Genomic DNA, 114,634 nt, shown 5'->3' with positions numbered 1-114,634 from the left:
AATATTTGCATTTTGCAATATATTCTCTTAGCATATTTGAAAAAAAAAAGAGTAAGAAAACAATGGAAGTGAAGTACGGAGCAGGATAAATGTTGAATGTTATAAGCAAAATCTTCTTTTAGAATAAGAAAATCCAATGAAAATTAACAGCTATAAAAAGCAACAAAAAGGCCCGGCTATCTCTTTTCTGGAATCTTGCACTCAATCAATGCTGTGTAAATGAAAGCTGCTTTTAAAGCCTTCTGGAATAGTTTAAAAACATCCAGACCGTAAAACAAGTGAAAAAGCATCTAAAGTTTTTTTATTTTTATTTTTATAATTGTCGTAAAAGAGCTCCTGTGAATTCGAGCTTCTCTTTATTTATGCGAACACCTTAAAAAGCGCACTCGGAGCAATCAGACGTGCGATGTTAATGGGTGTTCTTTGCAGGTTGTGACGTAATCCTCGCTCTTTCGACCCCTGTCAAATCCCCTTTAAGCCCCCGATGGCATTAAACGCTCCTCCAAGATAAAAGAGCCCTCTTATTTGCCCTCGCAGGGACATCGGGGACCGGAGCACCGAGACTCGGAGGATGCGGAGGGGACGAGCACAAGATGCTTCGTTCCATCTTGGTGGTAATCTTGAGGGAAATTATTTTTACTTTCTCGTATTCGAAGTATGCTTAAAGGAAAAAAACTGAAATTCTTCGGAAAAAAAAATGTGACCTTCGCATTAAAAAAAATTCCGGATTTTACAACTTTCTTGGAAGATTCAAGGAACCCATCTGCCCGTTGTGAATCTATGCCTGGTATCTAAAAAATACGACTAGCTATAAAACATTATGCATTTTATGGGAAATTTTTAAATTTGTATTATATTTTAAACGAAATTCATCAACAGCAAATATTCTGTCTGCCTATTTGTGTATGTATGTTAAATTTATCATCGATAGTCAAACATCCTCCCTCAAGGGTGTTGGGGAAAATTTGAAGAGAATGGTGCTCACTCTGGTCTCTTGTCTGTCTATAATTACTCATTTTTCGACTATAATGACTAGAATTACGAAATAGTTCCAAAATAGCTCTTTTATTACTTCAAATCTTGGCATTTGTAACTAGATATTATATTGTTTTTAAAGGAAAATTTTAAATTTGTATTATATTTTATACGAAATTCATTAAAAACAAATAATTTGTCTGTCTATTTGTGTATGTATGTTAAATTTAACATTGAAAGTCAAACATTGTCCCTACGAGATGTTGTGGAAGATTTGAAGAGAATAGTGCCAGCTCTGGTAGTATTTTCTTGTCTGTCTATAATTACTCATTGTCTGACTATAACGGCTAGAATTACGAGATGGTTCGAAAATGGCTCTTTTATTGCTTCATATCTCTCCATCTGTATATAATTAAACATTACTTTGGAAACGGTATCTCAAACTTATTATACATATATAAGTTTTTATCTTTATAATAATTCTAGCTAAGTTAAAAGTTTTGTGTAAGACTTAAGATCAAGGTAAAGTTTATCTCCAAGAACTTCAAAATCATGCCAAGCGAGAAAAAAATCGCCAAAAATTTCATCATATGTAACGAATCGAGATTGCCACATTTGTCGAGAACTCGCCAAAAGATATTCAACATCGGCGATCATACCTTATTTCAAGTCAATCCAAATCGTGCACCTAGGTATTTTCCAATGTTTGATTTTCATCATTATGGTATTCAGGTAAATAAATTATCACCATTATTGCAAATATGATTTTAATATACAAATTGCTATTCGCGTATAACGAAAATATTATACTCATCTCTAATTATTTCTTAGAATCATGATGCAACTCCTCTGTGTAAAAGTAATACATGCATTTTTTTGTGTATATGTTGATGTGGTAATAATTAAAAAATAAATATTTAAAATATGCACACATATGAAGCTTTTCATTGAAGAGCAAGGCAAACAACGGTTTTACTAACAGACCTGTCTACCTTTCATGTGGACTGAACATTGTTCAAGCATTTTTAATAGAAAAGTTATTTATCATAGAGTTTAGTCAAATCGTTTTTTTAAATATAATATGTATGCTTAATTACTATATTTTTATGTTCACTCATTTTTACACTGTTCGTTATAATTATTTTATTTATTCTGTGCAAGGTTTAGAGAAAAATGATATTATTTTTTTAAGAATAAAGATAAAACTATTTTGGAAATTAGCGAATAAATAAGACAATATTTTGCGCAGTGTATGGGTAGATGTTTTAAATTTTTGGATGACATAAAAATCAATTTCTTTGAATAATATTTTGTATTCTAAGGAGAATATGCACTATTATCCAATTAAACAGTTTTAGTTAACAATTTTAAGGGATGAAGATATTATTTCTTTGGATAATTGTTATAGCCGACAAGTATTAAAATAAAATATAACAGAGACGTGTTATTGAGGAAAAAACAATCTTGAAAATTTTATGTGGCAAGGATAGATTTGAAACTTATATAAGTAAACCCTGGATGAACTTGCATAATTTGGATTTTATAAATGTGACATGAGAAAGTCGAGGTTAGAGCATTTCTACTTCTTTCCCCTTCTAGCTTTGCAATCATACAAAACAAGATTTCTTACAATATGAAAATCGTCGTTGAGTGGAGTTAGAACATCTGTAAGGGAAAATTTCAATCAAATTCTTTAATATTGTCGAACAAAAATAATTTAGGTAGCCATTATGGTTTTAAAAATGTCATTGTAATGGTCCAAATGAATAAATTAAATTAAATTTATTTTTGTATAATAGTAATCAGTAGTTCATTACCCCATTTTACTTTTCTGTTTGTTACTGTTCTTAGGATCAACAGATAAATCTCATTCATAATTTAGCGTCAAGCCTAATTGAGTGAAATCTTATTCACGAAATTTTACCTGTCTGAGAATAGAGTGAATTTACATAATATCACTCCATGTGATAAACGTAATTACGTGTGGCAATTCCATTTCAGTTCAGGTTGTTTAAGCATTGTTCTGAGATATTTCTTACGGAATTGCAATCGACTTCAAAAATAATTAATACAGAACATTCTCAAATATTAGATGCCATTTCGTTTATCAATACTTAACGCAACATTTCTCTTTTGTCATAAAAATTATTCTTTTTATTGACATTAAATTTAATCGATAGAAACTAAGAAATAACTCTTATATGTGAAAGTGCGTAATAATATGGCTATTTGGAACATTAAAACAAAAATTTTGTAGTCACAAAATTTTCTTTGAATTGATAAGTAACAAGGGATTATGAAGTTATAAAAATACCTAACAATAAATAACATATTTCATACATTTCAACATAAAATTTCTTTATTGTTTGCTAGCTGCCTTTAGCGATCAAATGACTTGGCGGGATTAAAAATTGCGATAAATTTCAATAAATTGTTTTATGTAACTAACACTAGTTTAATGGCTTCAACAGAAAAAATGTTTTAAACTCAGAATTTTCGGCAGATGTACTGATTTAAAACTTTTACACAATTATTTTTATTGTATTATGCAGCTCCTGAATAGTCTATCTATATATTTATGCATTTTAGATATCTAATTTAAGAGCATGAGTATTTAAAAATAGGTTCATTTTTAAATACTCATCACCATTGCTTGATTCTGAAACAAAAACCTTAATTGTAAATATAGCAATATTTCAAAATTTTTATAAAAGCTTACCTTAAACTGAAACCTATATTATAGCAAAAAGTTGATCTCCTTATTATCATCAACAACAAAGGGAAAAAGGTCAGAATTAAATATTTGTAACATCAATGAAAATAGTTTGAGTTTCACTTTAAGAATGCAATACATTGTTACAAAATACGATTAAAATATATTTTAAACTGAATAAAAATAGCATTTTTTTTTAATTTAAGGATTATGTAAAATTTATTTTTGTGCTGTAACATATACCACAAAAACGCCAAATTCATTAAAATACTAATTATAATTTGAAAAAAAATAGTTTCCAGATGCACATTTTCACATTCATTGTATGTATTTGGTATTTCTAAGTCAAACACACGCACGCACGCACGCACACACACACACACACAAATCCATTCATCTTTATTTTTAACAAAGATCAAAGTTGAGATAAATAACCCACTTTTTCCCCTAGCTCATTGTACTCGAAAAGTTTTTCAAACAAAACACGGTTATCATAATGTAAAAATAATCACACGAATCCTTATGTTAAACAAATAAAAATTGACAAAAAATTCCCTTTCTTTAATAACTAACACACATAATACACAGCGGCGCATTCAACAACATAAATTAGCATTTCCTGTATTTCCTACACAAAGATTTTCTTCCCTTGTTGAATGGATGCGATAATTTCATCAAGACACATGATTGGAAATTATATCTTTTCTTTTTTTTTTCTTGTTCATGCCAAATGTAGGAAAGCAAAAATGAAATCAAATATTGTAAGAATATTAACAGTTTTTATCTTCTACTACCTTTGTTTACATCTTAGTATTACGGAATTTACCGGTTCATTTTAGGTTACTATGACTAGAAGAGAATAAAGTCTGATACGATGAGAATTAGACTAACCATGTTTGCTATTAAAAAGGCAGTGCAGTGGCGAGACAAAATGAGTTTTTCCTGAATGATAGACATATAGAACCCAGTAAAGCTAACAAAGTGAGCTAGTACTTAAAAAATAATAATTAAATATCTTGTGCCATTACGAATCAAATTAAGACAGATGCCTCTAAGATGGCATTGCTTTTTATGATTTGACATATATGCTCTGAATACTTAAAATAGATTTGTTGGAATAATATACTATCAATTTACTGTCTTTAACCTCAATTCTTATCTTCAACTTTAATCTTATCCTCTACATTAAGAATGCATCCTCTATATTATCCTCCATATTACATACATTTTTCCTGAAATATTGCTCTTAATTTATAGTTACATCATATATAGTCAGTCTTGAAGTGTTTTCGGTGAAAATTATCATCATATAATATAATGAAATTGCATATAAGTTACTTTTCAACAACTATTCTTGTTTTTTGATTAACACTATAGATAATACAGATATTACCATTTCACGATTCTTTATTGCAATAAGCTTTTTGCTTTTAATTGCAATAAGCGTTCTTGCAAAAATCTTGAAGGATTTTGGATTAAATTAAATTCAAAATTACATAATACCTGACATATATACCATTCTATTTTGATCACTTTGCGAAAGTCAAGTGAAAATAAGGATGCGAAATGGCAGCAGATTGTAATACATATTAGAGTTTAATGTTAGAGGCTGTCGTTTATCATGAGGTTGACATATCGTGATTCGACATCATTTTCATAAGCGACTAAAGCATTAATCTTACAACATTATATCGTGTAATTAGTTTTGTTATCAGTTCTACTTTATAGTGAATACATAAATACATCTGGTACAAGCATCAAACTCGAATAATCTAATGGTGATTTTGTTAAAATGATTACAAAGAATTTGTTGCTTCTCATAATCTCATAAATTTGAATCGAGAAAATTTGGTTAAATGTCATTAGGAATTGACCTTCTTGATTTTCTTAGAGTTTTTAAATTCTGAACTCGCAGAATCTGCACCGAACTTCGAAAAATTGAGACATCGTGTTCTATACACCATTCCTAAAATTATTTCTCAATTTCTTTTTTATAGATATTACTAAAATTCTTTGACGTGCATTAAATCAATTCGACTCTTGTATGTTTGCTGCATATATAAATTGATATATTACTTTTTAAATGTATATTTCAGAAATTTTATAAAATTCCTATTATTCATTTTATTAAAAGGAATAAAATTAAAAAGTATTAATTTTAATTAACTTTAAAGTTAATTAAAATCTATTGTAAATCCTATTCCATATAATATTCTTTAGATTAACAGATGGTACGCCATTAAATAGCAAAATAAAATAAAAAAAATTTCTTTTATTGTGTTACAGCATAAAACACAATTGTATCATGCAGTGTATTTAACAATAAACTACATGATTGAATTGCATTTAATATACAACTTAGAAGATGTTTTATTACCATTCAAAGGCACTTTAAAATCTTTGAAAAAGCATTGGTTATTAAAATGTCAGAAAAGTTTTAAAAATGTGTTTTATTTTTTTCAAAACCATATTTTAAATGATATTTGCAAGTTCCTTGGCCTATACATGTGTTTTTAACTGCATTAATAGATTCGAGTTCTCTTTAGGTGCCCAGAGTGGCTCTTTTATTTTAGCTTTGAAAAGGTGAGGATCTATATTACATGAAAAAAACTATTTATTTATTTTATTATTTAGAAATGGCTTACAAAAAAATAATTTTCGGTACATATTTCATAGAGTATATAAGTATTTTATGAAATATAGAATTTTTTCTTTAACGGTTGTAAGTACATGGAAAAATAAGAGAATTTACTAAAGCTACGAAACATATAAAAACGTACTTATCATCAGTTCTTTATAACGCTTTCTGTTAAATGAAACCATTATTAAAGGTGGCAAAGGAGCCTTTAAAGTTCCCCTCGGCACTTCGCCCTTGCTCCCTGCCATTGATCGTGAAGAGGGGCGCGATCGCTGCTTAAACCCGTTGATGCCGGACTAATGAGGGTGAATGTGATGAATGTCACTGGGTGAGTGCAAGGGCTTAAGCCGCCCTCTTATATTGATGGCAAGTCCTAAGGGCAATTACCTCAAAATTAAGGCAGCAGTGATTGAAAGGGGAGACACACTCGCTTAAAGCCTCTGCCTGATTTTGCATGGGAGAAAAGGTTGAAGAGGTTGCAGGCTGTCCTGATGTTTGCAGCTACTTGATGCTCTATTTGAAAACAAAATAAGTTCTTTTGCAAACTTTTCCTTTTATTTCTTCTTTATTTTCCTGTCTTAAGGAAAGAAAATGTATAATTAATGATATTGAACGACCATGAAAAGCTAAGAAAATGCTTTAAAGAATAATTTATAATGATAAAAATTAATTAAATAAATAATAGAAGTAGAGTGAAATGATTGTTAAAAAATAAATATTATTACTGATTTAAGTAGTTATTATAAAATTATGTACAAGTTTATTTTAATGAGAAATCAAATAATCTTAATTATAAAAGTAACTGATTGATTCTGGATATATTAAAAAAAACTCTAAAATGTATGAAACTTTTCTTCAATTATAATTATTTCAGAGTTAAGGATTTATAAATATAAGACATTTTGCAACGAACGTAAATTTCATATGCTTTAAATCTGCCTATTAATAGCGACTATCTACTGATGGTTTCTGGGTTGTAGGGGGTGGGGAATACATGTAGATGGATTGCGTGATGCTATTAGCCTAGATGCCAAATAAAGAAACTTCTAAAAACGGCAAATTCTATGAATTAAGAAATATTGGAATAAAATTGTTATTTTTTCAACTATAATTGCACGAATTCCGAAGTGTTTCATTTCGAATATTTTCTGCTTATAATATTTAAAAAGGCTCGAATAACCATTCGTAATAGCGTAAATAATATTGTGTAAAAAACTGTGGAAGCTGCGCAGTTGCGAATCATAAAATAAAAACAAAATATATATATATATTTATTTTCAGATAATAATTAAAATAAAAAATTAACATAAAATAAATCATTAACATGCATATAAAGTTATTGGCATCTCGAAATATAAAACTAAATTAACCAGTTTATAAAATGAGGAGTCTTCTAAATAAGCTTTTCTTGTCACCTCAAAATGCTCTAATCCACCTCTGCTTCTTAGAAATGCGTAGGTGACGATCTCATCATCTGACCACTGTTCGAAACTTTGAAAAACTTCCAGACATAGATCTTCTGTAAATTCTAAAACCTGGTTATCAATTCCTATATATATATATATATATATATATATATATATATATATATATATATATATATATATATATATATATATATATATATATATATATATATATATAAAAGACGTAACTATTTTGCATTTGCAGTATCCATCCTTAAAACAAAAAAATCCTTAATGCCTTATATTTTCGCCTAAGTTAATAAGCATTTTTGAATTTATAATACATAAAACATTTAAAAGATAATCTGGCAAACAAATCAACATTCACTCATATGCGGGATTCTCTGATTGGTTAAGAATACTGAATTTACCAAACAAAACAATTTATTAAAATTGTATATTTTCTTCGAGTTCAAGGAATCGTTTTGATTTCGGTAATGAAAGGAACGTTTAAAAGTTAATCTGAAAAAGAAATATCATTCATTAGAAGATGAGTCAATAAAGTAAGATTCTTTTTTTGTTGGGTGGCACCGAAAGTGAGTTCAGCGAAAGAGCTAGACAAATCTGGAAGAAATCATTGTGCCGAAGAGGATGTGAGAGAAATGGCATAACAGGCACAGCAAACATTAAGTGAATGGAAGTCGTAATCGGTAACCGCACGAAGGGATGCAACAGAAAGACAGACACTGCCTCACTCCTCCTCTTGCCACATCCCCAGCCCTGGCCCATCCGTCTAGTGCTGACCTACGAAGGTCATTAACTGTGCGCGGGGGTCATCAATTGCTGGTGTAGGGGGGATGGCAGAAAGAAAGGACGAGCAAGAATGATGCTCCACTACTAATGGCTCGTGGAACACCAAGAGCAATCCGAAGATTGGTCTGCGATTGCCAGAGAGAGAGAGAAAATGCTTACCACAATGAGATTACGAGTCGCACTTTCGCCCGACCCCTAGTGACCAGAAACGCTATGAATTAAACATGTGGGGCGCAAGGACATGGGAAGGAAAAAGACCAAATCACGATAAAAAGTACAGAAAATTCAACTCTCGCAGATGGCTTGGAGGCCTTTGTTCTCCATGGACCGACTTTGGTCGATTGGATTCAAGTTTTGGGACTCCAGGGTGAATGTCTGCGTGTCTTTGGAAAAGTTTCTTCTTTTTCCTATGTGATCGATGTTTAACAAGGGTTTCTGCAAGAAGTTGAAACTTTTTCCATTCGGTCTCTTTCTCTTTCTTTTGTTTTTACTTAGTTGATTTTTCTTTCTTTCTAATCGAAAATAAAATAAAAGCGAGAAAGGAAAAGGAATCACGTTTTTATTCTAAAGAAGAGCGCATCTGGAGAATTATATAGGACCTGCATTATTGTAGGATCACTTCATGAAATAAGTGGGCATCATCTGCCATTATCTTCAGTTATGAAAGTGATTTTTTTTTTCCAAAATGAAAAAAGATAAATTACTAAGAGAATATAAAAAGGTTATTCGTAAAGATAAACCTTCAACATCGTTTTTTTATCAAGCAATTATTTAATTTTAAAGCTTGCAAATTATTTAAAATATTTTTTTTACGAAGTGCATAGCTATTTGATGAAACTTAGTACTATAATAACACTTTATGATGTATGTAAATATACTGATACAATATTATATTCTTTAACGATATTGAAGAGCTGTAAATATTATTATTCATTTACATTCAAAATAACAAAGTCAATGAAATAGATGACATCTGAGATATAATTTTTTCGTTGATCAAGAGGGTTAAAATCCATTTATAACATGCAGGAACTTCTCTATTTTAAGATAAACTGATGTTCATATATATATATACATATTCATTCATATATATACACATCATTTTTATAGGATATAATATTTCACTATAATAATGAAACTTTTGCTATTGTTTTTCATAAAATATTAAACATAAACAAAAATGAGCACTTGTGGCATTTTCCTTTAAAATATTTGTTTCTATATGTACTTTTATCCATTTATATTTAAAAATACAAAAATGTTATAAGATAATTGTTACAGTTTTTGGTTCAAGTTATCAATTTTTTTTTATAAAAACATAAAATAATAATTTCTCTTGAAGCACAGAACTTTGCAAAGTATCCTGGACGATATTTTGTATCATATATCGTATTCTGCCTTTTCGCAGTATAATGTTTTCAAATGTTTTTATTTATTCCTATGCAGGAAATAGAATTCAATCCTAACTAGTGAAATTTTTATTTACATAATCATATTAATTTTTATTAACTTATTTTCAATAAAAAATAATCAATTTCAAGAAATTTCTGCATTTTAGTTAAATTGCAATGAGCCTATTTGTAGCTGCTGTCAAATTAATAATTTCAGAATTGTTTTTTCATGTTCTAATTACGTATTAAAAATTCCGCATTATTCCTTCTATTAAAAATAATTTGTAATACATTTTTCATGGATGGAAAAAATTATTTTTTTTAGATATTATTTATATCTAACTTCATTTAAAATATTATTTCAAAAACTAAATTGTAAATATGGAATGCTTTTCAGACAATTATAGATATAGTTGTATTTATATTATATGTATATTTATTTAATGTGATTTACAACTTTTAATGTGAACGCAACTTTCATGTAACTCAACGCAGCATTTTAGCTAATTTAAAAGTTTCTTTGTTTATTCCTACATTTAAATGTAATAAAATACTTTCAATGTAATGTTTTCAAATGTAAATAAATGTCGACATATCTAAATATCATGAATTAAATAAATTTATTTCATAATATAGAGATTTAATTATGAATTAAATTTCTACATTATGAAATAAATAATAGTTTTTGGTGAATGTGTGAATTATATATTGCACTTAGCATCATTGCCACAAATGTTTGTAATGAGCTATTCAATTTAAGAAGAAAATTTTATTTACGTTTAGAGAAATTTAGTTGATTATTATCCTTATAATCATATTTTCACAGAACAAAATATTAAAGAATACACGCAATAAATATTTATATACTTATTTTATTCTGATAATGCTGCTAATTACAATTTTTAATCGATTTATTGCTTAAAAAAACTAAATTACAGAAATTTTTAAATTTTTGTTATGTTTTGGAAGCCTTAAACTACCTCAGTTTATCTATATAAGAATCTGCCCTTGACTTTCCGCACCCAGAAGATGCCATTTGATAAGATACAAATTTAAAAAAAAAAAATGAAATGTCTTTTATAGTATCTTTAACCCGCGCACTTTGAAATTATCAAATACCTAATCATTTAGTCAATCAACATTTAAAAATAATTAAATTTAATGATTCCCATGTTTTGAATAAGCTTTAAAGAAATGTTATTAATTTATTTATTCATACAACTATTACTTGAAAATAGAATTAGTTCTTTTCAGAACTTAATAATAAAGAAGGTAAAGACGAAACATTTTTTATGTCAAATACACTCTAACAAGTGTTAATATCTTTCGTTGTATGCTATATTTCAAGATTTTTAAAAAAGGATTTGTATAACATACAAAATAATAATATAGACCTGGATTACTAAAAAAGTAAAATATCCACAAAATGAAAGTAAATGAAGTTTTTTATTTCTAAAGTCCACAACTTTGAACATAAAAAAAATAGATTTAAGAAAAGTTAATGGCAATAATTTGCTTTCCTGTTGATTGACATTTTCTAGGTGCTATTTTACGCCAAAAAAAAAAAAAAAATAGTTTGCATTTAAGATTTTTTTTTTTTTTTTTTTTGGATGAGTGTGAATTAAGGCTGTTTCAGTAATATTTATTCACAGGAGATATTTTAATACGTCACCGATCTTGCCTGAATGCTTCTCATGTTCATCCAGTGAAACTATTCTTTAACTCTGTGTTGCTGCTATAAAATAATGAAAGAAAAACGTAAATGAAGCTGTGACTAATCATAATACAAGAATATATTCAAAAAAATTAATGACAAATAAATTAATGCATTTTATTACCTCAAGAGTCTAAGTGTCTCAGAGTTTATAAGTCAACGCTAATCATATTTCCGTTTGTATTTGGGAACCTCTTATCTCGCTACTTAGCCCACAGGGAAACAAATAATATTTTCCTTCTCATATATGTAGTATAGAAGAAGTATAATAATCGTAAGAAAATTCGAGCTCGTCACTTTTATGAATCTCCACGTTTTAGACCTCCTTGAGTTCAAAAAACACATTTTGTGAAAATGTCAGTAGGTCTGTCTGTGACAAAGATGACTCAAAAACTGCTTAGTCTAGGAGGATGAATTTGGTATACAGACTTAAAATCAAATTTGTAGATTTCTATCAAATATTTGAGCAGAAGTCTGTTTGCCTCGTTGTTCAAATATATGTTAAGTAGTTATAGTTCAGCACGATAACTACAAAACGAAGAAAACTAGATAGATAATGTTCGATGCACAAAATTAACATCTTTAATATAATATAGAAACCTATCAAATTTTTTGCCAAATCCAAGAAAGGATTGACCGTCTGATGGTTTCTTCTTTCAGAAACATGCAAATGTGACAGCTCAAAAATGCAATGATCTAAATATATCAAATTTGATACGTGAATTTGTAACTATAAGTGTAGTTTTATGCTAAATTTTTTTTTCAATCGGTTGGGAAGAACACGACTGAAACCCAAATTTGATTTTTGGATAGCTTTAACCGAATGCAAGGGATTAATCGCCAAAACACTCGCGAAGGATCATAAAATAGATTCCGTAAAAATGTTAAATTGACGCCAAAGGTTAATATCTCGCAACTATTGTACGCCAATGCCATGTAAGGCGTTCTCTGGCATAACAAATATATTAGAGAGTACGCGAGAAAGTTTTGGGGAGATAATTCCCGCTGGTTTATAATAAGCCCATCTAATGATTGCCGATTCTCGATTTATTGTTTTTTTCTTAATAATTCAGTAGCAGTGTCGGTTAAGTCGAAAGTCGGATAGTTCGATCTTCTTATAGAAATTCCTTATGTATTTGCCAATTAATTATTTTTATTTAATCACGTTTCTTCTTGATAATAGTTGACGATAGGGTCAATTTATGAAATACAGTCAAATAAATATTTATGTTTCTCATTCTATTAACTGAAGAATGATGAAATGGATTGTATAAAAAATATGCATAGTAACTTGCTACTTTTTTTTCTTTTCTTTTTTTGATAAAATGTTATATTTTTTGTTTATTTTTTCCTTCCATTTTCGTTCTTTCTTCTTTATAATTTATCTTATTTTTCTTCGTTCTTTATTATTTTCTATTCTTTTTTTATTTTCCCCATTTAATTTATATTTCTTCGTGTCCCATTCGTTTCAATACGAATTGTTCATGATAAAATAGTCATAAACAAACCTTTTCTTCCTTACGCCGTTGGTTTTAAAATTCACCCAAATAAAGTCTTCATGCTTGAGTAATTCTTAAATTTACACTTTTAAAAAAATGCACCGAGAAGTTTAAATTACTGTCATCACAGCGGGGTCCTTTTGAACTCATCAGAAAACGTGTCGCCTGCTTGCAGAACGGTGCCTCAGAATTTCACCTTTTGTGAAGTTCCGACAAAATTAAAGAATCGTTTTCGACCCCGCAGTCGTTTGTCATTCACGGACCATTAGATTTTCTCACACTCCTGACATAAAAACGAAAGAAGCAAACGGGTTGTGTAAAACTCGCCCCCAAAAGTTGTCGCCAGGGTTATTTTATACTCTTCGTTGGACCCCTCTCCTCCCTGCAAGTCTTCTGAGTAATTCAGGTTTCCTAATGATGTCGACGTATTTGCATGACAACTGTAGAATATATACTGCAGTTTCGTCTAGGGAAGGGAAGTGAAGAGAATGAAAGCGATACTTTTACCTTTGACTTCGAAAGAATTTTCGTACTCTGAAATTTATTGCTATATATTTTCTTAGCGATTATAAGACTTGAAAAACCTCTATTATGAGTATTGTAAAAAATTAATTAGTGGTAAATCTCAGTTGTATACATTTTTGAATTTGGGGAAACAAACTTTTCGTGCTCTGAAATTTATTGCTATATCTTTTCATAGTATGTACGCGATTATAAGACTTGAAACACCTCTATTATGAGTATTGTAAAAAATTAATTAGTGGTAAATCTCAGTTGTATGCATTTTAGAATTTGGGGGAACAATTGACCCCAAACTTATTTTTAGTTCAGAGAATGAAAAGGATATCCTTGTTTTTGATTTCGAAAATGCAAAGTTATTCAAATCAATAACACTAATTGCATATGATTCTGAAATATTTGTAAACAAGTTTATGTTGGTAAAAATATTGAACACAATTCAGAAGTTTTGTCTCATATGTAATAATTGTCCTGATCACTTCTTGGTCACGCCAAATGCTGTGAGGCGTGTTGATTGATTGCGTTTGATTGACATATTCGCTGATCACATGCATGTTGTGTAGCCAATATAGGAATTCGTTAAGGAAATGGCTATTGAGAAAAAAAATATTTATCATGTTTTTACTTTTAAAAATTAAGCATTAATCAAGATAATTATTTATTAATTTTTAATTAATTACAATTCAATTAATTCCGTTGATTTAATATTTACAAGATTGAATCTAGTAACTCGTAAAGAATGGAGTGTACTTTATTTTGGTATTTTTTATCTTCAAAATTATTATTAACATTCCATTGTCAATTTATTTAATATTTTGGACTGCATATCAAGATAATTGTTGACAAAATTATCCTTTTCCTTTTATTTAAAATTCTAAACACATTGTACATTGCAAAGATTTATCATGGATTTTACCCAGTAATAATTGAAATATGTTTATTTCCGAAATGTGTAGTTTCCTTTGTTATGTAATTAGATGCTATCTTCGACTCTTAAAAGATCTATTCATCCAATTAGGAATTCAAGAGACACTAAATTATAGATTCCACATAATTTATGTATGTCAAATAACGTCTGTTGTTGACTTAACTTTAATTTTTCAGTCATAAAATATGTTATTCGATTTATGAACCACGTCAGTATATTATAGTTAAAGGGTTAAATACATCAAAATGTATAACATGAACTTCAATGATTAATATATAAGCAATTAATAACAAGCATTTGTTATTCGAATATGATCAAAATATGTTTAATGTGCTCAAAATATGTTTATTTTGCTTTCTATAAAAATTATGTTTGTCTTAACATTTTATTTATGTGGAAATATTCAAATAATGCTTAGTAAACAGAAATAATTTCTTTGGATAATCATTGCAGAAAAGTGACCAGAAAAGTTTGGAAGACAGTCAGTTTTGATTTTAGCTCTATGATTAGACACGGATTATAATTTCTGCAGCCGTTTTAGCTAACACAAAAAATAACTGTTTCTTCTAATTCACAGGCCATTCATTCGTTTTAAATCCTAATTGATTAAAATATTTCATTACAAATATTTCCGATTTTGTAGCGAGTGAAATTAAAAACTTTCTTTTCGCCTGAATCCCCATTTTTTAAAGCTATACATCTTTGCTTTTTCTCTTTTCGTATTGTGATAATAAAATGAAATCAAAAATGTTACAACATCTATACATTTTAAGTAAAAAAAAGTTGAGCGAAAGTTCAGATAGAATTTTTTTGGAAGGAAAGCAGAAAAGCGTTTCCTAAGATATCTGATAGTTAATTTCATTAAAATGACAATAAAAAGAAAGCAAAAACCAGTACAGGAAATTTATCATTAAAATATATTATAAATGCAGTGTATTTGGTATTTAATATTTTTCGTACATTTCAAAATGAAAGTTTTAATTACAACTTCATATAAAAGTTCTTAAAAAGGCTTAATGTGGTATGAAATATCCTATACTACAAGCAGGAATAATTTTTAAAAAATATCAAATTAGTTTTTTTAACATAAATAAAGATATTAATAGGATTTTAAATGCATATATTTACAGCGAACAAAGAGGCCCTGAAATATTAAATTAAAAAAAAGAATATTAACTCTTTAAAGAAAATATGTGATGTTTTAGTTATGGAATTACATAATTTCGAAGATTCATTTTTATTGTAATATAACAAAAGCCTGTTATGTCGAAAAATGTTGTTTTGAAAAATTATTTATATATTTTTAATCAATTATCTGTAAAATGTCATTCAATAGCACCGATGAAGTTTTATATTCCGAAATCCATAAAATTCTTTGACTATATTCCTAGCAAAATTCATTTTTGAAAAGAAGGGACGTTACAACAAAACCCAAGTTTGCCTTTAAGAAAATCTTTAGTTTGCTGCCGCTTTCTTGGACTAATGTCGGACGTTCCTCAAGTTCTTCACACTCCCATAGAAAGCAAGCATATCCATAAAAATTCCCTCCTCCTTTCATTTCCGATTTTCCATGAAAAATTTGCGACAGTCCTCAGCAAAACCTTTACCTGATCGAGGCTCTCCATCACCAAGGGCGCGAAACAAACTGCGCCCCATCCTTTTGTGTGACGGCTTCAGATTGCACCCGCTGCACTCTTTCCCACGTGGCACACTCGCTGCAAATCTACGTCACGGGGACCACATGAAGTGATGTCATCGGCCATCCATCTCTGTCACCTGGTGGTTGCATCATCCCGGGGAACACATAATGACACTCCTCCAAGAATCAATTAACCACCGGCGACATTCCCCTCAACCTCATCCCTCAAAAGGTGAGCCCCTTTCTATTTAATCGAGGCAGAGATGGATGAAGTTATAAGATGGGACGAGTGCCTTGCAATGATTTACCTATCGGTACTCATTTAATACTAAATGAATTCCAGTGTGTTACGGTGTTTAATTTTGTATGTATTGGTTTATTCCGGTTTTGACAAGATAGGGCTTCTTCAACTTCTCTGAAGCGCAGTTCTATCTGAGAAAGAAATTTTGTTTAACAGAAACATTTGATTAAACAGTTTCTGGATCAGTGGTTCAAAGCTGAAGTTTATAATGAAAATTATTATTTTTGATTTTGTGAATGAAGTTTATGAGTTATATTTTATCTATTTAATGGTGTATATATTCTGACCTATCAATGTACTTATTTTTTTACATCCAGATTTATTTTGATTTCTTATAAAATTGGACCTCTTGAACTGTTTTGTTTACCGACGGTACTTTAAAGTACCGAAATAAAAATACCGTCATCCTTAAATCCGGTTGATATCTTCACAATATGACTATTTTTTCTAAAAGTATTTGAAAGAACACGAATAACGTATTTCCAATAGAAAACAGATGATATCAACTAAAAATAATACTAAAAATCTTTTAATATTAATTCAATGTTAAATTATTTTAATTAATGAAAAAATTATCTTCTTCCTGGGTTTATTTTGTACCAAAACTTAACTAATGGTTCAAAAATGAATTTGGAAAATTGATGGTAAAATAATTCGGTAAATAAAGATATAATCTCGCTTTCGTCCTGGCATAGGGGGAGCGCGTCTTCCTCGTGATCTGGGCGTCCTGGGTTAGAGTCCCGGTTCGGGCATGGTTGCTCTTCATCTGTTCTATCTGTGAGCTGTGTGAATGTGCCCCCCTGTAAAAAGGGGCTGTGCAAGCGAATGTGATGCGTGAGTAGCTAAGTCATACTCTTGGTCCTAGTTGGCGCTATTAAAAAACAAGAGACGATCCCCCACAAGCTTAAATCGCTGCCTTCGTAACAGCGGACTTGTCCATGGCAAGTGCCATAAGAAACAACAACAACAGATATAAATTCGCATTATTCCTGTAGAAAATGGAATTTTAAATATTTTTTATTAAATTTAAATATTTTTATAAATATTATTATTTATATTAAAAATTTTTTAACAGAAATATTTTCTTTGAAAGTTTTTGAGAGAGACCCAAGAATTTACAACATTTCATACTGAAAGTTTGTACATTTTATTAGTAAATTTATTTATTTTGCTTCTAAATTTATTTTGGTTATTCTTTTAAAAAAAGGATTTCTTGAATTCTTTATTTTTATAGCTTGCTACAGAATGATGATAATAGTGCGAAAAGTATTTATATAATATCGATACTTCTGGATTCCTGATTCGCAATACCATTCAAATACTTATACCAGAATGGTAATGCAAGCGCATTGGTGTCTGTTTAATACAAAATGCATTCCATTATTCCTTTTTTCCATCTTCATTTATTTTTGGTATTTCAAATGACTGCAGATTACGATTTTACCGTTATGGAATTTTAAAGCTTTCCTACAATTATCGGAAGAAGTTTTATAAATACTTTATACTCTTAAGATTGATTACTCTTAACATATTTTTAACATTGATTTTCCATTTAAAACTTCTATAGTGTTTATATCCTGTTAGTTAAATTATACCACTGAATCCCATGGATAGAAATATTAACTTCAACCCAGTTCAAAATTTTATCTTAAAAACATCTGATATAATTTTTGACAACAGTAAGGTTTATTAAGTGATCCAGTAACGGATTTGACAAAAAGGAAAAGAAAAAAAAAATCTGTTTATTTCAAAATGAATTAAATGCAGTATCGTTTCAAAGTAGGACGATAAAAGGCTTATTTATGGGTTTTATCTCATTCATCGTATATAAAAAAAAATCCTGCAAACATTAAATTCAAGCATAAATCAAATGTCTTCAAGTTAGAACACTAACTAAAATTTACAACTAAGGTTGCTTCCTATTTAGATTATGGGAGTGGGAATTTGTTTGGAGGATACTGTATCAATCTGATATTTTACATCAAGTTCATGAAAGCACCAAATACACAAAACTGCTAGTGTCAATTTTATGTATTATTGAGTATCTGTAATCAGTATCAGTTTTTGGATCAGTATCAGTTTTCGATCGATAATCTCCTCGAAACATTTGATTTTCGATGGGCAATACTGTATCAATTTGCTATAAATTATTAGGTCTATATAGTTTGTCGTTCTGCTTCGACGAGGTCTCTTGTATGCTGTATGTTTTCTTAATTATATATATTTCATTCTCATCCTTTATTATTCTTTGCATCTTGTAAGGGTGCACATATCTCTGACAAATCCCCACTATATTCTATTCTAAATATATCAATAAAGCCTTTGCTTTCTTGTTCTCATTTGTCCATAAATCCTCATCAAAACCAAGTCCAATATGTTTTCTGAACAAAGGAAATCACAGTATGGAATTATATTTGCACCACAACTCTCAGTCTTAGCGCAAATGTGAGAACCGATACCCAACGAGTAACCGGTTTTATTCTGATAAGAATAGAATCGGCCTGTATGGACCTGTACCTGTTATATTAAAGTACCTGATATATCAACCTATACCAGTTATATACCCCTATTTATGAAAACGATATATTGCTTAACAGAAGGTAAACCATAAAAACAATGTAATCATCATTGCATATATATAATCGATATATCTTCACAATATTATATAATCTTTTTAAATGAATAATATTGACAATTTCGATTCTAATTCTGATTAAATAGCTAATTTCTAAACCATTATAGACAAGCAAATACTTCCAATTGGAAAAAAGCTTTAAATGACGTAAAAAATATTTTATATTGTTCCAGTTAATAAATATATTTCTGAACTTTTATGTTGTCTTTCAGCTTTATTAATTATATTTAGCGAAATATTCTTTACAGTTACATTTTAAGCAAAGCGGTTGCACCTTTCTAAGATCAAACCGAAATGAATATCATGTAAACAAAATCATTCAAAGTTTCATAACTTGGTTAGTGAAAGGATATTTTTTGTGTGTTTAAAATGCTTTTGTGGCAAGAATATTTTTTTAAATATAACTAATAAAATCGGAAGATTGCGTAAAAAATGTAAATATCTCAATTCTTTTCAGAAATACTTTTATTAACTACAAAATATATTATTTTTTTATCACATTAAAATTTTTTTGCACGCAGAACTATATGCTATCACTAATAATTTAGAGATTAGCTTTTGGGTTCAGATTAGAATGAACACTCTGTGCTTTAATAAAACAAACGGTACACAAAATGATACAAACAGTACCTTAAATATTTCGTTACCTGCAAAATGTCCGATACTACCTTATATCCCTTCCCTATTCTAAATCTAAGAACTCTTGTTTGAAACAATGACTCCAGCAACCAAATAAATATACGAAATCCGCTTCATCCACAGCATTACGCAAAAACTCCTCCATTTTTCTCCAAATCGCTTCCGCGACAACATCCACACAAAGACAGCATCTGAATTCGATTTAGAACCCATCCGCGTCTCCGTCCCTTGGGGGACCCTATCCCATTTAGACGGAAGGATGGATGCCATCCGGAAGTGGCGATTATGTCGTTCTGAGTTGTCGCACTCTTGCAACAAGCATCACAAATCTCCGGAACCATCCGCTATGATTCAGGAGACACTTCTCATCGCTCTAATGTGTCCGCCTCCCCTCACCACTTAGGAAGAGTGTGTGTTTTGTTGCCACTGCGGTCGGACTATGTTAGAGGCACCATCCTTCAATGCTGCGTTAGAAGTAAGCTGTCGCTAGCAGTGACGGTGGACACTTTATCAACTAGTGACGCCCTGTAATTCGGGAAGCGATATACTTTTTTTTTTTTCGTTTTTGTTTTATGAGCAAGATTTGTTCGCTGGACTAAATTCTGCAATATCTACTTTCTTTTTTGCCCAAAACATTCTTTTACTACAATAATTTAATGTTTGAGTTTAATATTTTTCATACATTACTTATAAACCATTTCTAAATTTATTACTATGTCTAATTTGTACTGCTCTCAATATAGTGTCATTGTGTGTTTTACATATACATACTATGTGTTACATATTATGTGTTTTACATATTTTTATCCATATGTGTCCGATTTCATTTTATGAAGATTTTAGATGTATCATCAAAAGAGAAAAAATACAATAAATTCATTTATATCCGCAAAAGGGATTCTAAAAATTAATATTTAGATAACATCTCATCAAAGATGACCCTTCGATTTAAGAAGAGAAAAAACAAAACATTTCCATTCAATGCAAGATGTAATTCAATAGTTTATTTAAATTTTGTATATGTGATTTTTTTCAGGTATCGGAAATGTTTGGATTTTTTACTGTTAGCATTTAAGCACTGTTGGAAATGCTAACGGATGATATTATAAACAGGGCAAAATATGTCAATGTCATTTTTTTGGGTGTGTGTGCGATATTCTTTAATTATGTGTCCCACTGATTAACTAAATTATTGGAGCTGAGTTTCAGCTATATATAACATGTTTCATGTATATACCCCAACAGAAATCCATTGCGGTAACATCCGGTACATGTAACGAAGGGAAGCATTGTACATTAAAAGGCCAATCACTGGTAAGTGACGCCGAGTCGTTGTCAAAAAAAAAAAAATCCTTTAAAAATCTATTCATTGCAGTGGTAATTCAAGGTTAATTGTTTAAAGCATTTATATAGACTTAAGAGGTCAAGCATAGAAATGTCTCATTGGGTATTGTTACGAAATGTTCCGGGGTTCGTTTGGATAGTGGGAGTTATATGGTGTGAAGAACGCTCAATCACCAGGCAGCAGTAGAAAATAAAACAACGACGTTTATTTACACGAAGACACACAGGACAGCACAAAGACGAACAACTATATACAGCACAGAAGACGATTATCTTCAGCCGAGACGTGCAGCATACAACAGCATACACAGCAGCATACAATAAACTCTACTGCAGACAGTAGCACAAGCTTAGTTCAGCACTAGCTTCACTCCGTCGCTGCTCCGCTTAGCTATGGAAGGCCAGTTCTTTCCGTCGGTTCCGACTACTCCTGGTTCACGACGACTCTTCACCGTCGATTCCAACCGCTCTTCTCTGTCGCTTCCGAGTACTCTCGACTACTACTAGTTCCCGACCACACCCCGGCAGCTGCAGCTGCTTCTTTTTATAGGTCTCAGAAGGGGGGGGACTAGGAGCCTCTCAACCAATCAGGAACGTTCGAGGCGTAACTCGGTTCCTACTGGACGGAACGGGAAAATTCTCGATGTTTCGGGTATAATCTATTTTGGAGCCAAAGTCGTCGCCAAGTCGCCAAATAACCGCCAAGTTTGTCGCCAAGCTCTGGGACCTCCTATGGAACAAACTATGCTGGGAAGCCGCATCACAGATTCGTAACAATATCAATGCATTAGAGTTTAAAAAATGTGTTTTGATAAACAGAATTAATATACTTTTCATATCCATATTCATTTTTTAAAACTTCTCCGAATGCCAAGAAACTTGGAACGTTTTATTTTTGCCAGCTAATAGGAGTGGTCACCCCGATAGATACGTCATGCCTATTTTCTAACATCGTTATTTTATTTTCTACTGCCGCCTGGTGATTGAGTGTTCTTCACACCATATAACTCCCACTATCCAAACGAACCCCGGGAAATTTCGTAACAATATCCTTTACTACTTTCGAAAACTTGCTAAAAAAGTTTAAACAACCTAATAACTTATATTTATTTCAAAAAAGTCTTATAATCCATTCAATATTAAGATCCGTATTAGAAGAGACAGAAATTATTTTTAATGTCGAAAAAGAAACTATGATCAAACACAAAAGCTTTTATTTGTTAGAATTGTAGAAATTGAAATAAGAGCTTTTGTTAAAATTTAACGAATCTCAAATCTGTTTACAAAATAGATCTATTTGTAGACAGATTTACAAATAGAAACTCTATTTGTAAATCTGTTTACAAATAGAGTTTCGATACAGAATTTTAAAAAGTATAAGTTGAAGATTTTCTTAACTGTGGGTCTGACTACAAATGGTGATTTAAAGAAATATGCTAGGATCGCAAAATTTGTCATGGATGTTTTTTTTTTATTTAAATTTTTTTCCACATTAGCCAGTAAAAATAGTTAAGAAATAGAGAACTGACTGGAAAGATTCCGCTAAAATCTTTTAAATAATTACTTTTAACCCTTTAAAGGACCATTTTTTTCTAGTCATATTATGTTAAAATATTTTTAGGCTTGAAATTAGAATAAGAAAAGGGATTCATTTAGATTATTAGATAAATTTACTTTGATTAATTAATTAATTTGGTTAATTAATAATTAAGTGACAAACCAAGACACATCATTTTGTGTCAGAACTTATGCCAACTTACATAATTTCATACAAAGATTGATAAATTTGGTGGGAAGTAGAAAGGGTTAAATTAATTTTTCTGTTAAGCTTTTTTAATTAGTGCTTCATTTCCTTAATTATTTCTCAGATTTGTGACGTCAGCAAAAATTTTCTTTTGGAAATTTAGTTTGGGACGAAAACTGTCAAATAAGGCTTTCTTTGAAAATCGTAGATTGTTATAACCGCCTTTTGATATAAACTAGATACGAATTTTAAAGCATTTAGACGTATCTATATGCCTTAAAATTTAAATTTTGTTTACTTTAACTTTAATTTACTTGAATTTCCTTAATCTACTTTTTGTTTAAATGAAATACTGATTGATGAAATAAAATGCTTAACATGTTTAATTCAATTAGAATTTTTTTTTTGTTGAACCTGAAATTGTTTTCTTTATAATTATTAATAATTAATTTTATTTAATCAAATGATTAATTGTAAATCGTTTTAATATTTCATTAATAAACCACTTGTGCATATATTCTAGTTTTTTACTTGTGCTTGACAAAAGAAATTACAAACATTCCTTTAAAAATTACATTTATTTAGAAAATGGATTCTTTTTTTAATCATAAAATGATTTATAATTCCAGAAATTCCTTAATACCCTCCTGAAAAGAGAAACTTGTATGGAGAAAGGTCATGTAAGTCTTGGAAGTCTTTGCAGGTTTCTTTCATAAATTTGTGTACAGGTGTCAAAACTTCAGTGAGTAAGGAAAGAGCATCTTTGCCACAATCTCTTTGCATCTCCTTGTAAGAACACTCAAAGTTGTCTTCGTAATTCCTAAGAAAAGGAAAAAAATAACTTTAAAAATTTTTTTATAATGGATACTGAGAAAATAACTCTTTTTTCAGTTGGTTCCCTAAGACCTGTTCCCTTTTTTTGTATATCTTTTGTATATATTATTAAGAAAATGAAATTTTTAGTGAAATTTAATGAAACGATTATTATAATAATTTGAAATATTAAACTGTATACCTATCAATTCTTAAGATTTTTAACAGACTTTTATTTATACAGTATCAAATGTGAAATATCAAAATCAAATAGATCAAAGAATTCAAGTTTGAAACATAATTATATTTCCGTGCAAGTGATAACTGAATATTGTACTTTTGTTTGAAAGTGAATGTCATAATCCGTGATTACTTCGCTCAAGATCTCAATGAAGTTCGAGATTATCTGCATGCACTTAAAATAATGAAAGATTTTCTGAAGTTTTTCTGAGTTGAATGATTACTATGGAAATATTACGCAGCGAAATTTGAATTGTATAGTAAATTAATAATAATTTTATCCTAAAATGTAATACAGAATTAGCTTATAGGGGAAAAATGCTTTTATTTCTCTTTTTCAGTACCTTTCAATAAAATAAACTCTCTGTTATGCAATGTAGATCCACTTATTGCAACCGGGAGAGGAGAATGAAATAAATGAATCATTTATATATACTTGGTTAACATAATATATACCTGCGATCAAAAAATAACTTGAAGAACCTGAATATTTCATATACTTTTTTGAATATCAATTACTAGAGAAATAATTTTTAAAATTTCCTCGCTTAGAGAGCTGATAGGTACAGAATTTGTATAGGTACAGATGTCTTTTATATATTAAGAGCAATGTAATAATATTTATATGAGCTTATTAAATACACTTATAGATTTTAAATATAGTTTTTATAAGTTCTTTCCACTAGATAATAAGCTAATATTTATTTGGTAATTTTTCTAAGCTAGTAAATTGTCTTATTAATGCGATAGTGATATTAGAGGATCCTGGATCCTCCATCAATAAGCTATTTTGCAATAGCTTATTGTTGCGTGTATCTGTCCTCGTATGCCTCCCAACTTTCCTCTTCAACTTCCAGTCTTTTTTCTAAGTCTCTGCCGTAGGTCATTGCTGAACAAGTCTTATATGATTTAATCTTTGGACAAAAAAGAATTTTACAAAGCAAAAATGATTAGTTGAGCAGAAATGAGTTTGTGCTGCAATTAAAAGGAGCGTCATTTAGAAAATAACACATTCCACCTTGTTTTTTTTTCTGGAAAATGGACTGATAGACACATGTAAATTAAAAAAAAAAATGTGGGAAAAAAGTGTATTTTTTTAATGTCTGGCATGAAAGTAAGAGATGAAAATAAATCTTGGAAGCCTCATAAAAAGTTTCAGTCTCATCACTTCATATATAATTAAGTCATATTAAAAAGTGATCTAAATGTTTCAAATATATTAGATAATGTAAATTACATTAGATAATTAAATAATTTTTAGGTTTGCTTAAAGCAAGACTGAAGGAAGAAGTAAAATCAGACCAAAGAAAAAAGGATACATAAAATTTTTGTAATTATAATGGAACCAGACAAGAAATATTTCAAAAAATCTTTCAAGCATATAGTAATAAGTTTTTTAGAAAACCATAGAAATGCAAACTAGAAATCTCCTGTAAGAAAAATGTTAGTGAATTTCTAGCCGTTAGGGTGTAATGAGATTAACGAAGACTAAGAGGCTTTGAAAAAATCTAGAGATAAAGAGAGAGAGAAGGTTATTGTAAGAAGCAACAACCTTTTTCCTAAACCATTTAATTTAAATCGTGATAGAGTCAAGTTATAAATGTAAAGTAAAGATAACATATTTTGATTTATTTCTTTCAAAATATGAGATCATTATCTGAAAAACTCAATGCGACCAAAAAAAAAAAAAATGGTTTTCTTTGTTGGAATCAGTATTAAAAATTACCTAAAAATGATTTCTCAAAATTAAAATTATTTAATTTTTTTTTTTTTCTTTTTCTTTTTTTGTAAACTTGTATAATCAGTTGTGCACCATAGTATCCTGCCGAAACAGAATGATGTTGTTCTTGCTTATTTTTATTAAAAAGAATCGCTCTATTAATACATCTTTCTTCGAAAAGTAAGTGTTTATTATGATTTTAAGAATTATTCTAATGGATTATACAAGCTGGGAAAATCTTTCCCTGCTCATTGCATAAACAATCCTTTTTTCGGTTTTCTTCAAAAAAATGAAATAATAAATATTTTAAATTTTCTTTTTAATACTATAGATGGCAGCACAATACTTGTGCTCAAATGGAAAATGCTGCTGTTGCTTAAGTCGTTGAAATTATTAAAATGCTTTACATAAATATAAAACATAAATTTCAAAAAATTTATCAGCAATATTTTGAGAGGAAATGTTTAGATACTTAGATTTATTATACAAATTTAATTCTGAAAGACACAAGAATAAAACTCTCATATAACTAAATAGAATGATTAGTTCAATTTTTAACGTTTTCTGTCTTCAGTACATTTCTATTAGCTGCATCATTTAATAGATGGCAGCACGATCTTTGCCTCTAACCAGTGGAAGTTTATTTCTAAGAATAAAAAATAAATTATAGATGAGCGGATGCACAAAGACCGTTTTTTTATGAAATTTCAAATCAAATGTTTTGTTCTGTATTTTAAAAATTTATTGTTAAAAAGAAGCTTTTATTTTTATAGCAGAATTTTAATAATGCGATTTGCGTCAGTGAAATATTGTTTAATTCATAATGAATCAATTTTGAACACTTTAATTTTTTAAAAAAAAAACTCCATGAAAAAATCATTTAAAAATTTATTTGATAAGTTTCCAATATGCATCTATTCAAAGCAATTTTTTAGTAAATATATTTTTTAATAAAAAGTTATGCATTCTAGGGTAACAGTGCTTTTAGTTTATACGTCTGTTCCTAGATGGCAGCCTGATATCATTTTGTATTTGTAACGTACATTAGATTTTTCATTTAAAAAAATAATAAAAATTGAATAATAAAATATTGCATATTAAGGGATATGCAATGGTAAGTTAAAGTTATAGCAAATCTTTTGCTAGAATAAAAAGAAATGGGATTAAATATAGAAAAAGCGTGCAAAACAGAAATAGAGGGAAGTCGACTCAAATGTTGAAATCGTATTTTCATTTCGTTCCAGAATTTTATCTACTAAAATTAGACACAAAATAAATCTATAATTATTAATTCTCATTTTTCTTATGTAATTGTAAATAGTTAAGTCCACATAATTTCAAAAAAAAAAAAATTTGTGGCAATATCACATAAATTCTTTTGTAAAACTTGCATATAACTCAAGAATAAATAGCAACAAATTTTGAGATTCACAGCAACTGCTGCTTAATGTGATCATTTTGGGACACAAAATTTTGATAACATCAACCTATTGATACTAATTCAATAGCATTGAGCATTCAATAATTAAGTTAAGAATTTCATTTTTTAAAATTCTTAAAGCAGCGTAGCTGTCTGCTTAAATAAATCTGTGCATTCTAGTCCAAAGTGTGAGCTTCATTATGTGGGAAAAAGGGTTTCCAAATATTCCTTTGAAAGTAACGTAAACAATTCCTGAACCGTAACACAAATTTATTATTAAATAAAGGATTGAGGAATCAAAAATCGCTTCAAAATTGTTAACATTAAATTATGAAGTGATTACATAAACGAATATTTTTTTTTATGCATTTGAATGCTTCGGTGCGGGACGAGAGGTTGTTGATAATACAAAGGAACTATAATAATTAATAACTGCTATCACATTAAGCAATATCCACTATAATCGTATCTCAACAATAATAATAAGAACGATGTAACTTACTTTATTATTTTAAATAATAAAGTAATTTATTTTATTACTTTTGATAATACATTGAAAATGAAGAAAAACTGTTATTATATTCAAAGATTCTATACTTAGAAAGAGGTTTCAAATTTTTCTTCACGACTTTTATTAGCTGAGATTCTTATGTTGTCTACTTTTCTCCAATTCTTTCATTTTTATTAAGAAGAAAGAGTTGTGAAATTCATTAAATCATTTGACTATTTTTATAAAATTCCTTGCATAACCATCCACATTTGATTTCTCTTTACTTACTATTAACTAATTATACAGTTTTCAATTTCAGGATCATGGCAAGTTTCCTCGAATATAAATGTTATTGTGATTTTTTTTTCTTTTTAAGGGTTTGAAGAGAAGAATTTTTGAATCTGTTTTTGTTTATTGTACATTTTAATTTTCAGAAAGCCAAAAAACACTTATATCTTAAAATGATTGGAATATTACTCTTCTTAACGAAAGCCAATTTGTTGCTGTTAAAAATAAATGCATGTTCTGGTAAGAGTATCTTGTGAATAATAACACTGAAAAGTGAATACTTTGAATTCTAGCCTGAAAAAATCCCATTTATAATAAATTTATCATTTTAGTGTTTTTTTATTTTAAAAATAGGTCATAGCATATTTGTCTTTTAAAACACTAACTTTAACATGGAAATGCTTCATTCAAATAGCATCATTATAGAATTCACTATAGGAAATAACTCCAATAATCAAATTAAGTTATTTTCCCAAACTCTGAAAGTAAATGTCTCATTTTTGGATTAAACACACAGGAGGAAGATTTTTCACTACTAATTTTAATAAAGATTAACTAAATCATTAACTAATTCATCTTGTTTTAATATGAAATTATTACATATAATTTTACCCAAAACATTGAAAAATAAAAGCAGATGAAAAAAAAAAAAATAGTTTGCAATGATCTATATCAATTCTGTATGCCTCAATTTCTTAGAACTTTACAATTCCACTTTTTTTTATCTTTAAATATGATTAAAATTGAAATTTTTCTAGAAAAAATTATTTAAAACATCATTTCAAATATTTTTAAATCTTGTTTTATTTCTTATGTTACATGGATTATTTTTTATTTTAAATTTCACTTCTTCATGAGATATCTTAAAATTCCATCTCCACTTACACTGTTTGTTTGAATCAACACTGCCAATGTCGATCTTGAATCATTAAACTCCGTTACACAAACAGATATTTAAAACTTTTAAATATTGATTTTAACTTACTCGCATTGATCCTTTGTAAATCTTTCAGCATCTTCAAATTCTAATAATTTCCCACACTTCTTTTGGGTTTTGTCGCGAAAAGCATTTAAGCATTTTGCATGAGTCAGGTAGCCTGTAAATATAAGATAAATAACTTCCATTTATGCATATTGAAAGCAATTTCACATTATTTGGTATTTTGCTACATAATACGAATCTAGTGTCAATATTCAGAAACTGCATGATAGCAATTTGTGAAGTTAAGTTTTCAAAAAATTGATCTGATATATATATATATATATATATATAAACATTTGCATTTTGTAAAAAATATAGTATTTCAACTGTCAATAAAAAACAAATGAAAAATAAAAATATTTGTAAAATTAGAGGGTTTCATATAAAATACTTGGAATTAATTAATAGATAACTAATACAATTAATAGATTAATATTAATAGATGCTAATAAAATTAATAGATACAAGATTCAAAGATTTCATACAAAACACTTGTAAATGACTATGACAAAAACAAGATTCAAAATAATTTTAACATAAGTATATGGGAAATAAAAAATATCTGGTAAGTGAAAAAAAAACCCCATTTGTATTTTGTAAAAAACAAGTATTTTGAACAACTCATAATAGAGGGTAGCTTAATGATTGTAAGAGGTGTAAAAATTTCCCTTGAGGTATTTAATACATTATAACTATCACGTGCCATCAAGAAGTATATAAGAACCTTGGTCTATTACTTTACTTCATTTACAAGGTCTATATACATATTAATACATAAAAGCATTCCGACACAATAAATAACAGAGTATAGTTTAATTACAATTAGATGCGTAAAAAATTTCCTCTTAGGTATTCACTAATTTTCTCTGATATCATGAGTCATCACTTTAATTTATTTGTTTATTTTTTAATTTAAAACCTTGGAATTAGATAAATTTAATTTATTTGGGGAAATCCTTTTTCTTGATTTTAATAGCATGTAAATAAATTTCAAATGCAACACACTTTAGCATTATGCATTAATTTTAAATAATTGATTTGAAAAAAAAATTAAAAACTCATAATATTTTAAATAATAATGTAGCGATCGTTCTAATTCTCTCGGGGAAAGCGCACCAAAGAGTGATGTGCTTTTCATCTCCATTAATCATAAAATGACCTTGAACGCTGACTCCTCAGTATTCCCGCTTCTCGGGGAAGGCGGAAGAATACAACCACAGTAGCTATACTCTATTTCACCCTAACTTGGCAGTATTGTAAAAGGCAGAAAATGTGACGCTCCACGTTGAGAAAGAGTTCCCCATCAATTTTGACTTTAAAATAGCTAAAATGCTCAGATATTTATCAAATATCATAAATTACAGAAATCCTTTTTTTTATCAGTATGTATTTAAAAAATTTTTCAAGTTGGAAGTGCTTATTTGTTAAGTATTTTGTAAATAAAGCGAACGAATAAAACCAAAAGAATGACATAATGAATTTCACTTTGGCTAGAACCGGTCTTCAAGGTCAAATATTTGGCACGCTTTTCTTGTACGTTTCCGCCAACTTTGCTTTATTCGCTTTGCAACCGTTATTATCATTTTTCGTACTTTTTAATTCTCGCTTTTTTACCAGCTGATATTTTTGATACTGTTAATCACATTAGTAGTTATTAACTTTGATTGTTGAATATTTATTCAATTCGTCATTTCTATTCACTTTTAATATGTATGAAAAAGTATTATCACCGACTACGCTATAAGTACCTACAAGACAACAAAACACACCAAAGAAAAGTGCAGCACGCAGAAACATATTAAATGTTTATTCTTGATTCCAAGAAGAAAATCCTCAATATTTTATCAATCAAATCGTCGATAAAGTTTCGCATCTTACAGGTGTTTCGCAAAGAACAATTTTCTGTTTGAAAAAAAAAAAAAAAAAAAGAAAGAAAGGCATGAATAAAGAAATTAAAAATATGTTGATTTTACATTACCCTGTATTTAACGAAAAATCCATTCATTTTTTTCGTAGAAATGAGATCCCAACATTAGATAAAGTTTTAAAAGATGTGAACGATAATACAGATATCTTTTCGAAAAACATTAGCCGAACTACACTTTTACAAAATATGGAAAAACGATGAAACGAAATGAAATAACTTTAATGATTTATTAAAACAATGTATCAATAATATTGAACAAAATAAGGAAAATAAGGAAAAAATTAATTATCTGATTTAAAATGATAATATAATAAAGTTAATAAATATTTACTATTTGGCGAAATATTTGCGGGATAAAGTTCCGCCAGCGATCTGCATTTCTAGTAACTTTATACTTTAAAGTAACCCAGTTCCCCTCGCAACTACTGTGATTCGGCATGCCTAGAATATACACTACTGCCAAGTTAGGGTGAAACAGAGTATAGGAAGGACAGAGTGTGCGATGTTGTTGTGTGTTGAATAAAGATATATTTTTGATATAAAATGGAGAGTGATTGCTTCCAAACCCTTATATGGAGTCAGATCATGACAAATAAGATTATGGATTAATCAATCCTCCTCAGTGATGACGACGGACTTTAATTTAAATCTGTTTCGTCGAGAACTTCATTTTCCTTGTCAACATGGCTACAGCTGAAACAGCAGCGGTAGTAATCCCGCCATTCATAAAGCCGGATCCTGCACTTTGGTTTCATATGCTCGACTCCACTTTCGAATTGACTTCTCCGAAAGCCATTACTGAAAGCAAGACGAAATACAATTACGACGTGGCTCACTTGCCTCCCGAAATTGCCACTGTCGTACGGGATGTAATAATTCAACCGGATTCCATGGATCCATATTCGTATCTCAAAACGAAAGTCATCGAACTCTGTTCCGAATCAAAGACGCAGGAAATTCGATGACTTTTGGCTGGTGAAAGCTTAGGTGATCGGAAGCCCAGCGAATTGTTTCATATCATGAAAAGGCGAGCCGAAAGTCATAACATTGATTATTCCTTGCTGTTTGAATTGTTCGATCAAGCAATGCCAGTACCTGTGCAAACTATTTTGGCCTCTATTTCACCGATTTCTTCGGACAAGGCAGAAGATGTAGCTGATAGAATTCTGGACATCAATTCCACCCTAATCAGCACTATTTTTTCCGGAAGTGAATGCAACTCTTCACCTGTGAAGGAGCTTAAATCGGACATGGATTTGCTTCGAAACGAAATCAAGGAATTTCTCAAGAAAGTGGCTGACCTCCGTCGTTCTCGCAGTCGATTTCGGTCTCCTAGCAATACTCGTCGTGTTCGCTCAAAATCATGGTTCAATAGATACTGCTGGTATCACTTTCGATTCCAGGAGAAAGCTAAAAGGCGAATTCCGCCTTGCTCTTTTAAGGGAAACCCTGTTTCGGAAGAGTAGCGGTGGCGGACTCTTCCTATGGATATATTTCTCGCCGTCTCTTTCTATGTGAACATAACACAGGTATTTCTTTTTTAATCGATTCCGGCGGTGACACCAGCTTAATTGTTGCTTCTAAAAGAGACAGACAAATGCCTGTTATGCTAACCTTTCGTGCCGCAAATGGTACTGCAATAAATGTTTATGGCAGAAAGTAACTGTAAATTTTGGTTTACGTAGAAATTTCACATATTCATTTTATATTTGTAATGTTCCATGTGCTATCATTGGTGTCGATTTTTTGTACCATTTTAACTTATCACCTGATTTAAGAAATAAACGTTTAATTGATAATGTTACTAATTTAAAATTGCATGCTAAACTAGGTCCATGTTCAATTTTTTTCTGTAAAATCTGTATTTATAAATAATGTTTATGGTAAATTGTTAATGAAATATCCTGCAATTACTAAATTGCTAGACCCTAATCAACCTGTTAAGCATAATACTGTATATTATATTAATACCAAAGGTTCTCCTGTCTCAGCTAAACCTAGAAGGTTAGTTCCAGACAGGCTTAAAATAGCCAAGCTGAATTTCAGCTTGGCTATCCATCTCGGTCATATGAGACCTTCTAAAAGTGCCTATTCTTCTCCTTTGCACATGGTGCCTAAAAAAGGGTCTGATGAATGGCGACCGGTTGATGACTATCGTGCACTTAAGTCACAAACCATCAAAGACAAATATCCCATTCTTGCATTGCTGATTTTACATCTGAATTGCATGGTAAACAAATGTTCAGTCACATTGATCTCATCAAAGCATACCATCAAATTCCAATCAACCCTTATCGTGTGCATAAAACTGCAATATGCACTCTATTTGGCCTTTTTGAGAGCTTGCGAATGCAGTTTGGTCTTTGTAATGCCTCAACAACTTTCCAGCGCTTTATTGACGAGGTCACTAGGGACTTCCCATTTGTTTACGCTTTTGTTGATGACCTACTGGTTGCTTCTGAAAATGCATATGATCACTTACATTTAAATATCTTATTTTAAAAATTAAATGAATATGGTTTGTGTATAAATGTTGAAAAATGTCAATTTGGACAATCTACAATTGAATTTCTGGGATTCAAATTATCAGGGGGAATTAATTAAACCTTTGTCTGATCGTGTAAAATGTATCCTAGAATTTCACCAACCCACAACCTTGACTGAACTGCGGCTTTATTTAGGACTTTTCAATTTTTATCGTCGTCGCATTCCTAAAGCTGCTGATATTCTAGAACCCATTGTAAAATTCCTTGAAGGGGACACAAATAAAAAGAAGCACCCTCGTTCCAAAACTCCCAAATCGACTGATCAATTACAATGGAACGATGCAGCAACAATTTCCTTCAATGCTTCTAAAGAAGCAATTGCTAAAGCAACGCTTTTAAGACATCCCATACCTGGTGCTCAATTAAGCATGTGGGTAGATGCTTCGAACGCAGCTGTTGGCAGCTCCTTAATGCAACTGTCGAATAATCAGTGGGAACCAATAGCATTTTATTCTTCAAAATTAAATAAACCTCAAAAGAATTGGTCTACTTAGGACCGTGAACTATTTGCTATTTATTCCTCTGTCAAAAAATTCCGGCATACGCTTGAAGGTAGAACTTTTGTCATTTACACTGACCAAAAACCTTTAACATATGCCTTCCCTCAAAACACTGAAAAATGTAGTCCTCGCCAACTACGCCATTTGGATTTCATATCCCAATTTTCTACTGATATTAGATACGCAAAAGGTTCCGAAAATACTGTTGCAGATGCACTATCACGAATTGAGATAGGTGAAATATCCCCTACTGTAATTGATTTTAAGGAATTCGCTTCTGCTCAATGAACTGACGAGGAACTAAATAACTTTTAAAGTCCGATAATTCCTCCTTAAGAAATCTGGAACAGTATTTCTCTCTTGAGGACGTTCATCTGTACTGTGATATATCTCAAAAACAATCCCGCACTTTTGTTCCTAAAAAACATACGGCTACTAATTTTAAAAGCACTCCATTTTTTCTCCCACCCAGGATTTGCAGCCTCAATCGAATTAATCGCTAAGCAATTCGTATGGCCTGGCATGCGCAAAGATATAAAATATATGGTTCATAGCTGTGTTAAATGCCAATGAGCTAAAATGACGCGGCATACAAAATCTTCCATTGGCACATTTGCCCTACCAGATGCCCGCTTTTCACACATACATATAGATTTTATAGGTCCTCTCTCTTCCTCCGAAAGCAGCCAATTCTGCATGATCATCATTGATAGATTCACTAGATGGCCTGAAGTAATCCCAATGCCTGATATGACAGCGGAAACAAAGGCTCGTGCCTTGGTGAATGGTTGGATTTCCAGATTTGGATGTCCAGTCACAATTACAATTGACCAAGGTACAAATTTCCAATCGAATCTGTTGAGAGAACTTACTCGAATGTTGGGCTGCAACAGAATTTGCATCGCTTCCTTTCATCCTCAGGCGAATGGGATAATTGAAAACTTCATAGGCATCTTAAAAGTGCTCTTAAGGTACATAACAACAGGAAATGGACCTAAATACTTCCAATAGTACTATTAGGTTTGTGTTCAGCTCTTAAGGAAGATATTAAAGCTATCTATGCACAACTTGTTTATGGCACTACCTTACGATTACCCTCTGATCTTGTGACAAGCGGTTCTATCAATCAAACCATTAATTCCACTTATGTGGCTAACTTAATAAACACAATGAGGTCTTTGAATCCTGTTTCCACTGCCCTCATGGCACTCTAAAAGTTATGCCAATCCCTCATTGAAAAATTCTTCACATATTTTCTTAAGATCAGATAAGGTTAATCCTCCGTTGACACCACCTTATACTGGACCCCACATGGTTATTAGTAGAACCTATAAAAATTTCATTATTGAGTTAAATGGAAAGCATAGTACAGTATCAATTGATTGAGTAAAGCCTGCTTATCTACTCGCAGAAGATACTGATCAACTAGAACTTTCTCAATCTCAACAAAACCTTGAAAATTCTACTGTTCCACCAAACCCTACTAGATCGTCCACATTCACTAGATGCGGCCGTACAGTCAGATTTCCCAAGCATCTAGTTACTGACTATATTGTATAAATGCAACCTGTGTTCTATTATTATATATTTTTATATATTCATGTTGAATTTTGCTTACATTATTGTCCTCAATATTCTTGCATATATTATTATTCTTAATGCATTGCATATTTAATTTTTATTCATTTTGCCTATCCTACCATTATCTATAAGTTTTACCTATGTCAATTTCGCAATGTATGTAACCGTTTTTTCATACATCACATTGACATTGTATCGTAGTTTGTATATATGTTATCGTGACTTTGTCACTGGGGGAATACTCTGTAGAGATCGTTCTAATTCTCTCGGAGAAAGCGCGCCAAAGTGTGATGGGAGTTTCATCCCCATTAATCATAAAATGGCCTTGCACGTGCAGCATGACTCATTATTCCCGCCTCTCGGAGAGCGCGGAGGAATACAACCAGAGTAACTCGGAAGGACAGAGTGTGCGATGTTGTTGTGTGTCGAATAAAGACATATTTTTGATATAAAATGGAGAGTTCCAAATTCCAAACCCTTATACGGAGTTAGATCATGACAAATAACATTATAGATTAATCAATCCTCCTCAATAATGTGAAAAGATCATATGCAATTGTATTGTAATTGAAAAATGCAATTCAAAATAAAATCAAAAGTATAAAATATAAATCTTGACTTTCACCCTTGAGTCAGGAACACTAATCACTTTTTAAGGAATCATAAAAGGCAATTTTGTGCACTGAACTGATGAGAACATGAACTATCCTCACTCTCTGAATGATTCAATTTGGCACAGGTAAGGAGCTGGAACTTCTTGAAGATATTGTTACAAACCTGCAATTCTGCTTCCCAGCATAGTTGATTCCATCATCAGAAAGACTGTTTTACAGTCATTGGTATTGGACGGAGTCCGGGTGTCGCGTCCCAGATCTTGGCGACAAACTTGGTGACCATTTGGCGACGGCTACGAATTGGCGACTTTGGCGCCAAAATAGATTATACCCGAAACATCGAGAATTTTCCCGATCTGTCCATTGGGAACCGAGATACGCCTCGGAAGTTAATGATTGGTTGAGAGGCTTCTAGCCCCGCCTCCTGAGACCTATAAAAGGAGGCAGTCTGCAGCTGCCGGAGTAGTAGTCGGAATCGACGTTAAAGAACGAGTCTTCCGAAGATTAGCAGAGCAGCGACGAAGTCAAGATAATGCTGAACTAAGCTGTGCGCTACTGTCTGCAGTAGAGTCTTGTTGTATGTTGCTGTGTTCACGTCTCGGCTGAAGATAATTGTCTTCTCTATGCTGTATATAGTTGTCGTCTTTGTGCTGTCCTGTCCTGTCTTCATGTAAATAAGCGTCGTTGTTTTTTTTTCTACTGCCGCCTGCTGATTGAGTGTTCCACCATATAACTTCCACTATCCAAACGAACCCGGAAATTTCGTAACAATATGATAAGTAGCACAAACACAAGGGCATTTATTGAACAGCAGAGCACGAATGTCGGAAGGAACTGTTGAGTCATTCTTTATGCTTGCCACTTCGACGGATTTAATTTTAATTCTTTTAATTCATTTGAAATTTCTGGCATAGAAAACTATCCTGTCGACTCCTAAATGTAAACATAATTTTTGAAGCAGAGTCGTGACCGAAAACAGAGAAGACACGTTGAATTTTTAGCTTCGTTTTATTTACATCCCGGGAGGCATGATTTTTTGTACACGCAGAAGCGACGAGCACAACACAACACGGAATGAGGAAAAGCTAAAAGAGAGGGAAAATACTATTACCAGTGCTTATATACTGTCAGATTTTGATAGAGATTTTCTTCACGTGTCAATCACAGGCAAGGGAAACATAGAGATCTTTTTAAAAGAATGTGCTTGGCTGGACGGTTTTTATCCCTTCACTTGGAGTGTGGGAACTTTGCGAGTTTTAGCCGATTCAGCAATTTTAGAACGAGTTAAATTAATTAAATAGAAAAAGTGGAATGGGATCAGGAGAGAGTAGAATAATTTAGAATGAAGTTGATATGGGCTAAATTAACTGAAAGTTAGGAAATTAATTAAGTTTAAAATAAATTTAAATATATATATATATATATATATATATATATATATATATATATATATATATATATATATATATATATATATGTAGAGTTTTAATTAGCGGCCATTACCATTCCACTGTTATACTGAATGCATCCAATTCAATTTAGTTTTATTGTATTGTAATAGATGGCACCACGGGTTCTACAAATCGAAAGTGCTAGGTCACGTGACCATAAATTTGAAAAAGCGAGCTGTTGGCATTAGCTCGGGGGGAGAGGAGAGCAGATCAGATCGGAGAAGGAGAGGCGTTACATAGCTTAGCTATGAGCAGACATCTGGTTAGGCTTCGCCCTTGGTGTCATCTAAATATTTTACTTCTAACTTTAATGTAAATAATGTTTCCCGTCCTAATTGTTAATATCCTTTTAATTTTGTTTACTGTAAATAAACTATTTGTTTTTCTTTAAAAGTTTTCTTAATCAGTACCCTAGACACTGATCCAAAAGGGATTGAATGGGCATTTTGCCCCACCCAGTCCTACAAACTTGGGGGCCCGGCCCGGATTTTGAATCATCGTTAAAGAAAACTCCAGCATCCAGTCTCCTCTTCAAATAAGTATACAACGGAAGGGTTCCCACCTGTGCAACGGAAGAATGTGTGTTCTTGCATATCAAATGTCAAAAGCGTCATCAGTGGAAAAATTGTGTCTCAAAAGCATCATCAGTCAAAAAATCTTACCTGGAAAGCATCATCAACGGAAAAATTATCGAAACACCGAAAAGAAGTGTGCACCGCCGAGTAAAATATAAAACGTTGTGTCGTCGCATACAGCTACTGAGCAAGATTCGCGTAAGTACTTTGAAATATTTTGTCTACGTTCCGGAATTGAATCGCCTGACATGAAAGTAATCTATTGACTCTCTCCAGTTCTTTTTATTTAAATATATGTAACAATCCATTTATTTAAATCCATTAATAACTTGTTTATAAAAATTTCAGCTTCATTAATGTGTTTGCTGATGTGTATAGTAACAGATTTCAGTTTTGTTTTTGAAGTGTCTATTCTATAATAAACGTAGGGAAATTAATTTTAAGTAAACTATTGATTAATTAAAAATTATCATTTTATTGAAAAAAAAATATTTTTTCTGTTTTGAGTTCTGAATTTAACTTGTTTTTTTGAAATTTGTATGCACTATTCTGTTTTTCTATGATTGATATTCGAGTTTGATTTTTGTTAACCCGGCACAAGCTAAGAATCCGTTCAGGAGCATACGCCGGAAAAACAAACCTCATTCCTTCCTCCCTTCCAATCGCCGAATCAACGGCAGGGCAATGACCTCGAGCGGCGCGCCTTAGGATTCCAGAGTCCAAATCAAGAGTTCCACTTGTATGAAATCTTTTTTCTTATTATTTGTGTATATTATTTTATGCTATATTTTTGTACGGGTTCATTTTGTCGGATTCATTCCGATATCCTTAAAAACTAAACGAAAGTATATATATATATATATATATCGTGTCGAAGGAAACTTAACTGATATTCAAATAATTTTTCCTAGCTGCATAAATGAATATTAACGAAAGAGATTTTTTTTTAATATTTTACTTGTGATCTCAAATGAAATATCCGATATTCTTACTATCTGAAATTTATTGCTGAAAGTTAATCATGGTTTTCTAATAAAGTATTTTATCTTCTATTCATTCCAATAGCATTTTGAATTAAGGAAACCAGTTGAATTGTTAAAAATATTTGTTTTATATATCAATGTTGTAGATAATTCATTCACTTTCGGTTTAAATTCGAACAATATTTTTGATTTAATTTTGAATTTTGCTTATATTTTGAATTGATTTTGAATTTTGCTTATATTTTGAATTGATTTTGAATTTTGCTTATATTTTGAACTGATTTTGAATCTTACTTTTATTTTGATTTAATTTTGAATTTTGCTTATATTTTGAATCTTACTTTTATTTTGATTTAATTTTGAATTTTGCTTATATTTTTGAATTGATTTTGAATTTTGCTTATATTTTGAATTAATTTTGAATCTTACTTTTATTTTGATTTAATTTTGAATTTTGCTTATATTTTGAATTAATTTTGAATCTTACTTTTATTTTGATTTAATTTTGAATTTTGCTTATATTTTGAATTTTGCTTTTATTTTGATTTAATTTTGAATTTTACTAACATTTTGATGTAATTTTGGGCTTTTCTACTTTACAATTGTTTTATTGTCACTAGCATTATTTTGAAAGTTATTATCAGTGTCATTTTTTTCAATCTATAATTTCAGAGTGGAACTGTTTTAAAACTAATTTGTGCATTTTGAGATATAGTTTTAAAGAATTGGTTTTAAATTTCCCAAAGATTAATTTTTAATTTCGAGTTTGAAGCGAAACTAATCTAATTTGGCATTTAATCGAATACGCCAAAGCATAGAGAATTTTAGATACATTTCAAAATTAATACAGTTCTTTGATTTGGCACCAGGTCCCTTTTTCTCCTAAAATGGCTTTCTTACTAAAAGGCAAGAAAGAAGATTTAATTGCTCTCGCGAAGCAATTCGGCGTATCTGTTGAATCCGACTTGACGAAACCCAAAATTAAAGATCTGATTTTGAAAAGCGAAGATTATGATGCGGAAGATGCCAAAGTGATGTTAGATAGTATCATCGAGGACAGACATCTAGCAGAAGTAGAAAAACAAAACGAAAGAGAAGAGCGATTGCGGAAGGAGGAACGTGAGCACGAACTTGAGAAGTTGAGAATCCAAGCTCAAAGAAATGTTGGTCATGGAAACTCGGCAGATACTTCAATAACGAATAAGGCTTCGCAAGAGATGTTCCACCGATTCAACATGAAAGATGACATAAGTTTAAATTTAACGCTATTTGAGCACCATGCCAATTTGGCGTTATTGCCAAAAGAGCAATGGGTCCAGAAGCTACTAGGATTAATTCCTCTGGAGATTTCTCATTTAATTGCTCGAGAACCTGAGGAAAAATCGAACGATTACGAACATGTGAAGAATCTGTTGTTACAGAGATTCAAGTTGTCACCGGAGAAATTTCGACAGTTGTTTGTTTCACATCAAAAAGCTCCTGAGAAAACATGGCAAGATTTCTATCATGAATTGCAGACTTATTTTGACGGATGGGTAACAGGGCTGAAAATAGACACCTACGAGAAGTTACGTGAACTTATTATCGCTGACCAGATGAAACGGAAGGCACCACCAGAGTTACAGAATCACTTTCTTGATGAGTGGTCATCCATAAATTCACCTGCTGATGTGGCGAGAAAATTCGAGCAATATGACGATGTCAGGAGGACATTGAAACCAAAAGCACCAGATCTATTCTTCAGAAGGAAAGATGAAGTTCAAGGAGCAAATAAATTTCAGAATTACCCACGAAGACCAGCGAATTTCCGGGATGGAAATAACAAGTTCCAGAAGAGACCTTTGCAGCTAAATAGAAACTCATGCGTCGAGAAGAATAAACCATGGAGACCTGTGAATTGTTGTTACTGCCAGACACTAGGACATTTTGGCGTAGATTGTCCACGACGACCCAAAAATACGAAAAGTAATAAGCCTTTGGCGCCTATCGTACAAGTTTGCTCTGAACTTTCACGAGAGAAAATGAGAACAAGAAAAGTAGCTTTAAGAAGCAAAACTTTCTATGCATTAATCGACACTGGTAGTTCAGTCACACTCCTCCGAGAAGATATTTGTAAACAAATCATCAAACCTTCAGAACTCTCAAGAGAAACGATTATATTATCTGGTTTAGGAAAATCACAAGTCAAAACAAAAGGGTCATTTCGGCAAGACATCGAATTAGATGGACAAAAATATTCTCTGACATGGCATGTGGTGCCTACGTCATATTTAGATTTTCAGGCAATTATTGGTTCAGACATCTTAGAACAAGCCTCACTTGACTTCGCCAAAGAAGGTGTTAAATTTCGAAGAAGAGAAGACGTAGAAATATTTTCCATGCATGCACAGCTATATGAGGCAAGACCAAAAGATGAAATCGAAATAGAGCACATTTCTAGTCCAGAAGTAAGAAAAGAATTATCGGAGCTAATTTCCAGTTACAAACCAGAAAAAACTGAAAGTACGGATGTATCCATGAGAACTATTTTAAAGGACGATATTCCAGTTTACCAACCTGCAAGAAGACTCTCATTTCCAGAGAATCAAGCAGTGAATAAACAAATCGACGAATGGTTAGAACAAGGGATAATCAGAACCAGCTCATCTGAGTACGCGAGTCCAATCGTATTAGTAAAGAAAAAAGATGGTACTACTAGGTTATGCATCGATTATAGAAAATTAAACAAAAAGCTCATCAAAGACCGTTTCCCATTGCCGTTAATAGAAGACGTTTTGGATAAACTCCAAGAAGCTAAAGTATACACTACCCTTGATTTAAGAAACGGATTTTTTCATGTCGACGTAAACGAAAACTGTAAACACTTCACGTCTTTTGTAGTTCTTGATGGACAATTCGAATTCAACAAGGTACCTTTTGGTCTCAGTACCAGTCCTAGCGTGTTCCAGAGGTATGTGTACAGTATTTTCCGAGAACTTATGCGTAAAGGCATTGTGATAATTTACATGGACGACTTAATAATTCCAGCTAAAGACGAAATTGAAGGGCTCGAAAAGTTAAAGAAAGTGTTTAAAGTAGCTTCCAAATTTGGCTTAGAAATAAAATTTCAAAAATGTCAATTTCTGCAGAAGAGAGTAGAGTTTTTAGGTCACATCGTCGAAAACGGGACAATCCGTCCGTCAACAGCGAAAACGTTAGCAGTAAAAAAATTTCCAGTACCGACAACGGTCAAACAAGTTCAAAGTTTCCTTGGCCTAACCGGCTATTTTCGCAAGTTCATTCCTCAGTATTCAAAGATAGCAAAACCACTGAGTGACCTGACTAGAAAGGATACTCCATTTGTGTTTAACCAGCCACAATTTGAAGCATTCGAAAAGCTCAAGAAAATATTAACAGAAGGTCCAGTGTTAAATATATTTCGACAAGGAAGAAAAACAGAACTACATACGGACGCAAGTCAACATGGGTATGGAGCCATTTTACTGCAAGAAGGCGAAGATAGAAAACTGCATCCGATCCAATACATGTCTCATAAAACCTCTCCAGCGGAAGAAAAGTATAGTAGCTACGAATTAGAAGTCCTCGCCATTGTCACCGCACTTAAGAAATTTCGCACCTACCTTTTAGGTAATCACTTCAAGATTGTTACAGACTGCTCCGCTTTACAAAAGACAATGGATAAAAAGGACTTAGTCACTCGAATAGCCAGATGGGCACTTCTGTTAGAAGAGTTTGACTACGAAATTATTCATCGACCAGGTAAAAGAATGCAACATGTAGATGCTCTAAGCAGAAATCCGGTAGCGGTAATATCAAACGAAACTATTACAGCAAGATTGAAAAGAGCCCAGCAAGAGGATGAAAATGTCCAAAATTTCAGATCGGCCATCAGCGGCAATGTTAATCAAGAAAATTTTTTCGAAAGAAACGAAATTTTATATAAATATGAAAATGGTCGGGAATTAATAGTTGTTCCAAGAGATATGCAAACCGAATTAATCAAATTAGCTCATGAAAAGGGACACTTTTCAACAACTAAGACCGAAGAAATCATCAAGCAAGAATTCTTTATTCCAAATCTAACCAAACGAGTGCAAAATGTAATCCTGAACTGTGTATCATGTATACTAGCAAATAAGAAAAGTGGGAAGAAAGAAGGATTTTTAAACCCTATTCCTAAAGAAGATATACCACTAAGTACCTATCATATCGATTTTATAGGTCCTATGCCATCCACGAACAAGAAATATCAACATATCCTAACAGTTGTTGATGCATTTACCAAATTTATTTGGCTATACCCTGTCAAATCTACTTCTACTGAGGACGCACTTGACAAATTAAGACTACAACAGAAAACGTTTGGCAATTCAAGGAGAATCATTACTGATAGAGGATCAGCATTCACCTCTACAGCCTTCAGTGAATATTGTATCGACGAGAATATCCAGCATTTACAAACAGCAACAGGTGTACCTCGAGGAAACGGCCAAGTAGAAAGAGTGCATCGCACCCTCATACCTGTTTTGACCAAATTGTCAATTGATGACCCTACAAAATGGTACAAGCATGTAGACAAACTACAGAGAGTTCTTAACAGTACCTCAAACCGCAGTACTAAGTGGACACTGTTAATTGGCACCACAATGAGGAATAAAGAAGATCTCCGAATACGAGACTTACTGTTGGAAGAATTAATAGAAGAATTACAAGAACAGAGAGATCTACTTCGGCAAGACGCAAAAGCAAACATCCAGAATATACAGGCTGAAAATAAAAAGAACTATGATAAAAAGCGCAAGAAAGCTCCAGTATATCAGAAAGGGGATTTGGTAGCCATTCAACGAACTCAATTCGGGACTGGACTAAAGCTAAGACCTAGATTTTTAGGACCATATAAAATTATAAAAGTAAAGCCGAAAGACAGGTACGACGTTGAAAAAATAGGCGACCATGAAGGTCCGAATCAGACCACGTCGTCAGCTGATATGATGAAATTTTACTCACCTGGTTGAATAAAGCGAAATCAGGGAGATTGTTAGTAACTATTTTATTCTGTAATATATTCCATTTTTATTTCTATTTTTATATTCTTTTAACATAATTGTGCTTCAATGAATGTGCACGTATGTTTTTTTCCATGCTCCGTCCATTATATTTTTCTTTTGTAGTGAACTTCTGTCTTGAGTTATCATCAATTATGTAAACTGTGTTTTCCTTTAAATTGTGCATTTATATTTTATACATTTTTTCCAGTTATGCATTTAGCAAATTATTACTACTAGTGTAACGTTCTTCTCTATTAAGTATCAACGTATTTAAAGTGAATTTCTGAATTTGTTTCCTTTAATAACAGCTTGGCCGAGTGGAATTGAATGTCAATTTTGAGTGCCAGCATGTAAACAACGATGAGGTCATCGTTCTATCAGGATTGGCCGAGTTGTAGAGTTTTAATTAGCGGCCATTACCATTCCACTGTTATACTGAATGCATCCAATTCAATTTAGTTTTATTGTATTGTAATAGATGGCACCACGGGTTCTACTAATCGAAAGTGCTAGGTCACGTGACCATAAATTTGAAAAAGCGAGCTGTTGGCATTAGCTCGGGGGGAGAGGAGAGCAGATCAGATCGGAGAAGGAGAGGCGTTACATAGCTTAGCTATGAGCAGACATCTGGTTAGGCTTCGCCCTTGGTGTCATCTAAATATTTTACTTCTAACTTTAATGTAAATAATGTTTCCCGTCCTAATTGTTAATATCCTTTTAATTTTGTTTACTGTAAATAAACTATTTGTTTTTCTTTAAAAGTTTTCTTAATCAGTACCCTAGACACTGATCCAAAAGGGATTGAATGGGCGTTTTGTCCCACCCAGTCCTACACACACACATATATATATATATATATATATATATATATATATATATATATATATATATATATATATATATATATATATATATATATATATATATATATATATATATATATATATATATATATATATATATATATATATATATATATATATATATATATATATATATATATATGCACTGAAATTAGAAGTACAGAGAAATATATCTATTATCTCCGAGGAATACATCTACTGTCTCTGAGAAATATATCTACTGTAAGAAAGTACGAATTATATTATCTTGATTTTTCAATACTCGTAAACCGAAAATATTTTACCGTTGACTAAGGGCAGTCCAATAAATACGTTTATTCATGAGGTGTAGAATTAATTGAAACCATATCTTATATCGGAAAGTATGAGTGGCTCTAAATTGTTTTATTGCTATTACTCGTCCTAACAAAAATGCTGTATAGTTGGCTAAAAACAACATAGCAAAGCGTTTCGTCGTTTGGTTTATGATGCGCAAAATTTCTTGGAAGAATACCTTAAAACCGGAAATTATGAGCGGCTTTAATTTGTTTTATTACTACTACTACTCCGAAAAATACTGCACAATTGGCTAAAGGGAGTATAGTAAGGCGTTTGGTTTATGAGATGCAAAATTTCTTGGAAGAATACCTTGTACCAAAAGTATGAGTGGATTTAGTTTTTTATTACTACTCCTATTACAAAAAATACTGCATAATTGACTGAAAACTGTATAACAAGACGTTTGGTTCATGAGGTCAGAATTTCTTGGAAGCATATCTTGTACCGGAAAGTATGAGTGGTTCTAAATTGTTTTATTACTACTCGTCCAACCAAAATTAATACATTGTTGACTAAAAGTAGTGCAGCAAGGCATGTGGTTCATGATGTGCAAAATCTTTTGGACGCATAACTAGCACCAGAAAACATGATTTTTTTTTGTCTCCTTGCTATTCGTCCTCCCAAAAATGCTGAATTTTTGGTCGAAGGGTGAGTTTTGAACTTAAAGATTTCGCATTCTTATATGAAGAAGATTTTTTCATTATATTGAATTGAAATTTTAAAAGCATTTGTCAAAATTTAATTTTTGTATTTAACGTAGTTGTAAAATAAAATCTTCATTTCCTTTCTTTTATTCTTTAACATAACTTTCAGAAATGTTTAGTTCTTTAAAAAATATTGAATGTAGAAAATATATCAGAATACTGTATGGAAATTCGAAATTTGATAAGAAATATAAGCAATGATGTAATACTTATCACTTAAAATCTTTAACTTAAGTACGAAAAAATGTCGTATTTTTGATTGAAATTGTGGCTCTAATTCCTGAAGGAAACGTATGACGTGTTTATTTAAATTTAAAAATAAAATATTATAAACATACAAACTACAAGAATTCTGCAAAAAATAGAAAGATTTGTTTCTAAAACAAGCAAGACTTACGTTTTCTCAATTCATTATTTTTATCGCAGATTTTGGATTGAATTTTGTACTCATCTTGAAAAAATACTGCTAAGTGTTTAAAATCAGACTCAGGGCATCTGACTGCATAATCATTCAAGCATTTTAGTACAGGTAATGTTTCCCTGGAATAAGAAAAATAGCAACAGTTATTATAAACTATTTACAATATAAGACACAAAAAGTACAATGGTAAATTGAAATACATTGATTCCATTTTTTTTGTTGTAAATAATTCTTATTTGCCTTCCTTATAATTAAAGTCAATGACAATTCTTTCTGACAGATTGGAATAAGCATAAGCAACTGCTTTCAAACCTGCCTTTGACAAGTTGAAGGATAAGACGCAAGAAGAAAAAGTTTATTGTACTAAGTTAGGAGACAGATATGAATTAAAATTTTGCAGATTTGACTGCATTTCGCTTCTTTAAAGTACACGACTAAAAATAAATTAAAAGCGAGAAGAAAAGAACAAAAATGCTTCGAGATCAATTCAATAATATTTATTACCACCCTATTATTTTTCTTTGATCCTCTCTCTGATTCATTATTTTCTCCCTTTCAGCAAATGGACTCGACTATCTGAGGTCCAAGGTCAGCCGTCAATTTCTCAAAGTCAGATATGCCGTAGAATTAAATGTATATAAATAAATCGTTTTTACATATGCTGTTCAGAATTTTTCTTTTAATTCGTAACATTATAGTAATGGTATTTAGAATATTTAACTGAAAAAATTTCACAATTAAGCTTTCTCCACATTGCTTCAGATGTCAGATATGATTTAAAAAAATCATGAATCTTTAAAAGGATGTTTAAATTTCAAACTTTACTTGGTCAATTTTTATTTTGTGCTTGTTTACAGGGATTGGGCAAACTATGAACATCTGCGGAAATTCGAAAGAGCCTGTCGTATATTTCCGTCTTCTAATAGGAAGGATTGTCACTTAACGGTCGAGAATATGTTCTCATGAGAGTAGTCAAATCAGTGATAAAATTCGATTGTAAAATATATTGGGACGTCAAATATTGGTTATGGATGATCTCAAGATACATGATTGTTGGATCTCTCTTACCAAAACCACAGTAACAAAATTGGCCATCCTAGTTTAAGATAAGTTAGAAGTATTGGCAGTCAGAGCAAATAGAAAAAGACATCATCTCGTAAACATTACAGGGACTGAAAGTCGAAGCTGACTGATGAAGGCAGATGGATTTTAAAGTGAATTGTGGACAGTAAGCACAAGACAACAGCATTGGGGATAAAATCTGAGAAGAACAAATATTTAAAAGAAGGCATATCAACAAAAACTATCGGCAGTAAACATTCACGGTAAAACGTCTATTCTAAAATCATCGGCGACCCATGCATTATCTTGAAAGTGTGTAAATGTAGTGACGACTATAAGAATTGAACACAGCAATAATTGAAAAATGCCATCAGAATAGATGAATCACCGTTCACATTCTTTTAGACTAACGAACACGCTTATGCCATAAACCTGTGATGTTGATTATCTCCTTCCTATTAAGCTCAGAGGGAATCAGTGATATTGTAATGCGCGATGCCTCACTGTGCTCACACCCCATATTTCCTGGTTAGACTGGTTACAGAGTTGAATCTCTGTGAGAAATTTCGGAGAGAAAACTGCACCTTAGGTTTCCACTTCCAAAGACACTTTCTAAATTATAGATCTTTTTCTCAGTGGAGCGACTAGGTATCTCTGTGAGTATTGTGCATGACTTATATTTGCTTATTATTGATTGCAAGATTATTGCAAAACAGTGGTCAACAGTCTATTAATTAAGATTTTGCCTCATTTCACTGGTGTTCATATTAATTAGTCCAACTTCTGTATTTTGACTTTGTTTATAAAATGATAGAATTATTTGTGAAATAATTATTTATTAATTAAAAACGGTTAATTTTTTTCTCTTCCCAAATTAAAATGAAAAAAAAATGAAAAAAAGATGTTCAAATATTAACAAATTCATTTATTTAATTAATAATTTTCCATTAATCTATGAAAGATATGTACTATTTATAAATAAGAAGTGAGGGTATATCGCGCATTCAAATAAACTTATAGAAAGCACTTATTATTTTTGTTTCATCTTATATTAAATGTAAGAAACAATAGGAATATCAAAAATATTATTTAATTTTGATTACTCCCTATTAACAACAGAATCCCTCTGTGACGAATTTCTGTTGGCGACTGAAAAGATCAGCAAAAACTTCAAACAACCAGTTGAAATTGACTCAAAAGTTGAATGAAATCCAATCCGTTACAGAACGCACAATTCGCAATACCAGAATTTTTTTGAAATAATTTTTCGAATGATTTTTTATCGAAAACAGTATGGTTTCTCATGTATGGTTCGATAGCATGATTTCTCAGAGTATATGATTTAGAGATGGTTCTCTTTGCACTGTTGCTTTAAATTCTTCCGCATAGTCTAACCGGATGTAAAATTTCAATCAATTTTCACCTTTCTTAGCTTTATTTAAAAGTAATAAAACTAGTGAAAATGACCTTAAATTATTTTATATACTCTTTAAAAAAGCCATCCATCCACCTGAATGTTGCGGAGCTTGTGATAATTGCAAAATCCAAATTAGGGAAGACCGAAGCACGATTCCGCAAGATTTCTCTTTCATATACTATCGATCAGAGGACATCATAGTTTCATTAGAAGTTTCTCGGCTGTCATTAGAATGCACAACAGTTTGAAGTCAGTCTGGACAGCGAACCAGGAAGTGGTATACTTTACAATTTTTAACAAATGAGTAATTTTTTTAACTACTTTATTATGTTTTAATAGAGCTTGTAATATTAGAACATAGTAACTTATTATGGATTCTCCTCATAAATTGATCTCTTGTAATTGTTTTAAGCTATTTAAGTTATTTCCTTATGAATAAAGTTCATATTTTGAATTATAAAATATAAATGCTATAGGGTTACTATTAGTTTTTAATCATTCTATAATTTTTTAAATTAAAAAATAATTCGAAACTATAAAAAATGCCTAAAAGAAATGGAAATATTTAACCGCATGTGATGAAGATGGCAAGTGAACTGTGAAAAGTGGTTAATCTCTGAGAAAGGTCGCTGCTTCTTTTGGAATTTAATTTTAAAACTCTCTCCAACCTCTGAAAAATTTCAATGCTCCCAAAGAGTTTAAAGGAATTTTCTGTTAAATAATGGAATAATTGAAAACACAAAATTTATGCCATCTTTTATATCTGATGGAACAGTCACAAGGGAATATATAACATATTGCCGCATTGAAGAAAGACAGTCGAATCTCCATGGTCGAACGTTCATGGCACTAGTCTCATAATCAAGAGACCTGGGTTCGAATCCCGCTAGAGGCAATATGATTCATAGTATATGTAAATATTTATTTCTTTGATTTTATGTTTTCCTTTATTTCATGTTCGAGAAGATACTGGACATTTCTTTAGTTTACCAGACAAGTGTTCTGGACTTTTCTTACTGTCTCCAGAAAAGTATTCTGGAACTTTCCCTGCTAGTATAAAAGCAGAGGATTAGTCAGTCACTGTGTTCTGAGTTCAGTTAATAAATTTCTTTAGCTCTACTTCTTGTGTGTGTCATTGAGTTCCATACTAAAGTATCTACGTGACAATATTTCTTCAATTCTTAAACCTGTTTCTGGGTATTCGACATTAATTGCCCTTGGACATGTTTTCTCATTTTCCTGCAATCGATTATACTTTTGATCATCCTAATGTTAACACTTGTGGCATATGTACTATAATGTCTGACCAGTACTAGAAATATGAGGTCATTTCAAAAAATAGGGCGCCAAGAAAAGCAATAAGAAATGTCAGGAAATGAGGCACACGCTAATTTTAGCTCATAGGCCTCTAAAAAGTGTTTCGCAAGCAGAGAATGAGAAAGAAATAAAGAGAAAATTAGCTTCAATCCGTCATACTATGCCCCAATCAGTAAATTCCACTACAAAATTATAATAATAAACTGGTTTATAAAAAAATAATGTTTAAATTTAATGAATTAATTTTAAATAAAAAAGTTAAATTTTTGGATAGATGCAAAGAGTAAAAAGAAATAAAGAAGCTGAAATAGCAAAAAAAAGCAATCAAACTTGTGAGTCTAATGAAAAGCATGACAATGAAATTTTTCTGTTCGCTTACTGTTTGAAACCACACAAAGATCTAAAACTTGGCTAAGAGTAAGTACAATTTACCAAATGTAAGAGTTAACTCTTGAGGGCTATTATCACCGGTAATACAAAAATTTTTGTTTGCATAAATTATAAGAAAGAGTTTGCTTTCTTGGATTTAATTGTAAGAAAGAGACTATGCTTTTTTGGATTTAATTTGATGTATTTCAATCACACTAATCCTTATATTTATTAATTTTCAGTGATGTATAAATTTACTCCGATAATATGAAATCTGATCTCGGTATTATTAGAAATATAATTATTCATCAGATATCCCAAAGCGTGATTAATTAATTAGCAATGAAGATGAGATATATAAAAGTTTAAAATGTGTGTAAATCTGCACTGTGTTATCTTTACTTAATTTTTACTGCACTCAGTATCTCACGATCTTGGATAAGACGAATAGGTCTAACACAAATGGGAATTCTCTATCCTTTTCTAAACTTCCAAAAAGCAGTGTCTCAGGGCGATTTTGTTCTTCGTAGAATAATAAAGAAAACTAAGCTTGAATTTTGATAGCCTATTTTTTCAACTTATTGAAACCATAAGTTGGTACAGATCTACGATTCTGCTTATTAGACCTTGTACCAAATTTCCTTTCTTTGACTTTCTGTCAATACATTTTATAATATCTATCCTTAATAGACGGGCTTTTATGAATTTCATCCAACCTTTGATTGTAATCTCCAAATTTCGTTCTAAAAATTTTCTCCAAATTTCGTCAGATTAGCTCTATGTATTTTTGAGTTATCGTGTTCAGATATACATAATTCCAAGAATTTGTTTCCCGATTTCAGTTTTTTTTTGTGATTGTACTTCTCTCTCTCTCGCTCTCTCTCTTTTTTTTGTACATTTCATATATTATAAAGTAAAAATTAATAAAACGAGCAATTTTCTCTTCTTATTTATATTCTACATTTGGATAATATGCCCTTTTGTATCTAAGTTCTAACATGTGTTATAAAGTGCTCTAATGTAAAAATTTGTTAATTTGAAAATGAAATTAACGATTGAAAATATCTCACCGGCATCTTGCATCTAAGATTTCCCCCGATTCCGCAAGTCCAGATTTAGAAACTTTATCTCCATCAACAAGAAAAGCGCAAACCACCAAATCGAAATGGGTGCATTTTGTTGCGTTGATGGAGGAAACCCCTAGAACATACAAAAAAAGAATAAAGAAAATTAAAACGTATTAAAACTGCGATTTTATTAATATATTAAAAAGCTGAATTAATGCCTTATCAAAAGTCAGTAAAAAATCTATGTTAATTTCGTTTTACGTTCATTTTTTACTTTTAATTACTTTTTATTTTTAATTCGATAGCCAAGATTTTCTTTCTCCTAATATAACTTAATTTCATTAAATTATAAAAAAAACCCATGAAAAATTTGTACAAAAATCGTGATAAATTGTTTTTGCTAACTTTCCTCTAATACCTTACAAAGACTCCAAAGAAAATTCTACATTATATTTGTTCCTGCAGAAAAATAATGAATTGATAATATTTTTCATTTAAAATTAAATCTATATGTATATGTTTTTATTATATCTTTTTTTAATTCGTGGAATCCTATGAAACTTTGTCATTAAAAGTGAATCCTCATTCAGTATTTACACAAGAAAAAATGTTTTAAAAATATTTGAGTTGCAAAAAAAAAAAAAAAAAAAAAACTAGAAAAATTATAAACTTTATGAAAATATTTAACTTCCTCTTTATCTATAAAAAGAACCCACGTCTTTTCATTTATTACTTGCGATTCTCTAAGAGATAATTTGCTTAATTCCCTTACAATTCAGCTCTTTAGCGTTTTTATGATTTCGTTTTTGATCTTCAGAATTTTCATAAAAAAAATTATTTAGTAGATTAACATAACTTAAATAAAAAACTTAGTTAATTTTTTTATTAGTAGATTAGCCTAATCTTTATTTCATTCATTTTTTAAATTTATATATTTTTTGTTATTTTAATCTATAATATATGCTATAAATCATTATTATTATTAACATTCAATCCCATAATCAATTTCCTCTGAAATTCCCTTCAAATGGCGGCTGTAACACGAAATCAAAATTTAATCAATTAACTTAAAGTTTATGTCTGAATTAAAAAAAAAATGTGGAATACGAAAAATTGTAACAGTCCTCCTGATATTGGGTTGAATATATTTCAGAAATAGTCTAGTGAGGGCTTCGTGAAAGAAAAAAAAGGAAAGAAGATATAATTTGAATCGTCGTTTTCCATTATTCACGCAACCGTAGAATAATGGAAAGCAACGCTTTATTCCGCAATAAAAATGGAGTACTAGTAGCAAAGGATGGCCGAAAAATACACAAAGGATAGCATTAATAGAAAACAATTAAATACAAGCATTCTGTAAATAGTAATGAAATAAGCAATAATTCATCAGTTAGCAAAGTGCAGAACTTATACGATCAAGACTCTAAAGAGATATGTTCTTGCGAGTGCTTCAGTCTACAGTATTGTGATCGGGAATGAAATATTCTGGAAGGATCTCTGGATCTCGGCTTCAAGTAGAAATACCATCATAACTCTTGTATTGTCAAGAAATCTCATTTTTTTCACTAAAATTATTAAATTCATCACCAAATCGCCAAATGTTTATCAAGGTCGGAGTAATTATTCATATCCGTTAAAAATATCTGAATCTCTCTTACTTTCTATGAGATTAACTGTCAAAAGAAATAATATCATAGATTCTTAACAGTATTATTATTGTATATAAGAGACTTTCATAATTGAGGTACAAACTTTAAGGATAGACCAGATGTATGTAGAAAAATCACTTTTGCAAGAACATGGAGTCGGGAATTCAAGGGCGGAAGAGGCTAAACGGGGTTCTTTGTTAATAAGAAAAGGAAAAGAATATGTAAAACAAAGATATACTAGTTTAAATGTAGAACGCTATTAATGGAATATAAATTTACAATTGCCTCACACATAATTGCATAAAAAGCTATATACTAAGGGTATCACTTCGAATGTTAAATATTTTAAACATTTAAATTAAGTGCATGAAAGATTTGTTGTTGAATGAACCTACTATTATCATATCTGACATACTGTATGTGATTTAAAATTCTGTTATTCATATAACTGAGTCTTTATATAATTGTAAATTTGTATTTCATTAAATCTGCGAAATATCTTCATCAGCTTTATCTGGAAAACACACAAATGTATAAAATTTCAGAATTCAATTCCATCAAAAGGAATTGAAAACTCCCTCAAAATATTTTATCTTTGTAAACAGAAAGAAGTTAAATAAAAGTTTCAGAAAAAAAAAAAAAAAAACTGGGGAGTTTCAAAAGCAATGGATTAATTCTAAAGTATAACAGATAAAAATAATTTTTTTTTTCCATCATGGAATGTGTACTTTATTAAATTGGAAAATAAAAGAGAGCGTTTTTTTATCATCTGAAATTATGCTTTTCGTATTCACTATTAAGCGCAACTTCCGCTTGCAAAATGAGGAACATTTCTACGAAAAGAGATATCTTGTCATTGAATTTTTTTACGAAATCGTTATCAGAAACTCTAAAAACTTTAATGCAAGTTTTTTTAAGCAACTTTATAACGTATCTAAAGCTTTACAAGTAATAAAATTTTTTTTTCATCGATAAAGAGAAAGTTAAATATTTTCAGAAAATGCATAATTTTGCTAGATTATTATACTCAAATATTTCAAAAATTTCTTTCCTTGTGTAAATACTAAAGGCAGATCCAATTTAAAAAAAAGTTTCATACGATTCCACGAATTAAAATAAATAAAATAAAAACATTTTTTTTTTCCAATTTTAAGTGAAAAATATTAGCAATTAATTTTTTATGAAGGAACAAATTAATGTAGAATTTTCTTTTTGGAGATGTAGAAGTCTTTAGAGAAATGTAGAATTTTTAGGAAAGTTGGAAAAAACAATTAATCATGATTTTTGTACGAATTTTTTAAAAACTGAATTGATTTAAGTTGACTAATTGATTTATAAATATGTTTTAAAAATTCTGAAAACCAATTTTAACAATTACGTTTGTAAAAATTTACAACGAAATTTAAGCAATTTAAATGTCAATTGTTAAATTTAAACTTTCTTAATAAAAAGTCACGAAAAATCAAAGTTTTTATTAGAATAAAATTTTGTTAATCAATGACTAATTTATTCAAAATTAGTTGAAAAATGGCAATAATAGTAATAATTGAAAAGAATCAGTGTGTACACTATAAATTCTTGTTTTAATATAATTAATAAGATATTTGAAAAATTTTCAAAAAACAGTTTCATTTTTAATTTTTTTTTTCAGCTACTCTAAACGAGGGTAATTTTGTTCATAAAGGTTGCATCTTTTTAAATCTAACCGAAATTTACAAGAATACTATCATGCAGTTACAACACCATTAAGAAATGCAGCATTTTGGATATTTAAAATGGGCTATGATATTGTAGAAACAGGACATTTGACAGTTTGTAGATAATGGAAAAGGAAAGAAATAAGGACAGTTTTGAATAAAAATTGGCCTAAAATACAAACTAGCAGAATGTAGTTATTATAGCTAAGTATTAATCCTTCAATTGCCAAGGGTTCTTACCATCATTAAATTTTCTGCCTGACACAAGAACAATAATCATTAAATAGAGCAATAAGTGTTCAAGGATGAAAAACAAAAATTTATGCTCCTAAGTTGATTAAGTACCATGAAAAGAATTACTTAATACAACAAATATTTTATATAATTCTAATGAATGTTGAATTCAAAATATTTATAGTTAAAATCGAATGTTTCCGTAAAAAAGACAATTTACTAGACTTTAAAAATCTTAAATTTAAAGTTATCCTTGCAAAAAAAAAAAGAATGAATTTGAAAATATTGTCATTTAATTAATTTTCTGTAATCTGTTTACTTTAACCAATAAGTTTATTGGCTTAAGATTTTCAGATGATAAAAATAAGAAAAATCTTGATATCTTATCTGTATTTATATACATTTATGCATTAACTACCTATTATACCTGAATAAAAAAAAATCTAAAAGCTTATATCGAATGTTTTGAGAAATGTAATACATTTTTCAAAAAAGGCTTAAATCCAGAATTTACCTGCACCTAAAAGTACCAAAATCACGTAAAAAAGCATTTCTAAAAGTCTGACTGCATTCGGAAGTAACTCAGATTGCAAGTGTGAAAAATGATAGCTAATATAAAAAATTCAAAATCAAGGCTGATAATACTGGCTTGTGGGATTCAACTGATAAAACAAAGATAACTGCTTTTTATTCTCTTAGGAAATTTGTGTCAGTTTTACAGCTGTTTAATGCATGTTTTAAAAGATGGTAAGCAAATGTATTTAATATGGACAATATTTTGAATAAACATAGATAAGGAATATTCTTTTTTGGTCTACCAAATCTGAAAGATTTTGAAAAATATTTCAGAATTTTCTAAATTTCACTATTTTTCATGTTTTACACAAACCATATTTATTTAACTATGATACTAAGGAAGTTTCAAAGAAATAATTAATGCATACCATATCAAGAAATTTCAAAAATGTAAAATATTGAGAATGACATTCGAAATCGTCTCATCACAGAAAATAGAGATATTGATTTATTTTCTTTTCCTTTATCTTGATCTTGCCCCAAGAAAATTGAAATAATCATTAATGCAGAATTTTTTCTGTCGCATTCATACTGAGAAAATAAATAGAATAATTTGACAGAAATTATCATAATATTTACCTCTGCGTAATTTAGTTGTTTATATAATAAGTCAATCCATTAGTTACTGAAGAATATTCTTTTGTTTTGTAAATATTTTTTAGACTTTTTTTACGATTTTGAATGACTGTAGAATTTTAAATGACTTAAACCAAATACAGAAAAATTAAGTTTATATAAACAGTAATTTGATTTTTGATTCTTACATTTTTTTTTTATTTGTAAATTTTTTATTTCGGAATTTATACGTTATTCTTAATGCGGAAACCACTTTTTTTTATATATGTGATGCTTTTGGATAACTGTACAAAATATTTTTACTTCGTTAGTTGCATAATGATTAATCTTTACAACAAAGAATCCATATGGAGAAATATAGGATAAAATAAAATCATATACAATCATATATAAAACTCGATTTAAGCTCCAACAAAATGAAAAAAAAAGTTCAACATATTATATCCCCTTATAAACCTAAAAGAATGTAATAGAATATTATTTTTTGTGCTAGTCAGGCTTTAAAAAAAACAAACTGACAAACTTCTAGTTTTTTAGGAAAGTGTCACTTTATCCACCAAGTTAGTTTTACAGAGCTCAGTTTGTCAGATTTTTCTACAAAAACTGGCAAACTGTTTTGATTTCAAATTATATAAACTGATAATATATATAAATTCTAATGAAATGAAAGAAATGTTCAATTTATTAACATGTTTTATGTTTTCACCAAAAACATAAAACAAAATACGATAGAAAAGTATTATTATTTTTATCCTAGTGAGGCGTTTCTACGCCTGGAACTATTTCAATTTCAAATTAATAACCTAAAATAGTCCTCTGAATCTTTATTAGCGCATTCTTTGCCTTGACTCATGGCGGTAACTATATATATATATATATATATATATATATATATATATATATATATATATATATATATATATATATATATATATATATATATATATATATATATATATATATATATATATATATATATATATATATATATATATATATTTATTATCTTCTATGCGTGAGGCATGAGTCAAATGGCGTCAGCGGCAGCCAACGTGTCAAATGCAATCCATTGAATTGCAACTCATTGTCAAAGAAATTCAAATTTTAATAAAAAAGATTAACAAAGATGTTCAAAATTAATTTGTTAAATTTTAGTTGATAATTTTATTTTGCTAATTCTTTTTTTTTTCTATTTCATATTTCTTTTCTTTGGATGATTTAGAGATAAATATATGTTTGAGAGCTAGAGAGTTCCATTATATAAATAATTGTAATTGTACTTTTTTAATAATCAGATATAATTATAGCTTGTAAAAATGGAGAAAAAAATGGAATGAAAATTTGATCAGCTTTTACATTTGCCTAAAACATTTACCTTTGCAGACAGTGTTTAAATGCTAAACCAATTCATATTAAATAAAAAAAAATCATAGTTAATTAATAACATCACCTATGTCAATTTTGAAAATTTTAAATGAGAAAGGGACAATTGATTTTTTTGCAATCTATAACATTATTTTGGATTCTATTTTTCACATCTGGTATGAAACTATGTTTGTCCTATATTAATTATTTCCGGCTAAAATTGACTAATAATTATATGTCACAACGTTTAAAATAAAAGAAACTCATTTATATTACGTAAAGTTTATAATGATTCGAGAGGCGGGTAAAACTTTTCGGCATTCATGAACACAATTTCAATAACAACAATTCATAAGGGTTAGGAGAATGATTTTATAAGGTTATAAAAATTTTGATAAGGAAAAACGTATCTATTCGAAATTAGGGAATATAATGTCAAATAACACCCTTTAAGGCATGCGACTACTACGTTCGAGATGAATTTTTTTAAACATTTGAAAATAGTAATATTTTTGAATATTTTCATAAGTTTTTAAAGCAAAAGTTTTTTTTTAATGGAAGAAGGGTTAAAAAGAGATATAAAGCAAAAATCATCTAGTTCAGAGGTTTATTAAATTTTTTACTTAAAATTTTTCAGATAGCTTAAGAAATATATTATCTAATTCCTAAGCTAAAATATAAGTTGTATTTCTATTTATTCTTAAAATGTTGGATTTCGACCAATAAATAACACAAAATTTTCAATTTTTTTTTCATATTGTGAAGCATTAAAATAACTATAATTTCTTAATGTATAGATTATTTCTGCTCTAGTTTGTGAATTCCAGATTATAAAGAGAAATTATTATACCAAATTTGAATAAAAATTATGTATTAGATTTTAATTTATAAGATTTTTCATTAGAAAATTCTATCAAAGATGTAATAATCTATTCATCTAAGATGTAAAATAGCATCTAAAGAAAGAAATTGAATCTAATAGCTGCAAAATAGCATTGAAACTTTAGTAATGCAAAACTAAAATGTAGTGTAACTTCCTAAACATTAGACTCAGAAACAACATTCCAAAGGTTTTATAAAGAAACTTGTTCAAACATTATGAACATTAAAATAAAAATATTCATAATTTTGCAAAAAATAGATATTTTAAAGTAGTCACCTACCTTAAAAGCATTTTTTTAAATTAAATAGTCTTAAAAATGTAAAGCAAATAGCATGAAAAAAAGTTTAGATTTAGGAAACAATTTCAGTTGTATTTTCTAAATTAATATCTTTCTATTTCCAAAAAAGTACAGCTTTATAAAGAAACCTTTATTAGAAAATATCATTAAGCGACGAGATTTATAATCTGCATTCAACTGATAGCAATCAAACACTATATCAACTGATAGCAATCAAACACTATATCAACTGATAGCAATCAAACAAAAATTCCATATTTTTAAGGGGAGGAATGGAACTTAATGGCGTGTTGAAATTCTATAAATATGTATAATGAAGCCGAAAATGACCAATAACTATGATACTAAATACATTGAAGGAGGAAATATTAATTTGTATAATATACATTAATATTCTACAGTCTTGGTGAAAACCACTTTAATATTTTCAAGGGTAAATTATTATTAAATCATAATTCCACGCAACTATTATTTCATTATATTTCATTTATTATCTGCAACAGTTCAGTGAGGCAGAAAAAAATGATTTTTTTATGAACAAATTCCAATATTTTTCTTGATAAATGATTTTAATTCAAAGAAACGTTTGAATCTGTTAATATCATTAAAGAGATTAACCCTCATATTTCTATAAATTACATATAATAATAATAAGTTTCTTATGTTTTCCTAATTTTGACCTCATAATCTTGAACATGTCGGGTGATGAGGATTGTACATGAGGTAACACTTCCCACTCCAAAGTTTTGCACCACACTAACTAGAAGGCATATGACCGAGACATCTGTTTATTGTGTATTAGGCCAGCATGCACGAAAGATAACTGGAGGATTCGGGTTTAGAACCTGCTTGGTGCTTTCTAGTCCTAAAGATGTGATTTTACCACTAAGCCGCAGCGATCTATTTGAAGATTTAAAATCCATGCCATCATGTATTATGATGTTTTTAAGAACAAAATGATATATATACTCAGTATTGCATACTCAGTTCCAGAACTTTTATAATTTTTAATAGATATAATTATTTACTACTTTTTAAAAATTCTTAAAAATATCTTAATTTTGCAACTTTTTACAACTTTGAAATCTTATCGAAACGTACTTAAAAAACTTACAAACTCGTGGTTCGAAGTGTTTTTGAAGTTTCTTACAAACACGTGCGTTGCTTCGCTTATTTTTCATTCTGCATGAGTAGTTCTATCCCCCAGTTCGGATATAAGTAAAAGATCAACGACTTTCATTGTAAAAACTGATTCTTCACTGCAACGGTTCACTGAGCATAGATGATTATTCAAGAATTAGAAATTGTTCTAGAAGATCAACTTAATCTTTTTGTTGTTACCCAAAATATCTGTTGAGGACTAGCTTTACTGTTGCTGAATGAGACTTAAAGCGATTTTTATAAGATTGAATAAAGGAAGCTTAAATAATTTCTGTATTTACAACCTAACTTTGAAGGTAAAAACCGTAAATCGATTTTTTTTGTTTCCCTCGCATTTTGTCATAAGACGTAAGAATTGTTTTGCTGAAAGGCAGAATATGTAGAAGCGTGCAATAATCTTTAACAGATTATGGCCTCATCGTATTTTACTGCATCGTATTTTTTAAAATATAAAATACGATGCAGTAAGAAAATATCTGTTTCTAGCTAAAATTACCTTAAATTATGAATCGATATCGAAAATGGGACATGAGCAACAGCATTAGGATCTTAAAATTTTCCAATATATATTTTTTTCAAAGTATTAAGAATATCAATTTGATGTAATAGACCTAGATAAAAGTGAATGAAAAGTATTTAAATAAAGCAAATAGCATTTTTATTTAAGAAATTTTTATTTTCGGATTCATTTTCAAATTTTCGTTAGGACAAAACTGGAAAAAAATGCATAGGTGAAGTTTCACTTATTCTTATACGTGAGTACATAGAAAGGATTGTCATCGTCAAAGAAAGAAATTCGACCTCGATAATTTGATGAGTTCTCCCAGTTTCAGAGGGTTTCATCGAGTTTAAAAAATAAATTTCTAGAATTACGTCTGACTATCTGTCCGTCTGTCTGTGAACATGATCACGCAGAAGTGCTTTAAATTAGATGGATAAAATTCGGTACATGGAATTTTGATTAAATTTGTATATTTCTATCATATATTGAAAGAAATCCATTAAGAGGAAATCTATTTATCCTGCTTTTCAAGTACAAATGAATTCGTCAACTACAAAACATAAAGAACAAGATAGATAAAATTTGGTACACAGATTTAAAATTTAAAATGTAGACTATTATCAAATTTTGAACTAAATCTGTCTAAGGGTTGATTGTCTGCCAGTCTATACTTTCGCATTCGTGTAAATGCAGTAAAAAATCAATAAAATTCAAAATGTAATGTTGTCATTACAACTGTAGTTCTATGTCAAATTTTGGTTTCAATCGATCCAAAAAAAGTAGGTGGAGCGTTAAAACACATATGAATTCAACAAAATTGCTAGATTCGCTCTAAAGATCGTTATTTTATTAACGTTATTAACCCCCACTTAATATCATACAAAGATTTCACAACCTTATAAAAGACACACAATTTTATGTGAGGCACCTTTATTACAGAATATACGAGAAAGTATTGGGAAAACCAATCTCGCTGGGTTTTTTTTCTCTCTGAAAGAATTCCAACTGTCAAAATTTTAGTAAGATATGCCTTGGAGTCGAATTTACAGCCTAGATAATATTCTCTTTTATATATTTCTAAAAGAATAGATTATTGTTTCTATATTTACAATATTAGCGAGAAGTTAAGCTTCTGCAAACAAAAATTTGAAATTTCATTTCAATATTTCCTGTTTATTATATTCTAACAATCACAGTAAAAATAATGATCAATAGCCTTAATGCTCATAAATATAAATTTTGTATGCGATTTATGAAGTAATCTTAACTATTAATTAAATAAGCATTGTATATTTAAAATTTAAGTACAATATTTTACCATGTATATACCATATGTTCATTAAATAACAGAACTCTTATAATAAACATTAATGATTTAAAAAATCCTACAAAATATCCCTTCCACAAATTTGTCAGCGATTTTAATTTGTACAAAATATATGTTTAGTTTTGTTTTTCTTTTAAAAAATCCCTGATGGTATCTTGTACAAAAACGTGCAAAGAATTGCACTTTGTGCTGTTTTTGCACAGAAAACCGTAACGACAATCCATGCAACAATAATGCATTCGTCAAATAATGGCAAATATCCGCACAGTTGAAATTACAAATAAAACACTTTTCTTATCTGGTTTTCTTCCGTGGCCCATTTATACTACCGTGGATGATACAATCGCTTGAAATGTATATTGAAATTTTTTTTGTGAAATTTTGCGTAATGGAGGCAATGCAATCTTTTTTTCTAGTACTTGGTTGTATATTAATTTTGAACGATTCTGATAAAAAAGATCAATTTAAAGGCAAATTTTATTTTACTATATCCATTTAAATTAAGTTAAGTTATTTAAAGAAATTTCGAGTTCTATTTTTTTTGGTTGCATAATACTACTTATATACAATGGATTATTATTATTGAATTTAATTATTATTGAAATTTAATATTATTGTTATAAATAATTTATTATTATTGAAAATTTAATTATTTTGCTACGAAACCGCCACTAATGTCCACCTTATGCTTCATAGAAATTATTAGTAAAATTAATAGAAAATCTAATAAGAAGTTAGGATTTTTAGATTAATAATAATATAATATTTATTAATTATGTAATATTTAATATTCAACTATGATATAGATATCAGTCAAATGCATTGCAATAAAATAAAATAAATTTTACTGAAGGTTTTAGAAATCAGATTTGACAAAAATATTTTATCTACTCTATTTTTAGTAACAACATATAACAACACATTTCTTTTGATGGAATTTCTATCTGTTTTAAGATTTTATATCGTGTAAATGTATAAAAATTTAAGGAAAGCCTTAGTTTATTAAGAAAAAAAATTAAATTTATGTAAGAAAATTTTACACAATAACCATACATATACAAAAATTTGGCATCAAAGAAGACAATTTTAAATATATTTAATGGATTTCTTTTTAGATGTCTTCTATCATTGCCTTATGAAGAAATATATATATATAATGAATGGTTCAATTTTGATAGTAACAAAATATCGAATTTGAATAAATATTCATTATTCTGTATTGTATTCTTAGATAAATGAAATTATGCACATGTGTGAAATACTTTCAATTTGTCAAAATAGTGTTTCGAAAAAGTGTTGGTCTTAGTGGTTTAGAGGTAAGAGATAAGATTTAAGATTTTAGGGTGCCAGGATTTCTCTCCTCCTTTTCTCCTGCCAAAAATGCGAATTATTTATGATTTTTATAACATATTTTATTCTCAATTTTTCAATAACAAATGCTTAACTAACGAAACATTTAAATGCATGTTGCTTTCAAAACAACAGATTTTACTATTTCATGAAAAATAAATTTTAAATTTAGTTCTGATGTTATTTTGAACATAATGGTAAAAAAGTACTTGTCTTTTATCACATTTTAAATATTCAAATGCAAAGTTTGCTATGACTGTTGAATAGAAATCACTCAACCAACTACCAAAAAAAAAAAAGTACAGAGAATTGAAAAACAGTTTAAAAACATCAAAAAAATTCTGAAAATTCTGTTTTAAAAATTTATTTAAATATTAATTTCTATATCTTCGACTGCTTATACCTTGAAATAAAGTGAAAGCACAAAATTAGATTACCCTATAAATAGCTCAAAATTATCTCGGAGACACTAAGCAGTTGCCTAATCTGTAAACTAATAATCAAGTTCTAATGATTATAGATTAAAGTAGCAATATCTGGCCCAAGATAATCCTCGAGTTATTTTAAAACAAAATTTTAATATAACTAACAATCTCGACTAAAGCAAAAATCTTTTAAAAAATAAACTTGCATACGTATTTTAATATTCTATTTTTTTGAGAAAGCACGTGTTTATTTGCAAACAATATTTTCGTCTTAGTTATACCTATATTAAATCATTTTTTTGATTTCAGTCTTTCATGACGTGTTGCAAAAAGAGTGAAAACAATTTTCAGCTCACTGATCTCGATCGCATTGATGCTAGCCTTGATTTGCTTCATTAAGCGGGACCTTCGCAATTACTTTGATGGGCAAACAAATTTATTCTAAGCTGGCCTGAAATACGTGCCAATATATATATTTGCTTTACAAAGAAATGTGAAATCAAATTCGAAGTATATTGCTCACAATTTACCAATTTTTTGTATATAAATAGTACATCGATGAAGACAGACGGTATTAGTAACCAGATTACACCAACACAGTCTAAGCATGTATACAGCTCTTGGTTTAGTTTTGGTGGCTCTGGCTTTCGTTCATGTCAATGGAAACTATCTGGTTACTATGGAAAAGAAAGAACTGATTGATGTAGTAGTGTGCATTTCCGAAAGTAAGTTAATTTCTTTTTATTATCTCGAAGATTTTCCGTTGTCTTTTTTTCCTTTTCTGACACCCATTTTTTTGTGTAGCCGAGTGTTTCAATTAAAAAAAAAACGAAATGAAATTTTCTATCAGCATCTATTTGCCTCTAGTGAATTATTCTATTTATTAAGATTCGGATCGAAAGTAGAAAACAACTTATTCGATTTCGTTGTAAAGGGGTATAAAAAGTAAAAATGTCTAGCCAAAAATATCCTTTTTTAAAAAATTATATATATATTATAGTTATTTCTAATTTCATGGAAATTAAATCTTTTGCTTTTAACTGGATGGAATATCTAAGCACTTTATGTCATCATTTCATCATATTCGCCGAAGAAGATTAAAAATGTTTTACAAGTTTACTGGAAAATTATGAAAAATTGCAAGTGAAATCCAAGTCCTATGGAAATTACACTCATATAAATAACATTTAAAAATGGATATGTTTCCAGGGATAGAAGCATTTTTCTCTCTTTTTCAAGATGGGATTAGATAAGATCTGCCGTTCATTTGATCACCCATGGGAGGGCTCACTTTTATCCTTATTTATTAGAAATGATTGAATCCCTCTTATATGAGTTGTTAATTATTATCTAATGGCTGGGAAGATGATATTTTTGAGATTTTAGAGCGATGATCTTAATGTTAATAGATTGTAGAGTAATTTATCTTATTGATTTAATAGAACAATGCCTTATATCAGACCAATCAAAGAGAGAAAAATTCTACTGGTGCAACATTTGCTTTGCCTGAGAGAGTTCCATAAAAAAATAAAGATAAAAATCGTAAAGTGATATAAAATCATTTCGGTAAAATCAATAATTAATTTCATTAAAAATTTGTGAAATGTGTTTTTCTGGTTTATTTTAAATTGACAAAAAAATCATTCTCCTGGGTGATGTAGAAGGGAATTCTTCGAATAATGTTTTGGTTAAGGTATCTTTCTAATTATCTGTTCAATATTGAAAATTTGAGATTTGTACCTAATAACTATAATCTTTTACATATCGCTATAGTAAAATTATACAATCACTTTACAATCTGGTATATTTTAGATGAAAAGTCTTTGATATATTTTATTAAAGTTGTGAAATGTTATATATCTTTATTTCATTTAGAAATAGAACCTTTCAAAGTGAAGCAGAATAAAGTCTTATATTGCTAATTCAAAAATGAATGATTATCGATGATTTTTGACATAATTTCGTAACAATTTTCTACAAAGTTAAAAAATTAAGGACACTGGAGATAAATATATGCTGCTTACATTTATGAATAGTATCTTCTTTTTGATTAAAAAAGTGTTAGGTTTAAATATATTGAACTTACAAGCATCTTTGTTCGACCATCAAAATTTTTTTTAGTTGAATCAAAAATATTGTATAAGTCGTTTGTTAGTCCTTTCTTTTAAATATAAAAGTGTCTAAGAAAATTCTAAGTTTCAATTAATTAAAAATTGTTTATTTTATAGTCATATTAATGATTAATGTCGATTTATGAATAGATTTAATATTTTGAGAAATAAATAATTGAATCAAAAATATTTTAAGTTTATTATAAAGGGCATGGAAAATATAAACAAAACTTTGATGAAATCTTCAAAAATAATACAATGAATCATGAGTAATTTAATGCTACTTAATATCTTATTTAAAATAATTTTGAATAATGATTTTTTTACAGGTAAAGATCCTTTACTTTGTTCTAAATTCGCAGCTTGCGAAAGGCTAATGTCTCCTAGGGTAAGTTTAATTTTAATAATTTTGTTAATGGATTATTTTAATCTAATGTTATACTTCCAGCGACGAATTACAGTAAGCACGCACCAGGAGTCCCAGGCCAAAGATAACTCAAAAATTTAGATTTTTTCTTATAAACATTATTTGGCATTTTTTTATTAATTATTTGCTATCTTAATTTTCAGTGTTAAAATTAACTGTCTTTTCTCGAGCCTTATGACTCATTAAGTGTGTAAAATTAAGTTATTTATTCATTAATAAAATGCAATTTCTTCATTTAGAAAGAACCAGTTGTATTTTATTTTGCGTTATAAATTCTGCTTATGAGACATAAAATTGTGCATACAAGCGTAAACATACGAGATATAAAAAGAAAATTGGTGAATACAAATTATCAAATTAATTAATAGCTAATTGAATGACTTTTATAGCTAATTGAATTATTTAATTCAATTAGCTATAAATGCTATTAGCTAAAATTCAATTAGCTATATACATAATTAATATTATTAATTCAATTAGCTATTATGGCGATAATCCTTTATAAAAATGTAATTATAACGATTAGAAATACTCAAACGTAATCCATTTAAAGATGCAATGACTATAATGTTTAAATGTATGCGTAAATTTAGTACCAGAAGCTTTCAAAGATTTTAAGTCACTCCAGCATACATATATTTAATATTTTATAAAATACAGTATTTTGTTACGAAATATTCCAGGTAGGGATTGTATTTAAGGAGGAAATAATAATTAAGATAATCTTTTTTTCCTTTTGCTCACTCTTAATGGGATTAATTCATAATAGTATTTTATAACTAAATGGAAATATTTGAGATAAAGAATCAAAATTATTTATTTTTAGAATTTTATGTGTGTGTTAAAAATGACAAGAATGTTAAAACGATAAATCTGAACTTCAATCGTATTTTTTAAACTTAGTTATGGCTTCTTGATTCCGTAAAAATAAAAGTTTGAGTTTTGTGTGATTTTATTATGTATATAACCAACAGAGATAATTTAATCAGTTTATCAGTTTATTTATTTGTATGCAATATAAAAATGTTAAAATTTAATTTACTTTACATAAAAATTTACTTCAAATAGAAAATGGTATTAATATTAGAAATGAATAACCCAAATTGTCAATGTAACGCAGCTCAGATCCGCGTTTAAATAAGCATATAATAGTTTTCAAAAGAAAATTTATTTTATTTCTTTAGTATCTTTATATTAAATACTTAAAAAATTAATCCAACATTGAAATAACTAGTAATCGATAAAGAATATTGTATGAAATCGAATATTACTTTTATTATTATTACTATTTTATTGCGTACAAGATTTGCGCATAAGAGTAGCCAAATAAATGATCAGGATAAAAGAAACATTATTTGTTTTCAATGTAAGTGGCATGTAATCAGTACTCATATTTTAATTTCCGTTCATTTTTAATGAAAGATTCTGTTGCACAGTGACTTTTACTCATAAAAATGATGATGATTTGTATCTAATGCGGTCTAATGATCAAATCTAGCTGAGTTTCATGATTTTTGTTACTTAAGTTTCGACAATCATTTTCAGATTAAGTAGTACGATACATGCGCTGGCATTCTAGTAAAGTATTTAAAACCTGAGGAAATTTAATTTGAAGTTAATTTTATTTTAAAATTATTAAAATTATTCTACTTTTAAGATTATATAAACTTATTTGTTGCGTATCATTGATATTTGATTCATTTATAATTGATAAATAATTTTAAAAAACTGAAAGTAAGACTAAATGAAGCGAAATTGTTTAGATGCATCATTGAATATATATTGTAACTCTAAATTATTTAATGATAATATTGATTAAAATTAGGTAAGCATTTTGTTCACTTTCAGGGACGGTAATTATATAGACCCTAGTATTTGGGGGGGGGGAGTCCGGACCCACAAGATTTCTTTTGAGGTATTTTTCAAAATAATGCTCAAAAGATATCTTGTGGGCAGTGATTTCATTTAATTATAAAGATCTTACAGTTGAATTTATTCAAATTAAATATACTTTAACATTTGGAACGTTATTCTAGTAATATTTCCACTTAATTACCATTTGAAAATTTCATATTACTTAATTTTATAATTTAAAAAAATATGAATGCTTTATACATTTGAAAAAATATCCGATCCTATAATTAAAGATTATTTAGATAGTATTAAAAAGGTCTATTTATTATTTTCTTTCAAATTATTTTTAAATCTTATTTTATGCGATATACTGAAACCGACTCTTCTGAAAGACCGCAATTTAAATGTTTCGCAATTTCAATTTGCCAAAATTTGGTATATAAATAAATATATACGAATTCACGTATATAAATATAAGATATTAAAAAATATTTAATATTAAAAGTTGTGTTGGGGAAAGAGTCCCTCCCAGATTGGTATTACATAAGGACTCTAAAATGCTTAATCTGGCCCTACGCTCGGTGCAGGTATTTCATAATATGATTAGGAAAAAGGGTACTAAAAATCTTAGTTGTTCATTTTAATAATGAGGTTATTTTTTTAATATCTGCAGGTACTTTTTGCTCTGGAAGAATGTAAACGCGAAATTGTTCCTGAAGGTATTAAACGATGCACGCCATACTCGGTTGTTTTTGAGAAGCCTGAAATTCCAGAGAAAGTAAGTATTGTAAAATCTGACATTTTATTTTACCCAAAATTTGTATCGTATGGACTTTAAAAATCTTTATAATTACCATGATAAAGGTATTAAGCATAGAAAAATGATATGGTTTCACATGTTCATTTAACATATTGTAAATACAAGAAAATTTGTTCAGGAAACATATATTATTTTGGTTAACATGAACATTTTGCTATGTATTAATGATTATTATTATAGCTTTTTTAAAATTTAGAATTCCTTCTATTGATGATTCTTATAAATATTCATCATATTAATAAATGATATTGTTATTCTTCAAAAGAAGGTAACTTAAAGATTAATCTTTATTTAGAGAATAAATATAGTAGTATTTAGTATATAAATATAGTAGTATTGATAGTATTTTTTTAAAAATTACTCTCTGTTTGATTTTAATAAAAATATTATTACACCATATTTTTCACTTTAAAAGTTAAAAACGTTTGTCAGATGTAAGCATTTTTTTTTGTCAAGCCATTTTCTTAACCACTCATTCTTTGTTTAAAAATTGTATTTGTTTTAAAATGTTAGTGCAATGTTGGAAAATTATTTACTTCATCAAAGAAAAAAAAATCAGTGAATAACATGTTTTTTTGTACTTTTCAGATATTCGACTGCGTAGTTGAGAAAGTAGAAAAGGTGAGTAATATTGATATTATTAAAAATAACGTTAATAAAAATAGTTACATGCAGAATTAAACAAAACGAATTAGACACATTTATTTCAAAAACTTTTTTATTCATTGAAACATATCGAATTTCAACATATTGAATTAATGACAGAATTAGTTTATGAATATTGAACGAGATTGTTAAATGTGGCAGTACAGTTATTTCACTTACGTTAGCAGTTGCAGTTATATATCAATTCAATGGACCTATATTCCTATTATAGAGTTTAGTTTGTTGGTAAATGAGTCGTACAATTTCTGATATAGAGTACAAAAAGTACTAGAGATAAAATTTATATTATAGAATTAATGTGGAAATTTCAAGCAAAATACATTTAATTACTGTAGCTTGTAAACAAAAATTACATTATGCTTTTATAATAAAGAATAAGGGAATAAAAAATTGAATTAAAGTAATTAAAAAATTATGAAATCGCATTTTAATTACTTATAGATTTTCAGTAAGAAGGAAAAGTTTTAATTCATCAAATTATGTCAAATCTAAAAATGATATCTATGCTAATTAAATGTATTGTATATAAATAATTAACACATACTTTAGTACATCTAAAAGGTCAATATTATTGCATAAAAATAAAAAAGTTTTAAACTAAATGCTTTCGACAATAAATGTGAACAAATCTTAAATTGTTTATAATAATAAAAAAAATTAAAATAATAAAATCTTAAATTATTTTGTAGTAATCATTATTTAATGTTGTCTTTGAAATTCATTTTTGCATTATTTTATACTCTCTTTCTAGCTCACTCTTCCAGAGAAAAAGATTATGTTGAATTTTGAAGTAAGTAGAAAACTTTGTGAAGAAATATTTTTAGCATTAATGAACTAATAATAATTTACTTAATTTGCAGATTAATACATTAAATTTTATACAAATTATATTAATAATATATTTATAACATTGACAACGGATGTTATGAAAGGATATTATAAAATATATCTTAAACATCTCGTAGAGAAACTTCAAAACTACAGATAAGATTTACTATGAAAATAGTTTTGTACAAATGATTCCTGCAGAAAATGTTCATGTAATGTTTCTTTAGTTAAGGTATATAAGGAATTTTATTCAAAGGTAAATTGTGATATGAAGTCTGAGCTTTCATAGCTGACAGAACATATAGAATTAAAATACTGAGAAATTTGAATTGGAAATGAATTTTATTAAATATGGTGAAAACTGGGTTAGAATGACTCCTATTCCTAGATATACCTACTCATTTTGACTCCTTTGATTCAAAATGACACGAGAAACACATTCACTAAAAATTAATTCGTTAATATGAAAAGTTTGCAATCTGTTCTCCTCTCTCCGTGTATACATTATTTGATGAATTATAATAATGTGAAAAATAATTAGGCTTTATATTATCCAATTTATATTTATGAAAAATAAATTGAAGCAAATGATAGAATTATTACAGAAAACCTGACATTATTAAAAAAAATTTCTGAAATGAAAAATAAGCGATTTTTTTTTAAAGAAGCAAAAGTTATGTCTTGAATAATTGTTGATGATATGACACAGATAAGCATTGCTTACAAAAAATTTATTTCTAAAATGAAATTTCTCTTGGTGAACTATATTATAAAGAAACAAACATTAATTGTAGTATTTCAAAATGAGATTAATTAATTGAGATTAATGAGATTTTATACACAAATTTTATACTTCAGAAGGACATATTGCCCATGTATCCATTCATACTTCAAAATAATCCTTCTCAAAATACATGTTCATAATTTTTTAAGCATATGCATTTTTTATCTATAGAGTATCCCCTTTCACTCACAATCATATTAAATCCAAAATGTTTCAGTGAATTATTTGCATAATTTTGCACATTCTGCGTAGAGTTCAAGAACAAAAAAATGTATTGGTTAATAAAGACATTTGATTCAAAAGATAGCTTTATTTAAATACTACAATAAAGTTGCTATTTACTATTTATTCAGTTAAAGTTTGCAGAAAATAACAATTATTTCATTCAATTGAATTGTTATACGATAAATAATATCATTTTCTTTTTTTTCCTCTCAGGAATGCACCAAAATCTTGTTCGAAGAAGGATGCGAAAAGAAGAAAGTGTGAAATCCATCGTTTTCGTCTCACTTTGTCAAGATAAATAGAATTTTACTAACTTAATGAATTTACTAAACTAATGAATACAAAAATATATATTTATATTTATTATAAAACTTATTATTTATTATAAAACTCATACTATATTCTTATATTATAATATAAGAAAATGATTTTTCTCCGATTTATTTGTAATTAAGATAAATAAATGTATTTTATTACTCATGTTTTGCTTTGAAATAATTTTATTTATATTCATATATAAACAAATATCCTATTCAAAAAGTAACAAACGAGTAAAAAAGTAATAAAATTCAAAGCTTAAATGCAATCAAAATTTGACATCTCCACTTGAACATCGGTGAAAGGGAAGTTCAAAATGCGTACTAAATTAGTGACTAATGTTTTTAATGAGGGAATTTGAATGAAATAATTAGTGAATTTTATTTAAAAAATTAAAAAAAATCAAGTTAACTAACGTCTGGTTTAATTATGAAAATGATAAAAAATTAGTTTTAAATTGCAGATAACCTATATAAAATAAAAAATCATGTAAATTTTCGAATTAGTTTTTTCCCCCCTCTTCTCTTCTTTCTGTATTTATGAATAATGATGTTATTTGTTCCATTTCTTTAAGTCAGAAATATTTAATCCGTGCTGCCCTCTACTGATGCTCCGTTGAACTAATCAATGGTTGCAAAAGGACAAGTATTCCCAGTGACATGTTTTCTAGAGCAATAATTAATGCAAAATAATAATAATAATAAATATACTCATTATTGATGATAGGAACAATTTTAATTAAAGTTATTATAATTTCAGCTATATGATAATTGTAATTTTAACCAAAAACTGACCTTCAGATAGTTTGAAGCAAGTCATGCTGAAGTTGTAGTTACATTTGCTAAATAAGGACCGAGTATCTGTTAAAAATGAATTTAATTCTAGATAGCATTCTTAAATATTTCAACAAACAAAAAAAAATTGAAATTTTCTTGAGAACCATTTTGAATTGCATCATTTGAAAAGTACTTGATAATAAATTATTCCTATATGTGTTATTATAAATATTACATGCATAAATAATTTTTTTTGGAAAAATAATAGCCTTTATAAAATTGAACAATTTTTTTATTGTATATTATTACAGTTATAAGAAATGAAAGTGTAGTAAATACGTTACTTGAAAGCAAACATAATAAAGCAAGAAAACGGCATAGACAAAGCAACGTTTTGGGCAGTATACAGAAAATTAAAAAAATGAATTTGTGAGATAAATAAGATAAACTATAGGATGATAGCTTAACTGTTGATATACTTGTGCACGTAGTGAGAATAAAAGATGGAAAGATGCACATTTTAATATTTTTGACTGCATTTAATTATAATCTTTGATTTATTGTTGAAATTACTCTCATTGTAAGTATTTTACTGAATTTCCGACAAACTGTACTACTGCAGAATTATCTACGACGGAAGATCTATATGTTTGAATTCGACTGATAAAAATGTGGAAATCTGAAAGTAGTGTTAAAATTAGATAACTGATTGCAGAATATTATGAGTGAACAGCAAATTAAAAATTTATCAAATTCAATTTTTGTTTGCAAATTCATTAATAGTTCAGCAGCAAAATCCATATAAATGGGATGGAAGATTGAAATTGCTAAACACAATGGAAGTTTCAGACGAGCGCTGGCAACAGTCCTAGCATTCAAATCGTTTGCTTCAGATGATCTATGGCATCAATCATCTTGTTCTTGGGTGATGACGTAAGCTGTCATGCTTCAATTTAGCAATTTTTCAGAGAAGAAATTATTGATTTAACTTAAATATGAGGTACTCTTCTTGTAATCCTCTTAATAATAACAAAAGAAAAAAAATATATGAACTTGATCAGATAATTAGTTACAGAGATAAGATTGGTAATGGAAATAATGGTATTCTGAACTTTCAATGGAAAGGGAGCTTATGAAGCAAAAGTTTTGGAAACTTTTGTAAAAATATTCTTTTAGTAGTGATATATCAATGGGGTATAAATCAGTTTCCTTTTATTCCTTTTCAAAAGCTATACAGGCGAGACTATAAATAATTAGCAATTTTCATCAGCTATTTTCTCGTAGAGATAGATATAATAAGCTCTCTTTTCACACACAATATTCAGAATATTAGTTGAGAATCTTCTTTAACATACAACGATTGATGATGGACCAGAATTAAGAGAATTTTAGATTGATATTAAAAATTTGATTCAATCAAGCCAGTTCAATTTTACCATTCACTATTACAATAAATTAAAGAAGGCATTAAAAGTTGAAATGTTTATTTTATTTTAATTAATTCTTTTATTTGTATTTTATTGCCCCGATGTTTGTGTTTATTTTAATTTTCATTTCAGTAGTGTTTATGCAAATTGATGAAACCTTTTTCGATTCATATTCAGGAATTTTAATGAACTAATTATTATTACTTGAGCACATATATATATATATATATATATATATATATATATATTACTTACAGTTCAGCATGACACTTTTGATAGGGGCATTTGATCCATTTTAATTAAATTATTCTATATGTATTTATTGCGTGTTTTCTCCTTTGATGAAATCTATTTTAATAATTATTCATATTCTTTTTTAGTGAATTTTTACTTTCATAATTTATGTTTTTTTATGTAGATTTTTATTAACAGAATACTCGGCGATATTAACTAATGATCCCGATATGATGAAAGATTATATTTAATATTCTTTAATTTATATCAACATGCTTATAGACTTTTATTTAACAAAATCATGTGAAACAAGCTAAATGAGCTGCATTATTTAAATATCTGAATAAAGTGTGAATTTTACGTGATGAATAAAAAAGTGAATTTACTACACTGAGAAAAAGTGCAATTTAATGCTACAGATAGAAGGTAATTACTATTTATTTCAAATGAGGCTTCATTTAATTTGATGCCATTAAAGAAGTTTATGTAAACAACAAAACAGAAGTAAGACACTAAAATAACTTGGTTTAAATATTTACTATAATCTAATATTTAAAAAATGCTTGGATAATTAGATTTAATTGCCTTTTTATGGAACAAGGATCAGTGCTGATCAAGTTGTTTCTTGATGAAGGAACTATGAATATTAAATTATATAAAGAAGATTTATTTAGAATTAATTATCTATATCTATCTATACTTATAATAAAGCTCAATGTGTGTGTGTGTGTGTTGGCGCTCTACAGGTCAGGTCATTTGACATACAGCTATCAAATTTGGTACATGTATACCTTAGAGGTCGGGAATGTGCACCTGGGGTCCCTTTTTTTGAAATTTTAATTAGAATTTTAGTTATTAATTAAAAACTAACTTTCCCGCCAAAAAAATTTTCCATTTTCCCCACCGCCAACTTTTCCGCCAAAAAAATCTTCCATTTTCCCCACCGCCAACTTTCAGTTATTTTTTTCTCCCAACAGAATTGAGGCTAGGGCTAACATTTTTCGGCGGATTATTTCAAACGATTCTGTTTATTTTCTTAATGTTTTATGCATTTAAAATTAAACATTGTTAATTAATCCATGTTTCACATTCATTCTGAAGTACTTTTGAATTAAAATAACACAGAATAAAGGAAATTAAAAATGTCTAATCTGCATAGCGTTACCCCAACTGGCGTAGAAAAATTTGCGCATTTGCGTTAACTTAACTGGCGAAGAAAATCCACGCATGCGCATTGTTCTGATTGTTGGCATGACAACCAACGGACGATTTAAATTATTTTGAGGTTAGTTGCATGCTTTTGTAAGTAAAATGTATTTATGTTAGTTATATATTTTTTGTATATGCTTATAGTTTTAAGTACATCGTTTTTTAAGTAGTTTTTTTTAAACCTGTTTTCGACCGATTATTTTAAACGATTCATTTTATTTTTTTAGTGTTTGATGCATTTAAAATGAAACATTGTTAATGAATCGATCTGTTCATGATGAATCAGAGAAATTTTTGTTGACAAATTCTTGAGATATTACATAAATTAAGAAAGATATTCTTTAGTGCCCATAAAGTCTAAACGCTCAGTGACTCTATTATCAGTAATCATAGTATTAAAAAAAGGCTTTGTTTCAGTAAAAAATATTAATATATTAATTGCAGATTAATCATTTACACTTTAATTTAAAGCATAATTTCTACGAGGGGTAACAGAAAGTTAGAGAGATACATATCAGGCTATGACTGAAGGCCCTTATAATATTATGAGTGAATTATATGACTATCAAAATTTGAAGTTTAAAAATATTTTGCTGAAGAATCTATTAAAGTTGGAATTGCGTAAAATATTTAATGGTAAGACCGGAGTTTAACCTCCTGCTTGGAGCAATTTTTAAAAATCGCCAACCACGACCTTGCGAAATGTTCAAAAGCAAAGGAGCAGATGTTCAATTATAGTGCATAATAAAGATTGCCAGCTTTGGAGCGTTATCGCAACTTGGCGAAGAAGGGGGTTAAACTCCGGTTCAACCTATTTAATTATTAAAATTTAAACGAACATTAAGATTGGCGAACCGGCTGGTCGCCAAAGGCGGCTAGTACTTATAATAAAGCTCAATGTGTGTGTGTGTGTTGGCGCTCTACAGGCCAGGTCATTTGACATACAGCTACCAAATTTGGTACATGTATACCTTAGAGGTCGGGAATGTGCACCTGGGGTCCCTTTTTTTGAAATTTTAATTAGAATTTTAATTATTAATTAAAAACTAACTTTCCCGCCAAAAAAATCTTCCATTTTCCCCATCGCCAACTTTTCCGCCAAAATAATCTTCCATTTTCCCCAACGCCAAATGATTTAGGCTTTAGTTCTTTTTTTCTCCCAACAGTAATGAGGCTAGGGTTAAGATTTTTCGGCGGATTATTTCAAACGATTCTGTTTATTTTCTTAATGTTTTATGCATTTAAAATTAAACATTGTTACTTAATCCATGTTTCAGATTCATTCTGAAGTACTTTTGAATTAAAATAACACAGAATAAAGGAAATTAAAAATGTATAATCTGCATAGCGTTACCCTAACTGGAGTAGAAAAATTCACGCATTTGCGTTACCGTAAAAGGCGAAGAAAATTCACGCATGCGCACTGTGTTCTGATTGTTGGCATGGCAACCATTATCAACGGACGATTTAAATTACTTTTAGGTTAGTTGTATGCTTTTGTAAGTAAATTGTATTTATGTTAGTTATATATTTTTTGTATATGCTTATAGTTTTAAGTACATCGTTTTTTAAGTATTTTTTTTAAACCTGTTTTCGACCGATTATTTTAAACGATTCATTTTATTTTCTTAGTGTTTGATGCATTTAAAATGAAACCTTGTTAATGAATCGATCCGTTCATGATGAATCTGAGAAAATTTTGTTGACAAATTCTTGAGATATTATATAAATTAAGAAAGATATTCTTTAGTGCCCATAAAGTTTAAACGCTCAGTGACTCTATTATCAGTAATCATATTATTAAAAAAAATGCTTTGTTTCAGTAAAAAATATTATTATATTAATTGCAGATTAATCCTTTACACTTTAATTTAAAGCATAAATTCTATGAGGGGTAACAGAAAGTTAGAGAGATACATATCACGTTATGACTGAATGCCTTTATAATATTATGAGTGAATTATATGACTATCAAAATTTGAAGTTTTAAAATATTTTGCTGAAGAATCTATTAAAGTTGGAATTGCATAAAATATTTAATTATTAAAATTTTAACGAACATTAAGATTGGCGAACCGGCTGGTCGCCAAAGGCGGCTAGTAAGCAATAATCCTAGCAAATCAGATGGTTCCTGAAGGTGTTTAGTATAATGAGTAAGATCAAATAGCATTATAAAATATATTAAAAGACTGTATATATGTCTTTTTTTATTAAATACGTTTTATTTAGCCTAAAATATTTGATATCATTTCATTTGATAGTTGGTTTTTGTTAATGATATTCTAGAATACAGAAATATATTTAGCTAATTTACGAGTTTTAAAATTCCTGATCAATTGGAGTTCTTCATAGGTAGTATTCGATAAGATATTTATAAAACATCAACTTGAGAGTTTGCATCTTAGTTGTATACTAGTCATATAAAATCTTTATAGCATAACGCATTTATTTTTTATTATCTGAACATCTTAGTTAACACCTTAATTTTTCTAATCTATCTTTCAAATTATCTTTTGATTTCTATCACTAAACTCGACTTATCTTTTCAATAAATATATTTTGTTTCAGTTTACGTTACTTATTTCATGTGTAAATAGAGGGATTAATATATCTTTCAACATCAATATTTACAGGATGTAGTCAAGTCATGTTAACGTTAACACACCAGCTGATTACAACATGATCTACGACCCTTTTCACTTAAGTTAATTTGTAGCAATAAAAGAATGTTACTGTTTTATCCTTATGTAAACGAATTTGTGCATTATTTTCCGTCTAGTAAGGTTAAGTCCTTTCTTCCTTACTGGACGGAAAATAATGATTAAATAATTTTTTGTCCATTTGTAACAGTAAAATTTTGTCTTATTTAATTAAATATTGATATTTTCAGCAAGGAATTTTTTTTGGATTTCTCTTTATGAGAAAAATATATTTAATGAGAAAATATATAAAAATTAACCTATCTGTTAATAATAATACTATCTATACCATTTAAAAGCTAATAATTTTTTTTTCGTGTTTGTACAATAATTTATTTCCATATTTTAGTAATTGTCGATATTTTCTGTATAAAGAATATTATTTTTATTTCCTTTTTTTGAAATCAGAACTATATTTTCAGTGAGAAAATATATAAAAGTTAATTTATCGGTAATAGATTTTCGATAAACTTGCAAATGTTCAGCATAAAAAAAAGAATCTTCAGAATTTTTTAAGCTAAGGCAAAACCGTCAGGAGATTGAAATTTAGATTGCATAAAATTCAAATCAAAGTTTGCATTTCATATCAAAGTTTGAACAGTTTATTTAAAGGAATAATTTTATTCTATCCATCTCTTAGTGCACATAGGAAAAAAGATAAGTAAAGAAATTTATGAGATAAAATGAAATTTGTCATATGGTCTTTACACTAAAATATAAAATAAATATCAAATTTTTGCCCAGGAATATTGTATTATTAAAAAAAGTATTATTATTATTTATCTGTTTGTTTCTGCAGTTGAAAACACAAGCATGACAAAGATAAATAAGCACTTAAAAGAGAAATAAAAAGAGAGCGAGAGAGAGAAAACCTCGAAAAATTCGATATTAGACATTTTGAATTATTTGTATTTATTTTCATGAAATATTAATATTATTCGGAGATATTTCATCTAAAGCCTTTAATGAAATGACTTGTAAATTGCATCATCAAATAAATCAATTAAAGGGATGAACGTATTATTTAAATTTTAAAAATTGAATTAATGTAATAATAAAAAGAATTATCATGGAAATAAATTACATTGGAAATGTATTTTAACAAACAAGGAGGAAAATAAACAGCAAGGTTTAATTCAAGATTTTTTTTTTTCATTTTCAATGAATATCTCATTTGGAAAAGAGAAAGACCTTTCAATAAAATCTGCCTGTTATTGAAAACTATTTTCTAAAACACTTATTTATTTTCAACGAATGGTTTATTCCCTTTTTCTGAAATAACTGAAGCATTTACCACCGTTTTATTTACATAATTGTAATCCTTTGGGAATGGTATAGTTTGTAAACAAGAATAACATTAACGTGATATCAGTCAAATTTCAAAATAAAATAAAAGTTCTTAACCGGAAACCAGTAACTTTCTGGGGAAAATGGAAAATAAATTATCCTTCATTATCATTCTTTTGCCATTAGGGCAAACTGCAATTTCCACCAGTTTTTTAATTTTATTTTTCGCTTGGTTGCTGAAAAAAAAATTGAGCTATTACATAAAAAAAAAGTTAAATATAAAATTAATTACACAAAAGTGTATTCCCTCACTTAAAAAAAAAAAAAAAAAAAAAAAAAAAAAAAACTACAAATTTTATTTCTTCTCAGTTTAAGAGTAAAGAAATTCAGTCAATAATGAATTGAAAGTTCGCCAACTTTTAATTGAGAGTTTATTAGATACTGAAGAAGGTGAAAATTAAATGAAGTGCACCAATCGAGAAGGAATTTTATTTTTGTCACTTTGGAAGCTGGCCAAGTTTTTTCTCTAAGTGACCTAAGGACGACATAGTTACTAACTAGAAGCTATCACTTTTGAGATGTTTTGGAATTTTATTTTATTAACAGAGATATCATTATGTTTGATGAGGTTTTGCTATGTTTTTTGAAATAGATGTATTATTTATTTCCTTTAGATCAATTGTCACATCCAGTTATTGATATTTGGATATTTAAGATATGTACAATACACTCTCGAGTATCCGGTTCGAGATTATTATGCTTTCTTAGGCTTAGCTTTCTTTTGTCGTAATTAAATGAGAAGGGAAGACATTGCACTGACAGTATTGCTTTGTGATAGTAAAAAAGCACCGCTCTGCTCTTTGTACATTGTTTCGTCAGTGTGTAACGGACCTCAGTTGTTGCCGCTGTTCCTGATTATAATTGCACAGTACGTACAGTATTCGTAAATTATTCTTGGGGTATGCTTAATATATATTTTTTTAAGTGTACCAAAGTGAAGAATTCAAAATGGAGGATAACTAAAAAAAAAGTTGTAGTGACTATGGAGGAGAAATTACGCGTTATCCAGCGACTAGACTCTGGTCTAACAGCAAAAACTGCTTCAATGATTCACCAGGCCGCTTTCACATTATAAGAGAATAGAGTTCTTTGGAGATAAATAGAGGGTTTAGTACTCAAGTGAGAAAATACGTATTACAACAGTAAGTTTTGGTATAAAAACTTTGTCTTATGGTATTGCGTCAAAGAAATGAATAAACTCCAACCTATCGGACTTTTTTGTTTTCTGGCCTACACTTTCGACACATTAGGCCGGATACGCGGGAATGTACTGTAGTTGTAATTTAGTTTAGTTATATTGACATTCAGTTTTGGAACCATACAAGGGCTAATTCTTAAATGATATCCTAATTTTGAATCATGGTTAGTAAGATATTTGAGCCGGCTTCTCTTTCTCTAACATTCTGTGCCAGATTAGACAGATTTAATGCGCATTAAGCCCTAAGACAAAGTGGATCTTTCATTGAGTCAGTAAGAAATCCCCAACTTTCTCCGATTTTAAGTAATATTTAAATTAATTCTTTTTCAGGCCTCATTCTATCAGATTAAGCAGTTGCTTGTATAAATACAAAAGAAAAATATATTTATTAAATCTGATAAATAATATTCAAAGGAGTTTACTATTTTTAGAATGAGTTCAATCTCATCAAAAACAGCTTCAAAATACAGATTATGCTGCGTAATTTTTAGAATATTTAAGCAACATAATTTACTATAAAAGTTTTGTTTTGGAAAGATTTCCGTGAACATTTTGTGTCAAACTCATTAATGGAACATAAAATATCGTTTGTTATATACTATATATCACTGTGATAAAAATATCAGGAATGCTTTATAAAATTATGGACATACATTTACTCTTTAATAATTAATGCATATTCTTCAAAATAATCCAAATTTATTGTAATGCACTTTATTCATGTGTTTTTTGATCCACAAAATATAACTTCAATTTGTTTTCTTGACAATCGTAAAGATATCAAAGAGAATTTATCACATGAAGTCTTACGAATCTAACAATCCAAGTTGCGAATTAATAAAGATCAGTTTACAAGATTTAAGTTTCATATACGAAATTAAAAAGGTAACAACTGATGTTGAATTATTAAATGCACTTAAAACTGTTTTCTTGGAACTACATTCAGAAGTTTCTTTTCCACTATATTTCGACGAATTTGATTTACTTTTTGTCTTGTTGCTTTTTTTCACCTCTCTCAAGAAATCATCTTCACTTCATGTTTTTGTTAATGTTTTGGATTTTTTAATTTTCCTGCAATCCAAAACACCGTTCAAATTTTTGTAGTTAAAGGAGAAATGTTTTACGATGCCTTCTTGTCACGCATGGAGGCACTTTAAAATCTTTTCCGTGCAAGGATTTGCTTCGAATTTTCATCACGCGAGGTTGGCTAAGCATGGTTTTATAAAACAGTTTTAACGTTACAAATTGTCGTATTCTAGAAATAGCATTTCTTTCCTAATTTTTTCGGAATTTCTTTTTTGCTTTACTACTTCAAGAATGTTAGCATATATCCATGTGTTCGATTATTTTTTTCAATTAAATTTATTTAAAATGAAAAGAAGTATAAAAACATGCTGGAAAGAGAAATTAAGCAGGATATCTCAATATCAAAAGAAACAGAATATTTATCGAATGGCTGTACTAATAAAGTTTTTACGCCTTGGTAATCACTTTTCCGTAAATATTGCAGCGTTTGACTTTACGTTTAAGTGTTGTTTTTTTTCTTTCGATTTTTTGAAGTCGTTCTTTATATATGAATGTAAAATAAATGCATTTAAATAATAATATTAATTTCTAGAAATGATTTCTAATATTTTCCGTCCTAATATGTTCCGTCTAATATATCTAATAATATGTCTTGTTTTATAACACTTTAGTTTGGCTATCAACATTTCATGCTTGCAGAAATGAATTTCTATATGTTATATTTCACTCACTGCTTGAAATATTATAGTTTTAAAATGTTATGCAGTTGTGTATTCCTGGTGATAATATAATATTTTAGTATTTATGTAATCATTAATAAATTGATTAATTTTATTGAAATTTGATTTCTCAAGTTATTAAATAATTAGTTTGACTGCGGGGGTCTGGTGGTAAGGGCACGGCTTCGGAGCAGGAGGGTTTTAGGTTGGTTCGAGACCCGATTCCACCAATGAATCGTCGTGTAAGTGGGTCTGGTGCAAGTTAAATCCGTCGAGGTCAAACGTCCTTCCGCTGATGTAGAACGGAAGTTTGGAGAGAGGGGTGCCAACTAAAGCGTAGTCCTTGGCATCTAACCGGGGTTCAAAATTACGAGATCCATCCCAAAACAGCTTTAGTGTTGCTTTAAAACGGGGCATTATATAACTAAAATGAACTTAATAATTAGTTTGATTAAAAATTTGACATTAAGGATCCATGATAATTATAACAATTGATTATAAAATAAATGAAAGATCAAAAGGTCGAAAATAATGAAAATGGAAAGAACTTTCTTATACGCTCATCTACTAATTAAAAAGTAGAAGATATCTTTAATCAAAAATATGAACGTAAAAGTAAAATCATTAAACGATTTGTGTTTTTTCCATCTTGCGGAAATAGTCTCTAGTCTCCCCCTAGTTTTATAAGATGTTCTAAGAACGCCCTCAACCATTACCAACAGTAGACAAACATCACATCGTGAGAAGCTGAAAATTCTTCTGTATAGAAATTAAGTCACAATGAATATTATAAGAAAGAAATTTCCTGATTATTTATTATTAATTAAAATGTATTTTAAATGTGATTACAATTATTGCTTTATTTAGAGTATTTCTATCAATGTTTTAAGCTGTTAGGAGTTTTAAAGAAGAATGAAAAATGAAAGATCAATTGAGTCTTTTCACCAACAAAAATCATCCTTATATCAAATGCAGTGGAATCATTATTCCTTGATGTATTGCGTTATTATAATGAACCCTTAAACATTTTTTTATATATAAATTTTATTTTCAATACTGAAGTGAAAGTAAAAAAAAAAAAGTTATTTTTAATTCTAACTTTTGGATAAACCAAGTCTTTATTATAATTTACGATTATTTTTGATCAGCCAAATTATAATGTAAATGCAGAAATAGCATGATATAAATAAATAAAATAAAATAAAATAAAATAAAATAAATGGTACAAATTACTTCTGTGAATCAAAATAAAGAAAGCTCAGGCACTGAAAATTTAGGAATAGTGGCAGATAAAAAAGATGTTGATAAAAAAAAAAATGGAATAATTAGGAGTGAGTTTAAATATTCTCTTTTTGATAAAAGTTTTTTTTAGAAATTAAAGCCGTTTAATATTGATATAATTAAGCTCATGATTACATTGTATCTGTATTTACATAAGATATTTAACAATATTTTCATGATATTTTGAGATATTCTCATCTGAAGGATTATGCTGATATATCGCAAAATATTTGTGTGGATAAAAAAAAAGTGCCTGTGTAGATAAAAAAGTCCTCGTGTAGATAGTAAAAAAAGTCTTAAAAAAGTGAAATTCAAAAATTGTTCCAAATGCTTTAAGACGTAAGACGAAAATGCTAAATATGTGAAAATTATATCTTAAATGTATCAAATCTTTAAATTCATGATTTATCCACTTACAACGACCGTATATAGATATTATTTTTTTATTTATTAAAATACTTTCCTATTCATGAAATTATTATCAATATGAAAACTCTCTCTCTCTCTCTCTCACACACACACACACACACACACACACACACACACACACACACACACACACACACACACACACACACACACACACACACACACACACACACACACACACACACACACACACACACACACACACACACAAGAAAAATTCAATGGATTTTTGTAGCCTTTAAAATGACGTCTCTGAAGAATGTAGAGAAGACCTGGTAAACCTTGTTTAATGAGCATAATTCATTACCAAATATTACTAGTAATGCTAAAACTCATTAAGTAAAACAATTTTTCCATAAGAATTTTGATGAACTTGTAAAATTAAATAATAACCATTAGGATTTAAGCATAGTTTTCGCCATAGCTGTAATGACGATTGTCATACAACTATCCCGGATGCTAGATGAGGGCGGGGAAGATTCGAATTATGATTATTCAGAAAATAATTTTTAATACAGAATAAAATTAAATTTATTACGAAAAAATAAAAAAAAAGTCATGATGACTTTAATTGGCTGTAAACAAGTGAGTTTAGCGAAAAACACTACAATATGTGATTCAGCAAACTCACAATATAATTCTAGCAGTTTTGTTATTAAAAATCTGAAGTAAATTAATAAAATCTGAATCTACGACTTTTCCAGTAAGAAATAACCATAACGCAAAAATGTCTTTCGAAAATTTCATTGAAATAAGAATGATTTTATTCTAAAATTATTCCATTATTTCTTTTTTTAAAAATATACATTCTACTGAAAAAACACATTGTATGTTTAAAAAAGAAATGTCGGAAATAATATGAAAACTGAAAGATAATTGAAAAGTAATTCCTTTATGCATCTGTTAGGTAAAACTTTTTATAATAACAAAAGCTAAGCCAAAAAGTAATTAAATTCTTTAAAATTGCCTTTTAGCAATGAAAGAGCTCACAAGCTCAAATTTCAAATTATATTTTGCTTTGTTTTCTTCTGATTAACTGCTGAAATATTACCCGGGCAGTTTCTGCGAAATTCTTTGAAAGGACAATAATCTCTCTCTCTCTCTCTCTCTCTTTTTTTTCAAATTTTCTGATAGAAGAAGATTGAAAAACACCCACGAAAACTTTTTAAATATGTAATTGTGATGAGATGAAGAGATTAATGTTGGAAAATCATTTTGTTATACATAAAAGGCTAAAGCATATACGAAAACAGTTATTTTATCTTATGCCCTTTTCTTCGACTTGGTTCTAGATTGGATAAAAATATTTATTTTTTACTTGTTTCCTAGAATTTTTGCGTTCCTAGAGTCCATTATACATGAGAGTCATAAATTTTATTTGAAATTGAATTTAATCATGAACATATAATTCCAAAAAACATAATCTTCATTTCTTCCAAACAATATATCTTGCAAACAGAAAAAAAAAAACTATTTTTAAAATTGAATTGGATTTTGCAAGTAAACTATTAAATAATATGATTGTTTTCTCAAAAATGATATCCTCATCTAGTTTTTCAATAAATCTTTTTAATTTAGTTCTCTTAGTTCAACATATGCATTTTCTTGAGAAAAAATTTGAAAAGTCTCTTGTATCAAATTTAATATAATTTAATTGAATATAATTGCTTTGAAATATGCTGTAGGGCTCACAGAGTTATTAAACTCGAAAGTTCTTAACCTTCAGATCTTGCCATAATTGGGGAAAGAAGGCATGACAATTCAAGTACCTGAAAAGTAATTGTAGAGGTTTTAGAGCATGTTATTCAAGCCTCAATGTTACCAATAATTTCTACCAATCTGTGCCTTTTGCCATTCTGCCAGTCAAATTTAAAATCATCTGTTGGCAGGTCTGTCAGGTTCCAGAGATGCATATTTATGATGAAGATTGAAAAGGAACTTTCGCTGTCGCTGGCAGCTCTAACTCTCTGGACTTCGGTTTCTTTTTAGCTTGCTTTCTCTGGGTAACAATGCTAAGTAACTACCTTCAGCAGTCGATGTATAGGCATGTGTGTTTTGAAGTATTATGACCTTCAAATCGAGAAGGAGTGTGAATTAGTTTTCATATTTTTATAATTTAAATTAATTATTCTTTTTTGTAAATTAATATTTTAGTTATTAACAAATGACGCCTTCTGGTTATATTTGAAGTTACAACATATAATGCATTCTCAACCACCTATAAAGCTCCACAAAGAATTATAAATGACTAAAAAAAGGGGAAGGATAAATGTATTGTAAACAATTTATAATAGAAAAAAATTAAAGAAATAAAAGAAACTTTAAGCAGTAAATGAATTGACAATTCTAGTTTTAAAGAATCATGTGGGCACAATACTCCGACAAGTCAAAAGAAGGGAAGTTTCAGAAAAATCTTCCTGGTCTTCAACCAATGGACAAGTGAAGCCTTGCTTAAACTCACTGTAAATAAATTTTGCTTTAAAATAATAAAAAAAGAGAACAATCAAATATTGAATTGGAATTATGTAGGAAAGGATAAGGGTCAATCACAAACTGGCTACTCCGACCCGCTGGAAGGTATACGGAAAAATCTGAATGACCCGACAGTCGCAACAACAACACTGGCGGGAACTGTGGCTGAGTCCTAAGGGCCATCACCGGCCACAGTACAACTCTTCCCTAAGAAAGTACGTCCCGTCATCGATCCTTTGTGTGTACCCACCAGGGTGGCGAGAACCAAACACCATGCAAAAAGCTTCTCATCCCCAATTACGAAGTGTCCCCTGGGGGACAGCATTAGGGTCAGGATTATTCCAGAATAAAAATATTTCAGTATTAAACATTTATTTATAAATTTGTTATGAAGATTATTAAAAAAAAGGATATAATTCTCAATTCTGTTATTATAACTTATTGAGAAAATACAATTATAAGAAACTATAAGTCGTATTTGATGTAAAAATAATTGATGATGAATAGATACAATATAATACATAACTCTTATTAGAAAAAAACACACGATATTTTCAAAGTCAGTAAATATTTTTTATAGTTTTTATTCCTCATCATAAAATTTATTTTACCTTCCAGTATTTCTTGGAATTACAAGCTTCAAATTTGATACATTCCGAACAACATTTTCAAATCTTATCAATAAAATTTCAGAACCTATTAATTGGATCATTGATTCCAATGTCACACGTTTTAGTTATCTACAACTATTAAAGACTAATTACAAAATTGGGCTGAAAAGTGGGGAAAATGGAAATATCTGTTTACGAAGACAAAAGCTAAAATCTTAGATTGCCTACTAATTTCCATGGAACAGATCTTAATTAAGCTATTTCAATAATCAATGCGTTTATTTCAAGAGTAAAATTAATTATATGAAATAGAATGCGATATCATTTCTTTCAATTTTATTAGTTATGCTTATAGGCGAAGATTTCTTTAAAAATTTCAGTGTTACGAAGTATAAGTTACACAATAAAGGAAGCTGAAGCTGAAGAATAACTTATTTATGACTTATTATTATAATAACTTATTATTAACCAGTTATTTATGATTCTATCAGCAAATGTAAAAAATTTAATAACTAAGAAAAATCTATTAAAAATATGTGCTAACACAACTGAGGAATACAGCTGTTGATTAGATCATAAATTATTTTTAAGGAAATGATTGTTTCAATATTTTAAAAATAACAAAACTAGGTTCATTCTGTAATTTATAAAGTTTTTATTAAATTATGTATTTGGAATAAATGATTACTCTTTATTAAAAAATAACGTAAACAATGAATACTAGTTACTGCATACTCCAGTTAAGAGTACAGTCGAAAAAACTATTTAAATAATATCTGCAAAAAAAAAAAAACAACAACAACAGATTCCTTCATTTTTTATTTAAAAAATTTAGAGAAATTCTGTCTAGAAGAAGGACAGTTGTTGCCATAGAAATTAGAAAAATATTTATACACACCCTATTTTAGAAGAATAATATTTCTTGAGGCTGTGAAACGCCGAAGGATATAATTTAACACCGACTTACCCATTATCCATTATGAACTTGACAAATGACTATTTTAAGTTACGCCCAAAAATGTGATAAACATCAGGTTTAGAGCATCTGAGCTGTTATATTAATTTAATTAAAGATCTCCCTAATTTCCATTGTAAGAGTAATGTTGATATAATTATACTCTTTCTATCTTGAATTTGAAATTATATTCAATGACATGTGCATGAATATAGCCGTAATATCAATTAAGGAAAGTGATGAAAAATAATTTAGTTGCAATATATAAAGCAATTGATTTTAATTTTATAATTCAAATAAACTTCATTTTCATTCATCAGAACACGATGATTAATTAATGATTTTCAATTGAAAAAATGTTTGAAACACTAAGTTTTAATCAATGCATATAAATCATATTTGAGATTTTTTTTGTCTTATCAATTCAATTTTTACAGCTATAAGATCATTTTTAATAATTTTTGAAAATTTGATAGATTTTATAGAATTTTGTTTCTTTTTATAGTAAGATATGCCAAAGTTCAATCTTTTCAGAATATGTGACGTTTTTCATCAAATACATAAAATTGAATTCTTTTGATGATCCTGCGATACCAGTAAATATTTACATCGATATTTTATAACGATATCGACGTTCAAAACAGCTTCTTCCACTTTTGGAACATTGTCAGTTCCTAGAATCACATTTCGAGAAAAAGGTCGCATCACTTCAGATGAAAAATTCTCGACTCTTTTATTTTCCTATATTTCTGTTTAAAGTATAATTCAGGTGATGGTTTCAAAGCCAAGCAAATTCATATTTCGAGAGGATGTGGGCAGAATAGAAAAGAAAAGGGAGAAAAACAGCCAGGAATCTTCACATTTTCTGGAAGAATATGGAATCAGAGAATAGTATTGCGCTTTGGGAGATTTTCAGAATTCATGTTCTTAGATTTCTATAGCAACAATAACTTTTATGAGCAATGGAATTTCACCTCATATTTGCTATTTATTAAAATGTACTGCAAAACATCGAAGACATTTACCTCTATAAACAAGCTGTGGTATATTTAGAAACATTTTCAGGCACCGATTTATTTGATATCGATATACACCAGTTACGTTTTATATAAACAGACGATATCACTGATGATAAAGAAATTTTGAAAAAATGAATTTAGGATCTATTGTAATAGATATTGCAAAATGTCCAAGACATTTCACGCTAAACATGTGTGGTATATTTGGAAACATTTTTAGGTTCCGATTTATTTGATGCCGATATATATAAGACAAGTACGTTTCTTTGACACAGACAGTATCACTTATGATAAAGAAATTTTGAAAAATGGTTTAAGATCGATTGTACCAGATGATTTATGTGGAATAACAGATATTCTTAGCAAAAAATATATTATATTCAAGTATATTCAGAATGTCGGGCAAAAATTGAAAACTAAGTGTAGATATTCTATAAAAATTTTAGGAAGATTTCTACAAAGAACTAAAATGCAGTGGTGGAATCTCTTTAGCATTACACTAAGAAAATCATTTGGAGTTCCAAAGCCATGTAACATTCAGAGTCGGATTAACCTTGTAGGGTCCTTTAGACAATGCAAATTTCGGGGCTATTCTTTCCCTCCTCACAACTAGATTTTTTTTTTATTGATTTTAGTTTAGTATCTATATCAAACGTTTTTAAGTAATATCATGACTACTTGAAATAATAAAACTGAATATTTGAATATTTCCCTTCAGCGATGATCATAAAAATAACTAGATTTAGTAACACCTATATTTAAAAAAAATTTCATGTCAAAAATGCTTCTGAAGAAAACAGTAAAATAACTATAATTAAAAAAATATTTAATTACTCTAATACAAAATTTGTCAGAACTATTGGTAGGAAAGTCAATCAGCCAATTCTTATAAACAGTCTGCGAATGAATTGGAAAACAAAAATGTGAAGAATGAATTTTTGAAATTTAAACAATTTTTATTTCAATTTGAGCCCGACTTCGTGGTCATTATAAAACAAATGCAAACACAAAATTAAATTAACATGAAAGTATTACAGAGCGAAAAGAGAGCAATTTCCAGGCCTGGTCTCCAAATTTACACGGCACTTAGGCGATTAATGGCCTACTTTACCAATAATCTAGAACATCGTAAACGTCTTCTGAGACAATTAAGAATGTTAAATGAGCATTAAATTACTGGCAGGGTACAAAAACTCTAGATGGATTTTCTAGGAAATACAACTAAAAACTGTTTTCAGTGCAAATAACGAATTCCTCAACAATACTTCCATTCCAAATATGGTCACTGGAAATTCAGTAAACTCACTAGCTGCATGTTTTGATAAAGGTATGTGTCACAATTTAAATCGAATCAGTTTCCGAAATACAAGAAATCAAGAGAAAAACATTTAGTTTTAAAAACTGCATTTTTCCCTACCTATATCAAAACATATACAAAAAAAAAAAGTCTTTTTAGAAATCTTAAAGTTTTACTATGGATAGTGCTTTAAAGAATTCTAATTTAAAAATTTATATATATAAATACTGTAATCCGTTCTTAATTTGGTTTATAAACAATTAAGAATTATGAAGCATTTTTTTAACTTTTACTTTTTTTAATAAAATGTATTTAATTGCAAAGTTTTAGTCTTAAAATGTGTTTTGTCTCATTAATATGTAAATGAAAAGCCTCTTATTTAAAATTCATAATGTTTAGAAATCTTGGGTAAAATGGTATAACATTTCTCTTCTCTATTCAAAAGTATATTTAGAACAATGATTTTTTTTTTGAGAATATAATATATATATATATATTATATTTATATATAATATATATATATATATATATATATATATATATATATATATATATATATATATATATATTATATTTATATATAATATATATATATATATATATATATATATATATATATATATATATATATATATATATTTATATATATATATATATATATATATATATATATATATATATATATATATATATATATATATATATATATATATATATATTTATATATATATATATAAATATATATATATATATATAAAAAAATATGTGTTTTGTCTCATTAATATGTAAATGAAAAGCCTCTTATTTAAAATTCATATTGTTTAGAAATCTTGGGTAAAATGGTATAACATTTCTCTTCTCTATTCAAAAGTATATTTAGAACAATGATTTTTTTTTGAGAATTGATATATATATATATTTAGCAATTTTATTAATTAGATTATGATTAACTGTAAGATGTCAGTTCTAAAGTGGCCCTTGATCTAGTTTCTAAACATTAAAAATGGTATATAGTTACAGCAGTAAAGAGGGTTTAAATAACATAGATAATTATATTTTGTGCTATTTGGGTCAGTAAATCGAATGCTAAAAATGACGAAATCTAACTGTTTATGCCATTAATCATAGTAAAAAAAAATATTTTTAACACATTAATATTTTAAGTTAAAAAGTTTAAAAGGACAGAGACTAAAACTTAACGAATTATGACGATATAAGTTTGAACAGAGTTCATTGATAGAACAATATTCTTTGAGAAGCCATTGAAATAATTTAAAATATTCTAAAATTAAGAAACATTTAAAAAATTAAAAATTTCAAAAGTCATTCAGGTTTGCTCATTGAAGTGAAGAGTTCATTTTTATTCAAAATGCTAGTGTGTCAAGGATATTAAGATTAGGTGATTTTTCAGTTGTGCATGCATTCACTAAAAAACACATAAAATAATTATATGTGTCATTTAAAGCAGTTTTACAAAGGTGATTATATGCCTATCTTTAACGGTTTAGAAATTAGTCATAAGTTCACTCACTATTTTAATGGATATTCCCTGACTCAAATTTACGTTCTAAAATAGCCTTAGTGTTGCTTTAAAACGGAACTTTAATGCAACTAAACTAAACTAGAATGGATACTCTATAATGTATATTGAATGTATTATCATTTGTATAACATTAGCAAATAATGACTTTAGCGTCGTGAAGCTCTCTAATCAAAAAAGTAAAAATGATGCAAAAAAAAAAAAAAATGACGGCCTCAGTTTTTATTTCATAATGGTCTTCCATGCCTAGACATTAATTGTTGAAATTTGATTGAGGCCGTTTGAAAAATACGGCATTATTCAGAGAAATAACAGCGAATTTTATTTAAAAATATTCTTTCATTCAAGTTGAATAATATAATATGAAGTGGTTACAGTTTCGGTTACTTAAAAAAAAAAAAAACAGAAGCGAATTGTTAGTTTTATGAATTTAACATTTAAAAAAAAAAGACATAAATCCTCAACAGTTCTGATTGTATTGATGTATTCTAATCTTTTCACATCATTTTTTTACTTTCTAGTATACGAAGTACAAAAAAATTGTTTTAGTAGTCTAAAAATTCGAAATCAAACTTTTAAGGAATCGTCACGTTCCAGATCTGAATGAGTTAGAAAAACATGAAAAACACATGGCATTGTCTATTAGTCCATATGCCTGTCTATGAACATGATAACTCAAAAACGCTTTGGGTTTGAAGGATTAAATCTGTATGTCTATATTATACCAAATTTGTAGATTTTTATCGAATTCTGAACAAAATCCAATCAGAGGAAATCTGTTTATCTGTCTGTTCAAGTACAAATAAACTCCACAACTGCCCAGCACTAGCTAGATAAATAAAATTTGATACATCGGTCTACTTCCAAAAGATAGATTCTTGTCAAATTTTGAAAAAAATCTGTGAAAGATTTGTACGTGTGTCGGTATATACTTTCTCATGCATGTAAACGTAATGTCTTTCGATATCTGATCTTGTTACTACAACTGTAGTTGAATGTCCCATTTCGTTTCCACTCGATCGGGGAAAATGTGCCTAGATTACATATTTGCACAATAGGTTCAATAAAAATATTATATTTACAACAAAAATCTATATATAGGAGTTACTGTTCGCTAAAGCCATGCATGTCATTCATGGCTTACTCAAGACCTCCAATTTTATGCAAGGGTAGGGGGATAGTACATTTATGTGAGAAAGTTTCAGAATGGCCATTCTATTAGTTTTTTATTCATTTTTTTTAAAAAAATATTGCATTATATTACTGATTTAATCAACGTGATTTGAACAATAGGTTTTCTCAATAATTTTTGGAAAAATGTTTTGTCTCATATCGTTGATAGATGCAATTTTTGAAAATGGTTAATATAAAGTCAAAAGGTCAAGTTATGTCTAATATTAGCCCCCTTTCCTCTATACAAAGATGTCAAAGAAGTTAATTATTTAGTATTTTTAATAGATTTATAAACATGTATTTTTGTTAGTACGTTTCCTTTTCGAAACAGATATTTATAGGTAACTTTTTAATGGAATTTAAACAATAAATCGTTCTTTGGAAAAAGCAACAACGTGACTCTTAATTTTTTTTCATTTCTTTCCTTTTACATGTTACCAATAGTGGCTGATTCAAAGATTATAGGTAATCACAACTCAAAAACCCAGAATTATATATAATCCATCTTCATTCTAACTCATTCGCTTAATGTTTGTCACTCGCATCAAACGTCAGTAAAACAAAAATTTTAATTTACATAAAAATTAAAGGTAAATGGTAAAGGAGACGAAACTGCAGTCAAAACATCAAGGTCTGAAATTCATATCAACGAACTGCAAAATAGGACAAAAGAAAAGTACCCTGCAAGAAAGGAAAGACACAAAAGAAATAGCTCTGCTTCATCGACATCTGTTCTATCACTATAAATTTAGAGGATATTTTTTTCAACATCCCATCAAGAAAATACCTTTTGTTTAATACTTTTTTTCATTTTCTTCATTAAATTGAATAGTTGTTGTTGTCTGACGAGCCTTTTATTTGGTTCAGTCGCGCAGAAAGAGCAAATGGATGACAGCTCAGTGAATAATTCTTAAGAACTCTTGGAAAGACAATGCATTCATTCTGTCAATATTTAAAAAAAATATTTTATATGATGTTTAAATGTGATTCGAATTTTCTCAAGAGAGACAGGTGAACTTGTATTGCAAATGAGAATAAACAAACTGTTCTAAAAGCTTGCATGAAAATAATTATTCCATATCAATAAAATTATTCTAGAAACAAAAAAATGACTTACTTCTGACAGACTCATGGTTTTTTAAAAACCTTTAATAATTATTTGTGAGCTTTAAAATAAAAGTAGAAAAGATTTTTTTAATATTCAAAAACTGAAGTTTTATTAAGTTGGCTTAAAAAGACAATTAAAAAATACATTAGAAGTTAACTACTAAGTAATATGCAAATGTTTAATATTAATGTTAAAAGATAATTACTAAGAAGTATATTTTTATTACTGCCACTGTATGCCATAACAGGCCTTCCCTTCAATTAAACAGATCAATTTAGTTTCGTATTTTTAACTTTAATTATTTATTTTGAAGCGATTTTCTAACCGAGCAACTTAATGAAAATGTAACTTATCCGAAATGTGGATGAATTTCGATGCCTACAAGTACTATAATAACAAAATAAAATAATGATATAAATAAGGACCTGGACAAATATATTTAGAAAAATATTTACCCTACAGTGCAGCCTGCAGACATTCGGCTACGCGTTTTTATTTCCATTTGTAAGCTTCAATGAATCTTCAAATACAAGAATGAGTGTTTGGAAATTGTTTTTTAATTACGTTTTGATAAATACTTATAGAAAGACCTATATAGGGCAATAATAGTACTAGAATTACACTGTAAACTTGTAAAAATGTCAAAACGGCTGTAGCCTGAATATTTCTACCTTTAAAAATACTATCAATATATTATTTTACATTAAAAAAAATTGCCCGGTAAAAAAGGACTTTTACTTTTACTGCCAGAATTATTATCTACACACAGGAAAATCGTTTAATTTCAAGAAAAAATAATTTTAATTTTTTTATCAATTTTTCTAAATTATATGAAGTTATTCAAAACAAGCATTTTTTTGCAAGACAATAAAAAACTCATGCATTCTAGGGCAAATATTATTATAATATTTTATAAATGCTTATACTTCGTATTTTTTAAAAATTTATTCATTTAGCTACCAAGTTAATAACTTGAATCGACTACCTGCAATATTTCTTTAGCCGAACGGCCGTAGGCAACTACTCAACCTATCTAGTTGTAAGTCCACCATTTAAATTATCCAAATCATCAGTTCGGAATTCGTTTTGGACAAAGATATCAATTTTAATGTCGTAAGAACTCAAAAAGATATATTTTCAATCCTCAATGTTAAAAGCCTTTTCATAGATACTTATGTTTTGCTTATTTTTTAATACATTCAGTCAACAAAGCTCATAGCATTACATAGTTCAAAATAAAGTCTTGTTGTTGAATGTAAATTTTCAAATTTGTCAAATAAAACGTGAAATAAGAAATATTCATTCCAGTAGATGTGTAGTTTAATTGAATCACATTTTTTACTCGAATAGAAAAAAAAATGTTTCTAGAAACGTCTTTTATATGTTGCCTTCAGCTTATGAGTGATAATGAATCATGACTAAAATATGAATGATATAGATTTTTTTTATTTTCGATCATTTATTTAACCAATCATTACCAGGATCCAAAGAAAGTAAAACAAAATTATATATATGAGAAACAAAAAGAGGAGACAAAACAAAGAAAAATATCCTGCCCGGAAAATTGTATCAATGGCATGAAAGAAATGACAAAGCAAAAGGAAATTTGCTAAGGAGGAAAGAAGAGATAAAGAAAAAAATTCTGCTTCATCGAAATCTCCATTGCAGCCAAACACCGGAGAAATTTATTTTATTACTGTTTATTATTTCAAGAAAGTAGTTTTCTTAATATGTCTCCCGTTTTTTAATTAAACAAAAATGTTATTATTCTCCGCTGAATTCTTGTTTTTGATTAAATATCTCAGAAACAGTAAACGTGTACCAGATTAGTGGATTCTAATAGTTTCTGGAATGTACATATTTTCTTTTCTTTCATTTTTTTAAGGTTTGATTTGTTCGCTAAAGAAGCACTCTTATTTTTGTTTGTAATAGTAAAGACTGAGATTTCAAAATTTCTTTACGTTTATTTTAGCTTTATTTTATTGCCTGAGATGTTGGAAACTTTTTTTTATAAAGGATTGTACTATTTTGGAGAGTAGCACAAGGTAAGAACTATGTCATTAAAAAGTTATTAATCCAGATACATTTTTAATAAACATGAACTTGCCTGATAATTATATATGTATGATTGTAAAAAATGATTCTAAGTACAATCCTTTAAGATCTATAAAAACACACATTATTTTGATATCAAATTGCTTCAATCGCTGTTTTTGAGTTAAAATAAACTATATGGTTCATTCCAAAGATCATATGATAATGATCATAACTATGCGTAAAAACTTGTTTTAGTCTCATAATAATTGCGAATTAAGCAACAAATGAAAAAATACTCAAAACGAATGATAGTATTAGTTCAAAATAAAATGCTACTTCAAGCAATTCACCATACATGAATAATTTTGAAAATTAGTCTTATTATATTCTTAAAAAACTCAAAATAAATTATAGAAGTAGTTCACAATAAAATGCTACTTCAAGCAGTTCACCGTACATGCATAATTTGGAAAATTAGTCTTATTACATTCCTAAAATTCTCAAAATGAATGATAGAAGTAGTTCACAATAAAATGCTACTTCAAGCAGTTCACCATAAATGAATAATTTTGAAAAGTAATCTTATTATATTCCTAAAATACTCAAAATGAATAATAGAAGTAGTTCACAATAAAATACCACTTCAAGCAGTTCACCATGAATGAATAATTTTGAAAAGTAGTCATTATAAATTTCTAAAATACTCAAAATGAATGATAGTTCTAGTTCACAATATAATTCCATAGCAGTTCACCATAAATGAATAATTTTAAAAAGTGGTATTATTATATTTCTACAAATGTGTACTATATTTGAAACATTTCTTCACATTATAAATGTAGATTTATTATCTCAGTTAAGTGTCGGCATTCTTCATAAATTCAACCCAAGAATTGTTACCACTTTCTTTCAATCGGAACTCATCTATTTTACTAATCGTTGTCCGCACCAAATGCCAGTAAAACAAAAGCATTAATCTACGCAAGAAATAGAAAAAAGAAAAAGAAAAAAAAATGCGAGAAATAAAAAGAAGGGGAAGGGGAACTAAGCAAAACATCCGGGTCGGAAATTTATACTAGTGGCACGAAATAAAATGGCATTGCAAAAGGAAATTGCAAAAGAGGAAAGAAAAAGTAAAGAAAATCGTTCTGCTTCATCTGTATCTCCTCTGCCGTCAAACGTCGAGGGGATTTATTTTGATCTCGTTCTTCTTTTCAAGAAAGAGCTTTTTCTTATTATTTGTTTCCTATTTTTTAATTAAATGAAGTCGCTATTATTCTTCGACAAACTTTTCCTCGAATCAATGGCGTAGAAAGAGAAAGATCCCAGAAGATTAGTGGATCTTTAAGAGTTATTGCGATATCTATTCTTCCATTCTTTAATCTTTTGAAGTTGATCTTAGAAAGTTACATATTTTTCAAAGATTTCTACTATTCTTCAAAATTTTCAAGAATAGAATTTCTTAAATGACTATGGGATTCGTCTTCTGTCTGTCGAAGTTCTGAAAAGTAGTAATGATGGGTGAAATTAGCTTTGATTATCACTTGGTATTTTGTCCTTGAATCTCCTCAGTACCTTCAAGTTGTTCTTTCAGCAGTATGTTGGCAAAAGTCTAAGGATGAATATGTGTGTATAACCGAGTTATTCAGTCCCACGGAGAGGGACCTCATAATAGAGGATGAGAAGCTTCCAGCATGGTGGTTGATTCTCGCCACCCCTGTGTATACACAAAAAGATGGGGATCTGGCTCCTCTCATCGATGAAGGGACGTACTTCTTTAGAGAAGGGTTGTACCGTAGCCGGTGATGGCCCTTAGGACTCAACCACAGTCCCCCCCCCCCTCACATACATTTTTATTATTAATGTGGATTGAAATGATAAAAATCATGTTTTGATAAAGAAAACATAGTGGCAAAAGCAAAATTCTAGAAATGTTAGGCAGTCTAAATTATGCTATGGGAAAATTGAGCCTCAATAAGAAAGAAATTTTGCATGAACTTTATGACGTAATTAAAAATGTATTTACGTATGTACTTGAATTCTGCTAATAAGTACAACAATAAAAACATATTTTCCTTTTATCAAAAACAGATGAGATAAAGTTACACGTTTAATAATAAATATATTAACCGTTTTTGTATATATTTTTTTGCAATATAAACTTAATTAGCATGTTTATGTGTTTTCTTAAAACATTTATGGAATATCTATGAATAATTAATTAATTTATCATAAGATTTTCATTATCTTTCCCCTTCCTTCCAAAATTTAAACGCTATTTGTTTTCTTTTTGCTTTTCTCCTCAAGAACCTTTTTTATTTTTCGCAAATTTATTCATTAAATTAATTTTCTAATATTCAGGGGCTGAATTTTTCTCTTGGCTCAATGCCATTGAAAAATTTATGGTATCCCTAAGTGTTCTCGGATATATATTTAGACTTCATTATTATTGTTTTTAGGCTCTTTCGCGGGGCATTAATATTTTTATTTATCTTGACTGCTGAAAAAATTGTTAAAGGATAACGAAAAAACAAATTAAAAAAAAAAAGAAATATGCAAACTTTTTTACCTAAAAAGTTTGCATATTTTCTTGTAAAAAATGTTTTCATATTTGATTATTACTTTTTTATGGTGTTTTCATGAAGTTGAACGATTCAGTACTAACGTTAATTTTATAAAAATTAAGGAAATTATTATTTTCTTAAGCTCTGATGTGAAATGTATATATATATTTTATATCAATAGATTGAAATATGAGCTTTATATTTGATCACCATTTATGAAATAGTTTATTTCTTATTTCAGAAATGTGCAATAAGACGTAACTGCGAAAGTCATTCTTGTAAGTTTAAAAACCTAGTGAATTCAACGTACATTTTCTGAGTTATCGTAAACGGCTGTTTCATAAAATCAATTATTTCCCCTCTATTTTAAATTGCATACATTTCTTTGTAATAACTAATTAGACTCATAATGCTAAATTATTTTACGAGACTTTTCAATACAGAACAGAAATTATTCTTTTTTATTTTGGTTCAAAAACAATTTTGTAACAGAATTTCCTTTAACGTCCTATAAGGCATAATCCCAGTTACAAGCGGAAATGATCTCTCCTAAACCTTCTGGTATACTCACTATTAAATATATTTGTATGTTATGCAAGACATGCCACTCGTGAATTATACAGATTAAGAATCTATTTGCTTGCGATTTTTGGCAATTAATCCCTGAAAAGCGGCTATTACGGTATTTAAATGAAAATTTTAAAAAGGGCATCGCAATCACAAAATTACATATTAAATTTTAAATATTTAAATCTTTGGGTTTTTTCAGTTACCATGTTCACATGCTTGCAAAAATAGAAATGGCCATTTCCCCAACATGTTTGGTATGAAATTTGATACTACACTCTAGATATTAAATCTGTGTTTCAAATTTTATCTATCAAGGTCTCTTCACTTTGTAATTATTGTTTTAACTTATATTTGAAAAGTTGGGTAGATAGATTATCTTTGAATGGATTTCATTCAAAGTTGACAGAAATCTATAAATTTCGTGTAAAGATCATGTGCCAAATTTCATTTACCAAAAGACATTGTACCAAAGAGTAGAGACAATATACTACCATTATTATGAGTTCTCGCGTTCACAGATAGACAGACAGACAGTTAGACATAATTCTATTATAATGTGTTTTTCGAACTCAGGAAAGTCTGAAAGGTACAGATTCTTGAAAATCTAGAGTTCGAATTTTTTGACGATTTTAATGCTTTTCCTTTGTACATTTCATATACCAAAAAGTAGAAAAAAACATTTCACATTACTTATTCAGACCCACATTTCTTAATTTTAACATTTATTTGCTGGTATTTAGAGAAAAGAATACAGAAATTTAAAAATAATCAAAAATAGCAAAATCAAAAGATTCAGAATTAACCCCAGAATATGATGTAATCGAGAGAATTTGCCTGTATATCAGACCGAAACAAAATATTAATTGTCTTAATGCTCATTTTGATAAGACATTGTTTTAAGATATCTAACCTTCTCTTTATCATCTATTTGAAGAATCTCTATAAAAATGCATAACATACTCTAAACACATAGTGAATCTCCTTAATTTTAAAGCTAGCGTCTGTGCTTGTTTCTTAAATTCAGCTTCACTTAAAAAATTCTTTATCATATTTTATCTCGATATTATAGATTTCAACATTATACAAAAAAATTATGTATCTTTGCAATCAATCATCATTTACTGCCCTATATTAGTAGAATGCCTCTTTCCAACATACTTCAATAAAGTTAATGGATTTTTAAAGTTTTTACTGGGATCTCGATTCACTCAAAGAGGAAGTGAATTCAACATGGTCAATACTCCACAGTTGTTATAAATAATCATGGGTTCATATTATTTCATGACGCATCAGTTCTAGAGTGCCATCTATCAATGAGATTCTAAAGAATATTTTTACTTATTCCTCTCCATTTTTGAAGCAAAAAAATGAGCACTACACAATAAAAATGTTCTTTGAAGCATTTTTTTTTTGAAGAGAGCGAAGAAAATTTAACGACTTCTTTTTTCAATCAAATGGCATTTTGATACGCTGTAGGTTTATAAAAAAATCCCTATGATTTTCAAAATACAAAACAAATAGAAAAACATGCATGATATTTTATTGGTCAGTAAACTGGACAACAAAGCCATGAAAAAACTAAATTGAAAACGCGTTTCTCAGGATTTATTTGTTTCATTAGCATCCTTAAAAATTCTTTAAGCGACTCAGAGAAATAAGTAAACTTTTATTTTAAGCCTCGTGAGACATTTAAAAATATAAAAAAATGGCACAGAATATTCAAATTATTAAAATAATAAAGAAACAAAAATAAAAGAATTGTATAAAATTTTATGCTATTTTTCAATAACGCCACCTATCAAATATTTCCAAGCACTGGAAAGCGATGAATAAACTAAATTTTTCGCAAACAATAATGAACTTTTTTTTCTCATCAGACTTAACATGTAATCTCATGTTCTTACCTGAAAAAATTCAAAATTGTGTTATCGGTTGCGAAAAATTCAGATTCATTTCTTTTATTATAAAATTTGGAAAATTGTGAAGGAAGATGTATTTGGTAAGTGACGATGTATTATACTTATTAACTTATAGATAGATTTATTTTCATTTATTTGATACTCAAAATGTATTAATTGAAATTAAAAGAGATCAGAAATAATTCTGGAATTTTTTTAATTGGAATAAGAATGTATATTAATGTAGATATAAATTCTATTTCAAAATGTGAAACTGTATTTTTGAATTTCGTTTCTTAGAATTTTATCGAAAATAATATTCGAGTCAGATGAAGAGTGCTTCAATTATTAAAATAAATAATTTAGGCTTTTATTTCACATATCCGTAAACACTTTTACAAATAAATAGTAATTAAACAATTTCATAAATCAACAAATGACATCATTTTATGAATATATTATAAGAAAATCAAGACTTTTCCTCAATCCGTTTTTGGACGAAAAGTATCGGTTTATCCATTATTATATTTCGTTATTCGACATCTGTAGCTAAATATGAAAAAAGATAATATTTTGTATTTTGATAATTTTTGAAGGCGTTACGAGCAATTAAAATATGCAAAAATAGGTGACGCCCTCTATTTGACATTAAAATGTTTTTGTAATGGCTTAGTATCTTAAAAATATTTTTAAAGATATAATAACGTTTAAACTTGATATAAATGTGTATTAAACATTTTTTTAAATTTTTTAATAATAATATTTAAGTGTTTTTGCAGCTTTTAGTTAAATGAAAGAGATTAACTTCACGCTTTTTTCCATATTTTAAATTATATATTCATCAAATTATACTGCAGAAATGTATATTTTATGACTTACATGCATGCAAAAAATTTAAACACAAAGCAAAAACATTTTATTGACTAAATACAAATTTATAGTCACTTATTTAATAAAAATATTTTTAACACACAATAAGACGAATGAAGGTTTTCCAAATTCCAAAACGTTTTAGATTTCGTTAGTTTTTTTCAAGTTTTTCGAAATTTTATATATAATATATAAAATTTAATAACTTTTATATAAAGACTATTTAATAATAGACTAAAATGACAAAAGATGTTTATAAAGACTATTTAATAATTTTTTTTAATATGGAAGTAATTTATATTTAAAGACTTGTAATGTAGATATTTTGGTATACACATAAAAGTTTTCATGAAATTGAAGGCGTATATGTTTATTTTCATATGCAATATGGAGCGAATCTTTCCACAAATTTAATAGTTTTGCGTTATTATATATATTCATTTTGAAGTTCCCATCTCAATATAAATTTTAAAGCTTTTATTTGAAAATGATTAGAGTGACTAATAAAAAATTGACAGATTAAAGATAGTGGATATATTTATCATAAAGGCTATTATTTCCTATTACATATTATAACTATATTCATAATTTTGAAGATTAACAATAAAATTCTGCATGCTATTTTTTATGGTGTGCATCTTAGTGCCCTCAGAATTTCAAAGGGATAATCGGAAAATTAAAAACAAATATTTTAAAGATCTCTCTTATTGCTAAAATAATTTGAATCAATGACAACCGAATATTTTAGTCTGCTAATTTTAACATTTTAATGACGATATTATACCTTTGCAACTAAAAAGTTTCAAGAAATTGAGAAAATATTTATTTATTCTTTCCCCATAAAGCTATCACAAGGCAAAAACTTATACGTTGCTTTTAAACTTTGAATATATTTATTATCTTGAAATAAAACCTCAAACCAGTCATTATAGTTTTTTTTATAGCAACTTAGTCAAAAATCAGATCTTAATTTCCAAGTTTGGACCTTAAGGTAAGATTAAGTAATAAAAAGAAAATTAAAGCCAGGATTGGTGGTCTATGATCAGCATTTTCTTTCTTACCTTCCCATTATGTTTTAAAAGTGAGCTACTTAGTGTCACAGAAAGGTGATCAAAGGCACTAATCATTGCCTTCATTAATTTCAAATCAGCAGTTTCTGAAGTGAAGAGAAAAATTTAATTAACAGACTAATGAATGCAGGAACGCTTCACGAGACAAGCGCCATTAAATTGAAATCGTAAATTCAACAGTGCAGATTAATGTTTCTATTCAGTTTTAGATTTTTTTGGTGTTTCAATTACACTAAGAATTAAAATAATCTGCTGTGTAAAGATTGCTGCTTATGTAAATAATGCGTAGGAGTATTTTGCATCGCATTGGGTATATTTGCGCTTTGTAGGGTAATTATTTGATTTTTAATTGGCTTTACATTATACACGATATCATTAGAATGTTAAATTAATTACTACTAAAAATAGGAATATATTTCATTTCAACTTCAATACTTTAGAAATTTAAGAATACTTTGATTGAAATGTTGATTGGTGCTGTTTGGTGTCGCGGAAAAGCAATTAAAATACTATTTATTGCCTTCGTTAAATTTCAATCTTCAATTTCTAAAGTCAAGAGATAAACTTGCAATGGACTAATGAATTTAGACTGCTTGTTAGAGAGTCACCAATAAATTGGAATCGTTAATTCAACAATGCTGGTTTTATATTTCTGTGAAGTGTATAACGTTTCCATCGGTGCTAAGATTGTATTAAGAAAGGGAATATTATGCTACTTGAAAGATTATTATATCTACAAATTATGTGTAGATTCTGTATCTGAAATACTAGAAGTGCTCTCACCGAGTCTTTTTGGTGTACTTGTGAAATGCAGTGTTCGTTAATTTAAATTGAATTGCTAGATGTTCGTAAATATGGAATGCAGGAACTGATTATCACTCAGTTAATGATGACCCTATGTTTAGAAGTTTTATGCACTTTGATGAAATGCTTCGACTTATGTATTCTCGATTCAGTGTTTTCTGAGCTTAGTTATAATTTAATCAATTTAATTAATGAAATCTTATCTTCATATGAATTTCATACTGAGTTTAAAAAGAAAAAGATTTCAAGATTCTTCAGTATTTATAACTACTGTCACCTTAATAATCATCTCGTTGCAATATTCATTATCTTTACTTTCTGTTAAAGTCTATAGGTATAGATCTTCATGTGGATGATTCCATCAAATGCCAGATATAATGTGGTGTATTATTTTATTATTTGTATGTTATTTTTATTGTGAACATAATATTTCTAATAGAGATCAATCCAATGGTATTACAGTAATATTAAAAATGTAAGTGTATGGTTAATCTATCTCCTATTCTAATCTATCCCTAAATTCACAGTATTGTAACTTCATTTTTTATTCGTCTTCTTTCCTGCTTCTTTTCTGGCTTTCAACAATGGATGATAATTATGCAATGAAACAATGAAAATAATTTAAATTTCTAGGCAAAAATACTGGGAATTATATAAAAATGTTTTTAAAAATTCGCAAAATTCAGGAAAAATTCACGCGACTGTTAAACTGGTATAATTAAAAAGATACTTTTTAAAATTTTGAAACTATGTAAAATTCATTTTTGTGCAAAAAATATTTTCTGAAGTTATCATGGAAAAACGCCACTTGATTCTTAACCACTTAAAATTCTATTTAAAATTTCAAAATAAATAAATGAAAAAATAAAAAGAACAAAAAAGAAGAACGAAACAAAGAAAGAAATCGCACAGAGACGGATATTCCCTTTCCCCCAGGGATACATGAGACAAATTTAGTAGCTGTAGGTAAAATGATCTGGTCTATACATCACCAATATTCAAAAATCAATTTTTATATATTATTATTAAAGATAATGAGAATTAAAAATAATTTAACTAATTAAAATAAAAAAAACATTTCTTAGTGTGCTAATAAAAATTAAATTTCTTTTGCTTAACTTCATTGTATAGTAGAGAGAAATAAATATATATTTTTTTACTTCTAATGCTTCGACCTATTAGAGCCAAAAGTAAGAGCAAATCTAGAATTTTAGTATTAATATCATACCCATATCATATATTTTTCTATCTGATTTCACGTTTGAACTATCGTTTCTATTAAATAATAAATGGAAATCGAATAAACGAATAGAAAGATCGTCAGTCCTTTATTGTATTAGTTCAAAATTTGTTTGACAATGATGGTGGAAAATACATTCTAAAATTCATCTATATACCTTATTACAATGACAAGATATGTCTTTTGTAAACTTAAGAATGTACGTACCGCAAAACAATTGAGCCAATGATTTATTTGGTCTGAAATTCGATATACACCCACATCTCTGCTATGAATCACATTTCACTTATTTAGCTCATTGTGTTTATGAGTTAAATTATTATCATGTAAACGGATGGGAAGGCATATAAACATAGATAAACATCTTGAAGACAGATTTCGTCCAAAATTAGACAATCTAGGTCTACAATTTCGTTTTAAAACTTGCATGGCAGTTTTTATTCGTGAAGCTTTTTACATTTCTGAAATATCGTTTTCAATGACACATATAAATATTATTATCGGATTTAATACATATACAAGATGTCCCAAAAATGTGGAACAAGATTTCCTATCCCTAAAGATTGCATCTAGGTATGTACTACAAATTACAAAGTTTCATTAAATGAAATAGGCAATTGTATAAAAACATTTTATCTTCTTTAGAAGTTGCTACTAAAAAAATTAAAAAGATAAAATTCTTACACATTCTCCTTAGTCAAAAAGTATGAATTACTAAAATTTATTTCTTACATCATTTCTGCACACATAAAATTTCGCATTTCTATCTACGAATTTATGTTTCTACGAGAATATTTATCTACGATATTGTTTATTTTTAAATTTAGAGAAACTAGTCACAAAGACAGATAAAAGCATTTATTTCTAAAATACAAATTTATTCAATACAGAAACATTGCCATATGTAAATATTTGTCAAGTAGTACAAACATCATGTAAATATCATCAAGTAGTACAAACATTAGTCATATATTTCATATGTTCATGTGAAATATATGACTAATTTAATCTAGTAAAACATGTATCCATTACCATGACTTCAAAGATTTATGTTAATCACGCATAATGTTGATAGATTAGTCCAGTGATGCAACTTCAACTTTATAAAAAAGAGAAAAGAAATTTGAGAAATTGAATATTTTGGAGTTTCAGAAAGGAACTGGAATGCTGAACAATAAAATAAAATATTTTGCTGGCACTTGCATACTTTCTAGGACATATTTCAGTAACAAAGAATGTTTATATATGCTGTCTATTTATGCTGTATGTAATGCTGGTCTAAATGTTGAAGGATATAAACATATTTTTCAAATTTCCGGCATCCTTCAAGAAAATAATGAAAACTTTAGTAGTTACAGACTATAGGATCCTGACTTTCTACGAGACAAATGGAGAAGATAAGAAACATTTTCTTGCCGAAACTAAGATATTTTCATCTCTTTGGATATCTTATTTGATGAAACTTTGTAAATGGAAGTATATATCTAATTGCAAAATTAAGGAAATATATATATATATATATATATATATATATATATATATATATATATATATATATATATATATATATATAGCGTTTCAATATTTCATATTTGATTTTGCTCAAAACATGCCTCAAAGTTTCAAAGTTCACGAAATTAAATTTGATGGAAATAATGTTTATTATAAAAAATTAAACAATGGACTCAAAATATATTTATGCCAAGAAGTCTATAACAAAAATCAATCAAGATTTACAAAAATCAATACGAATCAAGATTTGACTAATTATTTATAGCAAGAGGGCTAGATTATAAATTTGGAGAGAAAGAAATATGTTTAATTTAGTTTAGTTACATTAACATCCCGGTTTAAAGCAACACTAGGACTATTTTGGGACTAGCCTCGAAATTTTGAACCATGGTCAGATGACGAGGACGACACCTGAGCTAGCACCCCCATCTCGAAACTTCCATAATATGATTTAGACTCAGATACAAATAATATAAATGAACGGTTTAAAATCAGATTCTACAATCAGTAACAACTGTTTACTTAAAAATGAGAATCATACGCAAACATATAATGGCTAATGAGAAATCAAAAGGAATAATTCTACATAAATTCGATATTTTTTGAACAAATCTGCATTCTTAATTTTTCTCATATCTTATATTGAAATATATATGTAATTTAATCTAGTAAAATACAGGATGCTCTTAAAATCTTTCTTTGATTACAAAAATACATGGCAAAAGCAGCATTGAATATAAGGCTGTGAAATTTTGCTTCGTGATAGCTGTTCTATTTATTTCTTCCGCCCAGCATTTAGTGTTTTAATATTTGCAGTGCACATACTGCAATTATTTAATGCAAAAACATTGATTTTATATTCGATCATTATCAAAATGGAGTTAATGGAGGAAAACTTTTGAAGATTTTTTTGATTCCATGAATTCAAATTATCCATTACTATTCATATTTCTAATTTACATAAAGGAAAGCGTGCTTGCAACGCCAATTAAAGACATTGATGCTCACAAAGTAGAGTATCGTATATGCTGTGTCTAGAAATGATGAATAATAGTTGGCGAGAATTGGAATATTGTCTTGTCATTCTTCGAGTTATCAAGAGTGCTGATATTGAAACTTATAATCATAAGTGATTTTATTAAAAACTTTATACACATTCTAACCACATGCCAAACCATGAAGGTTTTTTTATAACAATTATTTTTTTTGTAATTAAGGTTTAAGTTTCAATTACAAATAAAATATTGTTTAATTTTCTGTCTTGTTTTATATATATTTGTAAAAGTTCTTCGACAATTATAAAATTAACCCATTTCTATAAATTTACATACATGTTCATGTGTTAATGGTTCAATTTTTCTCAATTTCTTTCTTTCTTTTGCAAACTTCTAAAAAAATCCTTCTTAGAAGATACTTTTAAGTTTGTTTGAACACCTGTCTCCATTCAGGGGTGGAAATGCCAGTTACTTCTTCGCTGTTGTGATACATGTATTGCAACTTCAGATGGTTCAATTGAAAAATAAAAGCAAACGCCTATTATTATTTCTTGCAATCCGTTTTTTAGAAAGTCTATTCAAATCGGATATTCTACTGGTGTATAATATTTCCGTATTTACTTTTCATTTTCTAACCCGTATGATATTGAGTATATTGCTATCTTTGAAATATGTATCTTTGCAATATTCTTAAAGTCTTGTTTCCCGTATTCTACCCCAGGTAGCAAATCATGGTGAAGATTACTGTACAATATTATGCGATATCATGTAATTCAGTATTTAATATTATATAATATTGTGAATATTGATAAATATCATATAATAGTGAACAATATTATACGATATTACATAATTCATTATTTAACATTATACAATATTGTGAATATCGATCAATATCATAGAATACTGTACAATATATGTGTGCTAGTGGGGATATGAAACAAATTGAATGCTGAGAATCTTCTTAAAAGGGAATATGCCATTCCAACATATAAAAGTGGAGATAGAGAAAAAAAATCGATATTTGGAGAACTACTTCTTATTGATATTTTAGTTACATAATATATATAGGCAACTAGGATATTTTTTTGAAATATAAAAATAGTCTTGAATTAATGATATTTAAAAAAAATTTAGTAGATGTTATCTTCTTAAATGTCAAAACGCTTTTGGATTATTGTTTCCAGTTTTGAATGAAAAGATATTTTCTGTGATCTTACTCAGGAAGTTGAATGCATTTCTGAGGATTATGAAGAAGATACTGTAGATAAGCCGTCAACAGCTTCCATTAACTATTTTGATAAATTGTGAGAGATTTTCTTCCCCTTTTAAAACAGCTCTTAAGTATACGAGATGCAGTTTTTTTTTATACTCTCTTCATTAAGGATGAAATGGTTTTCCCAAACAACGCTCGTTGAATCGCAGGAAATTCATCGAATAAAAAAATCAAGGGGTAAATACAATGCTTTCCTGGCAAATTTCCAATTCTTGCCTTTAGTATTAAATGGAAGGAATCAATTTGTAAACATTCAAAAGCGTGGGATTCAATGCTAAGTGCGGAAAATAAAAACCTCCGCATTCGAAACTTAAAAGAAAAAATTGAAATACGTTTCCCAGCATGAGGGAGGGGGGGGGACTGAGAAAAGAACATCAAAGAATCAGGAGAATGAATAAATGAAACGCCTAGATGAATGCAGATACTTGATGAATGTGGCAAATAAATTTGTTTAAAGAAAGAAATTTGAGGCAAAAGCGGATTTAAAGAAAATTCAGATCGGGGAACAAAATACTCCCCTCAATTGATTCCTTAACAGATTTTGGTAGTTGATTCATTTTAATTTAATCAGATGAGGGAGGATATGTAATCTGAAGGCATAAAAAAGCATTGTTGAAAAGCAATTCCAAGCATTTGCTTCTGGATTTTGTGGAAACATTAACTATCTGATCTTTGTTTGAATTTAAAAAAAAATATTATATTCTGTACGGTTTTAACAGTTAACAGTTAAAAATGGTTACAAAATAATTAAAATTTGCTAAATACTATTTCTAATAGTCTGTATTTTTCACATAATAATCATTATTTAAAAGCTTGTTTGCCTCCTAAATTTGAGAAAGAGAAAACATTTTTCTGTCGGAATGGAAGCTTAAAATATTTTCTCTCTCAAATAGACTTGTGAGTTCTGATTCAGGAATGCAGGCGGATAACAGGGATGATCCATTTTTTCAAGCTCCATTGGGCCATAAAAAGATAGAGTAAAGGATGAAATGAATTTATTATTAAAGGTATGTACAAACATTACTTTTTGATATATTCGCTTTGGAGATTCATGTATTTGTAATATCCGTAGATCAGGATTTCTATTCCCTCTTCAAAGAACGTTACCACCAGAGATGAGAGATGGCCCTTAAAATTCCTTTGAAGTTCCACATCAGTTTGTAAATTCCTTGGGTTTTCTTTTAAGGGAAGAATATGGGGCAGAAATGTTCAAGTTTTCATCACCCAAACTCTAATCTTGGTATTCTGTTCAGTTGACTTAATGCCTAGGATCCCAACATTTTTCGTTTCTTTTGATCTAAGTGACCAACTCCTTGAAAAAGATATTATTAGCTTTCGCCCTTGCCCTTGTTCATTGAGAGCGCTGCTTTGAGACGAAAGATATTCATTTCTTTTCTGGATTAAAGAACAAACTAGATGACAAAAGCTTCTAAATTAAAATAACTTCTGGAATAAATTCATTTTATTCCCAAATATTGCCATTTTTATGATCTATCAGAGCTTAAATAAAACAAAATGGTCTTCGTGAAATGTATGTGAGAGCCGTAGTGATAAATTTAAGAATGATTCTTTTTTTAATGTGATTACATGAAACATAAACGTTTGATTTTCGTTTGTTGATACAATAGAAACAAAGAAAACTAATAAACATTTCAACTGTCATATCATATTACTGAGAAAGAAGTTTCAGTGAATCTCTTAAATTAACAGCAAACATGAACACGAAAAAATGCATCCCAGTAGAACATATGATAAGCATACATAATACAATACGTGTAGATATGAAGACATGTGGATGTAAACATACATGCAAGCGTGATATGTAGACATGTAGATGTAAGCATACATGCAAGCATGATATATGGACATGTAGATGTAAGTATACATGCAAGCATGATAGGTAGACATGTAGATGTAAGCATGCATACCAATTACAGACAAGTTTGCAAGAAAGAGGCTTGCATATCAGATACATGCTTGGGATTAATAATTGATATTTGGGGTAGATAAAAGTAGAAAATGAGCGCTGTGGTCTCAGTGTATTTGCCTATGTCTAATGTATCCAAGTATTCTTTCTGCTGTTCATATACGAAGAATGTTGATATTTTCATTTTATTTCCATAATAGAATTGATCTTTTCTCCTTAATTTGTAGTGAAGGTTTCCTTTCAAAAATTGATTGATTATATGAATCATCGTAAAATGGCGCTTGACAGCGCCGGATTTAGTCTTGATGAGACACTAAGCTGTTTAAGCTATGGGATCCTCTGTAAGCCATTTAAGTAGTACATTCGTTCCCTTGTCCACTTGGAAATATCTTTTGGGAAGCCTTCCAGAGAGTGAGTGAGTTTGAGAATTATGACGTAGGACAGAAATAGTCCAAACTTTGATATGGTCATTTGTATATATTGCTCTAAGCTAAGTAGTCAGAATGAAGCTGTCTTTTATGTTTTTGAGCCATTTTCTGATATAAAACCAATTAAATATGTAAAACAAACACATGGGAATTTCGGATATTTTTATAAATAAAAATATTCATATTTTAAATTTAAACAGAATGTTAAGGTTACTATAAAATAATCATGGTTAGAAAAAAGGTAAGATAAACTCAAAATGGATTCGTGATGTCTTTTATTCCAACACAAATATGTCAATTGTCTATTAGGCAAAGTTTGGCGAAAATCCAATGAAGGCATGATGCCAAGTCTTTGAAATAGTATGTTGAGCAAATTAAGATCAAGTGTATTACAGATATCGTTTCCTGCACATACAACCTTAATGGCAGCCTTTAATCTATCTCTTGACATTGCATTTCTTAATCTAGATAATAAATTTGGCATCAGTTACATAAGAATTTTTTAACCGAATTTATGTCATGTTTGGGCTTTTATTATAATTAATAGTTAGAAAATTAGGGAAATTCAATAAAATTTCAAATTATCTGTATATATTATGCTTAAAAAATATAAATGATTGGCAAATTCATTATCAACTTAATAAAAATGAGATCTGTTAAAAGTCACAGATATCAAATGAAACATTGTGTTTCAGTAAGGAAAGAAAACTAGATTTCAAGTATCTTATACAAAGTATATAATGTCTCTTAATTACCAGGTTTATTAAATTCATGTTTTAGGTCAGCATTAACAAGCTACATTAAGTGAACAAAAAAGAGTATTCAGTAAAATAATTTTAACTCATTTTTTCACTTATTTGTAAAAATGAAATTTGTACTACCTTTTCCATTATTATTCAGTATTCCTTTATGCATGATTTGGTGATCATGATTTCTTCCTCAAAGTTCTTTTAAGCAACATATTGTGAGATATATTAAATTCTTGTTGTTTTAATACTCTTAAACCAGTTCTATTCATTGAATGTATAGACTGTTAAGAAGTCAGTTAACCACGTGGTCTTCCTGGGTGGAGCTAGCTGTCAATCATATAAATATCACGTGGTATCCCTGTTGATGTTAGTATATATATTTTTTTCCAGCAGAAGCGAACTTGACTCCTGTACTAGGGGGGAGTGTGATCTCGGCTCTATCTCCCAAGAGATTTTATGTGTAGTTCTCTAGGCCTACTACACTATGGCATACTCATGTGCCTTTTGTTGTTTATGTTACCAATAAACCACATAAAAGACAACATGTGTCTTCAAGGCATTCATCCAAACCACAAACTTCACTATCAAATAAATTATTGTGAAATCATGAAAAGCAACAATAATTTTTTATGGTGCCGAAATCGGGGAGTATTATACTGGGTGAAGATTGTGTTTATGCTCTTGAATTTGTGGATAATCGTGGTGCTCTTGAAATTCTGCATTTATCTAGGATTATAACTCGTCGTTGGACATTTAAAAAGTTACTGTAAACTTTATTTTATGCATGAAAATGGAAACTCTATATAAGTTAAAGACGAAATGGAAGATATCTCGTATTGCTTGTACAAAATTGATTAACAAGGTTTATTTGTTATTAGAAAGTTGTGATATTAAAAAAAAAGTGATCAAGAACAAATTTCGGAGAATTTATTAAGTTTAGAAGCAAAACAATGAGATCTCAAAAGCCTTAACAGTGAAATTGAGGATTTAATTTCTGATAGTGCATTGTTTGAAACAGAAATTCAAAGCTCTCTTGAATATGAAGAGCAGACAAATGAAGCTAATTGATCAACAACCTGTCTCCCCACTTGCTGCTAATGGTTCTAGTGTAAGAATTAGCTATCCTGCAACATGCATTAATTTGCCAAAGCTAAGAATTCCCACATTTAATGGAGATACTAGCACTTTTCTAGAATTCATCAATAGCTTCAATAATGCAATTGAATCTAATGATTCATTAAGTAATGTTGATAAATTCATATATTTAAAGTCCTTTTTATCCGTTGAAGCTTACAGAATTGTTTCTGGTTTTTCTCTTACTGAAGAAAATTAACAATCGTGTTTATCTCTGTTAAAAGACAAATATGGGAGGCAAGATTATTCGATTAGTCATTTCATGAATCGACTATTAGAAACTGAACTTGTAAAATCCTCTTTCAATCTCAAGGGATTACGAAAACTGCACGACGACAGTGAAATTAGTATAAGAAATTCAAACTCAATAGGAATTGCATCCGGAAATTATGATCACTGACTTATACCTATTTTATTAAAGCAATTACCCCAAGATTTAGTCGTAGAGTTCCATCTTAAGAGAGATCTTCTAAGATTTTATAAATTTGATTCGAATTAATCAAATTTGAAGTTGAATCTCACGCATATGCAAATATTGTAACTGGACATTCTCAAAAAGTTCCTGAAATTCCCCTATATCCTCCACGTAATTCTTCTTATCATGTACAGTTTGAAAATAAGTTGCCTTCATCTACCGCTTTAAATACTGTTGTTAAAAATATGTGTATTTTTTGTAACTCTGATACGCACACTGCATTAAAATGATGAGCAAAAACTTTATAAATTAAAGAAAAACGGTAGATGCTATCGGTATATGGTTTACAGACATCTAATTTCTCAATGCAAGTTTAAAATTTTACCGTGTGAGACGTGCCAGAGATTGCAGCACAATTCGTTGCTTTTCCCGAAAAATAAAATTGAAAGCGGCTCTTCTGAAACCGATATCCACGGACAGCAAGTTATAATTTCTTCCGTTTTAAAAGCAGAAGATAACCATGGCAGTTACGCGACTTTGCTTCAAACAGCTAAAGTCCAGGCAGAATATGGTGCGAACAAGATCTTGGCTAGAATTTTATTTGATTCAGGGTCACAAAAGTCCTTTTTTCGCAGTGACCTAAAATACGCTTTAAATTTAAAACCAATACGCCAAGAGAAACATTTAATTTATACTTTCTCGAAACGGGGATCCATCGGGAAAATATCCGAAGTTGTACCTTTAAGAATGAGGAGCAGATTTCCCCCTTATCAATTCATAAACATTGAGGCTTTGGCTTCAGACGAAATAACTGGTGCGAACATACATTCGAATGTTGACCTCAAACTAGTAAACAAAGTAATTCCAGCTACCTGCATGCAGTCTTACTCCCTCGAAAATTGCACCCCTATCCAGATCCTATTGGGGGCGGACTT

General features: G+C 28.9%; 2 protein-coding genes across 2 annotated transcripts; one reads left to right on the top strand and one right to left on the bottom strand.

Annotated features, from left to right (window-relative positions):
- Positions 1–23,457: 23,457 nt before the first annotated feature.
- On the bottom strand, positions 23,458–55,793 carry LOC129961569 (uncharacterized). The gene is made up of 5 exons (XM_056075064.1): positions 55,709–55,793; positions 51,618–51,747; positions 46,359–46,501; positions 28,855–28,966; positions 23,458–23,718 (listed from the first exon to the last, which is right to left on the bottom strand). The coding sequence occupies exons 1-5, from the start codon at positions 55,743–55,745 to the stop codon at positions 23,535–23,537; spliced, it is 606 nt and encodes a 201-aa protein (XP_055931039.1). The 5' UTR covers positions 55,746–55,793; the 3' UTR covers positions 23,458–23,534.
- An 8,459-nt stretch (positions 55,794–64,252) lies between these two features.
- On the top strand, positions 64,253–71,701 carry LOC129990861 (uncharacterized). Its single transcript, XM_056098186.1, has 6 exons — positions 64,253–64,382; positions 66,098–66,156; positions 68,723–68,827; positions 69,458–69,490; positions 70,287–70,325; positions 71,586–71,701. Exons 1-6 carry the CDS (start codon positions 64,265–64,267, stop codon positions 71,634–71,636), a joined length of 405 nt encoding a protein of 134 aa, XP_055954161.1. The 5' UTR covers positions 64,253–64,264; the 3' UTR covers positions 71,637–71,701.
- The last annotated feature ends 42,933 nt before the right edge of the window (positions 71,702–114,634 follow it).

The sequence above is a fragment of the Argiope bruennichi genome, chromosome 2 (assembly GCF_947563725.1).
Source record: "Argiope bruennichi chromosome 2, qqArgBrue1.1, whole genome shotgun sequence".
NCBI lineage: Eukaryota > Metazoa > Arthropoda > Arachnida > Araneae > Araneidae > Argiope > Argiope bruennichi.
The sequence above is the reverse complement of the archived record's forward strand: the minus strand, read 5'-3'. Positions and strand labels throughout refer to the sequence as shown.

Bases quoted from the DNA above. Each gene is read 5' to 3' on its own strand.
- LOC129990861 (XM_056098186.1), top strand. From the start codon at position 64,265: ATGTATACAGCTCTTGGTTTAGTTTTGGTGGCTCTGGCTTTCGTTCAT. The intron at 66,157-68,722 runs GTAAGTTTAATT...TAATATCTGCAG, and splicing joins AAAGGCTAATGTCTCCTAGG to GTACTTTTTGCTCTGGAAGA. The intron at 70,326-71,585 runs GTAAGTAGAAAA...TTTTCCTCTCAG, and splicing joins AGATTATGTTGAATTTTGAA to GAATGCACCAAAATCTTGTT.
- LOC129961569 (XM_056075064.1), bottom strand. From the start codon at position 55,745: ATGCTTTTTTACGTGATTTTGGTACTTTTAGGTGCAG. The intron at 28,967-46,358 runs GTAAGTCTTGCT...TTATATTTACAG, and splicing joins AAATAATGAATTGAGAAAAC to GCTACCTGACTCATGCAAAA. The intron at 23,719-28,854 runs GTAAGTTAAAAT...TCCTTTTCTTAG, and splicing joins TTTACAAAGGATCAATGCGA to GAATTACGAAGACAACTTTG.